The sequence below is a fragment of the Wolffia australiana genome, chromosome 15 (genome assembly GCF_029677425.1).
Source record: "Wolffia australiana isolate 7733 chromosome 15, ASM2967742v1".
In the NCBI taxonomy this organism is placed as follows: domain Eukaryota; kingdom Viridiplantae; phylum Streptophyta; class Magnoliopsida; order Alismatales; family Araceae; genus Wolffia; species Wolffia australiana.
The window spans coordinates 4465324-4609502 of record NC_135849.1 but is presented as its reverse complement, the minus strand read 5'-3'; the positions used below and the strand labels follow the sequence as shown (position 1 = coordinate 4609502).

Sequence of the window (144179 nt, the reverse complement as noted above, 5' to 3'; positions counted from 1 at the left end):
TTTAATCAGATGTGTTAAAGTAAAATGCTGATCCATTAAACAGATTCAAGGTCTTCAATACCGTATTCAACACGAGAGCAACACGCTGTCTGAGGAGAAGCAGTTCCTTAAAGATATTAAAAATCTTGAGGCTACCCGAGAAAGGGTCATCGCCTATGCAGCTATGAGGGCCAAGCTTCAAGAATCATTGGGTCCCAAGGAAGCCATCCAGGACCAGGTCAAAGTAAGTGTTCTTACTGCCCCTTTATGTTAATAGCAGAACGAGCTTGCATGCAAGTGCTACGGAATTTAATCAATAGTGGAAGTCGAGAAGGTTGTTCGACAACCTAGACAAAGGGAGGACAAATTTGGGAAGCCTCTCGCAGTAGTGGACAATATTTCCCCAAATAAATGATCAAGTCTGAAATTGACAAAACCCTCTTTGCAACAGGCCCAAAAAAAAATCCCACCTCAAAGGCTTGTAGCAAGAGTGATGTAAAACTAAAATAGAAAATACCCCCTTTTATAGAAGAAGGGAAGCCCGAAAGAAAAAAAAACTTGGGTTGTGAATAGGACAAAAACCAACACGGTATAGTTTGAATGTGCTCTTAATCAGGAATTCCGATTGATAGATTTCCACTTTCTCTGACCCAGTTCAAAACTTTTTTTATGTTCAAAATTTCTCTTCATCTTTGGGCGCTTTCCTGAGTAGCTAACGATTTGATCTACGTTCCTACTTTCTTGTGCAGCTGATCGGAGTTGGTTTGGATGGAGTAAGAAAGGAAAAAAATGTAATCAGGTCAAAGATAAAGAGTTTGGAGGATACTCTCAAGTTCATAGACGAGGACATCGCTTCCTTACAGGAGGACCTGACCTTGGTCACCCAGAAAAGAGATAAAACTTTTGAAACACTCAACGAGCTTAGAAGATCTCGCGACGAAGGGGTACGCGCCCGTTTTTTTTTCGTATAATTTAGAAATTCCACTTCTACATATTTCTTAATCCTCAAACTTGTTTATACCGTCTTTCAATATTCAGAATGCCTCCTACTACCAGTACCGGGCAACCCTGAACAATGCCCGTGATCTGGCAAAGAAGAAGGACGTGGCAGGTCTGGAGGCACTCTGCAATGACGAGGTCGGCTGGCTGGCCCTCCGTACCCATGTCTGTTGACCGTTGACCAGTGAACGCTGACCATTGACTTTTTCCCATCCAGGTCAGCAAGTTTATAGACCAGTGGTGCAGGGACAAGGTTTTCAGAGAAGATTACGAGAAGAGGATCTTGCCCTCCCTGGACAAGCGGCAGCTGACGAGGGATGGCAGGATGAGGAACCCTGATGAGAAGCCCATTTTCGCGGAGGCAGCAGCGTCCGTGAAAGAGCCGGTGGAGGCGGTGCAGCCGATGTTGCCGTTGCCGGCGAGGAAAAAGGCCGATGATCGTGACCCGAAACAGCCCAAGGCACCTGATGTCGTTGTGGCGGCGGCCAAGGAAGAGGGAGAGAAACCTGCGGAGCCGAGAACGAAGACCAAGAGCGGCACGTCAGTTGCCGAGGCAGAGACTGCTGTGTTGCCGGAGAAACCGTCTCCGGCGGCAGCGGCGGCGGCGGCGGCAGCGGAAATCGAGAAGCAGAAGGAGATGAAGAGGGACGAGGAGATAGCCAAGGCCAAACAGGCCCAAGAGAGGAAGAAGAGACTCGCGGAGAAGGCCGCCGCTAAGGCCGCTGCTCGAGCCCAGAAAGAAGCAGAGAAGAAACAGAAGGTAGTTATTCTGCATCCAGGTTTACAAGGACGACGATTAATCGATGAATCGTCCTTTTTCTTAATTTGTTTTTAAACCTGATTCTGTCTTCCAGGAGAAGGAGAAGAAGGCAAAGAAGAAGGCTGAGGCGTCGGCGCCTGACTCGGGTAAGGACGATTCCGAGACAGATGCGAAGGCAGAGGACACGCAGGAATCTGACGAGGCCAAGGAGGTTGTAGTCCCATCAAAGGTGACAGAACAGAAGAAGAATCTCCGGCACCGAGGCCGGGCCTGGGGTGCGGACAGCCGGCCGAGGGTCGTTCCTAGGAAGAAGAAGACGCAGCCGTACTGGAAATGGGCGGCGATCGCGTTCGCTGTTCTCGTTGCGCTCGCAGTTCTCGGCTTCGTCTACTACATGCCCAAGAGGAGCTGAGATTCTTCGCCTTGCCCCCCACTACCAACTTTAGGGACACAGTTTTGCTGATCCATCTCTTTCTCAAGTTTCGTCATGGCGGTGGCGGCAGCGGCGGGGACGGAGTGTCGGGCCTGTCCGCGAAAGGTCTCAGTGAGTTGTAACAGTTCGCTTTCTTTTATTTTTTCTTGATGAATTTTCTACGGGTTATCTATATCATATCAAGTGATATCAGACATGAATCAGCTAGTTTCTGCTTTGGGGGAATTTTGTTGATCGTTTAGTGCTAAAAAAGTATTAGGATTCGGGGGTTCATCTGATCGAATGCATTGAATTTTAATGATTTTTTACAATGATTTGCTTAGTGTTTAAAGGTTCTAAAAAGGGACGTGCAAGCTACTTGTAAACGTTAAGCTGGAATTTCTGTTATTTGAAGTTCATTTTCCTCAGGTTGATGTTTGGGTAAACTTATCATGGTAGGCAAGTGATCAGTTGTAAGAAGTCATTTCTTGTAGGTTCGTAGTAGGAAATCTGGTCATAAAATAATACTCTGATAACGTAAAATAGAGGAAATTATCCCGGAAGCCTATTAAAGCAATAAATTTATAGAAGAATGACACTATGATGCGGTTTGATCCTGGGAGGTTATTTTATTGCAAATGAAATGATGGGAAAGTTGTTCAAAAACACTTTTGGAGAAAATAGAAAGTAGTAGAATATAATCTATTTTAGAAGGATATGTTGATGGTCCCCCAGTTTTTACATTGCAAAATCCAAACTTTGGTTCTCAGAGAGAAGTGGAAATGAAGTGGAAAATATGAAGAAGCTGGTCTGATAGAGTGTGTTGGATAGAGAGAGATCAAAGGTGCTAGAGAAGCAATCACCAGATGTCAAAATTTACTCTCCCGTCTGCATTGAAGGGCTTAAAGAGGTGCTTGGGCTTGGTCGGGCTTTAGTAACTCATTTGTAGATAGAACTCCAAATCGCATCAGGAATTACTCCTACTATTCCAATCAACTTATCCTCAGTCTGGAAGTTTGGAAATTGTTTTTGCAGCATCCATGCTAGTTCCATGTTTCTTTGAAGTCGAGAAGTTCCATCGATTGTCTAAGCACCGACAGGCATTGAGCGGAGGGATAGAAGGCTGCGATCCATGTCAGAGTGACAATCAAGAATAGGCGGGTCAGTGGGTCCCACAACATGCTTCAATTAATTATAATTTTAACTTTTAGAATTATATTTTAATTATTATTTTAACTTTTATAATCTAATTTTAGGCCTATTTTTACATATTTACTATTGCTATATATCTTTGTGTAAAATCCTTATATCATTGGGTATAAAGTACAGGGTTATCAGAACAAATAAAGCCACTGAATAAGTACAGGGTTATCAGAACAAATAAAGCCACTGAATGAGGGGTTACCTGGGATTTATTTACTCACTTTTCTGTTCTTATTCGTTTGGTGAATGTGGGCTTCAGATGGTAGGTCTAGATCATAAGCCACTGGTCCAATGTGGCGTCTGGTGCGGTAAAAGTCCAAAATATTTAGGCACCATCTTTTCATGTGGGTGGTGGGCCAATGATTTCATGCTTTATGATTACTTGAGGTGGATGATGCCTACCATTATGAGCTCAATATGGTGGGAATGCCAATCAGCATGAAAATTCATAGTGGCCTTGGCACTCTCAAGATGCCTTTGAATAATATCTAACTTTTGGTCTAGATCTTGTAGCTACTGGACTAGGTTGTCCATGGGCATTGCCAGGCTGACGTAACAGATGATCATGGGCAGTTAATGGATGCATACTACCTTGGATGGAGGCATTTTGATGGTTCATGATAATAAGCATTGTAACTAAGTTCAGTGTAATGGAGCCGAGAGATCCATTTCTATGGTTGGTTTGTTGCAAATTAACTAACATAAGTTTTTAGGCTGTGGTCCACCACTTTGGTGCATTTGTCCATTTTGGGGTAGTACGCAGAAATGTGTTTGCGTGCCTTAGAGATGCTGTCCAATCAGAGATAAAAACATGCATAATGCCATGGAGCTTCGCTATTTTTCTTTCAAATTTATCGGCGATATCATGGGTAAAGAAGTTATGACAAATACCGATGAAATAATGGTAAATTTAGGACATGTACTGATTTGGGATTTTTTGGGTTTAGTGGCTTTAAGTAAGTGCTTGAAATCAAATTTAATGTAGCAAAAGGTGTAACTAAATTCAGAATTGATCTAAAAACTACAGATGATCACATCACCTTATGAGGAACTTGTTTCACCCTTGACTTGCTCCTAGGGAGAGTTTCTTAAAGCCTTTCATGTGTCTTTCCTCTAGACATATCCACTCGATTGATACGATGATGGAGCTCTTCTTCTTGTTGTTGTTCTTGTTCTTCTTCTCTAACTCTTCTTGAAGTCTTTCATGTGAGGTGAGTGGAATGAGCACCTAAAATGAAGGGGGGGGGGGAAGGGGGCGCCTAGGTCAAGCTAACATGAGTGCTTAAAATGGGTACCCCATTATATTTATTCTTATTTAGTATTTTAAAAAAATTCCTTATAATTTAAGTTTATCCAATAAGGTAATCAACTTTATTAAGGTAACTATATCAACATATAGATCAATCAACAAATAATTGACTCAATCCAAATGATAGGTTAATGATCCAGCTCGTCGGGTGCCAAGCAACACCTCGTTCTCTATAATATATTGAGTATTAAATAAATTATATCATGGAACCTCTAGTATCATCTGTTACTGTATATGTATCTTCAATCAGAGAAATAATCTTAAATGATGTAGGTAATGGATAACTATCACATCCTAATCTGTCATTTAATTTTTACTGATGCATAATGGGGATCATCGGAGAATGTCTTCTCCAATATCTTCACTTCCCTTTCTAAAAATTTAATGTGTTTTCTTCTCGAGCTAATCTCCTCCTATATCAAAGGGGAATGATCCAATCTTGACAACTCAATCACCTTTATGCACTTGTGATACTCGAGCGAAGACATATTTGAATTACATTATTACAAACTTCTACATCTTAATCAAAACATTGTCGTCCCTGCATAATGTCCTTGGTGTCTTAGGTCAAGTGACCACTTATACAACCCTGACATGAATCAACCTGCTTGATGTTTAAGTATAATACCACTCATGGATTTATACGGATCAATTTAGTGAACTCTTTTTCTAAAGAGCACCTATCATGTGTCCTTTTTGTCTCCGGACTAATGACAACAAGATAAGTCATACTTATCATATAAGTAAGAGTAGATAATGCTAATCTTTTTGGATAGTTTGATGTCATCTAGGTCCTTCAAATAAGAATATTTTTAGATACATGTTTAAAACCAATGGTTAGTGTATAATGAGGTCATCATCATTCGCTATGTTATTGTATCAATTCATATACTTCATCAATAAACATCACATGGTAATGGGAACGGATACACATTTATTTTAATGAGCTTAAACATGACATTGAAGTGTGATAGGCTTTGACACTCACATGATATCCATTATGCTTTGATGGTCTTTTTATAATTTTAGGGCCACTTACTTCCATGTCTTCAACAAACTCTAGTTCCCTCTGATGATGCCATCATGTAGCTTGTTAGAATAAGTGTGAAAAAAGTTTGGGATACCAAAAGAACCAGATGGCCTACATGAAGTACCATGTCATTTGGCAGTGTGAATTTTACTAGCGACCTGATTCTGCGCATAGTTCCTTTTGGGTTCTACATGCCTTGTTATGGATGAAGAAATCAAAATGAGCCACAACGGAAGACTCAAACAAAGTTGTAACTACATCGATAGAACATAAAACTAAGAACTTGTGCACGGATCGCATCCGTGATTTCTTGGATCCCCAAGCAAAACGATTCGAGCTGCTCAAGTGTGCAGCCTATAGATGTATCAACACAATCCTCAGCACGTCAAATCTTATCCTTCACCCATACGATCTCTTTTCACGCTCCATCATTGTCATTACGGCGTCCCAATCGCATCAGGAGGGGAGAGTTAAGTGTGGGGAGAAGGGAGAAGGAGGAGAAGGCCTCTGAAAAATTTCTAGCATGGGTGAATTTCCTTTACGGCCTTCCCTTATTTATACTAAGTGGGTATTTTTCTTTAACCCCCAAAACTTAAGTATATCGTCGATGTCCAAAAGACCATTTGTGTGTGATCCTGTAGGCCCATGTATCAGTCTAGTTAACAACTCAAGCGGCCTAATAACCTTTATTGGCCTTCCAAATTAATTCACCATATCATCGTATAGATTAATTAACGTCGGATTGATTGAATCCAATCGATATGTTGAGTGTCCAACACGTTGGGTGCCAAGCTATACCTCGTGCTCTAGAAGATACAAGGGAGTGTGTATTGACTCACTCATGGAACCTGTTCATCATCAGTTGGTATGTATAATCCCTCATCCACTTGATGCTCCTAGGACAACTTAGGCTATGGTCAACTATCAAATCCTAATCGATCATTCGAGTTAGCACCGATGCGTTCAGAAATCATCGGAGAACTCTTCTCTAATATTTCACTACCTTGGATGAGGACTTCATCGCATCATCTTCCTTGAGTTGTTACCTCTTATACTGAGGGTGGACGAACCCATTGATAACATGCAAATAAGAGCTTATAAAATGCTATTTCTATCATATTTGTGGGCTTTTAATGTTTAAAAAATCAAATTCTAGTGCAAGTTATCATGATTTTATGTTAAAACAACACTTTTCTTAATTTTCTAGAGATACAATACTTTTGAAAAATAATTAGGTCAATTAACACATTTTAAACATTTTCAAATTGCATTTTATAAGAAATTAAATGTCTTTAATTGACCTATTTCTATAGATAAAAAGAAATCAATAATAAAACATATTTGAGAAATTAATAAAGCATTTTTTTGCATTAGTAATTTTTTTTACATTTTATTTTAATTGGTTTTAAATAAAAATCATTTTTAAAATAAAGCTGGCCCTTATTGAGCCAGGTTAATCTGTAATTAGGTGTTAAGTGCGCAGGAAATACACCAAAAAGTGCACGGGCCAATTAGGAGCGAGGAAAATGCCTTCGGTGTGTGACACACACGTACACAACAACATGCGTGTCGCGTCCCACGCGAATCATGGCGTGGACCAATCCTGTGCCACTTAACTCACTGCGTGTGACGTAGTGAGTTAAGCCCGTGCGCAGCAGTACATGGACCAATAGGGTTTCCGATCTCATGCTGACTGTGAAGATTCGTCCGTGTGAATCACACGTACACGGCGCCATATGAAAAAAACTCGCCGCGAACCAGCGCCATGTGGTCTAATCAATCTGCTCCGTGTCACCTGCATACAAAGCGAAGAAGACTGGTTAATAACAAATCGGAAGAATGAGTTCTCCTGATTCTGCGGTGATAAATTGGGGGAAAGAGGAAATTGAAGTTTGTTCTTGATTTTTAAGATCAAGGAAAGATAGCCTGGATTCATGGACGACTCAAGAACAGTCCTGAGTGCATTTGGAGCTCGATTTGGACAGTAATTTTGACAATCGGGTGCCGCATTCTTCCCCAAAGTTCAAGCATAAATTTGTGGAAAATTCAGTTGTTCGTGCGCTGAATCTTTTCAAGTCGACTCATAAATCATTCCTGGTATTTCTAGGCTCAATTTTACTTCAATTTACACTTGATTTCACGTTCAATTTTAGCAATTCCATAATTCCGTTTAGTTTCGAGATTTCTTCTAAAATTCCATTTTCAATTCTTTTAATCTTCAAATTTCCTTTGTTTTCCAATTGTTTGATATGAGTTAGCCAACGGTAAATGATGTCAAATCGAATTGAATCTTAAATAAAAACAATTTAGTTCCTTATTTTCTTAATTAGCAAAGCTTGATCAAGCTTTGCTAATTTAAGGTATTTTCACGATTTCTGAACAGTGAACATTTCTTGATAAAAAAATCTTAAATCAATTTAATCAATTTGCTAAATACATTTCAAATGCACTAAACAACCTAAAAACATAATTCAAATCAATTTAAGTTTTTAAATAAAATAAAATATGAATGTCAATTGTCGATTTCTAATCTAGATATTATTGTCAAAACTAGTTAGTGAGAAATTGTATTCAATTTGCAAAGAAAATTCTAAAGTCAATTTGACACATAATTGATCCAAGTTAGGAGATTACTTAGCAAATCTTATCAAGAATTGCTAAGTAATAATGAATTTGATTCTCATGGATTTCCAAAAATATAAAAATTAAGTCATTTTAACTCTCTATTAATAAATAACTGAGAGTTAATTGTGATAATTTGAATTTAAAAAGTTTAGAAGGATACATACAGGTTACAAGATTTTTCTATTACCTAAGTAAAAAATGATATCATTTAAATTTAGAGTTCAAACCCTAAGTTGATAAAAGTTAATTTTACCATCGCCTCCCTAGGGTTTGACCCCTTACTTGAGCACTAAGGGATAGATAAATTTTATTGGTCAAGTTCGAAAACCCCTTAAATAACGACATTAAACACACATTTTTCGAGCTTATTACTCATTTGGAGCTCTCAGTCATCTTTGTGAACTTCTTGATACACCCAAACTAAGACTATTTAGAATCCTATGATTAGGGGCATGTAGGTCACAGTCAAAGTACAACAGTCCATCCACAATATGTCTTTGGTGTCTTAGGTCTAATGACCACTTACACAACGGTGATGTACATCAACCTAATTGACAGTTAGATATTGTTACAAAATAGACAAGATCTACTCTTCCTTCTCTAGTGATGCTCCTCCCTTTGTTGGCCACAGAGAGCACCTAGTGGATATGGTTTGAATAAACAAAACATGGTTATAGTTCTTTTCTTCCACGTTGGATTTAATACCTCTAGTTCCAAAGTTTGGTGGGGCCCACATACTTTCATGTGGGCCACAAAACACAAGTATGGGCCACTTATAAGACATGACCCATTTACATTACTTTTAAGGGAAAATATAGAAAAGAAAGAAGAAATACAACCACGATAATAGCTCTAATCAACATGTATAATACCATTTAGGGATTCGTACAGATCAATTAAGTGAACTCTTTCCACTAAAGAGCACCCACTATCTATCCTTTATGTCTCCACACTAATAGCTTCGGGAATGGCCATACTCATCAAATGAGTGAGGCTAGATTGTGCTATTCTATTTGGATACTTCGATGTCCTTCTTGCATATCCTTTGAATATGAATACTTAGACCACATGTCTAAAGACTAGTGATCTCCCTATTACGATCTAATTCATAATTCACTAAGTCAGATAAAGTATTCATGGACTTCATTATATGCATCACACATGCACTATACTGAATATGATCTATTAATGAACATAGAACGGGATATGGAATGTGTGATTGGTTTGCCATCCACATATATTTCCATCAATCTCCCTCTTGTACAGAAGCCAATCACTCTTAGAGAACAAACCCTTTGTTTTCGAGTGATGCTCAAAATACATTGAGCTAATGGCTCTGTCTATGGATCTGCTATATTGTTGATCAATGGAAGGAAGTTCTCTAACTTCAAATGAGACCTAGACTCTTTCACTTGTGGAATAGCACCATTGGTGTCACACAACAATGGAATAGGGTTTATGATCAAATATGAATCCTGGGTAAGTGATGAACATTTCAGTTTCTAGACCATAAATTTTGGGCCGGGATCTTGTGCCACCTCTTGATGAACATCCTCTGTCTCCTTAGTGAGACCATAAGATAAAGACCAACTATAATTCTATGGGAGGAGGTTGGCATTAGAGTGCATCTGCCACGAGGTTAGATCGGCATGCCTTGTGCTGAATGGAAAAATGACAACCCAAATTCTAGGACGGCTTCCATGTTCCCCACATCAGGGGTGACACCCTTAGTAGAGAGCCAATAGCTCAAGTATTCCAATTGTGAGTGTGGACATGAGCACTTGTGTTCAAGTTTATGTAAATATTGTGATCCATTAGTGCCTATAAAACTTGCATTAAGTGACTCCGATGATCATTACCATTGTGGTTGTTCATTAAAATGTCGTCGAAAGAAGACCAAAACAAATTTGCGCATGTATGGATGGAAGATATATTTCATAAGTGCCTTAAAGGTGGCAGGGGTGTTACATGAACTAAATGACATCACACCATATTCATAAATACCTGGATGGGCGTGAACCACCATCTTTTTGAAATATTAACAGCACATATGAATTTGATGTTACCTTGATCTAAGGTGAGTTTGGAGAAAATAGTCATCCCTTGGATCTCTTCAAATATTTATTAACCGCTTGGGATAGAAAAGTGGTTCTAGACCATGATAATATTTAGGGCTCGGTCGTGCATGCAAATTGTCTACAACCTGCCATTTAAATTCACCAATAATGCAGGGCTGGAGTCCATGGTATATCTCATCGTATTATAGATTTAAACTCTTCCACCAGCAGCACCAACTTAGTTTTTAGATGGGAGTACCGATAGGGTTTGTGGTGGATTGCTCTCATGCCTGGAAGTAGCATGATCTGGTGATTGCATGAATGATGGGTTGACAATGACATGGCTACTTGGAAGACCAATGAGAATTAGACCTAGCATTAGGGCACTGGTTTTTTCGCCCATCTTATTGGTGGAATGGAGGACAAAGTCATCGCCAATTATCTTTCTTTGTAGCAACAAGATGAATTTTGAGAGGCCTATAACTGAGTGATGAGCCAGAAATTAGGGTCAAATATGTCATTTAATGCCATTTAAGCTGAATCCAAGAAAAAATGTTTTTTTGGAAAATCTATTTTGGCCTCGTGATAATAGAGAAAATCAATCATATTTATATGGGGATAAAATAATGAGACATTTTTTATCCTCCATTAATGCCTCCCATGATTCATTGATGTATTTTAATGCCCTTGTTTTTGTTAGGTTCTTTGCCTTGGTTCACTCATGGAAAACCTGGTTTCAATAGAAGTAGAAGCGTTAATCAATTCTCAATCTATCTTTAACATCATACATCACATGTATCTGGTGGGGAGCTTGTTCCAACCTTGACCTGCTCACTTTGAGAACATTCTGAAGCTCTTCACATTGCTCTTGGATCTCCATCTCTTCTTCTTCTTCAAATCTCCTTAAAAATCTTAAAGATCTTCTCACCATGAAGACACTTTCCTTGGTCGAGTGGAGAAGAGATCAGAGTGGAGAAAGGGTGGAACTCTCAATTCTGGCTGGCATGGGTGCTTAAGATGAGTGCTTCCCCCTCACTATTTATATTTTACTTAAGTTTATCTAAAAAACCCTATAAAGTAAAATATATTAAATAATGCGCTTGTGATCTTATGTGTGCGACCCTCTGAGCCTATGTATCTTTCTAGTTAATAACTTTAGGGTCCCAATAACAATTATTGGCCAACCTTATTAATTAACTATATCAACATATATATTAATTAACTAAGGATTGGTTTAACCTAATTGATAGGTTAAGTTTCCAGCCTTGGGGTGCCAAGCTACACCTCGTGCTCTAGAAGGTACCAGTAGTGTTCAAACTCTCTCATGGAACCTTTATCATCATCAATTACCGTATATGTATAATCCATCATCAGTGAGAGACTCTCGAATGACTTAGGGTATGGTTGATCATCAAACTCTAATCCGTCATTCGATTAGTACTGATGTGTATGGAAGATCATAAGAGAACACCTTCTCCAATATGCTCACTACCCTGGCCAGGGATTTTCTACATCATCTTCCTTGAGTCAATCTCCTCTTAAATCGAGGGCGGACGATCTTGTCTTGATCACTCAATCACCTCCATGAGCTTCTTACTACACCCGAGCTATGACTTGTTTGCATCCCATGATTAAAGGCTTATAAATCATTGTCAAAATGTAGTTTTTCATCCATGAGATGTCCTTTGTGTCTCAAGTCAATGGATCACTTATACAACAATGATATGAATCGACCTAATTCATCTTTAGGTATAATACCATTCAGGGATTCTTAGGATCAATTAGTGAACTCTTTCTCCAAAGAGTACCCACTATCTTTCCTTAGTGTTGCCACACTAATCGCCACATGATCAGCGATACTTATCGTACAAGTAGGATCAGTTAGTGCTACTCAATCTGGATAATTATATGTCCATCTCGACGATCCATCAAATAGAAATATTTAGAATACATGTTTTAAAACTATTTATCACTACATTATGATATTTTCATAATTCACTATGTCATTGCATGTATTCATAGAATTCATTATAAACATCACACTGGAATAATAATGAAAATAATATTTATTCAATGAAATTAAATGATTTTGCTTGATGCCCACATAATATCCATCAGTTTTTGCAATTCCATTGTCAACAACTGCCATCTATCAATGTAATGAAATATCTGGGGAAGAAAATAGATGAAACTGTCCTAGCTGTTTGATTTTCATTAAGAGGGTTCAACTACTATGATTAAATCATAGTTGTGGAACCTTTGGAGATAATGTGGTACACAATGCTTATCAACTATGTTGTTATGTGTCTTTTTAAGATTGATCACACTTGCCATTCAGTCAGCACTTTCCATCCTAGGAGAGAAAGACATTAATTTTTCTTCTAATATTAGCCATTCTATCTTTTTTTGAAAGCTTAGATGGTCAAGATTAAATTGTCATATATAAAATCGGCCTGCTATAATGTATGCTTCCGACTATTTCAGGTGATAATCTCAAATCCACGTTTTAATTTTGTTGTTGGTAATTGAGATTATTTAGTAAATATATAAAGCAGTATTTAGTAATTTTTAGGAAGTAATGAGCACAGATCGTCTTCACAAGGAACACTAATTAAGGACTTAATATTCTCACTATGATGATTATTGAGATGAGAAAGAGGAGAGGGAGATGAAGCAACCCTAGAAATCTCAGCTCAATTGGACCTGTGGATATTAAGATATCACATTTTGAATTCGGAGAAATTCTAGGCCTTCATATAATATATATATATATATATATATATATATATATATATATATATATATATATATATATATATATTAATCCCTATAAGTCACGTTTATAAGTTCAAGGAATAGACCATATTAGTAATTGGGGCCGCCAACTTGTGATATTTGCTGGTATTTAAGCCAGAAATAAGGAATAGAATAGTGTGCTTTTTTGGATCACCCCCTTGTCGTCAGAATCTTTATCCTGTCAGCAAGAGAAAGGAGCATCCTAGGGATTCTTAGAAAACATCAAGCTGGAATTTATCTAACACATATCATTTGGATTAATTTTTTTTAGCCAAATACCACATCAATACTGAGATGATTTATTTCTGAAAGCATGCTCTTCATGAGGTCATAGTGAAGGGTCTCAAAAATGGTTAAATAAAATAATTACTTGGTTACAATAATAACCAATCTATTTTAATAGAACCACATATTTTATTTGATTCTAATATATATTATGGATACATATGCATATACATATACATATACATATACATATACATATACATATACATATACATATACATATACATATACATATACATATACATATACATATACATATACATATACATATACATATGCATATGCATATACATATACAAAGATGCATTTATTTTAGGGCTTAAGGTATGTTATACTTTATTGACATTTTCCCTCCCACATTCTTTGTGATAGTCGCTCTCCATTTGTGGGCACTGATGTGAAAAAAAATCTTGGTTCTACCCAGTCCTGAAATATATATATATATATCTTGCTCTACTTTATGATTTGTTGAATTTGGGTATTCTTACATTTCAAGAATACCATGATTTTTTTTCTATCTTGATCTACTTTAAGAAATGTATTTGATATCCCTATGGTCCTACAATGGTATTATACATGATATCTGATACTATTAGATCATCTCATTCAATCTATGAAATATGCACTTTAAACTGGTGGATTATAACTTTGAATGTAATAAAACTAATCTTACATAAAAATTAGTTTCTAACATCCTAAAATTATTACCTTTAAACTATATAAATAAAAAATACATTGATGTGATGTTAATGCATCACCATTATATATATGTATATATTCATTTATAGTAGTCATACTCGTAAGAAATATATTCAGAGAGATAATCAACAACACTTGTCTTTTTTCTACCTTATTATAGAATGATTTACACAGTTGTTCTCAGCATTTATAGAAACCAATGCTATAATTCTCCGTGTTGGGTTCTTATGCTTTGATTGATGTCTAGAAAACTCTTTTTTTATGCAACAGAAGCTGAAATTGATTCCAAATCGATCTTTAAAGCAAAACACATATTGTGTATCTCGTGGGGAACTTGTTACTCCCTTTACTTCCTTGGATATTGTTCTGAAGCCATTCACATGTGCCGCCTATATAAGTATCCATGATCAATGTGCACTTGGATCTCCACTTATTCTTTTCCAACTCTTCTTGAAGCTCTTGGTAGATCTTCTCAATCATGAATACCCTCTTTTTGGTTGAAGGGAGAAATGAGAGAGAAGAGGGGGGGGGGGGTAAAGATTGAATGCCATTGAATCTATTTCAAGTTGTGAATTTTGATGAATTTACCCTATGAAGTTCACATACACTTTGGTCAACCCATGCACTCAGTCAACTAGTGACAACTCCATGTTCAAACTCTTCCCAATCTATGACAAAACATATTCAAAATAATGTTTAGAGGATTTAGGATGCATTGGAATGGCATAATCATACATGCACAGATCACGAATGCCTACGGAGTCACATGACTTGTCACATAAGGTCAACGAGCCAAACAAATGCATTTTGAGTCCAAATTTGGGCGGACAACCCCATACTTAATTTATGACCAAATCCCAATTTTTTTGAATTTCATTTAAACTAGCTTTACCAGTAAAAAAATTAACCAATGCATGGTTTCTAATTTCAGGTATACCATGAGTCATTCATTTAAATATATTTTACAAATTTTTTTTTTCTTATTGGCAAAAACACGATGTCAGATATGACCAACCCAAGGGTTGTGCTCATATACTGATCCAGTCGTGCCTTGGATGCCACCCAGGGGGGTTTTATCTATGTAAGATTGAATGTTTAGAAGAGTTTATAGGTGTGGAGTGAGCGTAAATATCCCAATTACACACGGACCCTACTCGTCCCCCCCCCCCCAGGACACAAACGAAAAAGATACAATAGTGATACCACTGCATGTTTTAGTGGAGACCTCAGGCACCAACAGCTCATTCGTAGCCCCTGAGTTGGCAATGAGTGGAACATGTGTTATGGCTGTGCTCATCTGGTATCATCTTGGAGCTCTGCGCAGGGTACGGCGTCTAGGAGAGACGTCGTGCACAACCCAATAGTTTTACAGAATAATTTAGGTAAAATCAAGAGTTTATTTTCAAATTAAATTTTTTGATATTTTATTGAAGAATCTTAAAATATTGATTTCAAATTTTAATGAAAAGCTAGTTGATAGGTAAAGATGCCTTAATCATACATTGATATGTGCAATCTCATCTTGGATCAACATTGTGAGAATTATTTGAATTTTTGTTATTGATTGATACAGATTTAATCAAAGAAATTTATCAGAATAACATTTGAAGAAATATTTTTTTCATAATGTTCTGAACAGTATTTGAGAATACAAGTCTTAGTTACTATTTTATTATAATTATCCTCTTTCCTATGCTACCTAATGGATGTTAGAGGCTCTTCAGCTGACCCTCAAATGTCCATCCATGAAGTGCACTTGGTAAGATAAGGAGATGGGAAATAAAGGTAAAGAATTCTGAACTTTTTTTCAAAAACTTCGCTCATTTATAGTGCTGCCCAACCCCTCGAATCAAAGGAAAGCTCATTTTTCCTTTCTGATAAGTCACGAATTTACTTGATATATTTTTGTCTCTTTTTAATAAGTTTTTAAGGTATGTTTAATGGGGCATTTTCCCAGAAGAATGGTGAACCATCAGATGCATTGACTGGCTATCTTGTGGAAGATCAAAAGTGGATGAATGAGCCTAAAGCTTGCCACATTCTCTCCATATTTCAATGTAGCTTTAATGGCAACCTTTTTGGATAAAAATGATATTCCTTTCTCAGCTCTCTCCAAGCACTCGTTGAGAATAAACAGCCACCATATGAAAAGAGAAGAGAAGAGATGTGCATTCCAGAGAAACACCTCCATTGATGCCATTGTGTTAGGCATACAAAGGAGAAGTAATCAAAATGCTCCCATCCTCTCGTTCTTCTTATTTTCAGTGATCTAATCTAGAAGAAATCAGTGGAAGAGAAGGACATAAGAAGAAGAAGAAGATTAAAGAGGCTGAACCTCAGAACAAAAGGAGGGACAATCACCCGAGGGAGGAGAAAACAATAATTCAAATCATACACAAATCAGGTGCACAGTTCCAAATCTATTCTTGACTTAATCCATAGGTCCGAGATTAAACAGAAGAAGATTTTCAAGAAGGTATTTTGAGGGAAGTTAAAGGAGAAGGTGTTGCTTGTGAAAATAAAAAAAAATCTTAGGTTAATTTTAGAGATATTATCTGTAAAGAAAAGAATAACTCAATAGTCATACTTGGGATGTTGAATCAAAAGTAATAGAGTTAAATTGAGATCTTGCGTGAGAAATTTGGTGGATAGACTTGGAATCTTAGGAGATTATGAGTGAGGAACTTTGGCTGAGAAAACACATGTAATCAAGGTGAATTAAGATATGAGAAGTCCTTGTGGATTAATCTTGTACTTGTATCTGAATCTAGAGCGACTGGAAAGATATTGGATCAATATTGATTATAAAAAGAATACTAAATTGATTAAACATTAAGGATTTAATAGATTGATTTAGTATTGACTTTAGGACAAAACTCAAAAATCAAACAAGCATTTCATACTGACCTTATTTACTTGCTATCCAGAATAGTTGTTTTTCTTTATATCATATTGAGAGAGTCTAGGGACACCATGGGATTTCATAGACTAGGCTGAGGGGGCCAATTGTGTGAGTTAAGGGGTCTATCTGAGGTTGTGGTAACCTTATTTATGATGATTTAGTGGGCCAAGTGAAGTAAGTGGTCTGAAGTATAAAAAGATGAAAGAGAAGTGCATCTGATGAGGCTATGAGGTCTGAGGATTGACAAGCTCTTCACCAACCTTTCTATTTTCATGCATTTGAACTCTGGATAGGTCTTTATTGAACTCCACTTCAGAAAATTACATCCCCAAATCAGGAGTAAGGGAATAGCCCTAACCTGTTAAAGATACTTGATATCTATTCCATTGGATAAGCCAAAAATCATCAAGGAGTTCAATTAAAAAAATGAAAATAAAACATTTGAATACCTAATTCACCCCCCTCTTAGATATAAATGTAGCCACAAAAACTAATAGGGGGACTCCCACCTTTCGCTGGCCTAGGTGCCTAAATGGGTGTCCCACCCTTGTGTATAATTTACTCTTTAAAGTTTTCAAAAAAATCCCTTAAGTAAAAGTGTATTCACAAATGCCCCTATAATCTTAGGTGTAGAACCCTCTAGGTCCATGCATGATTCTACACAATAAGTTTAATGCCCCAAGAAAAATTATTAACCAACCTCATTAATTAACTACATCAACATATAGACTAGTTAACTAAGGATCGATTTAACCCAATTGAAAGATTAAGTTCTTAGCACATGGGGTGCCAAGCTACACCTCATGCTCTAGAAGATATAGAGTAGTATTTGAACTCTCTCGTAGAACCTTTACCATCATCGGTTACCATCCGTGTATAATCCTTCATCTGCAAGGGATTCTTGAATAACTTAGGATATGGTTAGGCATCAAACCCTAATCCATCATTGTACTTGTACTAATGCATAACGGGGATCATCAGAGAACACCTTCTCCAATATCCTAACTACCATGACTAGTGATTTAGCTGCATTATCTTCTTTGAGTCAATCTCTTCTTACACCAATGGTGGACAATCCTATCTTAACCTCTCAATATCTTAGTGTGTTTTATTATATCCAAGCTATGACTTCACTGAATTTCGAGGTTTGAGATCCGTAAGCCATATTCAAAATGAGAGTTGTCCATCTACGAGATGTCCTTGGTGTCTCAAGTAAATGAAATATTTATACAATCAAGACATGAATCAATCAAATTGATGTTTATGTATAATACCATTTAGGGATTCTTTCAATTAGTGTTATTCCATTGAGATAATTTGATGTGCATATTGACTATCCGCTGAATAGAAATATTCAGCATACATGTGTAGAGACTAATGATCGTTATATTTTATCTCCTCATAGTTTACTAGATCATTGCACGTATTCGTGGACTCCACTATAAACATGATATGGGAATAATACTTAATTTATATTTATTTTAATGAACTAAACTAAAATATGGCAGTGTGATTGACTTCTACTAATTGATAAACCAGATATTAGGGTTAAATATGTATTTTAAGGCTTATGGTTTTTACAAAAATATTTATTATTTCCTTACATGTATAGAGCGTGTAAGGGTCAAATCCATAGAGAGCCAATATTGAATAGGTAAATTGTTATCTTTGATTTCTATATTTTTACAATTTTGATATTGATTTAGGGAAAAACATCTAATTTAATGAAAACAAACAAGTGAAAATAAAATTAAAATAATTTTAGGAAGTTAAGAAAATATTAGTCATATTTAAGCTAATTTATTCAGATTTTATAGAATATTTTTGGGAATTTTAATATGACTTTATAGTAAAGAAAATACAAATTAATGCTAATTACAAAATACCTTAGCTGACACTTTACGATTGTCGGATGATGGTAGACAGAGATGAACATAGGTAGAGTGGAGTTGATGAAAGAGATGTCATGGAAATTGCATAGAGATGATAGCGGATACGAGCCGACGAGCAGCGGAGGGGGGTGAATAATGATGATTTTACTGTCACTGATGTGACGGAGGTGGAAGCCGATATGCACTGACAAGCGGCGGAGTTGAAGGTGGTTTGCGTGTGAATGGAAACCTAGGCCATCGGTCATGATAACCTAGGAAAAGGACAAAGACGTAAGTCAGAAAAAAATGAAGATCACTCTAACCTCGTCGTCACGTGGCCAACGAGCCGAGTGGTGCTTTTTCTTCACATGTCTTGATATGAATGTTGCTCCTTCAATCCTTCACACTCTTGGAGTACAAGAACGAACCCAAAAGAGATTTTGAATGAGCAAATCACCCCGTTAATTGAAAGTAGGAAAAAAATTCAAGGGTGTCTTTTTTACACTGATGGGCTGTTCTACTTATAAATCCAAGATGGTGAATGGATAGAGGAGGGAAATATGGAAATAACCTCAAATTTTCACCCCAAAACTCCTTCTGAATAATTAGATATCATTGTTTCTTTTTTTTTTTTTTAAATGGCAAAAATCATGGTGCCGGGTACGTCCAACCCTAGGGTTGTGCCCGTAGTCCGATCCAGCCGTGCCGTGGATGCCATCCAGGGGATTTTTATTTGTAAAGTGTAGTGTTTTTCAATGTTTGTGGGCGTGGATCGAGTATATATATCCCAATTACACTCGGATCCCACTCGTCCACGCCCATAGTTAGGGAAAAGAAAAGATACATGAGTGATACCTTGCGGACGCTCGAGGAAGTGTGTTCGTCGTCGTTTCTGCGGAGCGGTTCCACGAGGTCATTGTAGCGCTTGGTGGCACTCTAGTCGGGGTGGTTCTTCATCGTCGTCATCATGTGTGCTCAGAGTGGGCGGAGTGACGCTCTAGTCGAGGCGGGCGCGGTCCACGCCTCGTACGCCAACGCTCCAGGCGATCCTCCAATCCCGCGGACCGGGCGTCGCGAGGAGGCGGCGTATGCGGAGGGAGGGCAAGCCAAGACGATCGAGTCGATGACATCCTCGGGCCATGGGCAGAAGCTCCTGCCAAGAATAGAAAAGAGTGGAGTGGGTGCGAGCGTGTACCGCATGGTTGGCGAGGGCATCAGCTGTCTGGTTTCCCTCTCTCAGCTGATGACGAAAGCACGCAATGCGCGAGCGGCACCGCATGGTGTCGTTCCACGCTCGACGTAGTCACCACTGGGAGCATGTGCTTGCACGAAACATATCAACTAATATCTGTGAGTCCGATTCCACGACGATATTATGAAGGTTCCGTTCCTCACAGAGGAGGAGACCATCACGTATCGCCATAGCCTCGGCTACTGTATTAGTTTGTACGCCATAAAAAGAAGAGAAGGCAAGATGGAGGCTCCCTGTGTGATTGCGGAGGACACCTCCGCCCCCTGCTGGCCCTGGGTTCCCTTTCGCCGCACCATCCACATTCAATTTGAGAAAGCCTACTGGCGGTGGGAGCCAATAAACTACTCGATACTAGATGCGGGTGGCGAGGGGGGTCACCGGGATGCCAATAGAGCGGAGGAGGTCGCATGCAAGTGGTGATCGGCTGTCTCGCGATGTGAGGAGAGGCTGAATGCGTCAAAGCCACAGCTGAACTCGACGCCTGATGTCCTCAGCTCGCATAGGTGTACCTACAAAACGAGACAAATTTCGCCCTTTCCAAATCTCCCAGATAAGCTATGGTGATGGGGAGGATGGGGCTCCGTGCAGAGCGAGTCGGTGAGAGGATAAACTTGCTGAAACACTCAAACGGTGTCAAAGGACGAAGACAGTCGGTGATGAGATGCCATAAGTCCACTGCCGTCTCGCTATGGAAGAAAAGATGATCTATCGTCTCTGTGTGCAGGAGAGTGGGGCAGCAGTGGCAGCGCGAACTAAGAGAACAACCTATCTGAGCCACTCGGTCGTCAGTCGGGAGGCCTCAGTAGAGGAGTCTCCAAAGGAAAAAGGAGGCGCGTGTATGGATCGCCGGATGCATAATGTGCTGACCCCAGTGCTGTGGGGGAGATTTCACACGGAAATGCTCCCACGAGGAACGACACGTGTATGCTCCTTGGGGTGTGAGTGTCCAGATGGCACAATCAGGACTAAGGTCAAGAGGGATAGTCTGGACCTCGGATAAAGTGGCCAAGGGAAGGCCGTGCTGCTCCCATAGGTGTGGTGTGTTGCTTCTAAGCAATTGGGCCACTGTGAGGCGCACACTGTGTGGTACGAACTAAGGATGAGAGGCGAGCGCCGCATCAGCATGCCAGGTGTCATACAAAGCGCTAATGTCGCCTCGGCTGATGTGCCAACGGGTCACCTGACTCATCTCAAGCCAGTGGCGCTGCCATGTCCGCCATCGCTTGGTGCCCCGAATATCAAGCTCGTGTCGGGCCCATTCTTTGTATTTAGCTAAGATGAAACTCCTCAATGGGGAGTGGGTGGTACGCATACGCCATACCAGTTTCTTTTGAAGCATGTCTTGGACATCCGAGGCGTCGATCCTAGACCCCTTCGAGCGTCGGCCGACACACTTTCTCCCAAGAAACCCAATGGTGACGTCGCTCCCCCTCGAAATGACCAGACCATAGAAAGCGTGCACATAGGCGTTCGACAGAGCGGAGAACCGTAAGTGATAGTGAGTGGACCGCCAAAGTGTGTAGCGGGATACTCATGAGGACATGTCGTATTAGTTGGATGCGGCCTCCAGGGGAGAGGAAACGTAGTTTCCATCCCTCCAGTTTCTTCCTTAGCTTGCCTAGCACGGCATCAAAATAATGATGACGAAACAGGATAGGGCATCCAAGGTAGTCGAATGGAAGCTGTCCTCATGAGTATCGTGCGGAGTGCTGAATGATCTCAGAGCGCCTCATAGTGGTGGACGGGCCCACAATAAAGCTGCTCTTCGAAGTGTTGACGAGTTGGCCGGAGGCTTGCTCGTACGCTGTAAGGACACTCATAAATTCCTTGATGGATTTTTTAGATCCATTAAAGAACAGGATGGCATCATCAGCAAATAAGGAGTGAGAGATGATCGGGCAACCCCTCTTTGTAAAGTACGGTTGGATGAGGCCTTGGTTGATCGCCCGTGTGAGCGATCGGCTAAAGACCTCCTCCATCAATATAAAGAGGATGGGTGAGATAGGGTCACCCTGCCTGAGTCCCCGCGTAGCCATGAAAAAGCCGGTGGAATTTCCATCCATCAAGAGGGAGAAGTGATTCTCCCTGATGCAAGCATCGACAAGTGCGATGAACGCATCCGTGAATCCGAAGCGGCGCAACACTTCGAGGAGGAAGTTCCACTCAACTCGATCAAAGACTTTCTCCATATCAAGCTTGATGATGGCGTTAGAGCCTAGAATATGAGTGTCTATCGACTGGGCTAGCTCGTGTACTAGTGTGATGCTGTCATGGATCTGTCGACCCTTGACAAAGCCACACTGTTCTCGCGAGATAAGTCTATCAAGGAAGCGTCCAAGTCGGTTTGTAATGATCTTTGATGCAACTTTATAGCATACATTACAAAGACTGATCAGACGAAAGTCACGGAAGGAAGTGGGGGTGTCCACTTTCGGAATAAGCGCCAAAAAAGTGGATTTCCAACTCTTTGCGAAGACTTTACGTTGGAACGCTTCCTTGATAGCTAGGACCAAGTCGGTGCCTATCACATCCCAGCACGCCGTATAGAATTCGGTAGTGAAGCCATCGGGTCCTGGGGCTTTGTTACGGCCCAAGGAGAACACTACCTCTTTGATCTCCGCGCGCGTCGGGGTAGCTAGCAAAAGTGCATTTTCCTGGTTGGTCACTAAGGGGGGATGGAGGTGAGAATATCATCGCTCATAACAATGGGCTGAGAGGAGAGGAGGGAGTGATAGTTCTCCACGCCTGCACCTACTAGCTGGATAGGGTTCTGGCCATGCGTCTCGAGGAGGGTCGTATAGTTCGGGCGGGCTCTGTGACGGATCGAGGCATGAAAGAAACGTGTGTTCCTATCACCCTCTCGCAGCCATTGGATACACGATTTTTGGAGATAAAAAATCTCCTGTCGTCGCATAGCATCCTCCAGCTGCTCTCTAAGTCGTAGCTGTCGCTCCCCGATGTCATCTGTCCAGCGCTCCTGTTGGTGACGGTCGACATCAACCAATTTCCGTTTAAGCTCCTCTACCGGGGAATGGACGTCTCCAAAGACATGGCGGTTCCACCATTTGAGGTGGAACTTGAGGTTGCGCAGACGGTAACTAAAGTTTTCCATAGGTGACGTAGAAATAGAACCGTGCCAATGACTACGTACATATCTATGGAAATCACTATGGTCTAACCACATGGTTTGGAAGCGGAATGGGGGGCGGCGGATCCGATGACTCGAATCCGAGAGGAGGAGAATCGGTGTGTGGTCCGAGTAAAGTCTCGGAAGGAACTCTACCGTGAGAGTGCACTGCATCAATGCGGAGCTATTCGTGAAACAGCGGTCAAGCCGTTCGTATATACGCGCATCCGCTTGGCGTTCATTGCACCAAGTTCACTTCTCCCCGGTGGTAGGTGGTTCCACTAATGAAGTGTTGTGAATAAAATCATTGCAGGCTTGCATAGAGTGTAGCCGAGGAGGGCGGCCCCCTTTGCGCTCGTTAATGTCCCGTATGCAATTGAAATCTCCGGCTATAAACCAAGGGAGTTCAACTAGCTGCGAGTGAGAGTGAATATGGCGGGCGAGTTCTTCCCAGAGGGCCTCCTGCTCAGTGTGTCTATGCGGAGCATACACAATGGTAAGTAGATAAGGCTTTGGGGAGCACAGCACGTCAAAAGTGACGTATTGTGTTCCTTCGGCCAAGAGTGCGATCGAATAATCTCGCTTCCAAAGAAGCCAGAGTTTATTTGATGGATGGTAGTAAGCATGATCCATCCCAAGTTTCCTCGCGATGGTTGGGGACTGATCCGATGTAAGCATCGGCTCTAGTAGCCCCACGATGCCTAATCTATGCCTAGTAATAAGGGTAAGTAGATGGGTTTGCGTGAGAGGGTTACCTATCCCTCTACAGTTCCAAACAAGACTTGGAATCATAAGTCTATCGGCTCGCGTGACGCACCCGAGATCGGGTGTAGTCATAAGTTGTGTGACATTGTTTCATAAGTCTATCGGATATCATTGTTTCAATTTGGAGCGATCTGAGTCATTTGATTTTCTCTCTCCTCTAAATTGTGTGACAGATTGGCAGCCTGGCACAAACTTATACGAGCGGAAAAAGTCAATTAATTCATTAAAAATATTAAATAAATTCGAAATTATATTTTTTGAATTATAAAATTATTTTCTTTGTGAAATTAACTTCACAAAAATCCATAAAATACTAGAAAAATATAATAAACCCCTTTAAATATTTAAATAGATATTTTCTGACTTCTAAAAGTATTTTATTCATGAAATTAATGTCAGAAAATTATGTTAAACACCATAAAATAATGAAAAATTAAAAATTCATTATAAAAGTGAAATAAATAGTTATAAACTCTAATAACGTGGAAGATGATAATTTCAAGAAGAATCACATAAAGTGCATGAGATTAATGAAAATTTCATGTTATTTGTGATTATCAAATACCCCTCAACTTAATGAGTCCTTGTCGCTTAGCAATGTTCATTATGTTGTCCTTAGGTTGTCCATTCAACTTTGAAACAAATGAGGACACATGTATGAAGTGTTAAACATATAAATCACGGATTTGTCATGAATATTCTCAATGAAAATTTAAACACTAGCCTTTTCAGGAATGTATGGAAATGCTCCTCTTGGTCTGGGAAGAGCTGGTGGTCATGAGGAGTGAATCCTACTTCTCTCTAGGTATGATACTATAACCCTGGAATCTTCTCACTTCACACATTTAAAATGGTGGGCCTCACACCTCTTGCAATCAAGATCACTCTCTCATGGGTGGTGGCTACTTAGTGTTAGGGGTCCCCCACTAACTTCCTCCTACCTTAAAATAAGAAATACACATTCTCCTCCTCCTGTATAAGCATAGAGTATCAATTGTGTACAAATGAAACATGGAAGATGAGGTTCCTATAAAACTGTAGGTAAAGAAGAGAATTGTGGACGGTTTAAAGATGGTGTAAGGGTAGGTAAGTGATACTTAGATAGCTTACTCCCAAGAACAGAAAAATAACTAGAATACACCAGAACAGTCGCTGCCCGCAAGATGATGTAGACTCATGAGCACTACTGAGGGAGAATCTCGACCGCAACAAGGAGAGGAGGGAATTACTTGGGAGAGCGGGAGAGAACTCACTATGCAACTTCATGCCCTAACCTCTATATAGATGGGGCTTAATTAGATATTGACGTGGGCTGGGCCGGCTCTTTTGGATTGGACCACAGTCTGGTCTTCTTCCTTAAACCGCTGACAGTTCACATCAAATTGAAGGGAATATGCAAATTCCAATATTGAAAGTATATATCAAACTAATATTGGACTTTGAAATTTGTGAGTTATAGACAAAGAATCTACTTATTTTGTTGAGTAAGACCTTCAAGTAACTATTCTTGAGATTATTATAATATCCATATTGTTCATCATCATAGTGTGATGCATTTTGTAACACTTTCAGATAATAAAATGAAAATGAGGCAACATTGTAAATTTACTCAAAAGGACACATGTCATATTGTTTGCTATTATTGAGTTAAACATTTTTCACTCATATAAAGTGAACCCCTAATTAAATTAGAACATTTTAATCACACTAACTTATATGTAAGAAGTTGATGTGTCAATATTCATCTGATGGCGCCAAATATAGAGAGGTTGATCCCTATACCTACATAAAAAATATAGAGAGGTAGATATGCATAAGGATGTGTTTTCAATTAAAACCAATTCAAAATACTTTATCAAGTATTCATTGAGTTATAAGTGTATTATGTTGTATGGAACCGAGTTTCATAACTGAATTGGTACTTTGATGTGGTTTAATATGAACATAGGGATGGTTTTTGTGTGACATAAGGAGGTTATTAAGGTTTTCTTTTCATGGATAAGGTGTGAAATTTTGTGTTATGTATTTCATTGATTTTTACACTTTACTTCAGGTTTGTGCCATAACAACTGATAGTGCAGAAAATAATGGCAAAATGTTTAAATATTTAGCTTGTTTGGTGGACTGCAATGCAAAAGTCAATAGAAACACCAAATTCCTTACATTTTGACATACTTTAAATGTTAATATCCGGGATAGATCTGAGCAATTGGGTATGGAACCAACATGCATAAAAGATGATTTGGCAGAGAAACTCTTAAGATAGGTTCTAGGAAATAAATTGGGCATGTTTCTTGTACATCTAAATAAGTTAATTGTTGCAATCAAGCTGTTACCACAAATGATATACCTATGTCAAACAAAAGGAAGATGAAGGAAGATTATGTCATATGAGGAAACCCTACCTTCAAACTGCTGTTTCTAAAAATGCCTAAAGAGTTCTCGAACACATCAAAGCAATATTTTGCAGTATAGATGAAGGATGAGATTTTTAATGCCTTTGGTAATGTATTGTGGCCTTTTTAAGATGTAACATATATGCTTAGAGTCTCAAAAAATGTCCATACAAAGAGTTATCCCTATTGTCAAAGAATTATCAAAGTTTATGAAGTGTAACACAATCTCTCTCTATCTCTCACTTTTTATCCATATCTCTCTCTTTGTATCTATCGCTCTTCATATCTATCTATCTCTCTATTTCCATCTCTATCTTTGTAATCTATATCTCTGTCTCTCTCTTCTTATATATATCTCTCTATCTCTCATTTTCTATCTATCTCTCTATTTCTATCTCTATCTTTGTATCTATATCTCTGTCTCTCTCTTCTTATATATATCTCTCTATCTCTCATTTTCTATCTATCTCTCTATATGTCTGGCTTTCTATCTATCTCTGTATCTCTATATCTCTTTCTTTTTATCTGTTTCTTTATATCTCTCTATCTCTTTCTTTTTATCTATTTCTTTCTATCTCTCTATCTCTTTTTTTTTATCTATTTCTTTCTATCTCTCTATCTCTTTCTTTTTATCTATTTCTTTATATCTCAATATCTCTTTCTTTTTATCTATTTCTTTATATCTCAATATCTCTTTCTTTTTATCTATTTCTTTCTATCTCTACATCTCTTTTTATTTATTTATTTATATATCTCTCTCTTTATTTTTATATATTTCTTTCTATCTCTACATCTCTTTTTATTTATTTTTATCTCTCTCTCTCTCTTTATTTTTATCTATTTCTTTCTATCTCTACATCTCTTTTTATTTATTTATTTCTATATCTCTCTCTCTCTCTTTATTTTTATCTATTTCTTTCTATCTCTATATCTTTATTTATTTATTTATTTCTATATCTCTATCTCTTTCTTTTTATCTATTTCTTTCTATCTCTCTATATTTCTCTCCTTTTTATCTGTTTATGTCTCTCTCTTTCTCTCTTTCTCTGTGCCTCTCTTTCTATATATCTCTCTCCCTGTCTCTCTCTTTCTCTCTTTCTCTGTGCCTCTCTCTTTATATATATATATCTCTTTCTATTTCTCTCCCTGTCTCTCTTTCTCTCTCTGTCTCTCTTTCTATCTCTGTTCCTGACTCTCTCTTTCTATCTCTGTTCCTGACTCATTCTTTCTATCTCTGTTCCTCTCTCTCTCTCTCTCTCTCTCTCTCTTTCTATCTCTGTTCCTCTCTCTCTCTCTCTCTTTCTATCTCTGTTCCTCTCTCTCTCTCTCTTTCTATCTCTGTTCCTGACTCTCTCTTTCTATCTCTGTTCCTGACTCATTCTTTCTATCTCTCTCTCTCTCTCTCTCTCTCTCTCTCTCTCTCTCTTTCTATCTCTGTTCCTGACTCTCTCTTTCTATCTCTGTTACTGACTCATTCTTTCTATCTCTCTCTCTCTCTCTCTCTCTTTCTATCTCTGTTCCTGACTCTCTCTTTCTTTCTCTCTCTCTCTCTCTCTCTTTCTATCTCTGTTCCTGTCTCTCTCTTTCTTTCTCTCTCTCTCTCTCTCTCTTTCTCTCTCTGTTCCTGACTCTCTCTTTCTTTCTCTCTCTCTCTCTCTCTCTTTCTATCTCTGTTCCTGACTCTCTCTTTCTTTCTCTCTCTCTCTCTCTCTCTTTCTATCTCTGTTCCTGACTCTCTCTTTCTCTCTCTCTCTCTCTATATATATATTTCTATCTCTATCTCGATCTCGATCTCGATCTCCATCTGAGGCAAAGCTTGCCGTATCACGTCCTGCAGCTGCAGTCTCCCTTTCCCGGTATGTATCTATGCTTCTTGTTCCTCTTTTCTCCGGTTCATGCGGAAGCGCAGATTTTAATTGAATCAATAAGGATGCATAAAATGCTCTTCTCCGAAGAGTTCTTTCGCTGATTTTTCTTTGGCTTGAAATTGTCGGATTCTTCGGCTTGTTTTAATTTATGGGTCGAAATCGTCGGTACATATAATTACCGTTTATGAACGATGTATTAAGTTAATGGCGTTTTATCAATCTAATGTTCGTCCCAAAAAATTCGTGGAAATGTTTCGCGGGCTGAATCAGAGGGTAGAACGCCCTGCGATACATGCCGCAAAATTGAAATTTGCGAAATTTTTAGAAATCACAATTTACCGCTATTCTAGTTTATGAAGAATTCATAAATTCATCAAATCTAACTCATTTCAGCAAGCCTGTGAGGCGTTTCTTTGTTGGTAAAACTTTCATAGATGCAGATGATAATTTGATGACCTTGGTCATCAATCATGCTCACGATTTGGAGTTGGAAAGTTGAAAACACGTCTCTTTCTCCTTGCATCTACTTTTGATATCATAACTACAGAAAAAATCTGTTTTCGTTTCTTACTTGAACTATGTAGTTAACTGTTTTTTTTCTTATTCATTGCTTTCAAATCCTATTACCACTCAGGGAATTGGAACAATAACATACGTTTTTAGCTATTATCAATGAAGGCAATACAATGTGTTTTCTAAGAATCGATTGGGTTACTAACATCGAACCCCTTATTGCTTGAGCATTATATATCTCAAGTTTCTGATATTGTTATACGTTCATTTTCCTCTTTCTTTTCCTTGCTTTTCTCTCTTTTCTTTTGTCTCTTCCTCCTCAGAATCAGAAATTTCAAATTCCGAGTCTCTACCCACCCAGCCCCTAAAAACGAGATTCATCATTTGCGAGACCCTTGTGGCTTAGTATATTTTTTTCATCTTTTTCTTATAAGTTTTTTATATTTTGACAGTTTATTTTCTCTCCACGGGCAGATACCATCATTTATTTGCTCATCAGGAAATGGAAGAATTTAGAACACCACTTTCTGTTGAACCAAAACCTAAACCAAAGAGGAAGAAGCATTTAGCTCAACCAAACATAGATGCAGGAGATCATGAGATGACACATCCATTAGCTAAAACAACGAGGCCAGCAAAGAAAGCATCATCTAAAGTCGATCGAATGTCGCCTTTACAAGAGGCTGAAACGTTTGCGCATGATCCGTCAATGCCAGGCGAGTATCGAACTCTGCGACGAAGATATTTACTGTTGGAAGAAGAGAGTTTGTCTTTGGACCGAGAGCTGGGCGAAGTTTCCGATACAATTAAGACCCTGGAAGATGAGAAATTTGCCCTCCTTGATCGACTCGTGGTACTTGAAGGACTTGTTGACCCTTCTGATATTCAGCCTACTTTGGGAGAATGATTTTCCTGCACAAGATCAAAGGTTGTCTTGCAAGCATCTCGAAAAGAAGAACAGACCATGCAAGACGTGAAGTGTCTTCGATGTATATTCCCCATGTTTTATAGAATTCCTTCATCAAATAGCCAATTTCTTGTGGATTATGTCCCATGTGATTTGGATCTATCTTCTCTTTTATTTTTCATTGTCTTACGGGATGTAGGGGGTCTTATTTCTTACTGGTTTCAGAGGGAGTAAAGGGTGGGTAGAGGACCAGTCTATTTGGCCTTGAATAATGCTTACATCGGGTTGATCACCGTTCTGGAGTGATCTTCCCTATTTTTTCTTCAAAAAATGTTTTAATTTTCATTTTTTATAGGTAACCATTAATTACTATAATTGCAAAAGAATACCATAATCAAGGACGCTTTCCAAGTAGTAGTTTTTCATCTTCTCATTAGCTATCTCTTTCTGTTTATGTCAAGGGAGATACAGGTCATTTCTAGTTATTTAATTTCCAGTGATTCATTTTCAATCGTGATGCACAGATCCATGGATCTATGTAGACTATGTTCATTAATTTCCAGTACGTTATAAAGACATTTGAAAACTAGTTCTGATTCCAAGAGTGATGATTTATACTGATGCATCACAACAGGATGCTACTAACTGCATCCAAATCCGATACCCATTATCGGATACTGCAATATCCATTATCTGGAGAAGACCAAAACATGTCTGATAACGATAACGGATGACAGTTTCAGGGTAGAAAATGGATAATGATAACAGATATTGTTAAGCAGATGACGATCTGAGATACCGTTATGCTGGATAACGATATCGATTTTGAAATAATAGCATTAAGCCTCTCTCTCTTGCTCTCCTTCTTTCTCTCACTCTTGTTTCTCTCCCTCTCTCCAACTTTCTTAGTCTCTCTCACTCTCCTTCCAGCTCTCTTGGTCACCCTCCTGCTCTCTGTCTCTCTCTTCCACTCTCACTTTCTCTCTCATTATCTCTCCTGCTACCTCTCTCTCTCATGTTCTCCCCATCCCTCTCTCGCCATTGCTCTCTCTCATTCTCCCGGTCCCTCTCTCACTCTCCCTCTCTCTTGATGACATTAAGCCCAGTCCATAAATTTCTCTTTACGGTTGAAGGCAGTTACTCCTGCCACTATCCCCACTTTCCCACTACTCATTCTTCCAGCTATTTTTGTCCTTCCATTATGAGCTACATGGGAAAATGAATCTCGCTAGTGGTTACAGTTTCTCTCTTCTTTTTGCTCTATAATATGTACTGTCTTTCTCATGAAATGTTAAGTTGAAAAGTTCTTCTTCAGTGCTGTCTTCTTCTCTCCATCAACATTTGTTTCTTCATTCTCAACACCTATTGAACGGTGTGAACGCTCCAGCTTTCCCTCCAACACCTCTCTCTCGTTCTCCCTGCTCTCCTTCCCTCTCTCTCTCTCTCTCTCTCTCTCTCTCTCTCTCTCTCTCTCTCTCTTTCTCGCGGCCTCTCCCTCCCTCTCTCTTGTTCTCCCCACTCTCCCTCCTCTCTTATTCTCTCCACCTCTCCCTCCCACTCCGTCGTTCTCACACGCTCCCCTCTCTCGCTCGTTATCTCTTCCTCCCTTTCTCTGACTCTTTCCTTATGGCTCTCCCTCTCTCTCTCTCTGACTTTCTTGCTCTTTTGCTCTCTCTCGCTCCCTCTCTTTCTCTCTCTCTATCTCTCTCACTTTATCTCTCTCTTTCTCTCTCACTCTCTTTCTCTCTTTCTCTCTCACTCTCTCTTTCTCTCTCTCACTCACTCACTCTCTCTCTCTCTCTCTTGTCCGTCTGTCTCTAATTATATCTTGTTCTCCCACTCTTTCGTTCTCTCTCACGGCAAATAGACATATACTCTTATTCAATGAGCAACTAGCATTATTCTATAACAATGAATAGTAGTATGTTATATTATTCATATTATTTGATATCCCCCATCAGTTCAAGATATCAGATATTGAAACAGAAGAACCTCCAAAATTGAGAAATGCTCTTGGATAACGGATACAATAACGGATAACATAAGTTTTGTTATCTGTTATCCTTATCCCATAACAGATAGCGTATACTGACTGCAAAATTATCGATACAGAATGAATGCAAAATGAAACAAATTCCAATAGTGTCATTTGACATCCACTTTTACATTCTTTAACTAAACGGTAGCACCCATACATCACAGCCGTCCTACATAACCTGTATAATATCTGTAATATTAGATGTATGCAACCCTAGATATACCTGTCAATGCTCGCCCTCTCGCCTGACCGATGTACACGCCACGCACCTCAACGCTGACACCTATTGAAGGCGGGAAAAGCTCTGGACACTCCATGCACCATCACCACTGCGGGGGACCCTGCGCAACACCGGCACGAGCGACCTTCTCCGAGCACCTCTTAGGTACACTCATGTATGTTTTCTTTTATTGCACCATGGGCATGGACGAGTAGGATCCAAGTGTAATTGGGATATTTATGCCTGTTTCATGCCTATAAACGTTGATAAACAATCCAGTTCATATATAAAATCCCCCTTAGGTGGCGTCAAGTGCACAGCTGGATCGGTCTACGGCCACAACCACAAGGTTGGACGTACCCGGCACTGTGTATTTTGCTAATTATTCTAAGAAAAAAGTTGCGCCTATCACAATGATATAGATTTTATATAATATTGATTCATATTGAATCTGTGGTTTATAATGAATATTGGAATATTCATTCAGAGCCATATTTAGGGATGTGGTTTTTCTAAGCCCATGAAATAAATATGTATTTATTTAATTAAAAATTATTAAAATGGAATCATATAAAATACAGAATCATTCAATACTAAAAATTTATTAACTTAGGGTTATCACTTCCTACATCTTATTCATCAATTTATTCTCCTTGGTTATTTGATTCAACTGTTTGTCGCAAGTCCCTCCCTCCATTTAGACCCCTTGAATAAATTAGGATACAAGTTTTCAGTAAATTGGATCAACCTACTTCTGATATTACCATACAACTCAAAATGATTTGTACATAAGTTTTATAAATACTTGTTCATATTTTTAATCATAAATATGAAGATAAACCAACGCGATCCAATTGACCTTTTCCTTCACCCCTTTTTTATCTTTCATCTGCTTTCATCAAAGCTTTTCATTTGTCTTTTTTATTGACTTATACTATTCTTTTTCTCCATCACTTCTTTGCTCCTAAATTCCATGCATAAACTTGCACCTAAAGTTCCTTCTTCACTTCTTTATCTTCCTTCGATTTCAGAACCTCGTGGACGGACAAAAAAAGGCACGACTTGATGAGCCAATAAAGGCAGTGAGTGTTGGGTTCCGAAGGCCTATATCTGGATGAACAAATCAAAACATTATGCAGTGGAAGACTTAAACAGAATCATCATGGCATTGATAAAACATTGGAAAAAAGTACCTCGACAAGGATCGCACCCCTGATTCTTTTGATCCTTGAACGAGTCAGGTGAAGCTTCTCATGTGTGCAACCTCTAGAAGTATCACCTGGTCCTCACCACATCAGACTTTCTCCTCCTTGATGAGCCTCGTTCATCATTTTTATGCCATCTCCATCTCCTTCTCCTTGAACGAGGATGTGTGCAGATAAAGGAGAAGAAAGAGAATGCCTGACAATCCTGGTCAAGGTGAATTTTTTTTAGAGCCTTCCCCTATTTATACTAAGTGGGTATTTTTCATAAAAACCCCCAAACCTAAAGTATATCTTTCAATGTCTAAAAGACCATTTACGTGTGACCCTCTAGGCCCATGTCATCATATTATCATATAGATTAATTAATGTCAGATCGATTGAACCCAATCCATAGGTTGAGTCTCCAACATGTGGGGGTGTCAAGCTACACCTTATGCTCTAGAAGATACAAGGGAGTGTGTATTGACTCACTCATGGAACCTGTTCATCATCGATTATTGTGTACATATAGTACCTCATCCACTTGACGTTCTTAGGATGACTTACGGTATGGTCAACTGTCAAACCCTAATTGGTCATTGGAGTTAGTATTGATCAGTTTATAAATCATCAGAGAAATCTTCTTCGACATTTCACTATCTTGGCCAAGGGCTTCATCACATCATCTCCCTTGAGCTGCCACCTCTTATACTGACGGTAGATGATCCCATCTTGACCACTCAATTGTCCTTGTGAAATTGTTGATACACCCGAGCTAAGAGTGTTTGGAATCCCATGATTAGGGACACATAGGTCATAGTCAAAGTACAACTGTTCTTCCACAAAACATCTTTGGTGTCTCAAGTCAAAGGACCACTTACACAACCGTGACATGAATCAACCTGATTGACAGTTCAGTACAATACCATTCAGTTAACTCTTTCCACTAAAGAGCGCCCATTATCTATCTATAGTGTCTCCACACTAATGGCTCGGGGAGCGGCCATACTTATCATATGAGTGAGGATAGATAGTTCTATTCTACCCGGATACTTCAATATCCTTCTCGAGTATCCTTTGAATAGGAATACTGAACACATGCTTAAAGACTAGTGATCTCCCCATTAAAATTTTATCATAATTCACTAAGTCTGATCATGTATTCATGGACTTCACTATAAGCATCACATGTGCATTATAATGAATATGTTATTTTGATGAATATGGAACGAGATGTGGAATGTGTGATTGGCTTGCCGACCACATATATTTCCATCACTGAGGTCTCGTGAAGTAGACTACAAGCCCCCACCCCTACAGTATTGTGTTGCCCTAGTGTGCCTAACGTCACTTTCGCTCGTAAACTCACGCCTCACTTACATTAGTTAAAGTGGGATGACTTCTATCTTCTTGATCAAATACTATAGCTTCTAGGGATTTATTTATATCATTATTAATATATACCACATATTTCTTAAGGTACTATGTTTTTGGATAAAATTAATTTCTCCAAAGTCAAGTAAATTTCAGAAATGGTATAAATCAAAAAATATATTACATGTAATCAATTTTAATATAAATTTTATAGCATTTATTTTGAATTTATCTTCCTACATTGTATAGTCTCTAGGTTTGTATATATAATCTCAGCATTCTTGATCCCTTATTGTTAAATGAAATTGATTATAAATATAATTATAATTTTTTAAAATATATCCATGGCATATATAATTTTATATTTTATATTTTTAAAATTAACTAATTATAAAATCTAATGAATTTTTATTTTTATATAATTTTGCTACATATTTCATAATTACGTTGTTCATAAATTCTGCATGTTTAGTTAACTCTTTCATTACACTGTTTTATATCCACAAATCAACACTTAATATATAAATTAATACAATATGAAAGTTATTCATAAAAAATCATATGTGCCATCTGTCCAGATATTGCGAAATCAAAATACACTCACAGTATGTGCACTACTCATTAACATAATGGAACTTAATTCCTAAACAAGAATAAGAGTCTTAGTATCCAATCTGCCAATGATTAGTGGCACCAATCCCATGATGGAAATATATGTGGCCGGCAAGCCAATCACACATTCCACATCTCGTTCCATATTCATAAATAGAACATATTCATTATAGTGCGCGAGTGATGCGTATAATGATGTCCATGTATACATGATCGGACTTAGTGAAAGAATTATGATGAGATCGTAATACAGAGATCACTAGTCTTTAAGCATGTGTTCTAAACATTCCTATTCGAAGGATACGCGAGAAGGACACTGAAGTATCTGGATAGAATAGCACTATCTAGCCTCACTCATATGATGACTATGGCCGGTCCCGTAGCCATTAGTGTGGTGACACCAAGGATAGATAGTGGGTGCTCTTTAGTGGAAAGAGTTCACTGAATTGATCCGTACGAATCCCTGAATTGTATTATACCGAACTGTCAATCAGGTTGATTCACATCACGGTTGTGTAAGTGGTCCTTAGCCCTGAGACACCAAAGACGTCTTGTGGAGGGACGGTTGTACTTTGGCTATGGCCAACGAGTCTCTAATCATGGGATTCTAAACGGTCTTAGTTCGGGTGCATCAAGAAGTACACGAAGGCGATTGAGTGGTCAAGATGGATCATCCACCCTCGGTATAAGAGGTGACAGCTCAAGGAAGACGATGCCATGAAGTCCTTGGCCAAGGTAGTGAAATATCGAAGAAGAGTTCTCCGATGATTTTCGAATGCATCAGTACTAACTCGGATGATCGATTACGGTTTGACAGCTGACCATACCCTAAGTTATCCAAGGAGCGTCAAGTGGATGAGGGATTATACATACACGGTAGCCGATGATGAATAGGTTCCATGAGTGAGTCGATACAAACTGCTTTGTATCTTCTAGGACACGAGGTGTAGCTTGGCACCCCACGTGTCGGAGTCTCGACCTATCAATTGGGTTAAATCGATCTGACATTAATTAATCTATATGATGATATGGTTGATTAATTTGGAAGTCCAATAAAGGTTATTAGGCCGCTGGAGTCGTTAACTAGACTGATACATGAGCCTAGAGGGTCACACGCAAATGGTCTTTTGGGCGTTGGAAGATATATTTAAGTTTTGGGGGTTTTTATGAAAAATACCCACTTAGTATAAATAGGGGAAGGCCCTGAACGAAATTCACCCAGGCCAGAATTGTTCAGGGGCCTTTCCCCTTCTTCTCCACTCTCCCCACACCCCCTCTCCATCCCTGATGTGATCGGGACGACGTAACGACGCCGACGGAGAAAGAATGGAGCTCGTCAATGAGAAGGAGGAGATTCGAGGTGCCGAGGACCGCGTGGATACGTCTAGAGGCTGCACACTTGAGCAGCTTGACTCGTCTCGCTCCGGGATCAAATAAATCATGAATGAGATTCGTGCAAAGGTACTTCGTTTAATGTTTTTGTCGATGCCGTTCGATTTGCAAAAAGTCTTCCACTGCGCATCGTTTTTGTTCTGTTCATCCATCTCAAGGCCTCTAGAACCCAACATCCCACATCTTCTCCAAAACATTTTGTTGCATTCTAGCACATAAAATCTCAACATCATACTATGTACTGTATTAAATTTTTCTCTAGGCTGATATTATCTCTCTTAATGTGGAATAGCAGTTGATGTGAAATATAAATACAAGGAGTTCCTTTTTTCTTTTACGGGTAAGAATCATAAATAAGATGATAATCTAAGTTGTAATTTCATGTATTTTATGTGCTTATTATCATTGAAATAATAATAAAATCCATTTTAGTACGGCTTAACATGATGTACTATATTTTTTAGAATGAAATTCATATTATTCTCTGTTTTATGGTATTTTCATAGATTTTTTGTGCACAAATTTCATAAATAAAATATTTTTATGTCGAAATTCATATTTAGATTATTAATTTTTATAATATTTTTTGAATATTTTAAATGTAATAATCTCAGTTTTATGGAATTGTTGGTTTTCTTATGGAATTTTCTAACATTAAATCCATGAAGAAAATAAATATATAAGTTAGAAACTATGATTTTGAATTTATTTAAATATCTTTATTGTGTTTTTTGAAATTCAAGCCTTCCTAAAACTTTGTGCTACACTAGTAATCTGCCCAATTGATTGTATGAAAGAGAAAATTGGACGTCTCAGAATGCTCTAACTTCAAATGACAATATCTAATGACAAAAGAGTTTTGGGCTGAAATTTTGAGGGTACTTACTTCTTTACCTCCTCTATCCATCTATCATCTTGGATATATAAATAGAATGATCCTTGTAAAAACTAACCCTTGGATTTTGTTCTTAATTACAATGAATGGAGTGATTTACTCATTCATAATATCGTTTGGGTCCTGTTCTTGCAATCCAATTGTGAAAAATTTAATGAGTGATGTTCAGATCTAGACACAAGAATAAGAAAGACCACTTGGCATGGTTATTTCTGAGTAGGTTATCATTTCTCATAGCCTAGGTTTTCAACATTATACATGCCACCTCCAACTTCACCATTCATTGTGTTGTATTCGACTCCATCTCTATTGCCACCTGCAATGGTGAAGCACCCTGGTCCGTTGCTTGTTGGTGTGTATCCACCATCATATCCATCATAATCAGAAGCAATGTTTCTTTCATTCGTTCCACCCTACTGATGTCCACTTCTATTAACTGTCACCTAGCACTGCCAAAATGCCTTCAATGGTATTTATTTAGAGTTAATCAGTATTTTTACTTTCAAATGTTATTGAAATTACTTAAATGATTTTATAAATTCTGAATACATTTGGTTAAGTATGACCACTTTTGCTAATAAATTTTCACTATTTTGATTTCATTAAACTCATCTTCTTTCTTTTTTGATTACCTTCCTCGCGTGTGTATAAGACAGAATCCATTCAATTTCTAAAAAGATTACTAATCCTTAACTTTTCGAGGAATCCTCCATAAGTGGTTGTGAATGACTGACTTTATCAATCTTTTCAACCTTGGTTGCGTAGGAGCAATTCAGAAAGATTGAGAAAAATAACCATCTGATTTGATTCGTTCTCAATAGCCATGAGATGATCATCTTAGGGTGATCCTTTTGTCGACGGATGCTCCTATTATACTCGTAGTTTCATTACTAAAATAAATATATATAAAAATTAAATTTTAATTTAAAGTTTGCTAATTCAATACTTGCTGCCTCTAGATTCAACCCTTGCTCGCCCTTTGCTCATAAGAAAAAATGAAAATATTTGTTGCATAAATCAGAAGCATTAAATGACATAGTTACCACCCAATTTTTGGGTTTTAAAGGGGTATCCTAATACTTAAATATTACTGCATTATTTATAGCATATTTATTTTTTTTCCGTAATTAATACTATGAATTTTATTGAGCATGGCATGAGGAAACTTCCATTGATGTTCCCATCAAGCTGAGGTGAAACCATCATTTTTCTATATGATGACCAAGTTTTGGATGTTCCTTGAACATTTAGAAAATGTAATAACCACAATCCATCTTGATGAAATAATTTATTATCCTTGGACTCTTTAGGTCTTTGGTCATCAATTACAATATATGGATAATCCTTCATTCAACTGAGACTCTTGTTCAAAACCTAATACATCATTCTAGTTAGTACTAATGCATACATGTGATTATGGCAGAACATCTACTCCAGTATATCTACTACTTTGGCAGGTAATTAAATGCCTATTCTTCCTTTCAATCATTCTGATGGATATTATGTGAGTGGCAAGACAATCAAACAACCATATTTTATTTAAGTTCATTGAAAGAAATATGTATTGATCATTATTCCCTTGTGATATCAATAATGGAGTCCACGAATACGCTCAATGGTCTATTGAATTGTGAAGAGATCTTAATATAGTCATCACCAGTCTTTAAACATGTATTCTAAATATTCATATTTGATAGATAGTCGAGGCAATCTAATTATCTAGATATCATAACATTATCTGATCCTAATTACATGTTAAATATGACTGATCATGTGGTCATTAGAGTAAAGACACCAAGGAGAGCTGTTGGTTGCTCTTTGGTGAAAGAGTTCACTGAATTGATATGTATGAATCCCTAAGTTGTCTCATACCTGAACATCAATCTGGATAATAATGTCACATTTGTATAAGTGACCATTGACCTGAGACACCAAGGACATCTCATGGATGGACAACTATATGTTGACTATCACTTACGAGTCCCTAATAATGGGATGCAAATAAAGTCTTACCTTGGTTGTAATATGAAGTACCTGGAGGTGATTGGGTGGTCAAGACAAGATTGTTTGTCCTAGAGGAGATTGGCTCAAGGAAGATGATAAAGAAAAATCCCTGGCCAAGATGGTGAGGATATTTTAGAAGAGGTTCATTAATTATTCTCATTGAACATTGATACTAACCCAATTGGGTTTTGGCGATTAACTATACCCTAAGTAGTTTGAGAGTCTTGCAAGGATGAAGGGCTATACAGTTATGGTAACTTATGATGATAAAGGTTCCATAAGAGACTTTGAACATTATTTTTTCTACTATGGAGCACGAGATGTAGCTTGGCACCACAAAGACTTGAAACTTAACCTATTGAGTAGGTTACATCGATCCATAGTTAATTGATTTGTATGCCGATACAATAAATTTATTAGGTTGGCTAATAAATATTATTGAGCCACTAAAATTATTAATAAGAATGATACATTGGCCTAGAGGGTCACAGACATAAGATTATAAGGCATTGGTGGATATACTTTTACTTAGTGATTTTTTGTGAAAAATCTGAAGTAAAATATAAGTAGAGGAGGGGCACCCATTTTTGGCACCCAGGCCAGCCAAAGCTGGGCGTTGCATTTCTTCCTTTTCATATTCTCGATTCATCAAAGAAGAGTGTCTTCATGGTGCGAATATCTTCAAGAAGGGTTGGAAAGAAGAAGTGGAGATCAAAGAGCACCTTGATCGCATGGATACTTCTAGAGGTCGAACACTTGAATGACATCAAAACAATTCCAAAGGGAAAAATTCAAGGGTGGAACAAGTTCCCTACAAGGTGAACCTCATCTGTTTTATTTTAGAGATCAATTTGAAATTGATTTATATCATTTTTGTATAGAAATGTGTTTTCTAGCCCTCTATCAAAGCACAATTACCAACACAATCTCCTCTTATACCGTGGGTGGATAATTTCATCTTGACCATTTACTCACCTTTGTGTACTTCTTAATATATATGCGCTAAAGCTATTTTCAATCCTGTGATTAGGAACTCCTACATCATTGTGAAAATACAGTGATCCATCCATAAGATTTATTTGCCATTTTTGGTGCAAAAGGACCACTTGTACGACTGTGGTCCTACATTCAAAAGGACCACTTGTACGACTGTGACATGAATCAACATGATTGTCATTTAGGTGTAATAACATTCATGCATTCATGTATACCAACTCTATGAAGTCTTTTCCTAAATAGAACCTATCATCTATCCCTAGCGTCCATACAGTAATGGCTGCAAGATCAGATCTGATAGTGTTACTATTTATAGATTTTTTGATGTTTGTCTCAACTATCTGTGGAATAGGAATACTTGTTATACATTTTTCAAGTTTAGTGATAACTATACATTAATCTTATCATAATTCAATAATACTCCACATGTGTTCAAGAACTTTATTACAAAAATTACAGCAAAATAATAATAATGAATGGACATTAATTTCAATGAACTTAAACATGATATTGAAGTGTGATTGGCTTGACGAACACATATCCTTCACCATAAGAAAGATGATATTTAGAAAAAAAATGCATGTAATAGGGAGGCATAGTGGAATGATGATTATAAAGAGTTTAGGATGCAAAAAGAATGGATGAATCATCAAAATGTTTTTACAATATTGAGCATAAATAACAACTATTTGTCAACACCCGATGTGACAACTATTAAAATGGAGTTTACAAGAAACAAGGACATGCCAAAGAAGCTCTAGTAAATTGTTTGTTTTACAAGTTTCACATAGATCAAATTTAAGATCTTTTTTAGGACATACCTAATGTGTTGGTTTTCTATATTGTGAATTCTAAAGACTTCACATTATCATTATTAAAGAGCCTAAGGCTTCCTAGTTGGTAATACATTTTTAACGTTAATAGAATTAATGAGCAGACTGTGAATGAAAATATTGACTATTATTTTGAACAAACTCCAAAATTTTTAATTTGTTTATCAGTTCATAAATATCTCTTATAGAAAGCCAGACAAGCTCAATTTGAACAAAATCCTAAAATTAACCGCATTCTAATTTATTTTGGTAATTCAATCAATAAATTGCAAATCTTGTCAAATAATATGGCATTCAAAAATACAAAAATATAGTATAGCATCCAGAAATATACAGAAAGGTTTTTCAGAACCTCGTGACCTTTTGTGTGAGAAATATTTTGCTCTTTACTCTCCACACGTAATATGTAAGACATTTTGGTTTTGTTGGTTTATCATATTTATCTTCACATTTCTAGGTAAGTTAATAAATACTGATGTAATTTTTCTTAACAATTGAAAAATATGGATGAAAACATTTCATAATCTCATTTTTAATTATGGGCTCTATATCATTTTAACGCATTCTTTAAAATCTATATCATATTTTCATTCTCAATTGAAAATCATAACATTTACAGATCAAAATAAAATGACATCTTTTTACTGGATTAACATACTTCATTTTGAACAGGGATAACAGATATATGTTTTCATAGAGTCTTAGATAATATCAATCATTTCTTGGTCGAAAGATATATATTCCAGTAGTGTTGTGGATTTATGCATTCAGCATTGGGAAGCATGATATTTGTTATTGAATTCTAGAAATAATTTTCCTATCTTCAAAATGAATCACCTCTCTCATGTCACAAAATTTACCACAAATATCTGTTGTAAACTTGAGGAAAAACAATGAGGATTCAATAGAAATCACTATATTTTTCTAATATAAATCTGAAGTTCGCTCATTCTAAATCAGATAATACCTCTTTCCAACCCAGAACCCCCAAAAAAAAGACTTGAACCAAGTTTAAAGCTCATTAAATTACATCATTCTTCAATGTTGGAGTATTGCGGTGTGTTGACAACGATTTTGCCTCTTCTATGAAAGGATTGTTGATATTTTAGGCCCAAAGTTGAGCATCCCCAAGTCAACAATGAAACTTACCCTATTCTTGACCAAAGAGACACGACTAGACAGTCGATCGATCGAGTATTTGTCAGGTATTTTCATTGTGAAGAGAGAAAAAACCTAAATAGTAAATTTTAAACCTAAAATAATGCCTTCCTGGGGATCTGAATGAAAATTTTATATCTTTTTAAAGGCAGTCAAAAATGGCATTAAAAAAAATTCTTGCCACATGGGTGAAATTAAAGTCCAATGGGAGGAAACGACTGCCATAAACTAATCAATATCTCCTCATCCATCTCATTGGATTCCTCCATCTCCTTCACACTGGGAAATGTAAAACTGAAAAAAAAATCCTGCAAACTCCTGCAACAGGAGAAGTCTGGAGCAGAACAGGACTAGAATAATTGAAGGTCAGAAGAGTCTAAAGAGTTAGTGGGCCAGTTTGGCTGAAGACAAAGTCTAGTGGGTCTAGAATCTAGATTTAAACTGCGACGTCCCACGCTCACTGCAGTTAGTTTCTCGGTTCTTCCCAGTTCCCACGGTGAAGAACCCATCTCAAGGAAGAAAACCCACAATTTTTTAATCTTTGGACAAGTTCTCGGCAAGATAATGCCACCCCACCCTCGCCCCGGCCACCTCCATTCGTGGAACCTGACGATTTTATCTGGTTCCAGCAAATGGGAACCTCATCACCGTTACCCAAGAGGTATGAACTCACATGGAAAACGCGCATTGGTAGATGGGTTTATCTAAGATGGGTTCATGAATATCTAGATTGGAGAAGATCAATTGAGCAAGGGGACCATGTGGGCAAGCCTCGGAGGTATCGCTGTGGCAATGGGGTCGCCCAGGATGGGTTTGCGCCAATTGGGCTGTTCATCGCTGAAAGAGATCCGAGGAGGAGATGGGTTCCGCAGGAAACGGAAGAAGAGAGCTGGGGTGATGTGTAATGGGGGATGGGATAATTTGGGGGTTTTAAGGGATGGGGGAGCGGCGGTGGCGGTCGCTCTGGGGGCCTTTGCCTTCGTCCGGGTTGTTGATGTCGTCGCCCGGCGTCTAAGTTTAGAACAGGTCTATCTCTCTTTTCGTAAGGTTTCCCTCTTTGGGTTGGTTTCTGATTGTTTTTTCATCTCCAGAGTGGTAATTTTCTTGAGTTTTGGCGGTAATTCTCTCTAGTTTAGGGCTTGTAGTCTTTCTGTGATGTTGATTTTGATGCATGCGTCAGTTGTTTGATAGACTTGTTGTAGATCGTTGCGGCGTTTATCAAAGAAAATTCTTTGATTCTGTCCGCCTAATATTTTTTCCCATGATTGGTCATTTGCGTGAATCTTGCCGGAAATCCTCTCAATTTAGGGCGAATTTTGATGCTGTAATGTTGATTTGGATCCATGCAGCCATTGTTTCATAGAATCATAGTACATTAATTTTTTTTTTTTTTTCTACGATCCTCGCGGTTAGTCTTTCTCTCAATTGTTCTCTTCCACCAATGATTTTCTCCTCAAGAATGGCAACATGCATGAATTCACAGATTTCTAATTTTTTTCTCGGTTTCTGTCATTTTATCTTTCTCTCCGTTGTTATCTTTCGCTAATGATTTCACCTCATGAATTTTGATGCAAACTCTTTTTCATTTAGGGCTTATAATTATGTGCTGATGTTGATTTGGATTCAGGCATCAAGTTTTAAGTAGAGTTATAAGTAAACGATTCAGAAAATTTGCTGGAAGGGTCTTGTTTTCTCGATTCCGTTCATCATTACATTAATCCCGGCGCCCTTTTCCTATTAACTTGGCAGGCATCAGATGAAAGTATTATAAAGGTGTTCTTATGAATTTTGGGAGAGAAAATCCATAATTCTTCCGAACCCTGAAAAATCTGTCTTTGGAATTGATTTATTATTTTGTTTTCAAATATTTTTTGGAAAACTTGTGCTCTCTCAATTTCGGTAAGTTATAACTTTGCCGGAACTCATTGAGTTCCAGAAAAGCTCTTTGAATCAATTTAAAGTAAACGCTTTTTATCCATAGGTTTGCGTTTGGGCCGAAACAATTATTTACTGATTTATGTATGAATTTCTGGGAACATAGATTTTGGTCTGAACTTTTTTGGGATTAAATCTCTGAGTAGTTGGTTGTTTACTTACTGAGCATATATGAATTCTCATCAAAGGAGGCTCTCAAATTTAATTCTCATTCAACGAGGAACAATATTTTCCTTTTAAAATACAAGGAACACTACATGACATTAACGACCTTTAATTTCTACTCATGAGCACCATAGAACTTCAAGAAAAAAATGTGGTGTTTCTCAGGTTTTTGCTTCATGTTTTAGGGCAGAAGGTGAGCAGAAAAGTTGTCCATATACTCTCAGGTGTACTTTTCATGTCCTCATGGCCAATATTCAGGTTAACATCCACCTATTTCCTTAAATCGTGTCAGTATTTTGTATCAGAGTTTTGTTCTCATATTCCTGCTTTATATCCTCAGCTCGGCGACTGAGGCTCGCGTCTTCGCGTCCCTTATACCTCTTTTAAATGGCATATTGCTTGTTATTTATGGCTTCTCTCTGGCAAAAAATGAAGGACTCGTCAAGTCTGTATCTAGAGGGGGGAAGGCTGAGTAACCTACTTATCAAAGCCTGTAAATTCATACCGACTCTCTACCTTGTAACTTATTTCCCTTTTGTTTCCTTTTCTTTCAGGGAATTGCTCAGGGGGCCTCTCTATTATGTATTTGTACTGATGTTCTGTGTCTTAGTCTTCTGGCGTGATTCACCAACAGGAATCATATCTTTGTCAATGATGAGCGGCGGTGATGGTAATTACCTCCTCTGCTTGTTATATTGATTTGGGTGTGAAGTTCATTGTGGTTGCTTTTCTTCTTCAATTTCTTTAGGTTTTGCTGATATAATGGGTAGGAAGTATGGAAAGGCCAAGCTTCCCTACAATAATCAGAAGAGCTGGGTTGGCAGCATATGTATGCTCACCTCTGGGTTTTCCCTATCTATGGGGTAAGTTGATAAGGATATCTACTTCATTAAACAGGGCATTTATTAATTTTATTTGAATAAACTCAAAGCTGGGGATTTTCTGCTCTTTTTCTCTTTTTAAGGATGCTATTCTACTTCTCCTCTCTTGGGTACCTTCAGTTAGAGTGGGATCAGGTGGCCACAAAGGTTGCCTTGATCGCCTTGGCAGCAACAGTCGTGGAATCGCTGCCAATCACAGATTTCATCGACGACAACATCTCAGTTCCTCTGTGTTGTATCCTGGTGGCTTCTTTGCTCTTTGGTTTCCATACCCATTGAACCCACTGAACATATTTATTCCCCTCATTATCTATTTTTGTTTCCCCTGTTACTGAGATAGGTTTTAGGGTTATTTGTAAACAGTAATATTACAGGTGTGGATTCACATTACTCGCATACAAATGGTTGGGTTTGTGGATTATCTGGTTTTCTTTCACCTTTAACAGAGCCTGATGAATTTTGGCATCTTGAGTGTATCTTCTGGCTGTTCAAGGGATGTAATTAAGGCCAGATAACATCCACCCAGGGAGAAGTATCAATAAAAAAGAAAATTGTTTGAATAGATCAGTGTCGTGAATAGTTATCAAATACAGTTGAGACTTACACTTAGATAATTGGTTAACAGGATGAGAAAGGTATCAAAAAAATGAGATTTGTTGAAAAAAAGAAAGAAAAGTTCATAAAACATGAAATAACCGGTATTTGTTTTTTTTCCGTGCTCATGGGTTAGAAAAAACCCATTAATAAGTTATGTTCAATCATTCTACAACGAGATGAGAGGCTTTTGACCTTTGTTCAGGCAAATCCATTTTTATGAAGAAAATACAATTGGTCATTTAGTTCTATAACTTCGAATACGTCTCGGTCATTAAAAATCAATGATGTCAAAAGATCTATTGAACCAATGAAATTGAGTTTTTCAGGAAGAATGATTGCCCAGCATAAAGCATTCTTTCTTCTATCTCTTGATTTTAAAAATATTTTTTACAAAATAATAGCGTAAATAACCCAAATTTATATTTATATTAATTACATCATGTAAATATGAGTTATCATACCTAATGATCACTTAGTTCTCAACTTTTTTTATACTTTCTCTTTCAAATTTATGTATAATGAGTAATGAATGCATCATCATTTGATGAGAGCACAATGAATCACATAGTGTAATCTTAAATGTGGACTCATATATTTAGATGAATTTATTTTGATTCATATAAATTCTTCGATATAAATGTAGAAAGTTCACATTAGACAAATTTTAAAATTATATGGTTTATTCCTCATTATAGAAGTTTCACATTGAGGTATTATTTTATGAAATTTTAAATCAATAAAAATATATTTAAATATTAATATGTAGAATTTAATGGATGAAACATTTATCTTACTTTTTGTACTAAATTTTAATATGCTGGAATACACTTAAAAAAGGTGATGTCAGCGCCTAGGTGAACCCATTTGAACCTACTGGAATGGGGAAACCAATTTTGAATTTCAGAGAAGGAATAAGATAATTTAAATAATATTATAAAAAGATGAAGGCAAAGGAATATAACTGATCAACTTTCAAGGAGGCTTAGCGTGGGATGTTGAGGATCACACAAACTAGAGTTTGGAGACTGGTCTACTAAGATATGCGGCCCCATCAAATGGTGTTAGGCTGTGGGAGCTCAAAGCTTGATAGGACAAGGTAAAGAGATGAGGAAAACTGAGGATTGCAGATTGAGGATAGTTTTTTTGGGTTCTAAAGACCTAGTTATGGATGAAGAATTCAAAATGATCCGCATCGGAAGATTTAAACAGAATGATAACGATGTCATTAAAATAATGAAATGCCGAACATGAGCACAAATTGCATTCGTGATTTCTTGGATCCCGGAGCGAGTCGATTCAAGCTGCTCAAGTGTGCAGCCTCAAGACGTATCCACACGATCCTAAGCACGGCGAATCTCCTCCTTCACCCTTGTGAACTCCGTTCAACCTTCATTGTCATTGTTATGCCATCCTGATCAAATCGAGAGTGGAGAGGAGATGTGGGGAAAAGGGAAAAGAAGGGGAAGGCCCCTGAACAATTCTGACCTGGGTGATTTTAATTCAGGGCCTTCCCCTATTTCTATTAAGAGGGTATTTTTTATAAAACTCTCCAAAACTTAAGTATATCATTCGACGTCCAAAATGCCATCTGTGTGTGACCCTCTAGGCCTATGTATCAGTCTAGTTAATGACTATGGCTGCCTAAATGCCTTTATTGGCCTTCTAAATTAATTAACTATGCCATCATATAGATTAATTAATGTCCGATCTATTAACACGATCGATAGGTTGAGTCTCCAACTCATGGGGTGCCAAGCTATACCTTGTGCTCTAGAAGATACAAAGGAGTGTGTATCGACTCACTCATGGAACCTGTTCATCATTGGTTACCGTGTACATATTGTACCTCATCCACTTGACGCTCTTAGGATGACTTACGGTATGGTCATCTATCAAACCCTAATTGGTCATTCAAATTAGTATTGATCGGTTAAGAAATCAATGCAGAACTCTTCTTCGACATTTCACTGTCTTGGCCAAAGGCTTCATCACATCATCATCCTTGAGCTGCCATCTCTTATACTAAAAGTAGACAATCCCATCTTGACCACTCAATCGTCTTTGTGAAATTATTGATACACCTGAGCTAAGAGTGTTTAGAATCCCATGATTAGAAACTTGTAGGTCAAAGTCAAAGTACAACTGTTTGTCCACAAGACATCTTTGGTGTCTCAGGTCAAAGGACTGTTGGGTTCTTTAGGCCTTGACATGGATGAACAGAACAAAACGATGCGCGGCAGAAGACTTTTGAGAATCAAACGGCATCGACAAAAACCATTCACGAATCTCATTCATGATTTATTTGATCCCGGAGCGAGACGAGTCAAGCTGCTCAAGTGTGCAGCCTCTAGACGTATCCACGCGGTCCTCGGCGCCTCGAATCTCCTCCTTCTCGTTGACGAGCTCCATTCTTTCTCCGTCGGCGTCGTTACGTCGTCCCGATCACATCAGGGATGGAGAGGGGGTGTGGGGAGAGTGGAGAAGAAGGGGAAAGGCCCCTGAACAATTCTGGCCTGGGTGAATTTCGTTCAGGGCCTTCCCCTATTTATACTAAGTGGGTATTTTTCATAAAAACCCCCAAAACTTAAATATATCTTCCAACGCCCAAAAGACCATTTGCGTGTGACCCTCTAGGCTCATGTATCAGTCTAGTTAACGACTCCAGCGGCCTAATAACCTTTATTGGACTTCCAAATTAATCAACCATATCATCATATAGATTAATTAATGTCAGATCGATTTAACCCAATTGATATGTCGAGACTCCGACACGTGGGGTGCCAAGCTACACCTCGTGTCCTAGAAGATACAAAGCAGTGTGTATCGACTCACTCATGGAACCTATTCATCATCGGTTACCATGTATGTATAATCCCTCATCCACTTGACGCTCCTTGGATAACTTAGGGTATGGTCAGCTGTCAAACCGTAATCGATCATCCGAGTTAGTACTGATGCATTCGAAAATCATCGGAGAACTCTTCTTCGATATTTCACTACCTTGGCCAAGGACTTCATGGCATCGTCTTCCTTGAGCTGTCACCTATTATACCGAGGGTGGATGATCCATCTTGACCACTCAATCGCCTTCGTGTACTTCTTGATGCACCCGAACTAAGACCGTTTAGAATCCCATGATTAGAGACTCGTTGGCCATAGCCAAAGTACAACCGTCCCTCCACAAGACGTCTTTGGTGTCTCAGGGCTAAGGACCACTTACACAACCGTGATGTGAATCAACCTGATTGACAGTTCGGTATAATACAATTCAGGGATTCGTACGGATCAATTCAGTGAACTCTTTCCACTAAAGAGCACCCACTATCTATCCTTGGTGTCACCACACTAATGGCTACGGGACCGGCCATAGTCATCATATGAGTGAGGCTAGATAGTGCTATTCTATCCAGATACTTCAGTGTCCTTCTCGCGTATCCTTCGAATAGGAATGTTTAGAACACATGCTTAAAGACTAGTGATCTCTGTATTACGATCTCATCATAATTCACTAAGTCCGATTATGTATTCATGGACATCATTACACGCATCACTCACGCGCTATATAATGAATATGTTCTATTAATGAACATGGAACGAGATGTGGAATGTGTGATTGGCTTACCGGCCAAATATCTTTCCATCAAGGGCCACTTATACAACCATGATGTGAATCAACCTGATTGCCAGTTTGGTATAATACCATTCAAGAATTGGTACATATCAATTTAATTAACTCATTCTACTAAAGAGTGCCCATTATCTATTTGTAGTGTCTCCACACTAATGGCTCGGGGAATGGCCATACTCATCATATGAGTGAGGCTAGATAGTGCTATTCTATCCAGATATGTCAATGCCCTTCTAAAGTATCTTCCGAATAGTAATATTTAACACACATGCTTGAAGACTAGTGATGTGTCTATTACAATCCAATCATAATTCACTAAGTTCGATCATGTATTCATGGACTTCATTATAAACATCACACCTGCACTATAATGAATATGTTCTATTAATGAACATGGAACGAGATATGGAATGTATGATTGGCTTGGCAGCCACATAATTATATCAATGTTTTCCAACAGTAATTCATGCAAAAAATCTAGTGGTCTCAGATCTTTAGAAGCGTATTTCAGTGTATTTGTTTATCCGATCTCTATCTTCCATATCACCTATAATGATTTTTATATGTCTTTCAGATTTGTATTTTCTTCCCCTGTTAGGTGTCAGTATAAATAATTATGTTTCCAAAGTAAGTTAAACATCTAAAATTTCTGGGATTCCTTTCAGAGGTAAATGGATTCAATTGAATTTGAATGATGGTAGTTACTTGGATGGGATCTTGATAACTCACAAAATTTGAAAATATTGAAATTATTTCCTACGTATATTTATTGAAGCCCCTTTTATGTGTGAGTTATTGATGTTATCTATAGGCTTCAATTAAATCTAAAACTAATTTTTAATTTAGATTCATAATTTGGATTAACTTCCCCTTACTGGGTTTACTTCCAAGAAAGGAGGATATCATACTATTATATAAAACTTGGGTGAGAAGGGAAAAATCTAAGATTATTCATCAGTAACTAATGTTTATATTTTGATTATCTATCGCACTTGGGTCTATTCTAGATCCCTGGTGGATTTATTTGTTTCATCTCTACATGTCCTTGAAAGTATGATATTTTTTATTGAATTTCAAGTCTGAACCACTTTCCTAGATGGGATCTGAGTTATTCCTATTCTAAGGTATCAATGAGAAAATTTATACTTTAACAGTTATACACTTGACTTTGATTTATCCAAGAGAAAATTTAAGAGCACTAATCAGCTTCTAAAAAAGCATCGACATGAATTTTTTTTATTAGGCTAACTATAATTTAGAATAAAATTAATATAAGAAGATAAAGTTACTTTCAAATCAATGTAACCCATCAAATGTTTCAAGGGAAGTTTTTCAAATGTGTATCATAACATAATGTCCACATTGATATTGGAAGTTCACATAAGAATTAGCATGTGCGATGCAGATATAAGAAAAATATGCACTTATGAATATATGTATTTATTTACAAGTAAAGTGATAATTCAAAAACATATTTGAACCTCAACTTTTAATATTCATCAACTTTCTTGGAATGAAGTCACTTTTATCAAATTGAGGATTCCTAGAGCGAGAGAGTTGTTTAAATAAGCTAAATTAACCACGAACACACATATGCCACTTTATTAACATACACATGAATATTTGAAATTCATATTCAATTATCTTGAAGAAAAAGGGAGATTTTTACAAAAATTCTGCCAAATGAATTATTACTTCACTATTACGAGTACTCATCATTATTTCCGAATGCATATTTCTTGATCTTCTATCATAGTCATATCACTTAAAACTGAGACTTCACTGGTGATTCATATGTTACTTGCCTGATTTCTTCAGCTCATATACCATCCCCCTGTGGATTGAAGTGGTGTGTATTGTCTGAAAATGTATACAATGCCAGAAACACTATATCATTTTCTTCATTACGTCTCCATTTATAGCTGAAACTCATAATTCATTAGTAAATGCTCAGAACCCATATACTTATCACACTTAATTTAAATATGAAATAATACTAAGACCCAAAGGTTACAAATGCCGATGTAGCTTTGAATGAGGTCAAATTTGGTATCAACGTGGATGAAATATTTATACATCACAGTACTAAAAAAAATTCTTGTGAGGTGATTCCCTTCAAACATAATATTCGATCTATTTTTATTGTATATTATGTACATTCTGCTGTAATGTCTTCACAAGGAATAAGTTAAAACATGCTCATCTACTTCAGATATCACTAATGGAGACCAACATCATCTCCTTGAAAGCATCCTCAAAGCACTTGGCAAGTGTCTCCATGTCATGAATAATATCCTTGGCAAGAAGAATCTGCAAATCTGCTTTACCGTTGTAGCTAATCAAGTGCAGAGTAAGAGCCTGAAAAGGTTCAAATATTCTTTATTCACGTCCCTGTAGATATACAGAAGAAACTGATGACAGAGAGACTTACATGTGGTAAACTACTTGCTGTAACCCTGAGATACTTGAGAGGATTTTTTGCAAACATTACTTTTTCCGAAGGTCCCACAATGTTAGACAATGTGAAACTTGTGTTACAAACAATCCTATAATTGATCAAGGTTGCAATCTGCATAGAAAGATGACCATATCTATTATAAGAATAAGGAATGTTAATCCCGGATGTAATAAAGCACTTGATTAGAGTAAAATATGATAGTGCATGAACATATTGAATATCATTAAATACCTTGGGGCCTAATAATGCCATGATTATGGCGCCAGCCGTGTATGAAAAATGAGCCTCCAAAGATTGCTTTTTTATTCCAAGAATATTCTTGGCTTGACGAACATGCTCAATTGGGTCATGGACGTTGTTTTGCAGCCAAATAGGCAATAAGAAAAAGCCAAACCGATTTCCCCAGTCTGCTTTACCTTCTTTGATCTTTCGGAAGCAATCCTGAGATAAATCAACGTGAAGAATTATACCTTCATCACCGTAGAAGTTTACTTTGGAGCGCAAACAAGATATTAGCGTGAAAAACCTTATAACCAACATTTGCTTTTAGTATTTTTATGGTAGCAGAAGAATGTTGACAATCCATAGAATGACTCTCAATGCAATTGATTATCTGATAATTTTTTTTCATTGATTGCTACCATTAGTGATACCTTAGTCACTAGACTTCTTATTTAGAAATCCGTCCATACTAACCAAGTTCCATGCATTTAAATGCAAATACAAACATTTTGGGCAATATAACGAGGAATCTAAATATATTTATTGAGGACTTGAATCTGATTTTTTTTACAATTTTTAAATTGACTGTTCAAGCAATGGTTTTTATAAAATATTGAAGCAATGGTTTTCAGACCTGGAGGCCTGGTGTTTTCCTTGTGTTCACCATGGATAAACCAGTGATCCGGACGTCATCTCTTGAATCTGTTCATGCGAAGGAAAATAAAATATTCGTCAAGATTAAAGCGCTATCACAAAGAAACTCCAGTCAAGCACTAGACAACTATCAAATACTGGCAAAAATATGAAAAGTCAAACATGTCTTACGTTTGGAAGGCTTCAACTTGAAATATTTTGCCAGCCCACTCGCTATGATTGCCACTAGCACATCATTAACTGTCTAAACATCAGAAAAAATAACCTGAACGCGGTCAGTGACGGAGAAAAGTATCAATAAGGGAATAGATATCCCCATCGTTAGCAAAGAAATATACATCCTACAGTTACCTTAAAGAGGGTTATTATATTTTTAATAGTTTTCTTTCTTCGATATGAAAAAGAAACTGGCCCAACGAGATTTGCTTACGTAATCAGTAGAATGAATAAATTCTGAGCTCGGAAAATTAAAAATTTAAAAGCTCAGAAACGGATGTTCGCAAAAGGTGACGTAACTTCCCCCTGGCTGAAAAACGCGTCAATATAAAAATATAATATCGAAGTTGGATGCTTCAGAAATCTGAATGAAGACTACATCTTAAATATTTTTTTAGGCTTTGGATCTCGAAGTGAAGGAGCCAATGACTGTGATTTACGCTGACAGTGAGTCAGAGAGAGAGAGACAAACGCTCGGGGAGAGAGGAAGAAGAGACAGAGAGTCAGAGAGAGAAAGAGGGGGACAAAACTCTCGAAAAGAAAGAGAGGAAGAAGAGACAGAGTCAGAGAGAGAGAGATATAGAGACTCAGAGAGAGAGAGACCCAGAGAGAGAAAAGTCAAAGGGAGAGAGAGAGAGAGATTCAGAGAGAGAAAGAGTGAAAGAAGAGAGAGAGACAGAGACTCACAGATATAAAAAGTAACAGAGAGAGAGACTCACAGAGATAAAAACGCAGAGAGAGAGAGAGACCGAGACTCACAGAGGGAAGCGTCAAAGAGAGAGAGAGACTCACAGAGAGAAAGCGTCAGAGAGAGAGAGAGAGTTAGAGAGAGAGAGAGACAGACTCAGAGAAAAATAGTCAGAGAGAGAGAGAGAGACATGACTCACGGAGAGAGAGACAGAGCCTCTCGGAGAGAGTCAGAGAGAGAGAGATAGAGAGTAACAGAGACAGGGTCTCACGGAGAGAGAGTCAGAGAGAGAGATAGAGACAGAGACTCACGGAGAGAGAGAGTCAGATAGAGAGATAGAGAGATAGAGAGACAGAGAGAGAAAAGGCGTGGAAGAGAGAGGCAGAGACTCTTAAAGAGAGACAGTCAGAGAGAGAGACAATCAGAGAGAAAAGTCAGTGAGAGAGAAAGAGAGAGAGAAAAGTCAGTGAGAGAGAGAGAAAGAGATAGGTGGCATCACGTTCACTAAAACAAAATCTGTAGGACCACAGACGACACCCATGTCAGGCTCCCGCGGACGCTTATTCACCAATCACCACGAAAATAAAAAACGACGAAACGTGTAAGTAGCGGCTACCGGAGTTCGACGCTTCAAGAAAAACTTAAATGCGAAGAGTAAATTGGAGGAATAAACAAGAGAGAGAGAGAGAGAAAGAGAACAGCTTCTAAATTCTCCGTCAAATGATAACCATACCGCGCTGCTCCTGTTCTTGATGATCTTGATATCATCAAGATCGAAGGTGACGGTGCACATCCTACGCGGCCAGAGCTCGACGCCAGCCCCGCCAGTGATTGGATTGGGGTCGTCTTTCACCCAAGCAGCGCGTAGAAGCATGTCTACCGCAAAGATAAGCGAGAAAAAAGCCACCTTTATCGCTTTCCAGAGAAGGGCGACAAAACCAACGGGCTTCGGCCGGCGACCGTCGGGCACTGTTACGGGCTTTGATGGGTCGTCGGCGCGCTCGCAGGAAGCGAGAAATAGAGACATGAGCGCAGTGCCGTCGCCGAGAGCGTGGTGTAATCGTAGAATGCCCGCGCGCCGCGTGGGAATTAGGTGGATTTCCCACAATGGCTTGTTTATATCCAGCGGCGAAGAGACGGCGAGCCCGGCGACGTAGTCTTCGACGAATGTCTCTACCCGGCCGTCGTCTTCCGCATCGTCGACGACGATTACGTGATCGTTGATGTCTACTTTGGAAAATGGGCTCCAGTGCTCTCTTCCCTTGGCGTCTTTAACCTGCAGTTAAAGGATGTTAATGGCAGCGAGCCCCTGAATACTACGTTAAAATCTACTTTATCTCCAAAATAACACCGGCCCAGACTCGTTTTTGGGAGTTTTAAAATTGTAAGCTTGTTTTCGGTATTAGAATTTGAGAGTTATTCCTCTTCTTCTGAAGGAAGAGGTAAGTTGATCTCCCACACTCTCCCAAAACACCGGGCACCGGCCAAAACATGGTCCCAATGCATAGTGGGTTGGTTTTGGGATTCAAAGTTGTAATGTTGGCTATGATACCAGGTGTTAGAATTTGAGAGCATACTATTGTTCTTAAAGCTATATCGGATATTATGTTGATCTCCAACAATTATTGTTTGAGGGATTCAAAATTGTAACTTTGGGTCCGATACCATTTGTTAGGATTTGAGAGCTTACTATTGTTCTAAAAGATATGACTGGAAGCAACATGTTAATCTCCAACACTTCCCCAAAACACTAGCGGCTGTGGAGAGTGTTTTTTTGTTGGGATTCAAAGCTGGAACCTTAGCTCTGATACGTGTATGTTAGAATTGGAAAGGTTACTGCTGTTCTAAAGGCAGGATGATGATATTCGACAAAGATGAAGATGAAAAAGTTATGATCATCAGAGAAGATTTAGGAGAAGATTAGACAAACCAGGAGGCACGAGAGGCGAGGATGGTAGCGGAGAAGGGTGCGCTGGAATTCGGCTTTGATTGAAGGCACATCGATTGGGTTGTCGAAGCCGACGATGCAGTTTATCACCTGGTCCATCTCTGGGCGGAGGAAGAATCGCCCAGCCGGGCTCACCGGCTCGTCTCCACTCTTCCCTCCCATCCTTCTTCTCCCTATCTCAGAACCGCACCTTCAACTCATCTCCCCCTTTTCCTTCTCTCTCTCTCTCTCTCTATTTGTATCTATCTCTCTCTATCTATGTTTATCTTTATCTCTTTCTCTCTCTTAATTAATCTCGTCGGAGGGTTCTCAGAAACCACCGGCGTCCGCGATAGTTTTTGCGTCTCTCAGACGTAATCTTTTCTCTCTCCTTATTTTTGTCTATCCTCTCTTTATCAATTTTCTTCTCTGATTTTCTCTTTGTTTTAACATCATCTTCCTTTCAAAGAAATTTCAAAGAAATTCTGCTTTCTGCCCGTCCTTCCTCTTCTCCTCCGGTTATCTTCTAATCAAGCCCTTTATCTCTCGTTCTCTCTCTCGTGTGTAACATCTTATCTCCAATGGTGGGACGTTATTTCTCTCTCTCTCTCTCTCTCTCTCTCTCTCTCTCTCTCTCTCTCTCTCTCTCTCTCTCTCTATCTATCTCTCTCTCTCTCTCTCTCTCTCTCTCTCTCTCTCTCTCTCTCTCTCTCTCTCTCTCTCTCTCTGTTTCCCTCCCTCCTTTCATTTATTAATACTCTATCCGGAGTCGCAGTTTTTTCTGTCGTTTTGCTCAGGGCCACCATTGGTTCTACAGTTCAAGCCGTCGTCCAAACGATGGCCTTTCCTTCATCACGCTCTCTTTCTCTCTGTAATCTTGACTATTTCTTCATCGGCCATGCGTGTAAGAAACGATTCCATGGAGCGGTTCCGCTTTGCTCGCGCATAAAATTCTAACTACGGCCCCTGACGTCGCTGAGAAGAGGACAGGAAGAAAAAGTTTCTAGAAAGGGAAAAAGAATGTATGGGAAAAGAAGTGAAAAGAGGACACGAAAGAGGGCACCGTCGGAGAGAAGAAACGACCCGCAATGAAAGTTCAGTAAAAGTCCAACTTTCAAGTCTTCCGTTATCACGCGTTGTAGACCGAAGGATAGATAGAATAATTGACTATTGAAAATGGAGAGTACCCTTCAAGATAGGCGGCAAGTTGTGTACAATAGTCAAATATTCATGTGAAATACCATCATTGCTTTCGGATATTGTTTTCGAGGCTTTGAAAACGATGTGGCCATCGTGGGTTTGGAATTGTGGATCACTAATAAAAGGTAAGTCAAATAAAGCCTCAATATTCATATGAAATATCTCATTCTAGATTGCCGGGTCGAGTGGAATCCCTGGATCCTCAATTGGTGCGCTGTTGCTATCACTTTTCGTTGTTTATTTATGGTTATCGTTTATTTCGAGAAGAAAAGATCGTTTGTATTTAGAGAGAGACAGAGAGGGAGAGAGGAACTGGTTCAGTAGATAAACCTTCTGATTGGACAAACGAGAAAGAATAAGGCTGCTTAAGCACTTTTGTCATGATCATGCTGCTTAAGCACTTTTGGAAAGTAGGCAGAGAGAGTTTGGAGAAATAAAGAGGGATGGGCTGAATAAGAAAATGAAATTGGAGGAGCAGGATAATTCATTGAGAGTAGCATATCAATGTACAAACCATTCATTCTCAAATGTTTTAAACAAATGTTAATGGATGCAATAGACAGGAAAAAAGACAGGAGTTATGTGATGTACCCATAGTGAAAATCGGGAATTATGGTCTCAAACTCGGTCTCAGTTATTGCAAAAATATCTACTAAAAACTGAGTCTGTTCAGGGTCCGATAAAGGAGGTCTGGTCTCTGTTCAGTCAGGTCAACTGATATAGGTCAAAGTCCAAGTACAAAAGTCAAAATCATAGTTAAGGCTAGCAAAAGAAAAGCTAAACCCACATTACGTCAAGCTGATTACTTTTTTCAAGCTAGATAAAAAGTACAAATAAATACAAAGTGTGAGAACATAAGAGGGAATGAGATAAAATTAGAGAGCAGGAGGAAGTTATAACTAGAGAGAATAGAGAGGGAGGGAGTGAAGGGCCATATATAATTAAAGTGGGAAAGGGAGAGGAAGCGAGAGAAATATAATTATAGAGAGAAAGGGGGAGATTTATATGGCATAAATCATATATTAATTGAGCACACACGTATATCTTTCTTTTATGCATCCCATATTCATGTCTTATGTCGCCTGGCCATGTACTATTGTATTTGAAGCTTCTCCATGAAAAATACTATGCAGTCACATAATTGGTCTTATTACATGTGTAAGTGCCCTAAGTATATCAATGGTTTTTCCTTCTTGTTCTTCACTTCTTAAATCTGATGGTATGTTTAGACCTTTTTTCACTCTGTAACATGGTCACTATGAGGGGCAATTATGCCTTAAAATATCATGTGAGTATAAGTAGTCCAAGAGTATTTTTAAACAATCATTAACAAATTTAATTAACATCGCATTATTACTTTAAATTGTCTATATCACCAAAATGTTTATATGTATTTTAGACTCACTGAAAATTGAGCGACTAGAATTTGAGAATTCGACATGTGAAGTATTATGATATTAAAAAAAAATGAAGTATTATTATATTAACCGGATAGATTATGAAGTATTTTTATAGTAACCGGATAGTATTTTTTCGGGAAGGAAGAATGTGGTAACATTATACTTTAGGCGATAGTTAAATGTGGTAACATTATAAGAGCAATAGGGATATATTAATGGTGTAGATATAACGAGTATAAGTGTGATATAGTAAGATGAATTATAAATTATTTTTACAAAATGGGCATAAGGTTTCAATTGATTGAGATAATAAGTGATACGAAGTCATAATAATTAATATGATTTAATATTGAAGTCGAGAACATTAATCTATGCATAAGGAATGTATTTTGGATGCCGAAAGTTAGTAAGAATGTGGTTTTATTAATGACATTATTAAAAAAAGGTCTACAGATATATTGTGGCTTTGGTATAGTTCAGAGTGGATAATATATATATTTAATTTACAAATGCTTAGATAATTTCTCATTTGTATTAATCTAAAGGATATAAACAATACAATATGATAATCTCTGTTAGGTTAGCGGATGAGAGAGTTTTTTTTCTATCTTCTAGATTGATATCAATGTAATTTTATATAAGATTCTCTAGCAACGTAATTTATTTGATAGAATTAGTTTGTTGACATTGAAGACAAGAGATTTAGTTCTAGTTTGCTGGTTCTTGTTTGACGGTAACCTTTTTAATGGTTCACCGTCCTTTTTAATCTTGATTCATAGCCTCCCAGTGAACTATATCACTCTCTCCAGGATGGCAAATACGCTGGATGGGACCTTCCTATCAACCAATTAACCATTCAAAAGATGAGATAAAAGAAGAGTTTAAGTCGGATTCATGCTTTAACGAGGGGAGATTGCCACCAGTAACCTTTGATCATCTGCCTTGAAGTCTGCATCCATCGCTGGATTATTTGGACAACTCTTAGCTGTCCAATCACATTAAAAAATGTACAAAGGCTGTGATCAATTCACTGGCGTAAATGACACTCGTCTTGTGCCATTATTGCGCTCGTGTTGCACCACGGCTGGCATTACAGCCGCCTGCATCGCCGGCTGTCGCCACCCACCCTAACATATCGTCGTTTGATGATTTTTCAACGGCAAACTGACGTACACAATTAAATTTCTGCAATAAATGACTGCCTTGAGCATAGTTCCTGAGGCCACGGCCATGGTTGCCTGCCTATTATTAGGCCATGCTGTTAGGCACAAGCTGGAGAAGGGCCTTGGCTTCTAGGCCTGAACATGCATTTCTTTGATCCATGAAGTTAGTGAATTTCGGTAAAATCTCGAGACAATGTAAAGACTAAAGTGTTAGACTTTGGAGGGGGGATCAAAGAAGAGCAACTTATTGAAATTATTACGACAGATGTGTGTAAAAATAATTAACCTCTGGTTTTATTTCTTCATACACATCTTCAAAACGGTTCAACATTTCCATGATTAGCCTCTTGTGGGTAAAATAATATCTCTGTAATTAGTAATGCACCATCGATAATACACGTGTATTTCCTGGTTGATAGGGATTACGGCTAAGACCAAGTAAGGCCGCGTGCAGTAAAGTACCTCGAAAGGTCTTCATTTCCATATCTAAAATTTTGAGTGAAAAGCGTTATTCAGTCGATTTCCTTTAGGAAAGAGGAACACACTTTTAATATTTTTTACATTTGATCGTTTACTTTCCATCTGTATCATTTATTTTCATATTTCTTAGCTGATGATGAAGTAGCTTTAACATATTTTGTGCCAAATGTCTACTGGATTTCTTTCCTTCTTACTACTATGAAAAATTAATTATAATTGTGTTATGAATATGAATCAGTGTATCCATGGATCTCAGTCTCAGTCTTTTATAACCTACAATTTATTAAAAAATTATGTATTCCTATAAGTTTATGATAAAACTGATACAAGTGTAAAGTTAATCCTTGATTGATATGTTTCTATTTAAATATATATGTCCCATAAAGCTTTCATCTATTGTTATTATTTGAATTTAATCATTTTTCTCACAACTAGAATTTTAGATTGAAATATTTTTCTAAACACATGACTTTGTTCCAATTATATGTAATTTATTAACTTCACATTGATATTGAAATCACGAATCTTCCAACAAAGTCGAAGAAGGAACATCATAATATGAAAATATAAAATTTTAAAAATTATTGTTTAAAATCTTTATAAACTCAATAGCATACTTAAATAAGTATAAGGACGTACCTAGAATTAAAATTTTGGTAAAATATATAAAACTGAACTATAAAGATTTTACCATATATTCAGAAAGGATTTGATTAAAGTTTACCAAACTATAAAACCTTAAAACCCCTTTCATTTGAATTGATACGTCATCGAGATGTAAATGAATATTCCATAAAATATATGTTTCAAGTGAAAAACATAATCAAATATGTGGTACTTTCAAACAAAATTTTGATTTGAAGTATTATAGTCATAAAGAGGTTATGTTTCCAAGGAATCCCATAATTTTCTTTGAGTAAGTCACAGTCAGTTTCAAGTGAATTTTGCTAACTATTTTCTAGACATTTTTTAATCTGGCAGTGGTAATGACATGGTATTTTTTGTACTATCTTACATCAAAATTAGCATTCAAATAACATTAAAAATAGCACCATAAAAAAGCATTAAAACATCTGCTGCCCTGATATAGCAGAAATGACCCTGATACTTGTATAACATTTTTTGGAAATTCCCTCTATGTAATGAATTACTAATTAGACTCTTACACTTTTTTTGTTAGTTGTTGTTCATGCCAAAAGTGGAGTAAAATGTCTGACATAAGTTGAACCCCTTTCAAATTGACCTTTGAAACTTATTATCTTACTTCCTGTTGGTTTATTTTGGATAAATTAATATGTAACCTAAATTCAGTTATTATAATGTTTTTAAGATTGAAAAACTATGATTTTAAATTTATTTTTGTATTTGTCATGAAAATTTTTTGAATCATGATTACACAATGTTTTAATAATTTTTCACTATTTCATGTAGATATTTTCAGCGAAATAATTATTACCAAAATCTCCTTTTCTATTATTTACCTCATTCCTTTTACTTTTAGTCCTAAGTCATGAAAAGATTGGACTCAATCCTATATGTCTTTTAACAATCCAATCCTATAGTTTTAAAATAATTTTATGATTTTCCTTTGTAATATTTGTAATATTTTCCTTTGTAATATATTTAATTATTTTCCTTTGTAATATTTGCAGCCATTTCTCATTAGAGTAAATTAATATGCCAGGTCTTAACTAACTTTCCCCATCCTATTTTACATATCTAATTGTCTATTTATCAATTGAAATAAATTAACCAAATAACATATCTCCAATTAAATTTAATAAATAAAAACTAATTAAATATATTTCTTGTCAAGAGAATTACAACACAAAAATGAAGAGCTGAAAACATACCACAGTTTTTAATTTGTTTTAATGATTCATTTAATGACCTCTTATTTAATATATTACATTGGTTAAATCCTGCACACTAAAAAGAAACATATTCAATCCATGTAATATATTTTGAATGTTGAAATTTAGTAAAGCTGTAAAGTCTTAGTTTGTACTAAATATCTTAGTTTCTCTGTGATAAACTATCTTCGGGGAATTAGCCAATACCGATCAACCAAAGAATCGTGGTTATACTGTTGTAACATTTCATTACGCTGTTGCGATAGCATTCTAAACGAGGTACCCCAACACTAACATATTAAAATTGATATCAAATATAATACCAAAATTCTAGTTTCCTATTTTTCATGAATATAAATTTATAGTAAGAATGCTAAAATATTTTACCCCTGCAATATCTATTACTTTCGTTACCATAAGTTGATGATATAAGTAGTAAAAGTTATGTCGTATGTGTTGGGTTCTACATGCGTTGACATGGATGAACAAATCAATACATTCTGCAGTAGAAGACTTACATGTAGTAGAATGACATCATTAAAAAAATTAAAATGAATCGCTTGTGCACGGATCACATTCTTGACTCCTTTGATCGTCGAATGAGTCACGTGGAGGTACTCATGTGTGCAGCCTCTAGAAACATCCACGCAGTCCTCAACACATTGGATATTTCTTTCCCAATCACACTTCTCGTTTACGAGCCCCGTTCACGCTCCATCGTCGACGTTACATCGTTCCAATCATCAAGAGTGGAGAGGAGGCGTGGGGGGGAAGGGATAAGAAGTGAAAGGCCCCTACAAAATTTTAGCATGGATGAATTTTGTCCAGGCCTTCCCCTATTTAAACTAAATGAGTATTTTTCATAAAAATCCCGAAAACTTAAGTATTATCTTCTGATATCAAAAAGGCCATTTGCATGTAGGCCCATGTATCTGTCTAGTTAATGACTCTAGCAGTCCAATAACCTTTACTGGTGATAATTTGAAATTTAGGGGGTTAACTTAGTCGATGTGTAATTTTCAGACTTATGCAATACTATTTATTACTTATTTATTACCCTAATTCACTTATTACTGATGTAAATGGGTGAGTAAGGGGGCATGTAGGCGGTGAATCGAGTTGAAAGTGAAAGTCACCAAAACTGGCGGAATGCTCTCGAAACCAATTCACTTGAGTGAGACAGAGGAGAGTAGAATTTTGTGTGTAGGGGTGAAGGTTTTATTGTTCACATGTCAAGGGCTGGTAAGGTTTTGCACGTTGTATCGAATTAAACCACAGGTTCCACTGCTTGTGCAGGCCCCAAACCATAATGAAGGTTTTGCGATTAAGATTGATATTTAGAAAAAAATAATGATTAAGAAAGTGATGGAGGACCATCCGGCAGATCAAGCCCAGGCTAGTCAACAGCCGTGTCATGTAGCCCGAGCCAGCATGAAGAATAGGTTTGGGAAAAAATGTTTTGTTCGTTCTCGAACATGAGAATGAATGAACACGAACAGGAACAGTCCAAATCGGACACGAACATGTTTGCGAATGGTTCGTGAACAGACGAGCCATTCATGAACAAGTGGCATTCCCGAGGTAATGTAATATAAGTTATTATTTTTACACTAAAATAGAGAGAAAGAGAGAGGGAGAACTGGGATCTCCCTCTCTCTCCCCGCCCTCCTCTCCCTCCCTCCCTCCCTCACTCACTCACTCACTCACTCACTCACTCACTCACTCACTCACTCACTCACTCACTCACTCACTCACTCACTCACTCACTCACTCACTCACTCACTCACTCACTCACTCACTCGCTCACTCACTCACTCGCTCACTCACTCACTCACCCACCCACTTGCTCGCTCGCTCGCTCACTCACTCACTCACCCACCCATTTGCTCGCTCGCTCGCTCACTGCTGCCCCCCCTCTGGCCTCCACCTCTCTCTCTCTGCTGCCCCCCTCCGACCTCCGCCTCTCTCTCCGCTGCCCCCCCTCCCCCCTCCCCCTCTCTCTCTCTCTCTGCTGCCCCCCCTCCGACCTCCACCTCTCTCTCTCTCTCTCCGCTGCCCCCCATCCGACCTCCACCTCTCTCTCTCTTTCTGCTGCCCCCTCCGACCTCCACCTCTCTCTCTCTCTCCGCTGCCCCCCCTCCGACCTCCACCTCTCTCTCTCTCTCTCTCTCTCTCTCTCTCCGCTGCCCCCCACCCAAAGAGTGCCCTCATTTTATTTATTAAAGTTTTTTCCTGTTCGTGTTTGTTTGCGAATGAACATGAACGAACCGAACACGAACACGAACAGGATTTTTTGGCTTTTCGTTTGTCAACATACAGTTTTCGTTCGTTGACGAAACACAAACTTCCCTAGCCTAATGAAGAGCCCAAACTTCCGATATCAGGTCTGAGGAAACCTCCCTTGCATCGTTTTATTTTGTGCTCGTGTCTCTTCTTTTGCTTTATGGAGTTCCCTGGTGTATGGGCCTCTCTCGCATTGTTTTATTTCGTGCTTGTGTTTCTTCTCTGACTCCATGGAGGCCCCCGTGTACAGGTCTCCCACATCCGGTCATCTTTGCTTGTATTGTACTGCCTTGTTTTTGTTGTTCAGTCCTTTAGGGGAGAATCCTTACTGTGCCTCTCCCCTAAGAAGGCTCATTAGGGCAATTCCCCATCACCCCCTACTATATAAAGGGGGTAGTGTTTTCATTTGAATGTTAGAGATCATTTTGGGAAGGAAGGCATTGTTTGCACCAAAGTGGTTTCCGCCATCTTCCCCTTGTGAAAGATAGCGTGTTTTGTTTTTTTTGTTTCTTTAGGTCACCATCTGAGGAATTTGTTTCTGCCGGGGCTCCCCTCACCAAGAACGTCATTGTTGTGGGTGGCTCAATATAGGGCAGTCATTGATACTGCTGGACGAATCCGTGCGGTCACCATTGTGGAACTCGATCCTAACTAGCGAGAAGTGCACCACTGAGGATCCCCTTCTCCTTGGACGTTGCAATCACTAGGCCTTATTGAGCCATCCTTGGGAACGCCGAGTGACCTGTTGTTGTCGACAGTACCAGGACTTGACCCACCCCTTTTGGGGACATGAAAGAACATGTTAGTAACTTTCCCTCATCCAAAGCAGTGGCTGACGGCCCTATGGTCCTCGACAGCATCTTCACGCCTGTCAACAACCCCGGGGCGGGGGCGGGAAGGGGTATCATCCTCCCCTCGGTGACCCTTCTGGTCCAGCTCAGGATCATTACCAGGGTGATCAGCCACGTCCGTACTTGCCGCACCCCAGCCCGCTGCCACGTAGAAGTTTCTCTGATCACCCACTATGGTGGTTCCAGTCCATAGTCCCATCTGGATCGCGAGTTACTTCACCACAGATGATGACCCACTGTTCCACTTAGTGGCCCTCCACCAGCGACTGATTTGTGACCTTCATTGTGAATCTGAGAGTCACTCCAATTTCTTGGACCCTCGGTTGTCTCTTGTGATGGAGGACCATCCAGTCGATCATGCCCCGATCCGTCGCCAGCCACGTCGTGAAGCCCGATGGACGTGAAGAATCTACAATTCCACTGCCAAGCTTGAGAAGCAACATCGTCTTATCGCTTTGCGTCGTGTATCTTTATGTTCGTTCTTTTTTTCGTTGTCTTTGGATTATTGGGAGGCCCCTCCTGCGTGAGTACCGGCCTCCCCTCGTCGCGTGTTTTATTTTAATTATGTTTAAGTGTCATATTTAGGGGGGAGGAACTCCATGTTGGGCTTCTTCTCCCCCTAAAGATCCCTCTTAAGGAGAAAGCCCAATAGGCCTTCTCCTTAAGAGGGGGCCCAATTGAGCCTCCACAACTGCCACTTCACCTCTATAAAGAAGAGGGAGGAGTGGACGTGGAGACCAAGTGATTGGTGAATTGCAAAATCCAGATCGTGTTGTTCAACTGGCAGTTATCTTTCTTTTCTCATTGTGTTGCTTTGTTCCTGAAAAAGAGAGTGAATTCTTATGATTGGGTGCCCAAAATCCATTCAAGCATCAGTCTAGATCAAGTTCTTATGTGTTGAAGAAGAGTTCGTCAAGACGAAGAAAGTCCTCGCAGAAATATCCGTGGGAGATTGTAGAAAACAAGACAGAAGATCAATAAAGAAAAGCCCAATTCCTCTGATTATTTCTCCTTGTCCCTTGCTCGTGGTATCTCCCGACACCGTCAAAGGCTAGATCGAAGAAGCAGGGTGAAATAAACTCAGATTTTCATCGCCCATTACGGTGGATTTGACGGTGGTGAAAATTTTTTTCGACGATTGTGGATAAAACAACAGACAATGTATTTCCTCTGTTTCTTAGCCATGAGAATTCCCCCGGTCAAATCTTCATTTTGATTCCCTTATACTCCAAGCAACATCCTCAAACTGAGTTCTCTGCATTGATCTTGGGTAATTTTAACGCTCCTCCGTTCGTTCAACGTGATAACGTCTGATTCTCCATCGACCGTCCCCGACTCTCCAACCTTGATGCTGCCGTTTCCCCACTCGACCGTTGCTGGATTCTCAATCGACCTATCCAAAGGAGTATCATTCTAGCACCAGGATCACGGGAAATTCTCCATTGCGAATTGTCTTGTCCAGGAAACACCGTTCGATCTGGGATCCTCTCAGCGCGCCGGTGAGAAGACGGTTCTGGATTCTCATTTGGAGCAACCGGGAGAATCTGAACCACCCAGGACAGTTTATTGGCTTTTCTTGGACGTTTTCTCTGGAAGAGATCATCAGAAGAAGAATAGCGACGAATTAAGAATTGCCATTGATCGATTATTGCACCTCCTTTGTGTGATCGAGGACTTCTACGCCACGAGAGCTACAAGAACTCATCAGTATCCATCGATTGTGCCCAGTCTGGATATCTGAACCGAACTAGCAGGTTCTACCCCTTCCCATTTTCTTATATTGTTAATTGCGTCTTCCAGTGTTGTCTCTTAATCTCTCATTGCCCTTGAGTGAATTAGCACGTGAATTCCAAAGAAGTAGCCACCATTATTGTATTATAGATTTTCATTGACGGTATCAGATCTTAACGATTACGCTGGCGGTGTGGACGCTCTTGGATGAGAACGTCCCCCACCTCGTCGGTCCCTTCTATCTAGTTACGTGGATCATTGGGAGTTTGCTCATGACTAACCCATCACGTGTCACCTAATTGATCTATCACTCTCGTCTTTTGACGATTGTAGTACTTCTCGTTTAAAATTTCTCAAAATCAACTGTGTTATATTTTCACATCATTTCATTGTATTTAGAGCCTAATCTCTAAGCGCTACACGGCTTATCGAATTCCGATCGTCGTGTTACATCATCTTGTCTCCTCCGTCCCCACTAGAATAAGCTCTTTGATCGCCACGGACAAGGTACCCTCCCTGTTCAGCCGGGTCACCCCCATTGCATCCCCTTCTGTCCTATGGGGTGATTGCACCAACAATTTCCTGTTGGTCTCCTCCCAATATTTTGGGTTTGACTCTGTCACCGTTTGCAAACCTTCTCGCCAGACAGGTTGGGGTCGCACTGCCATTGACTCTCGACTCATCGTGTGTTGTGTGTTCATCCCGGATTGAGCGCATCGCCCGCCTTGTCGAGCATCTCAGTTCGTGTCAGCCTTGCTAGTTCATCCTTCGACGGGGCCCATGACGTCACCAGCTTCTAGGGCCTAGGCCTACAGGTCACTCGTCCACTCCCCCCTCTTTTTTTCAATATTATTATCTTCATGAGTTCCAATTTCTGACTACTCCACTACCTTGAGAAATTTTATGTGTTATAGGACTAGCCACCGAACTCGAGTTAGGAACTTTCTTTCGTCAGTGTCCGATCTGCATTGTTCGCAGTGACAACATGGACGCTCACGGACAAAGATTGTCCCCCACTCCGTTGGCCTTTGAACTGATCACCCGGGCAATTGGGAGCCTGTCTGTTGCCCAGACCCCTCATGTCACTATCGTGCTTACTGCCCGGTCAGTTCGTTCTTCCATCATCCTTCTCGTTGGATTTTTGAACGAATGCATTCATTAACCTCGTTACATCACACATACTCTGTGTCCCCCCTAGCGGTGTTACACTAATTTATATGTATCACTAAGTAATTTATAAATAATTTATAACACTAACTTGGGGACTTATGACTCCAGCTCTACCAAGAGTCTCCGCTAGTTGAATCACGTACAGTAGATCCGTGTTGGCAAAAACCATGGTAAGTGAAACAACTGAGCCAAGTTTTGCAAGAAGTGGCGTAGGTTCCAACTTTAGGTTAGGAAGTCAATGAAGATTCAGATTCATTTCCATTAATAATTCCAAAAGGGGTGGAGGGGATACGTATTTATTGTTCAGGTCGATCAGAAGGTGCAAAAATGGCTAGAACAGAATGTGGAAAGTATGGAAAAAATATCATAATGTATTTAACCTGAAAATCAATTATGCTCCTGCAAAAGTATCTACTCGTCATAGAATCTCATGTGTCAAAGTGCGGATCTCATATAGTAAAAAAAAGAAGGGGTGTGCTATACCTTGTCCCCCTGTCGATCGATAACGACACATCATATTACATCAAAAAGTAGTTAAGATGAGAGAGGGTAGAAAGAAGAGATACTAAATATATATTGTGATTTTAATTAAATTAATTTATATGTTTAAGATCTTAATTCTTACTCATAAGAATTATAAACTTATAGCAAAAATTAGGATATTATTACAATTTTGGGGCGAGGATATGATGAGAGGAATGAATGGATGTCATGAAGAAACCCTAATTAGGGGTTTCGTATAAAAACCCTAATTAAAAATGGTGGTATAAGCCATTAACCCCTATTCATATGGTTCAATAACTTATAACAAAGAGTGAAGTAATATGAGAGTGTGGAATGGATAGAAAGATGGGGGAAGTGGAATGAAAATCATATTTAAGTGTTTAGGAATTACCTCTTCCTTTGGTGATGCTAATGCTCCTAAGAATTAATCTCCCTTCATGGACCCGTACATTGCACCCGCGCCTTGGCATGTTGCAATAGACACGAAGATAGATCAAGAGAGGGACAAAGCTCACTTTTTGAAGAGGAAAAACCCTAAATTGGCATGCATACACCTTTGTTTCACAAGGTCTCCCACGTGGAGAAAGGCAAAATGAAGTACAAGAAGAGCCTAACTTTGGGATATATTTATAGGCTCAGCCATAGGTCACATGGAAAGAGAAATATGACGAGGGTCTCCCCATGAAATTTCAGCCAAAATGGTAGTTTGAGCATTTGAATTTTCAGCATTTCCAGCTACTCATTTATTTCACTAGTTCCACAAGAAATGACATCCACCTTTTATTCCACATCATTCCTCCATAGCTCTTATTAAAATGTGTAAAAAGTAATAATGTAGCGCCAAGAAAAACTTTAATAGTTATAGGTTTAATATAATGTTCATAAGACCTTGAAAGTTCATAATAAAAATTATTGAATTATAAAATGTTAAATGCATTACTGTCATTATTTTATATTAGCTGATTCTAATAATGTAAAAATCATATTATAAAATTCACAAATTTGAATTATTAAAATTATAATGCCACTTTAGATGCATACTGTCTACGCAGTTAAAGGGAAATTACAGTAAGAGAAATTACCAATGACTTGAAACACCTTTAAGAATATCTGAAGCACTGATTTTTCCAGAAATATGAAATGCATTTCATTTTGAGTTTTACAAAACTCATTCTAAAAAAGAGTAAAAATATTCTTAACTGGGGTAAAGGTAATATATCTTTGTAAGTCGTTTCTTATACTAAGCGCGAAGTTACTTACATTGATATGCATGTTGAACGACCTTAATGTTTGTGACTTAGTTGCAGAGTTGTACTTAGTTAATTTAGGTTAGTTCTGATTATTAATAACACACAATTTAGGAAACATTCATATTTTTAATGATAAAGTCTTACACATTTTATGTAAGACTTTTTTTAATTGCAATTTTCTATGCAAGCAACTGTTTCAAAGTTATGATGCATTTTAATTACTGTCTAAGCATATAACTGTTATTTATTTAATATTATTTCATTATTTTATAACATCACTCAGGATTAGTAAACAGTTTTTTACTGTGTGATTAACAATATTAAAAAGGTATCACAATGGCGTCCTCAATAATAGCATTAATACACTGGATAGGATATATCCCTTTATGTATTTTGTTTCACATTCATGAGTATAACCTGAAAAACTATAAGAAACTAATCCAACAAGAAATCAATTTTTTTAAAAATCTATACACACAAGCTGCCATCATTCAGAAACATGTTTTAATTTTGAAATAAAATAGAAAAAGCCAAGGAATATATGCCATCTTCAAAGTGCCTCGATTAAGTTCCCCTCTGACAACTGAGCTTTAAGATTTTACACATGGCTCTCTAGGTGAAACCAATTGTTTAAGCCTTATCTTCTTTGAAAATATCCTAGAAGTTGCCAGTTTTATGTCCCCAAAATACCCTAGATATGTGCTTTCACACAAACAAGTTGCACTAGTCTGATGAATTCAAATATGTAGCGATAATATGTGTTTTATGATTGATATTACTATTTATATCAAGAATATGTACAAAGATAATCACTTAATCATGTTAAAAATGAATTAAAACTGAAATTTTTAATTGGTCCTAATTAACGGGGTTTAACAATTTATGAACTAACCCCACTTGATTCCCTTGAGTCAAGTGGTTTATTCGCTAGATGATTTCCTTGGAGCTTCATTTGTAACAGGACTTGGTAATTTGGAATACTAATGGTAAGGAAGAGAGGGACCTAAAGCACAATAAAGTCCGATATGGAGCAGGCCCAATTAGGATCCCAAAGGAGCTTAAGCCTAGTCAAAGGAGATGCCTATTTTCAGGTTTTTCAGATTTTAGTGAAAATATAGTTAAAAAGAATTCATTTGGTGAAAATTTAGTGTAAGGAGTTTTTAATCAAAAGATGTTTAATTTTGAATTTTCAGAATTTTTCTGGAATTTATTGAATATTTTCTAAGAGTTTTTCCGGTTAAATTCACAAAAGGGGCCACATTAATGACTGGCCTGACGTGGCGGGGGAACGTACATTGCATGCAATGTAAGCGCGTAGGGGCAGAGTTGGAGCTAATGGGCACAAGTGTGTGCACATGTGTACGCACATGTGTGCGCATATGAGAGGAGCAGGGGGCGCATGTGCATAAATTTCAAATAGTAAACATATGCCTCACTTTTTCTAATCACAACTATCTTGAAAACTTTCTGTATGGGATTAACTCCATTTGCAGCAATGCATGATGTGGCAGCATTAGTTCCATTGGATCAGGATCGCAAAGGGAAGCTCACCTCTTCATCTTTTATTTTTTCTGCAGATCAAAGTAGCACACCGATTGGACGGTCCATGACTTATCCAATCATATGGGAAGCAAAATCCAAGAGCCAGAAAAGAATATGGACTTGAAGAGGGGGATCCGGCGACCAGAAAAGAACCCACATTTGAAGAGGAGGATCCGATGGCCAGAAAAGAACCCACACTTAAAGAGGAAGATCTGGCGCTTGAAATCAATCCCAATGTTGATTATCATATGATCCAATGACTGAGGATTGATCCGATCATCAAAAAAAAGAAAATGGCCTAAAAAATTCATAATAAAATCAAACAAATGCCTTAAAAAGGAAATTGAGGCATTTCCAAAGGACTATAACTTCTCATTTTGGAGGAGTGTGGTTGAAATTTGTTTTGGCAGTTTCCTCTCTTCCCACTTTTCCAATGGATTGGTGGACCCTATAAATAGAGGTGCAGAAGTCCAAAAATGGCTTGTACTCTTTTTGTCTTTCTCCATTTCGGATTCCTTGTGAAACACAGGCTTTGGATTGTTAATTTAGGTGTTTTCTTCTTTCTAAAGTGAGTTACTTCTCCCTTGATCTACATTCGTGTCTGGTGCAGCATGCTAAGGTACCAAGTGCAATATACATGCTCATGAAGGAAGATTAGTGATAGGGAGCATCACCAAAGGAGGAGGTAAGTCCTAAACATTTATTTATGATTTCATTTCATTTCTTCCATATTATCCATCCATTCCGTTTTTGAACCCTATGAGTAAGGACTAAAAGTTTATACCTTTCATTAGTAATAAGGGTTTTCATAGGAAACCCTTACTAGGATTTCTTCATCCAATTCATTCCTCTCATTTTATCCTTACTCCATGATTTTAATACCACTAATCTATGTTATAATTCATAATTCTTATGAATAACAATTAAGACCTTATACATATAAATTAATTTAGTAAAAATCACAATATACATCTAGTATCTCTTCTTTCCACGCTCTCTCATCGTAACGGCATTCTTAATCATCAATATGTTCTAAATATCAATCTTAATCACAAAGCCTTATCTATTGTTTGTCCCTTAATCACAAATTTATATCATTAAATAAGTGAATTAGGGTTAATTATATATTCTATTGCATAAGTCTCATAATTACACATCAACTAGGTTAACCACCCAAATTTTGGCTTATTGCTAGCCTTCTAACTTAATTAACTATTTCATCATATAGATTAATTAATATCATATCAATTTAATCCAATCAATAGGCAGAGTCTTGAACCCGTGGAGTGCCAAGCTACACCTCGTGCTCTAGAAGATACAAAGGACTATGTATTGAAGCACTCAGGAAACCTGTTCAACAATAGTTATCGTGTATGTATAGTCCCCATCCACTTGATGCTCCTAGCATGACTTAGCATATGGTCAACTGTCAAACCCTAATTGATCATCCGAGTTCGTACTGATGTGTTCGAAAATCATTGAAGAACGCTTTTCCTAATACTTCACTGCCTTGGCCAAGGACTTCATTGCATCAACTTCCTTGAGCTGTCACCTATTATACCAAGGGTGGACGATCCCATCTTGACCACTCAATCATCTTAATGAACTTGTTGATGCACCCAAACTACAATTGTTTAGAATCCCATATCTAGATACTCATAGGTCTTAGTCAAAGTACAACTATCCGTCCATAGGATGTCTTCAGTGTCTTAGGTCCAAGGAACACTTACACAAGTGTGATGTGAATCAACCTAGTTGACAGTTTGGAACAATGCCATTCATATTTTTTTATGGATCAATTCAGTGAAATCTTTCCAGTGAAATCAATTCAGTTTGGAACTATACATCCTTCGTGTGTCCACACTAATGGCTAGGACACCGACAACACTCATCATATGAGTGAGGCTAGATAATGCTTATCTATCTGGGTACTTCGATGTCCTTATGAAGTATTTGTTGGATAGGAACATTTAGAACACATGCATAAAGACTAGTAATCCCTGTATTATGATCTCATTATAATTCACTAAGTTCTATCATGTATTCATGGGCTTCATGATAACCATCACACATGCACTATTGCAAATATGTTCAATCAATGAACATGGGATGAGCTATGGAATGTGTTATTGGCTTGCAGGCTACAGATATTTCCATCAGAAAGTCCATCTAATCAACCTTTGCTTTGCTTTTTTTGTTCATTAGGTACTCAAAGCTGAATGATCATAAAATATAACTATGTTACTACCTAGAAAATATGATCGAAATTTAGCCAACGATGTTTGTAGAATCGATGCTTTCACTAGAGTCTCCTTTATCTGAATAAATTCATGTTTTCCTGCATCCGTAATTTCCAAATTCACATTAGCCAATGTTGTTTTTAGCATACGTTTGCCAATAAGACAGTTAATGGTTTGGATATATTACGAAACTCTTTGATGAATGGTATGTAGAAGCCTGCATGGCTGATGAACCCTCCAAGTTCCCTGGTGTTCATAGGAAGTGGAAGGGTTTGGACCACCTCCATTTTGCCTTTGTCCACTTCTAACCGACAGCTTGTGACCTGGTGCGCCAGTACTATTCCCTTGTGGGCAGTAAAGTTGGATTTTCCAATTGAGCGCCGACCATATATGTACACATATCTGTAAAACCTTTTTCTAAATTTTCCGAGCATGCACCTAAATTTTGATCAGAATCAGAAAACTCATCCATGAAAATTTCTTGCAACTCCAGTTAATTTTGAAAAAAAGGCAGTCATGCATCTTTGAAATATATCTGGTGCATTACATATTTCAAATGCCATTCTCCTACATGCAAAAGTTCCAAGTGGGCTAGTAAAAGTAGTATTTTCTTGATCTTCAAGGTTAATATCTATTTGATTACATCCTGAACATCTTTCTGGAAAACATAAACACTTTTATCATGCTAATTTCTCCAAAATACATATTAAAGGAGGGAAATGGATAATGGTCCTTTTTAGTGACTGCATTCATTCATCTATAATCAATACATATTCTCCATATAGATGGAAGGGTCATAGGAATTTATTCCCCTTGATCATTTATGGTTACAATGATTAATATTCCTTTGGGATTACATGCACAAGACTCATCCAAGGACCATCAGAAATAAAGTAATTAAATACATCTTGTAACCATTTAAATATTTTTTCTAACTACATCCTACATGATAATATTTTATTTCATATGAGATTCTCTAGTGGGTTTAGCATTTTCATCAGTAAAAATTTTATGCCCACATGTGGATGCATTAACTCCTTAGATATAAAATGGACCATGTAAAGACAAATATATAGTTTCTAAGCATATTGAGTAATTTATTCTCCTGATTCAATGACAACGATGAAGTATTGGTAACCAAAAGGTCATTGTATAATCCTAAAATGCATTTGCTAAAAGCGATGTAACAGTTTCAAATTAAATCTTTGCGTCAAGAGAATAAAACATAATTTTCAATAAACATTTATTTGTCAGAAAGCTGTTGAGATGATGCAAATAAATAACTGTAATTAATGTCCTCAAAAGTATATAAAACTATATCTTTAGAAGAGTTTTTCAGGATATTTTGTCAATTTAGATATATTAATTTCAACTTTATCTTTTCCAACATTAAGGTCTGCTATTTCCTTTCCCAAACTGTGCTTGTCCTAGCTATAACCAAGAAGGGTTTACCTTAAATGATAGGAGCATTTTAAATATATTCTATCAGTGTCAGATCAGGAATAATGAAATTAAATGGGAAATAATGGCATTCTATTTTAATGAGAATATATTCCAATAACGCATAAGGTTATCCAAAAATGTAAAGGATTTAAATCTGAATCTGTTGGCATGTTATTTCTAGGATACTCACAATCTCTGGGCTTTGAGGTAGTTTGTGCTGCAGTTCTATTCATCTTGGACCTGTTAATGGTCATAACTTTTCATGCTATGGGAAGTATACTTCCATGGGATCAGTGCTAGAATAACGATGGTAAAGCATAATATTGATACGAGAAGAGTGAGATAAATTGAGTGATTTAAACTATGGATGTGTGTGTAAATCACAAATAACTTTTAAGATTTTTTAACTTTTAAACCATTCAATCATTATTTTGAGCTTCTTTTTGCCCAAATTAAGTGTGTTTGAAATTTCATGATTAGGAACTCGTAGGTCAAAGCCAAAGTAAAACTATCCATCGGTAAAACATCTTTTGTGTCTCAAGTCTAAGGACACCTTACACAACTGTGATATGAATCAACATGAGTGACAATTTTGTACAATACCATCCAGGAAATATCATATAGAAAAATTCAGTAAAATCTTTCCACCAAAGAGCACCCAGTTTCTATCCATAGTGTCTCTACACTAATGGCTTTGGAACTGACCATACTCATCATCATATGAATGAGACAAGATAGTACTATTCTATCAGTATAGTTTGATGTTTTTCTTGAGTATTGTCTAAATAATAGTATTAAGAGAAAATCATTAAGGACTAATCTCCATATCATGATATCATCAAAATTTACTAAGTTGGATCATCTATTCATTGGCTTCAATATAAGCATCACACATGCACTATAATGAATACACTGTATTAACGTACATGACACGATATGGAATGCCTGATTGGCTTGTGGGCCACATATTTAGATTACATTCATCGATAAATTCATCCATCCATCTGGTTGATAAGGTGAGGCACGAAAAATACTATCAGAGACATCTCTGAACTTGTTTCCTAGAATTGTAGGCTAAGTGAAAGTGAGTGAGTTGGAGATCCATTGAGGTGTTATTGATGTTCTTGTTTTGTTGAATGGAGGTAATGGAGATCAGGAGAAGGATAATTGAATATCCAGACTGTCAGGGTGCTTTTGAGCTATAGGAACCAATGGTGCGTTTGGACTGCAGAAATGATTGCAGAAATAAAGAAAACTAATCATGCATGGTTGGGGAATAGAAGACAGCTTGCAAGATCTTGGTAGGTGCGAGAGAAGAGTCACATGGTTTTCAAATTCTCCACTCTTATTCATTTGTCACACATATCTAAGTTTTTTTTTGGCACCCCAACGAGATAACTCAATTTCTTCCGAAAAAATGAAGCTAAAGCTTTAAATATTTAAATATTATTGACCTCTACTGATTTGGTAAGTACTACAAGAACATCATGGGGTATACTTCTGGCCTGTACCGCCAAGATCTGCTGATCACGAAAGTATAAACTAGGTCAGAAGGAGGCAACATATATTCTTGAGAAAGGGTCTGCTACTAAATGCTCCCACTCATGCCTATCTTTAATTAATATATATTTATATGTAAAATTTATGAATTGCTATAATATAGCTCTTTATGTTTACCCTCTTTTTTATGTAGATAAAATTCCAAAGTGATCAGTGCAAACAAATATTTTACTACCTAATACATAAGAACAATTTGTTTCTGAAGGAAATGTGATTTATAACAATTCCCTTTTTGTGGTAAAATAATTGACCTCCATTATCCCCAAGGCGTTGCTATCATAATAAATGGCCACAAACTTGTAGGAAGCTTGGGTTATATCCAAGAAAAGTTGAGCTAAAATTCTGAGTGCATGGTTAAAATTTTATGGAACTTTCATATCACATATGATGAAGTTAACGGGGAGAAAACAATTTTCTAGCTTCACAATCATCTCCTCTAGCCTTCCATAAGATTGTTGATAACACATAAATTATTGGTTATTTCTGGGAAAGGTACGCCTGTTTATGCATTAAAATACGTATAAATGCATGCTATCAACTGTCAATTTATTAAACCTATTTTCAGAGTGATATTCTGATTTTTGTGGAGTTAGTTGTAATTTTAAGGATTTTTTTGACATTATATTCTTAAACAACTTAATTATCTGACTTGGAATATATTTTTGTAAATTTTATTAACTTATATTCACTGAGATATGAATTTTCTAATTCAGAATATATATATACATATTTATTTATTTATACTGAATAATTTATTTCATAATGTTTTATTTATATATTATTTTCAACTTAAAAATGTAAGTGCCATGTGTTGCCATTAAATAATCGAATGACAACCAATCTAGAGTATGAATTAGCGGCACTAAGAATTTAAAAGATTTAAAATTATGGCATCGTAAATGATGATGCGATATGCACAAATAATTATTTGACACTATATTTATTTGTTACTCGTAGGGCCAATGTGGACCAACAGAAAAAAACGTGATTGAAATTGAGTAAATCCCATCCATATACTGAGAAAACATAGTAATAACGACAAATCATAAATGTCCAAAATGGCAGCAGTACAGGTGGTGCGTACATGTACCACTGCAAATGATTATAGTGAGAGATAAACACTCATAAAAAATGCGGAAATAGGTGCCACATCAAAAAATGATTGGGGAATATTTCCTTTTTTCACAGATGTGAATGTCATGCGTCGTCATGTCATTTATTTGAAATCAACAGGAAAAAGAATATTGGAATGTGGCACACAATGACGTGATAACACACAACTTATCAGCTTAATTCTATGAAATTTACCTATTGTTTTTCATTTAAATAATCAAATATGCATGGTATCAAGCGTAATAGGATTAAATCTATTTTTAGATTGGCATTCTGATTTGTATTAGTTTTGATAAAAAATTTAATGATTTTCTGACATCGTATCCTTTACAAACTTAGTTTCACGATTCAGAATATAATATTTGAATTTTTTTATTATATATTCATAGAGATATGAAGTTTCTCATTCGATATAAATATTCATTTTATTTTTATAAATTTGTATTTATTGCATAATAATTGATTAATCTTATTTTCAATTTTATAATGTGCTGCCATGTGTCGCAAATGAATTCACCAAATGGTGATGAATCAAACACTTCAGAATGATTAGCTGCACTAATCATTACAAAAAACAGAATTTATGGTATTGCAGATTACGCTGCCACAATGTGCCCATCATTAGCTGAAATACTAATGCAATTTTTCTTTTCAAGGTGACGTGGACCAATGAAAAAATAAGGGGTAAATTGTAATAATTACGATCTGAGAATCGAGGGAAAAAATAATTAAATAATGGGAAAAGTAAGTCAATAATTGCTTTAGTACATGTGGCGCACATGTTACCCCCACAATTGATTAAAAATATATGAATGATGAGGCGGCACGCCGAAACACATTCCATGTCCAATTATAATCAATGCATCTTATATTTTTTCTGATGTGAATGATGACCACCAGTGCATCATTCATTAAAAAAAGGAAAAAAGAGAAGAATATTCTATGATGTGGCGCCTAGTGACATGATGCCATGTCATGCAGTAATGGAATATGCAAAAGGTGTTTCTTGTCATTTTCCCCTGCATGTACTCACGGCAATTTTAGAATTGCACAAATGCGTGAGATGAGGGGATCAAAATCATTGCAGATATTTGAAGATTGGATAGCTCAACCATAAAGGGAAAAAGAGAAAGCATCAGAGGGGATGACGACGGGAGAAGAAAAATGAAGGGCTAGGATTGCTCCAAGTTCAATACACGATATCTGATGATCCACAGGTCTGATTGAGCAGAAATTATCAGGGTTGTTTAGTCTCACACTCCTATATCTATCCATACCATCCGATCTATAAATAATGGTCTGGATCACTTAAAAATTATCCTTACACTTGCTTCCTACTCATGTGGGCTGATTGAAAGATAGTGAGATTCTTAGATCCATCTTGTATGTTCTTGGTGTCGTCTATGAGTGGGAAGATGCAACACAGAAGATGGCAAGCTTACCCACTCACAAATTTTCATGATCCTAGTGCAACAAAAGGATCATTGGTAAGCATCGTTGCCTTACCTTTTTGTTTCTCGACATTATCCTTAGCTTGGATCAATTTCTCTAACACATCTTGCCATTATATCACCTCTATGCATTCTCCAAATCACATATTATTATCTTCATGTTGTCATCTTATGATCAATTTCCTCATCAATTATCACTATTTCAGTGTCTCATTCACTCTGCCATCTTGAACCCTAATGATCACTATCTACTAACTATCCTCAACTTAATATCGCTATCTCGCCTCACATTTTCTTGTCACTTGATTATGTGATTAGTACGTATCTCATCTCATCTCAATAATCACCATATGAATACTATTAGTACTTAATCACTGTTCCTTATGGAGAAGATCCGTACTCACTACTAGCTAAGATTACTAAGTGAGTACACATTTATATTTTTATTGAATAATCTCACAAATACCAATAAAAAGTTCAAATACCAATATTTTTCCCAAGATTTCATTTAATTAATGGAGCTCCTAGATCCATTCTCTTTTTAGAAATTCACTTTTAGATAACTGAATTATCTTTTGCTCCCTCAAAAGGATTGCCAATATTTTTTTGAAAATTTAGAATAAGAACATAATGTCTTGATAGTATCTACCAAAAGGTTTGTGATATCTACTTCCTCAAAAATGAAAGTAAGTATAACTAGGATGAACTTGAGATGGTTTTAGAGCTTGAAGGAATGGAATTTAATTCACATTATCTTTTGGATTTGACTCAACTGCTTTCAATTGCATCTTATGTAGGTTCATTATCCCTATTATCATCATCTTCATCATTATTTCTAGTTATGGTTTAAAAGTTACTTCTCACTTTCATTAGGTATTTCCTATCTAAGTTGAAACTTATAAACAAATGCGCATGCCACTGTCAATTGTGAGTTTCTTCCATAATTAGAATTAAAAATTTGAATTGCATCTCTGATAACACCCTGAATTCAGTATTTATTTCAAAAAATTAGCTTAATTTTATGCACTTAAAGAGTTAAAATGGGGTTTTTATCATATATTACATGTTAACTAAAATTTCCAAGTGAGTTATGATTTTCTGTAATTTTCTGTAAATTTTATGAATTTTCTGGAATTTATTTAAGCTTGGAATATTTTTTAAAATTAAAATGGTAGGTTTAATACTTAATTTTGATGTTAATTAATGTGGGTACAAATTACTGAATTTTGTAGAATTTTCTAGGATTTAATTGGAATTTTTTGGGAGTTTATTCGAGGAAGAAATAAATTTTTAAATAGGAAAAGGATATATTTCTATGGAAAATATGACTTTTTAAGCAATTTCTAATTTCAAAGGGGTTTTTCTTAAATTGTTGCTGCTATTATGCCCTTAAAACAGCTCTCGGTTGTGGTTGTAAGCAACTAAAATATTTACCGGGTTTGATTGCAATTAATAAGGATTTTTATTTAATGTTTTCAGTAAAAGTGTAGGAGAGAGAGCGAAAAGGATATATACATAAATAGTTTTTGGCTGGCGTCACCTTGCGCATGCGTATTTAATCAAGGGCTCTTTTGAAAATTCAAGGCCATTCTCTCTCGGGAGGTAAGCTCACCTTCCGGCTGTGCATGCAAAGTGCATGCACGTGAGGTTACGTGGCACTTTTTGAGTGGTTTAATTTATAAAGAGCGTGCAGGTACGTGCAAATCGCTATGTGTCATGTTGTATTTTATTGTTTTTTCTTTATTTTTTATTCCAGGACACGTGGCACTACAAAATTGAACCCAATTTTTAACATTGAAATGAGTCGGCCAATCAGGGAACGACACGACATTGTGTGTATGAATTAAATTAAATAAATGGAAATTGAACCAATGTCTTTGATTGGTAGATTGTCATTCATTAATAACTTTTGATCCTGAAGTTCGATTGAGATGGTTTTTTTATGGATTTTCTCATCTTTACCCCCTCTTTCTATCTGTATGGTTGGATCATTCAGATCAATCCTACATTGATAGATAAAAATTAATTACTAAATGGGGGTAAAATGGTAATTTTTACCATGTAATCCAAAAATAAAAAACAAATTTGGAGAGGAAGGGGTCATTCTGGAGGTGGCTCTATCACAGAGAGGAGCTTCATCCTGGATCAATTCTATTAGGTGCTTTCTATTTCATTGTAGTTGCTTTTCAATGTAATTTGGATTATGTGTTAGTTAATCTTGTGATTATTCTTCTTGATCTTGGTCTGTATTTTCTAAATCGCTTGGCTTGAGCAGAATGTACATTAAGTAAAAACACATCAAAAGTTTAATTTCTAGCAGATATTAAATTGCCTTTTGTTATCTAATAGTTTAGTAATTTTTGAATTACCAAGCCTTCAAAACCAACAAATACCAATCAATTTTTCTTCTTAATCCCCCTAATTGACTCCTTTGATCTTTTAAATTGGAGCAAAGAATTCAATTTAGAGCTCCCTATTTCTTCCATTCTTCTCATCTCTTCTACCCCCCTTTCTAAATTCATCATCTAATTAGGGTGGTTGGATCTTCTTTGAAAATCAAATTAACTATAGTTAGGGTCATATTATATACACAGATCACAATTGAAATTCCTTATTAGCTTCCCTTGGACGATACCTCTACTTATCATTATAGATCTTAAGTGAAGGTTTTATAAATTCTATTGTAGAAGCTAAAATTAACAACGAAAAGGGATTATAAAATTTAAAAATTCACCCCTATTTTTGGCTTACCAATCTCTAGGTTAATTGTAAACGTGCAAGAGAACACATTTGTTGGATTTTATGCAAATTTGGGTTGGACATCTATCTTAATTATAACTAAACAAATTCGATCGCCTGCCCAACGTTTATTTGGCGCTATAAAAATGCATTTTTTTGTTTTATGATTTTATTGAGTACTAATTTCAAAGAGAAAATGACTAACAATGATAAATGTGATACTTGGATAATTTATAAATGCTATAACATATAGATATTTATGAAAATATTTGTTGAGATTTTTTTCTATCTTTTTTATATATTTAAGGACTTAAATATATTATTTTAGCTCTCTGGTATGCATTTGGTGGTGGCAGTAAGAAGCAACAGGCAGCAAGTTCCTAGTGTTAAGCCCTTGAATTGGCTGGCCTGGCCTTGGTTGGTCCACTCTGGTAGCACCATCTAGTGTGGTCACAACTGGTTGAACCGCTGTTTAGGGCCTCATCCTCTTCTGATTGGGTAAATACAAGTCCATAACGGAAGTGCCCTATGGACCGGTGGGCATGCCACTCCTCGTGGATAGATTAAATTCAAAAGGGCGCACCAATGGCCGGCATGCAACACTCAAAACCCACTCAATCACTTTTGAGCAGAGGTAGACAGAAAACCCTAATTTTGAATGGGTTAAAAATTTGTTGTTTGCCTTTTAGAAAGCTAAACTACACATCTGGTCGGATCTACAGAGATAAAGGGAAGGATTTGAGAGGAAAACGTTGTCAAAATGAAGAGACAGAAAGATGAAGTGGACAAATGGTGTAGGAGATGTTGGGATCTTTTTGGTTTTCTTAATAAAACTTTGGGGCAATAAAATAGAGACATGGATGAAGATTAGAGAGAAAGAGGAGATTCTAGAGAGAGAAATAAGGGCAAACAAGTGTTTAGAGAGAGAAAATGGTGGAGTGAAGGGGAAAATAGATAAAAAATAGGATGAAGATAGAGATCTAAGCTCCTATAACATTAACACATAGCTTGAGCGCTGTATGTTTCCTTTAGAGTTGTATTCTTCTAGTCTGCCAGAATAAGGGGGTTTTTCAATCCAAAAAATAGAAGAGATTGAACACAAACTTCAAAAATCTAAGAACAAGGTTAAACAAACTGGAACCTAGATAATGTCTTCTTCTGGTGGCCAACCCTGCTCAAGCAATTCCATAGTGAGAGAAATGAGTGGGTTATTAAGCATTTATATTTATGGGATAACTAGTAAAATACCCCTTCAGAGTTTTCTATTATCTTTCATTGCAATTTTTGTCACTTTTTTGTATTGGTCGAGGGATTCTCCTTCAATTGGTGTGCCCGCTGCTAAGAAGTGATTCAAGGCAGAACGAGTCGATTAAAACATCGACCAGACTCATATCATGACTCCGTTGAAATCTCAAAATCTCAATCGACCTCTTAAAGGCCACCCAATAAATTAGCTCCAATAAATGGTCCAGCTGATTGATAATGTATCATTTAAATCCTGTAAACAGATGCGCACATGAAAATAGAAATTTGTCTTCTTTAATAAATTTCCTGACTTCAATGATGTCAAGAAGAGCTAGCTAAAAATGCTTCTAATGTGCTGCAACTGAAAATTTTAAATGATGTATTAAGATTCAGTTAATTCTGGTAATATTTGATAAAGTCAAGGTTGATGAGTCTAAAATAATATGAAATATATGTAAATAACACTTTTTAGGGTTAAATTACACCGAACTCCCTATTTTAGCTGCAGTTAATTATAGCTAGAACCCATACTCATCTTTTTAGTTGTTTTAATATACTTATTTTTCAAACATTGGCCTTGAGATCCCTCTAGATCGTGGGGTTTATCATGAGAAAATTTAAATGCTTTAAGATCCTTCTATATATTCACTAGTCAGACGCCGACTTCAAGTAACATAACACATCATCTTTATCATGCTATAACATCATAAGCATATGATGCTGTACCTAATGATAAATACTATGACATATCTAAATGTTTTCCGCAGATAATACTCTTAAGAATATTTAATGACGACATATTAAAAAGAAGAGCTGGTTTAGGTAATTGAGTTCTACATTCCCTGGTTCATCAGGTTTCCGGGGCCTGAAAGTATGCTGGTCAATTAAAATTATCCCACTGTTATTCTACCCAATAATGAAATAATTCGTATTCTGTGCAGGGGAGTCAGACAATTGAGTTGTAGTGTAGGTTAATTGAAAACAATCACTCACCTCATGAGGCAGAAGCGCCCGTCCTAACAGACCACAAGGTTGAGATGAGGGCCGGCACCTTCGGCCTAGAGTTCCAGCAGGCCGTGGTGAAGGAAGAAAATTGAAGATCTTGAAGAAGGATAAAGAATTCTTAAACTAACTATCATATGAACAACAAAAGCAATCACAGCACAGAACCAATCACTAATTATTAGTCTCTCATCTTCCCCGATAACTAAGTTGTTTCTTTCATAAGGTAACTGGTCCCAACGCCTCTGACTTAGCTGCCGTTGCGTGAAAGCCATGGCAACGGACTTTTCAGTATGGATGCAGTTCGCCCTGAGAATTGAGACCACACCCTCTTCAGGGAGATTACCAGTGAACGTGGGGCAAAAATAAAAGATCTTACATGTTGATTCTTCAATCAGCATCTCGTTAAATTTCGCATTAATTTGAATAGCGCCACCCCATCGATCACGGCAACGTACTCGTAGCCATCATTTCCACACCTAACAAAATTGTTATTAGACATGTTTTTCTCAACGACATGTTATTGCCAAAACGTCCCAACAAAATTGGGGATATGTTGTTTTAGTATGTTTGAGAACAAGCACAAGACGCCATGGCATAATGTGCGACGCTGTACTTCCATGGAAAACATCAAGGGCAACAGAGGGGTTTCATCTCCCTTTCCTCTCCTCCCCTTCGCTCTATTCAGTTTATTGCTCAAGGACTTATCATTTTATTAGGTAGCCTAATCCTTGCTCTTCTTGATATTTTCATATTTATGACACCCGTCCATTTATTCGCATCGAAGACGTTTCAGTAAGGATCTGGCTCTGTGGATGACACCACATGTTCAATAATAGCACTGGTCCCTAAGGAAAAGTGGTACAAACTCACATGGATGGGAAAAGCCAACTTTCATGTCATATTTTTCATTCATATATCCATATATTTTTTATAAATCTGGAACTATCATGGGACAATTAGGCGGGAAGAAAGGATGCTTGACATTAGGCTCAAAGCGGTACTATCTCGTATCACTCTCTTTACCTTCCTATCACTCTCTGTCCGTCTCTCTATCTTTCTCTCTCTCTGTATGTCTCTCTATTTCTCTCTCTGTCTCTGTCTCTCTCTCTCTGTCTATCTCTCTATTTCTCTCTCTGTCTCTGTCTCTCTGTCTCTGTCTTTCTCTCTCTCTATATATATGTATATCTCTTTTCGTTGTTGATTGGCCGACAGAAGGAAGCACTTGGTAAGGTACGATCAACGCCCGCCGTCGGATTCTGTCTGACCTGAAGATCAAAGGCCACAAAACTACTATTTGATCTCAACGTCAACGGAGATGGCCGGTAACAATTGCCTAGCGGAGACAAAAAACATTTATTTCAAAGAAACAACTCCCACGTTCTGGACATTGTGCAAACCCAGAGTTAAATAAGAAAGAAGACGGAAAGCAATGCCTCTCTTTTCTTCAAATTCGACGATTTTACCCATATCTCAAGAAAGCAAGTCACGGAAATAATTCGAGCATTCTGTGTACTTAAAATCAGTTAGCCCTCTAAGTAAATACATTCAAGAAGCTATTCAGCGTAAGCTTATTTCAATTTTCGATGAAGGTAGAGTACATAGAAAAAAGCCGTCTTCTGTCAACGTACAAGTCAAAAAAATTAACCACTCTGTTCTCAACGCATAATAATCCAAAAATTTATCAAGCATTAATGGATAAAGAAAACGATGATAGAGACTGTGGGCGATAGAGACGGAGATCAAGTAGGAGATAACGAGACATAAAGAAAGCGGCAGAGTAAAAGATAAAGGAGAAATGGAGGATATGAGAGAGAAACAGACATGCGTAGGGCATTTATAACCAGCGGTTGGCTTCTACGAAGACGGAAAACAGAAGGAAGCAAAGAGAGGAACAGAACGGAAGGAGTGAATTTCAGATGGAGAATGGTAGGATCAGCGAGAAGGATCACGAGCCAGTAAGCCCAGCAGGAAGATTCTTCCTCCGCCCAGAGATGGACTGCATGATATATTGCATCGTCGCCTTTGAGAAACCAGTCAGCGTGCCGTCCATCAAGGCCGAATTCCAACGAACATTTCTTCACTACTACCCTCGTCTCAAATGCCTCCAGGTCAGGCCTAATCGCCTATCTCTCCTCCTCTTATTCCGATTGTGCAGAAAGGGTGAGAGGCAGTTTTCTTTCTCTTTCTCTTTATCTTGTCTATTATCTAGAATTTCTCGACTTCTTCTTCTTGCAGGAAAGAGACGCCAAAGGTCGGGAGATTTGGCGCCCGTCTCCTACCTTTAATATAGACGATCACGTAATCGTCGTCGGAGACGAAGAGGATGGCGGGGGCGGCGAGATCGTAGTAGAAGACTACGTTGCGTCGTTCGCTGTTTCGTCGCCGCTGGGGAGAGAAAAGCCACTGTGGGAGATCCACGTTATTCCTAGCCAGCGCACTGTCTTGTTTCGGCTGCACCACTCCCTTAGCGATGGCACAGCGCTCATGTCCTTGTTTCTTGCTTCCTGCGAGCGCGCTGACGACCCATCGCGGCCCATAACACTGCCCGGAGGTCTACGGCGGGATGAAGGAAAGCCTTCAGTCTTGAAACTTCTCTGGATGTTGTTGAAAGTGGTATTTTTCACCGTATTGTTTGTTCTAGATTTCCTTCTTCATGCCTCTTGGGTGAAGGATGAGCCCAACCCAATATCCGGAGGGCTGGTGTTGAGCTCTGGCCGCGCAAGCTTTGCTCCGTCACCTTCCAAATGGACGACATCAAGGCCGTAAAAAATAAGATGAACGCTGTAAGTGTAAAGATCATGGATTGTTTTTGTTTTAAATTTCACATCTATATTTGAATTACTCTAAACTTAAACATGAGTAAATTAGAATTATGGGTCTTTTATGTAGAAATACAACCCCCTGAGGGTTAAATTGATTATGTTAAATCGGGTTCAGTTAAAGGACAACTGATAAGGTGCCCTGTTTATGAGGGATTCCGTATTCTCGAATAGGAACAAACAAGATAATAGTATTTTGCCTTGAAATATTAGAGAAATGGATGTCGAAAACTCATTTTCGTTAGATCCTTTGTTCCATTTTCATCTTATACTTCAATATCCTTCTTAAATTTAAATTCACAACCATGTTTTTAATGATAATACAATCATTTTGCCTCTGTGGTATGCTCTTAGCAACAAAAAATCGAAACAACATCAGAGAAACAATGTGGCTTTTCGAGAAGTGGGGATGTATATCGTCAATTTGGATGTTATTACTGATTTGGTTTTTCTGACATGGCAGACAATTAATGACGTAATGCTTGGGATAATAACGAGTGGGCTAGCAAAATATTTCAAAATCATGTCTCCTAAAGGTACAAGACCTGTCTGTTGAGCCATAAGTTCCCATTGCTGCTTCATGTGCCTGTCCATTCTTACGATGAAATGTTTTCTATGTTGACGAAGATAAAAGAAACAAATTTCGCATTACTGGGTTGTCAATGGTTGACATCAGACGAACTCCGGGCATACAGGTGAGAAAATTTAATTTTCATTTTCTTAATGAGAAAAAACTCAATTTTCTAATGTTTGGACTAATGATTTGGGCTGAATTTAGTAAAAAATTTGTCACTTTTTCTGCCTCTAATCAATATACATAATAATCTTTTTATGCTCTAGAAATGTTGTCCTGATTTTAACTTTCGTTTACAATTGAGCCCACACGACTTTAGAGCTTTACAACCTTTATACTTCTAATGTATACTATCCCAAGTAGTCTACATGAACAGTTTTTAATAAAATGTTTTCTTACATTAACTAAAAGTAAAATAACCAGATAGTTTTTAAACAGATCTTCTGGATATTGTGAGCACCTCATCCCCAAAATGTTTAATTTATTACCTGATCAGTCAAATTTACACTTACTAGTAGTTTTATTAGTTCATTATCGTCTTTCAATGATAATTTATTAATTAAAATTTTAATGCGCAAACCAGGATTTTTTCAGCAAGATTAAAGACGGAACAGCAGAATGGGGAAACAGATTTGGTTATGTTATCCTACCTCTTTGCTTCGATAGAAGCATTAGTAATTCACTAGAGTATGTGAAACAGGCCAAGGCCATCCTTGGTCAGAAGAAGCAATCCTTGGAAGCAAAATTCACTTATCATGGCGGTTCTCTAATTATGTCTTTTCTAGGCCTAAAGGTATTAATTCTGATCTGGATCCATAGTGAAATGAAATTATTCAATTATTTCTTTGATCCAAATTCACACATCACATTGGTTTAGATGGAACCTAAATTATTTTAATTTTTTTACAGTTGGCAAGCAAATTGAATTATAGAGTGGTTTGCAACACAAGCTTTTCATTTTCAAATGTTGTGGGTCCTAGTGAAATGATTATGTTCGCGAAGAATCCCATACTTTCCCTCAGAGTAACAACTACTACTTTGCCTCATGTGAGTGTTTCTATGAATTTTCTTTTCTACAATAGTCAAAATAGGAGACTGTTTTAACAATATGATTTTTTTTCAGGCCTTTATAAGCCACTTCATAAGCTACAATGGCAAGGCATCTATGCAGCTTATGGTAACAAAAGATATCATACATGATCCTGAAATTCTTGCGAAGTGCTTCTGCGACTCCCTCAATGAAATGAAGTCCTCTTGTGACACTCAATAATTATTATAACATATTATTATCCATCCATTATTGTCATTGAATCGTAGAACAAATTAAAATGATGATAGGAAAGAAAACCCCTTCCAAGGAAATTCTTATATTACATCCTATTATTTCAAATATGACATTTTGCCTTTTTTCCCAAGGTTTTTATTTTATGCTCACATGAGGATTTAGGATTAGCATATATATTAAGAAAAAAATATATTGATGCATTAATATATCTTGTATTAATATATATTATTTTATTTAACGTTTTTAAAACTTTTATTTTCTCTCTCATGTGTGATAAAGGTAAACAATAAATTATTTACTGTTGTGACACATCATATGAAACTTTTATTTAGTAATATTTACAGTTACATGTGCCTTCATTCTTCACATTATCTATGTTTTTCACCTTTCAATCTGCACTTTTTTTTGCACTCACTGGAAATTATTATACGTTTTATTGGTCAGACAGTGGTGATCAGCATACTTATGGAGTAATGCCACCTTGAAAACATATAATATGCCATGAAAGAAATTGGCATCGTCTATTGATGATATAACTACACATAAAATCTTACTACTTAAGTAATTAGTTTAGTAATTATATATTAATTAAAATAAATGAAATATAAAGAATAAAGTAATGAATATTTAACATATGGCAGGACAACACTAGAAGCATTTCAAATCCAATAATAATTCGCTTGTCTTGTGAAAGAGCATGGTTGATACTCATACTCATTAAATGAGTTATCTAGGGCAAATGACTGAATAATATTTTACAAAAATATTAGACCCAAAATTTCCACTCACACATTAATGTGAACTCTTTTTTATTTGAATTATGTTATTGGAATAAAATTATTTCTGAGTTGGAGTAATCAAAATATAAAATTTACGAGTCCATAGTATGATCCACTTAAAAGTAATACTAAATATACTTTTTTTCATGGAGAAACTTAGAATACAAAATATAATTACTTTTTATGTTTTACCAATATAACGATACATCTTTTATTTACATGTAACCAAAGCCTAACAATATCTTTTATCTAATGACCAGGTATCCATCTGAAAAAAGAACACAATTCTACTTCCAAATTTGATGTCCCTTAGGAATGGCCGCAATTTACTGTTGAAATAGGGGGCTAGATTGAAGAATAACAAGTTGACGACAAATAAAAAATGATTAATATATATATATATATATATATATATATATTCCTTAGTAGTAAGTTAGTTTTGTGAAATGATTCTCCAGGAAAGAAATTATACTGTTTAAAGGTGTAAACAATTTGTAATCTTAGACGATCAAAAGCTATTATTAAAATGTGTAAAAGTAATAATGTAGCGCCAAGAAAACTTTAATAGTTATAAGTTTAATATAATCTTCATAAGAACTTGAAAGTTCATAAAAAAAATTATTGAATTATAAAATGTTAAATGCATTACTGTCATTATTTTATATTAGCTGATTCTAATAATGTAAAAATCATATTATAAAATTCACAAATTTGAATTATTAAAATTATAATGCCACTTTAGATGCATACTGTCTACGCAGTTAAAGGGAAATTACAGTAAGAGAAATTACCAATGACTTGAAACACCTTTAAGAATATCTGAAGCACTGATTTTTCCAGAAATATGAAATGCATTTCATTTTGAGTTTTACAAAACTCATTCTAAAAAAGAGTAAAAATATTCTTAACTGGGGTAAAGGTAATATATCTTTGTAAGTCGTTTCTTATACTAAGCGCTGGTTACTTACATTGATATGCATGTTGAACGACCTTAATGTTTGTGACTTAGTTGCAGAGTTGTACTTAGTTAATTTAGGTTAGTTCTGATTATTAATAACACACAATTTAGGAAACATTCATATTTTTAATGATAAAGTCTTACACATTTTATGTAAGACTTTTTTTAATTGCAATTTTCTATGCAAGCAACTGTTTCAAAGTTATGATGCATTTTAATTACTGTCTAAGCATATAACTGTTATTTATTTAATCTTATTTCATTATTTTATAACATCACTCAGGATTAGTAAACAGTTTTTTACTGTGTGATTAACAATATTAAAAAGGTATCACAATGGCGTCCTCAATAATAGCATTAATACACTGGATAGGATATATCCCTTTATGTATTTTGTTTCACATTCATGAGTATAACCTGAAAAACTATAAGAAACTAATCCAACAAGAAATCAATTTTTTTAAAAATCTATACACACAAGCTGCCATCATTCAGAAACATGTTTTAATTTTGAAATAAAATAGAAAAAGCCAAGGAATATATGCCATCTTCAAAGTGCCTCGATTAAGTTCCCCTCTGACAACTGAGCTTTAAGATTTTACACATGGCTCTCTAGGTGAAACCAATTGTTTAAGCCTTATCTTCTTTGAAAATATCCTAGAAGTTGCCAGTTTTATGTCCCCAAAATACCCTAGATATGTGCTTTCACACAAACAAGTTGCACTAGTCTGATGAATTCAAATATGTAGCGATAATATGTGTTTTATGATTGATATTACTATTTATATCAAGAATATGTACAAAGATAATCACTTAATCATGTTAAAAATGAATTAAAACTGAAATTTTTAATTGGTCCTAATTAACGGGGTTTAACAATTTATGAACTAACCCCACTTGATTCCCTTGAGTCAAGTGGTTTATTCGCTAGATGATTTCCTTGGAGCTTCATTTGTAACAGGACTTGGTAATTTGGAATACTAATGGTAAGGAAGAGAGGGACCTAAAGCACAATAAAGTCCGATATGGAGCAGGCCCAATTAGGATCCCAAAGGAGCTTAAGCCTAGTCAAAGGAGATGCCTATTTTCAGGTTTTTCAGATTTTAGTGAAAATATAGTTAAAAAGAATTCATTTGGTGAAAATTTAGTGTAAGGAGTTTTTAATCAAAAGATGTTTAATTTTGAATTTTCAGAATTTTTCTGGAATTTATTGAATATTTTCTAAGAGTTTTTCCGGTTAAATTCACAAAAGGGGCCACATTAATGACTGGCCTGACGTGGCGGGGGAACGTACATTGCATGCAATGTAAGCGCGTAGGGGCAGAGTTGGAGCTAATGGGCACAAGTGTGTGCACATGTGTACGCACATGTGTGCGCATATGAGAGGAGCAGGGGGCGCATGTGCATAAATTTCAAATAGTAAACATATGCCTCACTTTTTCTAATCACAACTATCTTGAAAACTTTCTGTATGGGATTAACTCCATTTGCAGCAATGCATGATGTGGCAGCATTAGTTCCATTGGATCAGGATCGCAAAGGGAAGCTCACCTCTTCATCTTTTATTTTTTCTGCAGATCAAAGTAGCACACCGATTGGACGGTCCATGACTTATCCAATCATATGGGAAGCAAAATCCAAGAGCCAGAAAAGAATATGGACTTGAAGAGGGGGATCCGGCGACCAGAAAAGAACCCACATTTGAAGAGGAGGATCCGATGGCCAGAAAAGAACCCACACTTAAAGAGGAAGATCTGGCGCTTGAAATCAATCCCAATGTTGATTATCATATGATCCAATGACTGAGGATTGATCCGATCATCAAAAAAAAGAAAATGGCCTAAAAAATTCATAATAAAATCAAACAAATGCCTTAAAAAGGAAATTGAGGCATTTCCAAAGGACTATAACTTCTCATTTTGGAGGAGTGTGGTTGAAATTTGTTTTGGCAGTTTCCTCTCTTCCCACTTTTCCAATGGATTGGTGGACCCTATAAATAGAGGTGCAGAAGTCCAAAAATGGCTTGTACTCTTTTTGTCTTTCTCCATTTCGGATTCCTTGTGAAACACAGGCTTTGGATTGTTAATTTAGGTGTTTTCTTCTTTCTAAAGTGAGTTACTTCCCTCCCTTGATCTACATTCGTGTCTGGTGCAGCATGCTAAGGTACCAAGTGCAATATACATGCTCATGAAGGAAGATTAGTGATAGGGAGCATCACCAAAGGAGGAGGTAAGTCCTAAACATTTATTTATGATTTCATTTCATTTCTTCCATATTATCCATCCATTCCGTTTTTGAACCCTATGAGTAAGGACTAAAAGTTTATACCTTTCATTAGTAATAAGGGTTTTCATAGGAAACCCTTACTAGGATTTCTTCATCCAATTCATTCCTCTCATTTTATCCTTACTCCATGATTTTAATACCACCCTAATCTATGTTATAATTCATAATTCTTATGAATAACAATTAAGACCTTATACATATAAATTAATTTAGTAAAAATCACAATATACATCTAGTATCTCTTCTTTCCACGCTCTCTCATCGTAACGGCATTCTTAATCATCAATATGTTCTAAATATCAATCTTAATCACAAAGCCTTATCTATTGTTTGTCCCCTTAATCACAAATTTATATCATTAAATAAGTGAATTAGGGTTAATTATATATTCTATTGCATAAGTCTCATAATTACACATCAACTAGGTTAACCACCCAAATTTTGGCTTATTGCTAGCCTTCTAACTTAATTAACTATTTCATCATATAGATTAATTAATATCATATCAATTTAATCCAATCAATAGGCAGAGTCTTGAACCCGTGGAGTGCCAAGCTACACCTCGTGCTCTAGAAGATACAAAGGACTATGTATTGAAGCACTCAGGAAACCTGTTCAACAATAGTTATCGTGTATGTATAGTCCCCATCCACTTGATGCTCCTAGCATGACTTAGCATATGGTCAACTGTCAAACCCTAATTGATCATCCGAGTTCGTACTGATGTGTTCGAAAATCATTGAAGAACGCTTTTCCTAATACTTCACTGCCTTGGCCAAGGACTTCATTGCATCAACTTCCTTGAGCTGTCACCTATTATACCAAGGGTGGACGATCCCATCTTGACCACTCAATCATCTTAATGAACTTGTTGATGCACCCAAACTACAATTGTTTAGAATCCCATATCTAGATACTCATAGGTCTTAGTCAAAGTACAACTATCCGTCCATAGGATGTCTTCAGTGTCTTAGGTCCAAGGAACACTTACACAAGTGTGATGTGAATCAACCTAGTTGACAGTTTGGAACAATGCCATTCATATTTTTTTATGGATCAATTCAGTGAAATCTTTCCAGTGAAATCAATTCAGTTTGGAACTATACATCCTTCGTGTGTCCACACTAATGGCTAGGACACCGACAACACTCATCATATGAGTGAGGCTAGATAATGCTTATCTATCTGGGTACTTCGATGTCCTTATGAAGTATTTGTTGGATAGGAACATTTAGAACACATGCATAAAGACTAGTAATCCCTGTATTATGATCTCATTATAATTCACTAAGTTCTATCATGTATTCATGGGCTTCATGATAACCATCACACATGCACTATTGCAAATATGTTCAATCAATGAACATGGGATGAGCTATGGAATGTGTTATTGGCTTGCAGGCTACAGATATTTCCATCAGAAAGTCCATCTAATCAACCTTTGCTTTGCTTTTTTTGTTCATTAGGTACTCAAAGCTGAATGATCATAAAATATAACTATGTTACTACCTAGAAAATATGATCGAAATTTAGCCAACGATGTTTGTAGAATCGATGCTTTCACTAGAGTCTCCTTTATCTGAATAAATTCATGTTTTCCTGCATCCGTAATTTCCAAATTCACATTAGCCAATGTTGTTTTTAGCATACGTTTGCCAATAAGACAGTTAATGGTTTGGATATATTACGAAACTCTTTGATGAATGGTATGTAGAAGCCTGCATGGCTGATGAACCCTCCAAGTTCCCTGGTGTTCATAGGAAGTGGAAGGGTTTGGACCACCTCCATTTTGCCTTTGTCCACTTCTAACCGACAGCTTGTGACCTGGTGCGCCAGTACTATTCCCTTGTGGGCAGTAAAGTTGGATTTTCCAATTGAGCGCCGACCATATATGTACACATATCTGTAAAACCTTTTTCTAAATTTTCCGAGCATGCACCTAAATTTTGATCAGAATCAGAAAACTCATCCATGAAAATTTCTTGCAACTCCAGTTAATTTTGAAAAAAAGGCAGTCATGCATCTTTGAAATATATCTGGTGCATTACATATTTCAAATGCCATTCTCCTACATGCAAAAGTTCCAAGTGGGCTAGTAAAAGTAGTATTTTCTTGATCTTCAAGGTTAATATCTATTTGATTACATCCTGAACATCTTTCTGGAAAACATAAACACTTTTATCATGCTAATTTCTCCAAAATACATATTAAAGGAGGGAAATGGATAATGGTCCTTTTTAGTGACTGCATTCATTCATCTATAATCAATACATATTCTCCATATAGATGGAAGGGTCATAGGAATTTATTCCCCTTGATCATTTATGGTTACAATGATTAATATTCCTTTGGGATTACATGCACAAGACTCATCCAAGGACCATCAGAAATAAAGTAATTAAATACATCTTGTAACCATTTAAATATTTTTTCTAACTACATCCTACATGATAATATTTTATTTCATATGAGATTCTCTAGTGGGTTTAGCATTTTCATCAGTAAAAATTTTATGCCCACATGTGGATGCATTAACTCCTTAGATATAAAAAATGGACCATGTAAAGACAAATATATAGTTTCTAAGCATATTGAGTAATTTATTCTCCTGATTCAATGACAACGATGAAGTATTGGTAACCAAAAGGTCATTGTATAATCCTAAAAATGCATTTGCTAAAAGCGATGTAACAGTTTCAAATTAAATCTTTGCGTCAAGAGAATAAAACATAATTTTCAATAAACATTTATTTGTCAGAAAGCTGTTGAGATGATGCAAATAAATAACTGTAATTAATGTCCTCAAAAGTATATAAAACTATATCTTTAGAAGAGTTTTTCAGGATATTTTGTCAATTTAGATATATTAATTTCAACTTTATCTTTTCCAACATTAAGGTCTGCTATTTCCTTTCCCAAACTGTGCTTGTCCTAGCTATAACCAAGAAGGGTTTACCTTAAATGATAGGAGCATTTTAAATATATTCTATCAGTGTCAGATCAGGAATAATGAAATTAAATGGGAAATAATGGCATTCTATTTTAATGAGAATATATTCCAATAACGCATAAGGTTATCCAAAAATGTAAAGGATTTAAATCTGAATCTGTTGGCATGTTATTTCTAGGATACTCACAATCTCTGGGCTTTGAGGTAGTTTGTGCTGCAGTTCTATTCATCTTGGACCTGTTAATGGTCATAACTTTTTCATGCTATGGGAAGTATACTTCCATGGGATCAGTGCTAGAATAACGATGGTAAAGCATAATATTGATACGAGAAGAGTGAGATAAATTGAGTGATTTAAACTATGGATGTGTGTGTAAATCACAAATAACTTTTAAGATTTTTTAACTTTTAAACCATTCAATCATTATTTTGAGCTTCTTTTTTTTTGCCCAAATTAAGTGTGTTTGAAATTTCATGATTAGGAACTCGTAGGTCAAAGCCAAAGTAAAACTATCCATCGGTAAAACATCTTTTGTGTCTCAAGTCTAAGGACACCTTACACAACTGTGATATGAATCAACATGAGTGACAATTTTGTACAATACCATCCAGGAAATATCATATAGAAAAATTCAGTAAAATCTTTCCACCAAAGAGCACCCAGTTTCTATCCATAGTGTCTCTACACTAATGGCTTTGGAACTGACCATACTCATCATCATATGAATGAGACAAGATAGTACTATTCTATCAGTATAGTTTGATGTTTTTCTTGAGTATTGTCTAAATAATAGTATTAAGAGAAAATCATTAAGGACTAATCTCCATATCATGATATCATCAAAATTTACTAAGTTGGATCATCTATTCATTGGCTTCAATATAAGCATCACACATGCACTATAATGAATACACTGTATTAACGTACATGACACGATATGGAATGCCTGATTGGCTTGTGGGCCACATATTTAGATTACATTCATCGATAAATTCATCCATCCATCTGGTTGATAAGGTGAGGCACGAAAAATACTATCAGAGACATCTCTGAACTTGTTTCCTAGAATTGTAGGCTAAGTGAAAGTGAGTGAGTTGGAGATCCATTGAGGTGTTATTGATGTTCTTGTTTTGTTGAATGGAGGTAATGGAGATCAGGAGAAGGATAATTGAATATCCAGACTGTCAGGGTGCTTTTGAGCTATAGGAACCAATGGTGCGTTTGGACTGCAGAAATGATTGCAGAAATAAAGAAAACTAATCATGCATGGTTGGGGAATAGAAGACAGCTTGCAAGATCTTGGTAGGTGCGAGAGAAGAGTCACATGGTTTTCAAATTCTCCACTCTTATTCATTTGTCACACATATCTAAGTTTTTTTGGCACCCAACGAGATAACTCAATTTCTTCCGAAAAATGAAGCTAAAGCTTTAAATATTTAAATATTATTGACCTCTACTGATTTGGTAAGTACTACAAGAACATCATGGGGTATACTTCTGGCCTGTACCGCCAAGATCTGCTGATCACGAAAGTATAAACTAGGTCAGAAGGAGGCAACATATATTCTTGAGAAAGGGTCTGCTACTAAATGCTCCCACTCATGCCTATCTTTAATTAATATATATTTATATGTAAAATTTATGAATTGCTATAATATAGCTCTTTATGTTTACCCTCTTTTTTATGTAGATAAAATTCCAAAGTGATCAGTGCAAACAAATATTTTACTACCTAATACATAAGAACAATTTGTTTCTGAAGGAAATGTGATTTATAACAATTCCCTTTTTGTGGTAAAATAATTGACCTCCATTATCCCCAAGGCGTTGCTATCATAATAAATGGCCACAAACTTGTAGGAAGCTTGGGTTATATCCAAGAAAAGTTGAGCTAAAATTCTGAGTGCATGGTTAAAATTTTATGGAACTTTCATATCACATATGATGAAGTTAACGGGGAGAAAACAATTTTCTAGCTTCACAATCATCTCCTCTAGCCTTCCATAAGATTGTTGATAACACATAAATTATTGGTTATTTCTGGGAAAGGTACGCCTGTTTATGCATTAAAATACGTATAAATGCATGCTATCAACTGTCAATTTATTAAACCTATTTTCAGAGTGATATTCTGATTTTTGTGGAGTTAGTTGTAATTTTAAGGATTTTTTTGACATTATATTCTTAAACAACTTAATTATCTGACTTGGAATATATTTTTGTAAATTTTATTAACTTATATTCACTGAGATATGAATTTTCTAATTCAGAATATATATATACATATTTATTTATTTATACTGAATAATTTATTTCATAATGATTTATTTATATATTATTTTCAACTTAAAAATGTGCGTGCCATGTGTTGCCATTAAATAATCGAATGACAACCAATCTAGAGTATGAATTAGCGGCACTAAGAATTTAAAAGATTTAAAATTATGGCATCGTAAATGATGATGCGATATGCACAAATAATTATTTGACACTATATTTATTTGTTACTCGTAGGGCCAATGTGGACCAACAGAAAAAAACGTGATTGAAATTGAGTAAATCCCATCCATATACTGAGAAAACATAGTAATAACGACAAATCATAAATGTCCAAAATGGCAGCAGTACAGGTGGTGCGCACATGTACCACTGCAAATGATTATAGTGAGAGATAAACACTCATAAAAAATGCGGAAATAGGTGCCACATCAAAAAATGATTGGGGAATATTTCCTTTTTTCACAGATGTGAATGTCATGCGTCGTCATGTCATTTATTTGAAATCAACAGGAAAAAGAATATTGGAATGTGGCACACAATGACGTGATAACACACAACTTATCAGCTTAATTCTATGAAATTTACCTATTGTTTTTCATTTAAATAATCAAATATGCATGGTATCAAGCGTAATAGGATTAAATCTATTTTTAGATTGGCATTCTGATTTGTATTAGTTTTGATAAAAAATTTAATGATTTTCTGACATCGTATCCTTTACAAACTTAGTTTCACGATTCAGAATATAATATTTGAATTTTTTTATTATATATTCATAGAGATATGAAGTTTCTCATTCGATATAAATATTCATTTTATTTTTATAAATTTGTATTTATTGCATAATAATTGATTAATCTTATTTTCAATTTTATAATGTGCTGCCATGTGTCGCAAATGAATTCACCAAATGGTGATGAATCAAACACTTCAGAATGATTAGCTGCACTAATCATTACAAAAAACAGAATTTATGGTATTGCAGATTACGCTGCCACAATGTGCCCATCATTAGCTGAAATACTAATGCAATTTTTCTTTTCAAGGTGACGTGGACCAATGAAAAAATAAGGGGTAAATTGTAATAATTACGATCTGAGAATCGAGGGAAAAAATAATTAAATAATGGGAAAAGTAAGTCAATAATTGCTTTAGTACATGTGGCGCACATGTTACCCCCACAATTGATTAAAAATATATGAATGATGAGGCGGCACGCCGAAACACATTCCATGTCCAATTATAATCAATGCATCTTATATTTTTTCTGATGTGAATGATGACCACCAGTGCATCATTCATTAAAAAAAGGAAAAAAGAGAAGAATATTCTATGATGTGGCGCCTAGTGACATGATGCCATGTCATGCAGTAATGGAATATGCAAAAGGTGTTTCTTGTCATTTTCCCCTGCATGTACTCACGGCAATTTTAGAATTGCACAAATGCGTGAGATGAGGGGATCAAAATCATTGCAGATATTTGAAGATTGGATAGCTCAACCATAAAGGGAAAAAGAGAAAGCATCAGAGGGGATGACGACGGGAGAAGAAAAATGAAGGGCTAGGATTGCTCCAAGTTCAATACACGATATCTGATGATCCACAGGTCTGATTGAGCAGAAATTATCAGGGTTGTTTAGTCTCACACTCCTATATCTATCCATACCATCCGATCTATAAATAATGGTCTGGATCACTTAAAAATTATCCTTACACTTGCTTCCTACTCATGTGGGCTGATTGAAAGATAGTGAGATTCTTAGATCCATCTTGTATGTTCTTGGTGTCGTCTATGAGTGGGAAGATGCAACACAGAAGATGGCAAGCTTACCCACTCACAAATTTTCATGATCCTAGTGCAACAAAAGGATCATTGGTAAGCATCGTTGCCTTACCTTTTTGTTTCTCGACATTATCCTTAGCTTGGATCAATTTCTCTAACACATCTTGCCATTATATCACCTCTATGCATTCTCCAAATCACATATTATTATCTTCATGTTGTCATCTTATGATCAATTTCCTCATCAATTATCACTATTTCAGTGTCTCATTCACTCTGCCATCTTGAACCCTAATGATCACTATCTACTAACTATCCTCAACTTAATATCGCTATCTCGCCTCACATTTTCTTGTCACTTGATTATGTGATTAGTACGTATCTCATCTCATCTCAATAATCACCATATGAATACTATTAGTACTTAATCACTGTTCCTTATGGAGAAGATCCGTACTCACTACTAGCTAAGATTACTAAGTGAGTACACATTTATATTTTTATTGAATAATCTCACAAATACCAATAAAAAGTTCAAATACCAATATTTTTCCCAAGATTTCATTTAATTAATGGAGCTCCTAGATCCATTCTCTTTTTAGAAATTCACTTTTAGATAACTGAATTATCTTTTGCTCCCTCAAAAGGATTGCCAATATTTTTTTGAAAATTTAGAATAAGAACATAATGTCTTGATAGTATCTACCAAAAGGTTTGTGATATCTACTTCCTCAAAAATGAAAGTAAGTATAACTAGGATGAACTTGAGATGGTTTTAGAGCTTGAAGGAATGGAATTTAATTCACATTATCTTTTGGATTTGACTCAACTGCTTTCAATTGCATCTTATGTAGGTTCATTATCCCTATTATCATCATCTTCATCATTATTTCTAGTTATGGTTTAAAAGTTACTTCTCACTTTCATTAGGTATTTCCTATCTAAGTTGAAACTTATAAACAAATGCGCATGCCACTGTCAATTGTGAGTTTCTTCCATAATTAGAATTAAAAATTTGAATTGCATCTCTGATAACACCCTGAATTCAGTATTTATTTCAAAAAATTAGCTTAATTTTATGCACTTAAAGAGTTAAAATGGGGTTTTTATCATATATTACATGTTAACTAAAATTTCCAAGTGAGTTATGATTTTCTGTAATTTTCTGTAAATTTTATGAATTTTCTGGAATTTATTTAAGCTTGGAATATTTTTTAAAATTAAAATGGTAGGTTTAATACTTAATTTTGATGTTAATTAATGTGGGTACAAATTACTGAATTTTGTAGAATTTTCTAGGATTTAATTGGAATTTTTTGGGAGTTTATTCGAGGAAGAAATAAATTTTTAAATAGGAAAAGGATATATTTCTATGGAAAATATGACTTTTTAAGCAATTTCTAATTTCAAAGGGGTTTTTCTTAAATTGTTGCTGCTATTATGCCCTTAAAACAGCTCTCGGTTGTGGTTGTAAGCAACTAAAATATTTACCGGGTTTGATTGCAATTAATAAGGATTTTTATTTAATGTTTTCAGTAAAAAGTGTAGGAGAGAGAGCGAAAAGGATATATACATAAATAGTTTTTGGCTGGCGTCACCTTGCGCATGCGTATTTAATCAAGGGCTCTTTTGAAAAATTCAAGGCCATTCTCTCTCCGGGAGGTAAGCTCACCTTCCGGCTGTGCATGCAAAGTGCATGCACGTGAGGTTACGTGGCACTTTTTGAGTGGTTTAATTTATAAAGAGCGTGCAGGTACGTGCAAATCGCTATGTGTCATGTTGTATTTTATTGTTTTTTCTTTATTTTTTATTCCAGGACACGTGGCACTACAAAATTGAACCCAATTTTTAACATTGAAATGAGTCGGCCAATCAGGGAACGACACGACATTGTGTGTATGAATTAAATTAAATAAATGGAAATTGAACCAATGTCTTTGATTGGTAGATTGTCATTCATTAATAACTTTTGATCCTGAAGTTCGATTGAGATGGTTTTTTTATGGATTTTCTCATCTTTACCCCCTCTTTCTATCTGTATGGTTGGATCATTCAGATCAATCCTACATTGATAGATAAAAATTAATTACTAAATGGGGGTAAAATGGTAATTTTTACCATGTAATCCAAAAATAAAAAACAAATTTGGAGAGGAAGGGGTCATTCTGGAGGTGGCTCTATCACAGAGAGGAGCTTCATCCTGGATCAATTCTATTAGGTGCTTTCTATTTCATTGTAGTTGCTTTTCAATGTAATTTGGATTATGTGTTAGTTAATCTTGTGATTATTCTTCTTGATCTTGGTCTGTATTTTCTAAATCGCTTGGCTTGAGCAGAATGTACGTTAAGTAAAAACACATCAAAAGTTTAATTTCTAGCAGATATTAAATTGCCTTTTGTTATCTAATAGTTTAGTAATTTTTGAATTACCAAGCCTTCAAAACCAACAAATACCAATCAATTTTTCTTCTTAATCCCCCTAATTGACTCCTTTGATCTTTTAAATTGGAGCAAAGAATTCAATTTAGAGCTCCCTATTTCTTCCATTCTTCTCATCTCTTCTACCCCCCTTTCTAAATTCATCATCTAATTAGGGTGGTTGGATCTTCTTTGAAAATCAAATTAACTATAGTTAGGGTCATATTATATACACAGATCACAATTGAAATTCCTTATTAGCTTCCCTTGGACGATACCTCTACTTATCATTATAGATCTTAAGTGAAGGTTTTATAAATTCTATTGTAGAAGCTAAAATTAACAACGAAAAGGGATTATAAAATTTAAAAATTCACCCCTATTTTTGGCTTACCAATCTCTAGGTTAATTGTAAACGTGCAAGAGAACACATTTGTTGGATTTTATGCAAATTTGGGTTGGACATCTATCTTAATTATAACTAAACAAATTCGATCGCCTGCCCAACATTTATTTGGCACTATAAAAATGAATTTTTTTTTTTGTTTTATGATTTTATTGAGTACTAATTTCAAAGAGAAAATGACTAACAATGATAAATGTGATACTTGGATAATTTATAAATGCTATAACATATAGATATTTATGAAAATATTTGTTGAGATTTTTTTCTATCTTTTTTATATATTTAAGGACTTAAATATATTATTTTAGCTCTCTGGTATGCATTTGGTGGTGGCAGTAAGAAGCAACAGGCAGCAAGTTCCTAGTGTTAAGCCCTTGAATTGGCTGGCCTGGCCTTGGTTGGTCCACTCTGGTAGCACCATCTAGTGTGGTCACAACTGGTTGAACCGCTGTTTAGGGCCTCATCCTCTTCTGATTGGGTAAATACAAGTCCATAACGGAAGTGCCCTATGGACCGGTGGGCATGCCACTCCTCGTGGATAGATTAAATTCAAAAGGGCGCACCAATGGCCGGCATGCAACACTCAAAACCCACTCAATCACTTTTGAGCAGAGGTAGACAGAAAACCCTAATTTTGAATGGGTTAAAAATTTGTTGTTTGCCTTTTTAGAAAGCTAAACTACACATCTGGTCGGATCTACAGAGATAAAGGGAAGGATTTGAGAGGGAAAACGTTGTCAAAATGAAGAGACAGAAAGATGAAGTGGACAAATGGTGTAGGAGATGTTGGGATCTTTTTGGTTTTCTTAATAAAACTTTGGGGCAATAAAATAGAGACATGGATGAAGATTAGAGAGAAAGAGGAGATTCTAGAGAGAGAAATAAGGGCAAACAAGTGTTTAGAGAGAGAAAATGGTGGAGTGAAGGGGAAAATAGATAAAAAATAGGATGAAGATAGAGATCTAAGCTCCTATAACATTAACACATAGCTTGAGCGCTGTATGTTTCCTTTAGAGTTGTATTCTTCTAGTCTGCCAGAATAAGGGGGTTTTTCAATCCAAAAAATAGAAGAGATTGAACACAAACTTCAAAAATCTAAGAACAAGGTTAAACAAACTGGAACCTAGATAATGTCTTCTTCTGGTGGCCAACCCTGCTCAAGCAATTCCATAGTGAGAGAAATGAGTGGGTTATTAAGCATTTATATTTATGGGATAACTAGTAAAATACCCCTTCAGAGTTTTCTATTATCTTTCATTGCAATTTTTGTCACTTTTTTGTATTGGTCGAGGGATTCTCCTTCAATTGGTGTGCCCGCTGCTAAGAAGTGATTCAAGGCAGAACGAGTCGATTAAAACATCGACCAGACTCATATCATGACTCCGTTGAAATCTCAAAATCTCAATCGACCTCTTAAAGGCCACCCAATAAATTAGCTCCAATAAATGGTCCAGCTGATTGATAATGTATCATTTAAATCCTGTAAACAGATGCGCACATGAAAATAGAAATTTGTCTTCTTTAATAAATTTCCTGACTTCAATGATGTCAAGAAGAGCTAGCTAAAAATGCTTCTAATGTGCTGCAACTGAAAATTTTAAATGATGTATTAAGATTCAGTTAATTCTGGTAATATTTGATAAAGTCAAGGTTGATGAGTCTAAAATAATATGAAATATATGTAAATAACACTTTTTAGGGTTAAATTACACCGAACTCCTATTTTAGCTGCAGTTAATTATAGCTAGAACCCATACTCATCTTTTTAGTTGTTTTAATATACTTATTTTTCAAACATTGGCCTTGAGATCCTCTAGATCGTGGGGTTTATCATGAGAAAATTTAAATGCTTTAAGATCCTTCTATATATTCACTAGTCAGACGCCGACTTCAAGTAACATAACACATCATCTTTATCATGCTATAACATCATAAGCATATGATGCTGTACCTAATGATAAATACTATGACATATCTAAATGTTTTCCGCAGATAATACTCTTAAGAATATTTAATGACGACATATTAAAAGAAGAGCTGGTTTAGGTAATTGAGTTCTACATTCCCTGGTTCATCAGGTTTCCGGGGCCTGAAAGTATGCTGGTCAATTAAAATTATCCCACTGTTATTCTACCCAATAATGAAATAATTCGTATTCTGTGCAGGGGAGTCAGACAATTGAGTTGTAGTGTAGGTTAATTGAAAACAATCACTCACCTCATGAGGCAGAAGCGCCCGTCCTAACAGACCACAAGGTTGAGATGAGGGCCGGCACCTTCGGCCTAGAGTTCCAGCAGGCCGTGGTGAAGGAAGAAAATTGAAGATCTTGAAGAAGGATAAAGAATTCTTAAACTAACTATCATATGAACAACAAAAGCAATCACAGCACAGAACCAATCACTAATTATTAGTCTCTCATCTTCCCCGATAACTAAGTTGTTTCTTTCATAAGGTAACTGGTCCCAACGCCTCTGACTTAGCTGCCGTTGCGTGAAAGCCATGGCAACGGACTTTTCAGTATGGATGCAGTTCGCCCTGAGAATTGAGACCACACCCTCTTCAGGGAGATTACCAGTGAACGTGGGGCAAAAATAAAAGATCTTACATGTTGATTCTTCAATCAGCATCTCGTTAAATTTCGCATTAATTTGAATAGCGCCACCCCATCGATCACGGCAACGTACTCGTAGCCATCATTTCCACACCTAACAAAATTGTTATTAGACATGTTTTTCTCAACGACATGTTATTGCCAAAACGTCCCAACAAAATTGGGGATATGTTGTTTTAGTATGTTTGAGAACAAGCACAAGACGCCATGGCATAATGTGCGACGCTGTACTTCCATGGAAAACATCAAGGGCAACAGAGGGGTTTCATCTCCCTTTCCTCTCCTCCCCTTCGCTCTATTCAGTTTATTGCTCAAGGACTTATCATTTTATTAGGTAGCCTAATCCTTGCTCTTCTTGATATTTTCATATTTATGACACCCGTCCATTTATTCGCATCGAAGACGTTTCAGTAAGGATCTGGCTCTGTGGATGACACCACATGTTCAATAATAGCACTGGTCCCTAAGGAAAAGTGGTACAAACTCACATGGATGGGAAAAGCCAACTTTCATGTCATATTTTTCATTCATATATCCATATATTTTTTATAAATCTGGAACTATCATGGGACAATTAGGCGGGAAGAAAGGATGCTTGACATTAGGCTCAAAGCGGTACTATCTCGTATCACTCTCTTTACCTTCCTATCACTCTCTGTCCGTCTCTCTATCTTTCTCTCTCTCTGTATGTCTCTCTATTTCTCTCTCTGTCTCTGTCTCTCTCTCTCTGTCTATCTCTCTATTTCTCTCTCTGTCTCTGTCTCTCTGTCTCTGTCTTTCTCTCTCTCTATATATATGTATATCTCTTTTCGTTGTTGATTGGCCGACAGAAGGAAGCACTTGGTAAGGTACGATCAACGCCCGCCGTCGGATTCTGTCTGACCTGAAGATCAAAGGCCACAAAACTACTATTTGATCTCAACGTCAACGGAGATGGCCGGTAACAATTGCCTAGCGGAGACAAAAAACATTTATTTCAAAGAAACAACTCCCACGTTCTGGACATTGTGCAAACCCAGAGTTAAATAAGAAAGAAGACGGAAAGCAATGCCTCTCTTTTCTTCAAATTCGACGATTTTACCCATATCTCAAGAAAGCAAGTCACGGAAATAATTCGAGCATTCTGTGTACTTAAAATCAGTTAGCCCTCTAAGTAAATACATTCAAGAAGCTATTCAGCGTAAGCTTATTTCAATTTTCGATGAAGGTAGAGTACATAGAAAAAAGCCGTCTTCTGTCAACGTACAAGTCAAAAAAATTAACCACTCTGTTCTCAACGCATAATAATCCAAAAATTTATCAAGCATTAATGGATAAAGAAAAACGATGATAGAGACTGTGGGCGATAGAGACGGAGATCAAGTAGGAGATAACGAGACATAAAGAAAGCGGCAGAGTAAAAGATAAAGGAGAAATGGAGGATATGAGAGAGAAACAGACATGCGTAGGGCATTTATAACCAGCGGTTGGCTTCTACGAAGACGGAAAACAGAAGGAAGCAAAGAGAGGAACAGAACGGAAGGAGTGAATTTCAGATGGAGAATGGTAGGATCAGCGAGAAGGATCACGAGCCAGTAAGCCCAGCAGGAAGATTCTTCCTCCGCCCAGAGATGGACTGCATGATATATTGCATCGTCGCCTTTGAGAAACCAGTCAGCGTGCCGTCCATCAAGGCCGAATTCCAACGAACATTTCTTCACTACTACCCTCGTCTCAAATGCCTCCAGGTCAGGCCTAATCGCCTATCTCTCCTCCTCTTATTCCGATTGTGCAGAAAGGGTGAGAGGCAGTTTTCTTTCTCTTTCTCTTTATCTTGTCTATTATCTAGAATTTCTCGACTTCTTCTTCTTGCAGGAAAGAGACGCCAAAGGTCGGGAGATTTGGCGCCCGTCTCCTACCTTTAATATAGACGATCACGTAATCGTCGTCGGAGACGAAGAGGATGGCGGGGGCGGCGAGATCGTAGTAGAAGACTACGTTGCGTCGTTCGCTGTTTCGTCGCCGCTGGGGAGAGAAAAGCCACTGTGGGAGATCCACGTTATTCCTAGCCAGCGCACTGTCTTGTTTCGGCTGCACCACTCCCTTAGCGATGGCACAGCGCTCATGTCCTTGTTTCTTGCTTCCTGCGAGCGCGCTGACGACCCATCGCGGCCCATAACACTGCCCGGAGGTCTACGGCGGGATGAAGGAAAGCCTTCAGTCTTGAAACTTCTCTGGATGTTGTTGAAAGTGGTATTTTTCACCGTATTGTTTGTTCTAGATTTCCTTCTTCATGCCTCTTGGGTGAAGGATGAGCCCAACCCAATATCCGGAGGGGCTGGTGTTGAGCTCTGGCCGCGCAAGCTTTGCTCCGTCACCTTCCAAATGGACGACATCAAGGCCGTAAAAAATAAGATGAACGCTGTAAGTGTAAAGATCATGGATTGTTTTTGTTTTAAATTTCACATCTATATTTGAATTACTCTAAACTTAAACATGAGTAAATTAGAATTATGGGTCTTTTATGTAGAAATACAACCCCCTGAGGGTTAAATTGATTATGTTAAATCGGGTTCAGTTAAAGGACAACTGATAAGGTGCCCTGTTTATGAGGGATTCCGTATTCTCGAATAGGAACAAACAAGATAATAGTATTTTGCCTTGAAATATTAGAGAAATGGATGTCGAAAACTCATTTTCGTTAGATCCTTTGTTCCATTTTCATCTTATACTTCAATATCCTTCTTAAATTTAAATTCACAACCATGTTTTTAATGATAATACAATCATTTTGCCTCTGTGGTATGCTCTTAGCAACAAAAAATCGAAACAACATCAGAGAAACAATGTGGCTTTTCGAGAAGTGGGGATGTATATCGTCAATTTGGATGTTATTACTGATTTGGTTTTTCTGACATGGCAGACAATTAATGACGTAATGCTTGGGATAATAACGAGTGGGCTAGCAAAATATTTCAAAATCATGTCTCCTAAAGGTACAAGACCTGTCTGTTGAGCCATAAGTTCCCATTGCTGCTTCATGTGCCTGTCCATTCTTACGATGAAATGTTTTCTATGTTGACGAAGATAAAAGAAACAAATTTCGCATTACTGGGTTGTCAATGGTTGACATCAGACGAACTCCGGGCATACAGGTGAGAAAATTTAATTTTCATTTTCTTAATGAGAAAAAACTCAATTTTCTAATGTTTGGACTAATGATTTGGGCTGAATTTAGTAAAAAATTTGTCACTTTTTCTGCCTCTAATCAATATACATAATAATCTTTTTATGCTCTAGAAATGTTGTCCTGATTTTAACTTTCGTTTACAATTGAGCCCACACGACTTTAGAGCTTTACAACCTTTATACTTCTAATGTATACTATCCCAAGTAGTCTACATGAACAGTTTTTAATAAAATGTTTTCTTACATTAACTAAAAGTAAAATAACCAGATAGTTTTTAAACAGATCTTCTGGATATTGTGAGCACCTCATCCCCAAAATGTTTAATTTATTACCTGATCAGTCAAATTTACACTTACTAGTAGTTTTATTAGTTCATTATCGTCTTTCAATGATAATTTATTAATTAAAATTTTAATGCGCAAACCAGGATTTTTTCAGCAAGATTAAAGACGGAACAGCAGAATGGGGAAACAGATTTGGTTATGTTATCCTACCTCTTTGCTTCGATAGAAGCATTAGTAATTCACTAGAGTATGTGAAACAGGCCAAGGCCATCCTTGGTCAGAAGAAGCAATCCTTGGAAGCAAAATTCACTTATCATGGCGGTTCTCTAATTATGTCTTTTCTAGGCCTAAAGGTATTAATTCTGATCTGGATCCATAGTGAAATGAAATTATTCAATTATTTCTTTGATCCAAATTCACACATCACATTGGTTTAGATGGAACCTAAATTATTTTAATTTTTTTACAGTTGGCAAGCAAATTGAATTATAGAGTGGTTTGCAACACAAGCTTTTCATTTTCAAATGTTGTGGGTCCTAGTGAAATGATTATGTTCATGAAGAATCCCATACTTTTCCTCAGAGTAACAACTACTACTTTGCCTCATGTGAGTGTTTCTATGAATTTTCTTTTCTACAATAGTCAAAATAGGAGACTGTTTTAACAATATGATTTTTTTTCAGGCCTTTATAAGCCACTTCATAAGCTACAATGGCAAGGCATCTATGCAGCTTATGGTAACAAAAGATATCATACATGATCCTGAAATTCTTGCGAAGTGCTTCTGCGACTCCCTCAATGAAATGAAGTCCTCTTGTGACACTCAATAATTATTATAACATATTATTATCCATCCATTATTGTCATTGAATCGTAGAACAAATTAAAATGATGATAGGAAAGAAAACCCCTTCCAAGGAAATTCTTATATTACATCCTATTATTTCAAATATGACATTTTGCCTTTTTTCCCAAGGTTTTTATTTTATGCTCACATGAGGATTTAGGATTAGCATATATATTAAGAAAAAAATATATTGATGCATTAATATATCTTGTATTAATATATATTATTTTATTTAACGTTTTTAAAACTTTTATTTTCTCTCTCATGTGTGATAAAGGTAAACAATAAATTATTTACTGTTGTGACACATCATATGAAACTTTTATTTAGTAATATTTACAGTTACATGTGCCTTCATTCTTCACATTATCTATGTTTTTTTCACCTTTCAATCTGCACTTTTTTTTGCACTCACTGGAAATTATTATACGTTTTATTGGTCAGACAGTGGTGATCAGCATACTTATGGAGTAATGCCACCTTGAAAACATATAATATGCCATGAAAGAAATTGGCATCGTCTATTGATGATATAACTACACATAAAATCTTACTACTTAAGTAATTAGTTTAGTAATTATATATTAATTAAAATAAATGAAATATAAAGAATAAAGTAATGAATATTTAACATATGGCAGGACAACACTAGAAGCATTTCAAATCCAATAATAATTCGCTTGTCTTGTGAAAGAGCATGGTTGATACTCATACTCATTAAATGAGTTATCTAGGGCAAATGACTGAATAATATTTTACAAAAATATTAGACCCAAAATTTCCACTCACACATTAATGTGAACTCTTTTTTATTTGAATTATGTTATTGGAATAAAATTATTTCTGAGTTGGAGTAATCAAAATATAAAATTTACGAGTCCATAGTATGATCCACTTAAAAGTAATACTAAATATACTTTTTTTCATGGAGAAACTTAGAATACAAAATATAATTACTTTTTATGTTTTACCAATATAACGATACATCTTTTATTTACATGTAACCAAAGCCTAACAATATCTTTTATCTAATGACCAGGTATCCATCTGAAAAAAGAACACAATTCTACTTCCAAATTTGATGTCCCTTAGGAATGGCCGCAATTTACTGTTGAAATAGGGGGCTAGATTGAAGAATAACAAGTTGACGACAAATAAAAAATGATTAATATATATATATATATATATATATATATATTCCTTAGTAGTAAGTTAGTTTTGTGAAATGATTCTCCAGGAAAGAAATTATACTGTTTAAAGGTGTAAACAATTTGTAATCTTAGACGATCAAAAGCTCTTATTAAAATGTGTAAAAAGTAATAATGTAGCGCCAAGAAAAACTTTAATAGTTATAGGTTTAATATAATGTTCATAAGACCTTGAAAGTTCATAATAAAAATTATTGAATTATAAAATGTTAAATGCATTACTGTCATTATTTTATATTAGCTGATTCTAATAATGTAAAAATCATATTATAAAATTCACAAATTTGAATTATTAAAATTATAATGCCACTTTAGATGCATACTGTCTACGCAGTTAAAGGGAAATTACAGTAAGAGAAATTACCAATGACTTGAAACACCTTTAAGAATATCTGAAGCACTGATTTTTCCAGAAATATGAAATGCATTTCATTTTGAGTTTTACAAAACTCATTCTAAAAAAGAGTAAAAATATTCTTAACTGGGGTAAAGGTAATATATCTTTGTAAGTCGTTTCTTATACTAAGCGCGAAGTTACTTACATTGATATGCATGTTGAACGACCTTAATGTTTGTGACTTAGTTGCAGAGTTGTACTTAGTTAATTTAGGTTAGTTCTGATTATTAATAACACACAATTTAGGAAACATTCATATTTTTAATGATAAAGTCTTACACATTTTATGTAAGACTTTTTTTAATTGCAATTTTCTATGCAAGCAACTGTTTCAAAGTTATGATGCATTTTAATTACTGTCTAAGCATATAACTGTTATTTATTTAATCTTATTTCATTATTTTATAACATCACTCAGGATTAGTAAACAGTTTTTTACTGTGTGATTAACAATATTAAAAAGGTATCACAATGGCGTCCTCAATAATAGCATTAATACACTGGATAGGATATATCCCTTTATGTATTTTGTTTCACATTCATGAGTATAACCTGAAAAACTATAAGAAACTAATCCAACAAGAAATCAATTTTTTTAAAAATCTATACACACAAGCTGCCATCATTCAGAAACATGTTTTAATTTTGAAATAAAATAGAAAAAGCCAAGGAATATATGCCATCTTCAAAGTGCCTCGATTAAGTTCCCCTCTGACAACTGAGCTTTAAGATTTTACACATGGCTCTCTAGGTGAAACCAATTGTTTAAGCCTTATCTTCTTTGAAAATATCCTAGAAGTTGCCAGTTTTATGTCCCCAAAATACCCTAGATATGTGCTTTCACACAAACAAGTTGCACTAGTCTGATGAATTCAAATATGTAGCGATAATATGTGTTTTATGATTGATATTACTATTTATATCAAGAATATGTACAAAGATAATCACTTAATCATGTTAAAAATGAATTAAAACTGAAATTTTTAATTGGTCCTAATTAACGGGGTTTAACAATTTATGAACTAACCCCACTTGATTCCCTTGAGTCAAGTGGTTTATTCGCTAGATGATTTCCTTGGAGCTTCATTTGTAACAGGACTTGGTAATTTGGAATACTAATGGTAAGGAAGAGAGGGACCTAAAGCACAATAAAGTCCGATATGGAGCAGGCCCAATTAGGATCCCAAAGGAGCTTAAGCCTAGTCAAAGGAGATGCCTATTTTTATGGAGAAATTCAAGTGGGTGGTTGTTGTTTCTTTCCCATAAATGGGGGCACAAAATTCACTGGACAAATTGTCAAATAGTGACCACACATTCTAGGTTTCTCAGATTGAGAATAGGATCCTTTTTTATACCCATTTTCTCCCACATTATAACTATCCCTGAATTTATTTCCCAAACAATGTTTTGCGATTGTTAAGTGGAGTAGTGTTTCTTGGATCCACTCTACTAGAGTGTAAGGTTGAGTGAAGAAGTGAATCAGATCATCAGGTATGGAGGAAAAATGAAGAAGAATGCATCCTTGGCCACAAAGGGAGTGACAACATAGGTTTGTGCATACTTGGAGGTTCTTTCCTTCCACACCCAAGATTTGAGCCGCATGCCACATCACTACCCCTAGAGACACCCTGCATCCATCTCACCACTCTCTGGGCCAATGCGTTCGTATCTTGGCAAAATGTCTCCTGATGCGCATCTTCTATGTGCAACCGCGTGACATGCACATCCAAACTGATGGAAATATATGTGGCCAAAAAGCAAATCACACTTCCATATCTCATCAATGGAACATATTCACTATAGTGCACATGTAATGCTTATATGAAGTCCATGAATACATGTCTTGACTTAGTGAATAATGATGAAATCATAATACAGAGATCACTGGTCTTTAAGCTTGTGTTATAAATATTCTGATTCTAAGGATGCTCGAGAAAGACATCAAAGTATATAGGTAAAATAACACTATCTAGCCTCACTCATATGACGAGTATGGCCGATCCCGTAGCCATTTGTATGGAGACACTAAGGATAGATATTGGCTGCTCTTTATTGGAAATAGTTTATTAAATTGATCCATACAAATTCGTGAAGGGTATTATACCAAAATGCCAATCAGGTCGATTCACATCACGATTATGTAAGTGGTCTTTAGACATGAGACACTAAAGACGTCAGGTGGGTGAACAATTGTATTTTGACTATGACCTATGAGACTCTAATCTTGGGATTCTAAATAATATTAATTTGGGTGAGTCAAGAAGTTCACTAAGATGATTGAGTTGTCAAGAAGGGATCATCCATTATCGATATAAGAGGTAACAACTCAGAGGATAAGATGCGATGAAGTCCTTCACATCAGTCCTAACTCGGATGACCAACTAGGATTTTAGAATTAACCGTACCCTATGATGTCTAATGATCCTTTAGGGGATAAGGGAATATACATCCACAATAACCAATGACGAACATGTTCCATGAGTGAGTTGATATACACTGCTTTGTTTCTTCATGAGCACGAGGTGTAGCTTTGTCCCTCGAGTGGTGGAAACTCAACCTATTGATTGGCTTAAATCCATCTAACATTAATTAATCTATATGATGATATAGTTAATTAATTTAGAAGGTCAAAAAAGGTTATTGAGCCACTTGAGTTGTTAACTAGACGAATGCATGGGCCTAGAGGGTCATAGGAAAATGGTCATTGAGACATTAGAAGAAATACTTAACTTTTAGCACTTTCTATGAAAAATACCCATTTATTTTAAATAAGGGAAGGCCCTGAACGAAATTCACCTAATCCAGAATTGTTCAGGGGCATTCCTCTTCTTTTCCCTTCTCCCCATAGCTCCTCTCCATTCCCGATGCGTTGGGACGACTAAGGATGACGATGGAGGTTGAATGGAGCTCATCAAGGTGAAGGATGATATCCGATGTGCCAAAGACTGCATGGATACATCTATAGAGTGAAACATGAGCAGAACCATGTGACTCATTCGAAGATTGAAGGAATCATGGATGCGATCCGTACTGAGGTGACTCCTTATTATTGTTTTGTCAATGTCCTTGTGATTTGTTTAAGTCTTCTGATGTGGATTGTTTTGAGTTGTTCATCTAAATCAAGGACTATAAATCACAATATAACCTGCAGAGTAGTTAGCACTATGTCAATCCACCCATGGCCGGTCGTGCAGCCTCCACATCCCATACATGCGTTCGTCCAAGAATGCTGCCTTTTTTGGGGCCTCAAAACCATGGTGAGAAGAGCATCATAGCATCAGACTCAAATGAGAGCAAACCAATCACTCTACCACAAGTCAAGCAAGGAAATGTCACCAGGAGTACACGCGACACTATTTCCAAAAGTGTGTTCTATTGCAATATGCATGTAGAAGGGTGTGCATGGAGTGTTATCACTTCATGGCCAATCAATGTCATTTCTTCGGGCAAATATATCATTCGATCAGATCCCTTACCTGACATATGCTCAACAATGTATTGTGTTGTTGAAGACTATGTGGCAACATGAAACAGTCAAGGTGGTATGTATATGAATGTTGACTTGAGGATAAGATAGTTTAACCACATGATAATTAACATGTGAAAACCATTATCAAAGGTCTACTCTTTTGAAAATGTACTGGAGAGGTATTCCCAAAGATTGTTGAAAAAATTATAAGGTATATGCTCGTCTCATCTTAGTATAAGCATGTCAACAAGGTTTGTGTGATGTGATGTGTTTCCCTTCACAGTTTCCTCCTAAACCCTCCAAAGGTAACACATGTTCAGTTTGGTCATTAGAAATGTGCAGTTTGTCCGTAACAGTCAACCCTGGAATCATTCTATCCATGATAATCATTGACTTACGTACATGCTACCGCTGTAGGTCCCCGTCCTATGAAATGTGTTAACCCATTTGTCCTTCATATCAAGGAGCCATTAGTTCAAACTATAATCTCATTATTTGCCACCGTCCTGACCAAAACTTATTATTTTATATTTTTTATTAACTTCTTCTTAGATTGTCATACATATATAATTATCAGATGCTAAATTCCAAAAAAAGAATATTCTTAACTGATTTACTACTCTGGATTTTCAGATCTATTATTTCTAGGGAATTCAATCATTCAATACATGTCCGCTCTATGGATGTGACCACATCTCAAACAATGATAAAGATATATGATTTACTGTATGTATACAAAATAGTTCATAAAATATATTTATCAATGACCAAGTACTCCTAGGTTCTCAGGCTATGGTTGAATGTTCGGAAACAATCTCATGATTGATCTATAACTTTTTGGATAACTAATTCCACCTTCAATTTTTTATGGAATAGGTTTATTCAATCCATTAATGTGACCATCTTCCAGATGTATCCACGTGATTGATGCAAAGATGAATATCCTCTTTTTCTTTTGCAAATCTTCTCGAATATCTAGAATATCTCCTCACCATTAATTCTCAACTTTGGAATGAGTGGAATAGATAGAAAAGGCGAGGTGTTGGCCACCCTTGTCTTGCTAGCGTGACACCTGAAATGGTTGCTCCCTCTATTTATACTTATTTGGAAACTTTTCTAAGAAGTCCTTGAACTTGAAATATATCATATGACATCCAAAAACCATTTACTTGGGCAAATTGGCACAACGACAACGATCAACTCCGATGGTCTTTCTCTCTTTCACCAAGACATTCATCTGTGTCGTCTGCTCTCTTCATCAGCCGGAGTGCTCCAAATTACACGAAGAAGTCATGAACAGTCTCTTGAAGCCTTGAATCGTGTTTGAGCCTTTTGATCACGATTCTCCAGGTTTGTCGATCGTACTCTCCGCTCTTCCCCCCTCCCCTAGAAACCACTGCAGAAATTCAGAGTTTTTCACCTTGCAGTCACGCTCATCCTGATCGGCTTGGTGTGGATTGATCCGTGACGACTTACAACTCTTAATCAGAATTGCAACTGGTTGAAGACGGTTGACTATATCTACAGTCTTGTTTGTTTTCCTGACAGTTTCTGTCCACCAATTCGCCCATCGGCGGATTTTGATTTCAAAATCTCCCAACTTGCCGGACCGCACTGCTGTTCAAGAGTGGGGCACCTTGCCGTTCACCTAAGACGGTCTCCCTTCTAAGAAACCACTAAGATTGCACCAGAAGTAATGCTGTCATCTTAGTCTCTGCGTGCTGTTCTGTCAACCCACAGATTGTCGAAGGCCTGTGCCGCACTCTTGTTGTTTTCCTTTGGTGTCTTACTTTGATCATTGCCGGATAGAGCAAATCAACAGATATCAGAAGTTGTTGCTTAAACAATTACCAGCAATCTAGTAAGCTATTAGCTGGCGACAACTACCATTGAGAACAATTTCACTGGGATCAAACCAATTTTTATCGGTGTTTGGAGATTACTCAACACAATCAGACACGATTCTGTCAGGTCATATTTCCGTTTCCGCTCCTTAATTTACATCATTATTTACGTCTTCCAGTGCAGCTCTCGTTCACTCCGCTGCCCTGAGAGATTTCAATATTTACTATAGATCTTAGCCACCACTGTTGTGTTAAGAAATTTACTTTTTTTTATGGTATTGGATCTGCTCATTTACATCGACGGTGCGGACACTCCTGGACGAAGATTGTCTCCCACTACATCGATCCATTCGGGCTGATTACATGGATGTCGTCTGATAGACCCAAAATGTGTCATGTAATTATTCATATTTAAACTCATTTTGGGAACATTTCATGCGTATTATCTTTAATTTCACTAGAATTTTACATTTCATGAACTAAATAGAGCAAGTTATTAAAATTACATTTTAATGTCATTTTTATGCATGTTTTACATACTCAGTAAATTCATATTAAACAAATGTCTACGATATTGTATTTTTAATGCTCTACCTAGTATGTCAATTTATATTTTTTACAGGGAATGAGATGAAGACGGAAGAAACATATATACATATATATAAAAACTTGGTTTTATTGGACCAGCGGTGGCCAACCAGGCGCATCAACACCCAAACCAGTTGTAGACCAGCGAGCGCAAAGCTCAAGCCAGCCCAATACCGGCAAGGGGCAATGCCCAACCGGTACGCCCAGCCAGCCACAATAATAGGTCCACTCAGGCCCATAGAGAGGTTTCAAGCACACGGTACCTAGAGGAGGTATGGTATTTCAATTCATTAGACAATATTCGCCGACATTTATATAGAGCTGCATTTTTCAAATATTTTTGATATGGGATTTAGAATCTCACTATGTGTTTTATTGACACAGCGGGTCGCGGCCCAATGGGTAACCTATTGATCGCGGCCCAATGGGCCGCAATCTTAAAAAGACAAGAAGAAATTGAGATCCGGTTTGAGCTAACCCTGCCCGAAGCTCGTGTCTTTTCAGGCTTTCTTTATATAGCGAGATATGATCTCAGCCTTCCAGTATTCTTAAAGAAGTCTGAACAATGAGATTTATCTCGCCTTATTTAATCTATTTTTATTTCTTTTCATGATTTCTATTGGTTGTCGTGGATGACGCACACGTGGGACCCACCTATGGGCAAATCAGAATAAGTGATGCGAATGGATTGCTAATGGGCCAACTAACGGTGCTTGCTGATGTGGTAGATGTGTGCATCTATTTAATTTTGGACCACGGCTGTGATTAAATCATATGCATTGGCTCAATTGAAGAACATATCCAATGGTGGGGGGCAATACTGCCCTTTTTGCCCACCAGCCATCGTCCACGTCGACGTCATCACCGGAGACCAATTTTGGCCGACTAGGGGGGCACGGAGTGAACCAACCACCTTGGAGGACACCTAGGGCTCTCCACGTCCATCCAATTCACCTGGGAGGATTCGCCCGATCTTTGGTCAGGTCCTCCCAGGGTCGAAAAGGCTGTTGCGGTCTTCCTCGACTGTGTCCTGCTCCTCACCTTCGTTTTGTAGGAACTCGGCATGCAGGTTTGTTCACGGGGTCGTTCCTGTGTGAGCAACGAATCGTCACCCGTTCGATGTCGTCACTGGGAGACGCGGTCCCTAGTGACTGTGAGGAGTTGTGCAGGGATCGTGCTCATCCCCAACAGGCGCGGGTGTGTCAGCAGGGATCAGACTATCCGACAACACCCCTAGCAATGGGTGTGGTCCATCTGGGTTCCAAAGGATGTGATGATGCACCACCTTTGGGCGTTGGAGGATGGTATTTGAGTTGGCGCATCGGGCTGCGTCTCTTGGTTGGCGACAAGTCATCTCGTCGCCAGGAGGTTGAACCTCTAGGTTTCTTTTGTCTGCTAGATCTTGTCTCAATGACCATGGCTAGTTCCTCGGGAAATCCTAGATGCGTTTTCAAAACGATGAAATGCAGATGCTATGATGTGCGTATGGAGATGGGTAGTGAGTGACCATAGCCAAGCTCTAGTACCAAGTTGATGCAGGACGATGACGGTGGTCATCGTTTGTGCGGAGTGGGTATCAAGACGATGCTCTAATACCACGATGATGCGGGACGACGTCGTTGAAGTCGTCTCGAGGGTCACCAAGGTAATGCTCAGGTACCGAGTGCTAGCTTGGACGTCGTCCATCGATGTGGACGCACGGAGAAGCGTCTACATGATGCGATGCAATCTTAGGTTAAGCACATGCATGCCTTGACTCGCGGGGTTCTCCGAACTCCGTGCTTTGGGGTGGGCGATCGATGATAGTGACGATAACCTCCTTACCCTTGTAAGAGCGACGAAGGAGTCTAGGACATCGAACGGATTGAATCCATCGGTCCTCTCACATAACAAACAAGCTCAGCCCATACCTAGGGAAGATGCTCGTTGAATGCTCTCATGTCCGTTTACCCTCTTACATACTCTACCTCGAGCGCGGTGGAGTGCAATCAAAGGGCATACGACAAAGATAATTAACGGGTGGGCTAGAGGAGTGAGGTACCTCTTGGAAACGTCATTTCGGAGTCGTACGCCTGTCGATGCAGAGTACTGGGGGTGGGTCGGTGGAGCTATGCCAATGGCAGCATGACGTCGCCCAACTGGCAGCGTGTCACGGTTCAGGAGGGGTGATGCACAAGCAGAGTCGGAAGGAGCGACGCGGCATGGACCGTGGTGTGGGGCTGCCATAATGAACAGAAGCGGCAATCGGTGCGCGGCGCGGACCGTGGGCGTCATGAAGTGCGAGCAGCGGCGATGGCGCGACAATGATAGCATGGATGGTGCGGTGGCGCGACGATGACCGTCATTGGCGTGGGTGACAGTGGCGCACTGTGGCGGCTCGAGCGACTGCTCGTGCGGCGACCTACGGTTGAGGCGCGGCCGCAGCGGACGAGCCCGTGGAGGTCCGATGGTGGCCACAGATGGCCGAGGGTGACCGAGAAAGGCCGAGGCAGCCAAGGGTGGCCGAGGGGGGCGTCCGAGGGCTCCGACGGTAGAGCGGCACCCGGATCGGCGGCCTGGGGCCCTAGCGGCGAGATCTGCGGCCTAGGACAGCCAAGGGGGCTGCGGCTGCTTCATAGGGCTCCGATAGTAGAGCATCGGCTGGAATTGGCGGCCTAGCGCTCCGACGGTGGGATCCGTGCCCTAGGGCAGCCGAGGGAGGCCAAGGCAGCCGAGGGCGTCTTCTTAGGGCTTCGACAGTGGAGCAGCGGCCGGATTGGCGGCCTGTAGCTCCTGCGACGGATCGGCGACCGAGGGAGGTTATGGCGGCTTAGGGCGGCGTCCTAGGGCTCCAACAACGGAGCGATGGCCGGATAGGCTGACAGGGGCTCCGGTGACGGGATCCTCGACCTAGGGTGGACGTGGAGGCCGTGGCGGCCGAGGGCGACATCCTAGGGCTCCGACAGCAAAGTGGTGGCAGGATCGGCGATACTCTGGGGCGGCGGGCAGCCTGTTGTTGGTGGTTCGACGGATCGTAACGGGGGAGTGGGCTAGGGCTGTCGCCCCATTCCAGTTACATTCCTCCTCTCTCACTCTCTTTTTTTAGTTTTTTCTCCTTTTTTCCTATTTTGATTCCTCTCGCAAGAAGACGTCGGGATACCTTTCTTTCAAAAATTCACAGAACTTCTATATCTTAGGGCACCCTCTCCTTCCCTTATGTAGGGTGGGCGATGGCCTAAGAAGGGACCAAAAGAGGGGGTGGCCCATTAGGAAAGGGCCCCCCTCTTAAGACCAATAATACATTTGTTTAAAACAAAACAAAAAGAGAAGAGGGTTTGAAGGGGAGAAGATAAAACGGAAGGGGCCTTTGCGAGGATAATGGTCCAAGAAAATCAAAACGAACTAGATACCTTCACCCTCGCTTTGGCATGCCATTCTGGAAGGGCTCGAGTCGGGGGTGTGGCCGGCGATGGCGGGGGCTTCGGCGTTGTCCTTGATGGATCGTGGTTTCGTGGTGCATCAATCCTTCGGGGTCGGAAGAACTCGGCTCTGACAATTTGTGGTCATAGGCGGTGGCTGCTGATGATGAGTTGGCTGCTGGCGTCGTAGGTTGTCATGGGGCTTCCACGTAGGGTCTACATACGTGTGCTCCCTTCCCTGCACCGAAAATCTTCGTGAGGCCTCGTCCCCTGCACGGTTAACTATTCTTTGCCATATACCCTTGACTGACTCATGCCAATGGGGTGATAGTACCGGGGAGGTGGTCGTGGCAAAATCCCTCACACTAAGTGGGTCTAGAGAGGCCGGGTTAGGGGGGAGAAAGGAGTATTGGTACGGAACCAGGTCCACCACATTACATGTGGTGCGAATCCTCCGCAGGGGAGGAATATCAACGACGCAAGCGATATCACCCACTCATTGGAGGATTGAGATGGGCTGGCGCTACGAACACGTAGCCTTGTTGCCATCCCGAGAGAATAGCTCTCTGGTCTAAGTCTCACTACCATACGATGTCCCAAGTCGAACATTCAGAACTGGCAATGCAAGTCGGCAGCCTGATTGTACGATGTAATGAGACTTGTGATCCTAGCATGAGGATGTTGATCCAACGATAAAACATGCAGGGCAGTCGCATAACCATGATGTTCGATGAGTGCTACTATGGTAGATTGACAAGGAACATGACCGATGACGATCTTTGTAGGACTCAACCCAGCGGGGCAATCCACCGAGGAGTTCAGCACGCCTAGGGGGGGGGGGGGAGTGGGATAATGGTGCTCGACCATTGTGCTGGGGATGGCACGGTGATCACGACACGGGCGCGTCGTATCATCCATCCCTGGGGCGATGAGTGCAGGGGTCGTCTCGGGACTCCAACTCTCTTGAGTGAGTCTGAGTGAGACAACATGCCCTTGCTCTAGGCGGATTACGCGGGCTACACAATGAGCAGTGCGTTTAGCTGAGCATGGCGTGCTGTCATTGGTATCGCGTCCGTGCTCTCAGGTGGGGGGGGAAGGGCGCGGGATGGCAGATCACCGTTAGCCCGACCATTCTGGTTGGGTCACTCTTCGTTGCTGATTTTGTGGTGTAAGGGTACCATGAGACCCATTCTTATTGGGGCACGAATGAACACGTGTTTGTTCACCTGGTGATGGCAACTTCGTGGTGAGGTAACAATAGTCCGTTCCATCAGAAGTAGGAGTTCCCACTCGACTCCTAGTCAGTGAACTCCTTTGGCTTCCACGACCCTTTGAAGATGGATACGTCAGCTCGGTGCTCTTTTGGATATGAGCTCGATTCTCTTTGCTTCAGCACTTGTAGTCATCTGGGTGCGGACCGCGCACCGGGTAAACTTTGAGACGACGACTAATGGCTCGTTGAGGCCGGGTGGGGTAGCACTCGTGGTCAACCCATCGTAGGGGCTGACCATTGGGTGGGGAGCAAATATCGGGTATCGCGTGCGCGCGGTATCGAGCAACCTCATCGGGTTCATTGTATTGGGGGTCTCGGGGCTGGACATAGCCATCTCGGCCAGTCGGAGGATCGTCCTCAAATCTGCGATCGTAACTGACTCGGGGAAGGACGTCTTGGGGGACACATGCGGGATAGTGGTCAGGATGAAGGTCTCTCCGGGTCTCTGGGTCTCACCGGGCATTGTCGTCGTAGGGGCTCCAAGGGCGCTCCAGGGGTTGCGCGAGCTGTGGAGGGTCACGAGCTCAGTTCAGTGCCACGGGCATGGGGGCAGCGGTGGGTGCTGGAAGTACTGTAAGTCGGGCCAGCCATTGCTCCAATCCGTTTGCGACGGCTTTACTATCATGGAGGGAGATGTCCTGGTCTTCGGTCAGGTTCTCTAAGGGTTGAAAAGGCTGCTGCGATCTTCTTTCACTATGTCATGCTCCTCGGCTTCATGTCGTAGGAACCCAGCATGCGGGTTCGTTCACGGGATCATTCTCGTGTGAGTGACGACTCTTTGCCACCCTTTCCTCGTCATCACTAGGAGACAGTCCCTAGTGACTATGACGAGTTGCGTGGCTATGTCCGGGAGACCGAACTATCTGACAGCACCCTAGCAATGGGTGTGGTCCATCCGGGTTCCGTAGGATGTGATAACGCACCACCTTCGGGCATCGGAGGATGGTATTTGAGGAGGCGCATTGGGCTGCCTCTATCGGTTGGCGGCGAGTCATCTCATCGCGGGGAGGTTGAACCTCCAGGTTTCTTCTGTCTGCTAGATCTCGTCTCAAAGACCATGGCTAGTTCCTCAGGGATTCCTAGATGCGTTTTCAAAATGATGAAATGCAGATGCTATGATGCGGGCATGGAGACGGGCTGTGAGCGACCACAACAGTGCTCAAAATACCAAGTTGGTGCAGGATGACAACGATGGTCGATGCTTTGATACAAGGATGATGCAGGATCACATCGTTGAAGTTGTCTCGAGGGTCACCGAGGTGATGCTTGGGTACCGAGTGATAGCACAGACGTCGTCAAAGACGTCGTCCGTCGGTGTGGACCTACGGAGATGTGTCTACATGATGCGATGCAATCCTAGGTGAAGTACGGTTAGGCCCTGACTCTAGGGGTTTGCCGAACTCCATGCTCTGGGGTGGGCGATCAACGACAGTGATGATAACCTCCTTACCCTCATAAGAGTGACAAAAGAGACTACGGCGTCCGGCGGATTGAATCCGTCGGTCCTCTCATGTAACGGACGGGCTCGGCCCGTACCTAGGGAAGACTCTAGTTGGATGCTCTCGTGTCTGTTTACTCTCTCACCTACTCTATCTCGAACCCGCTCAAGTGCAATCAAAGGGCATATGACAAAGATAATTAACGGTTGCACTAGAGGAGCGAGATACCTCTTGGCGACGTCATCCCAGAGTTGTACGCGTGTCGATGCAGAGTACCGGTGATGGAGGGCCCACCTTGTATCGAGCCTCTTCTCCCCCCTCCAACCCATCCTTTCTAGGCCCTTTCAGTGTGAGTGAGTTTGTCACGACAACTCCCCTGATCATTTCACCCGATTCGCACGAGTCAGTCGATTGTATACTGCACGATGTAATTAACTATGCAGGAGACAAGGTATCACAAAGGTTCTTGGTACCTTGGAAGGGACGCACAAGTGTGGAAGACTCCTAGATCATGGAGTATGATCTATGACACCTACGGCCATATCTCCTTCAGCAGTTGTCTTTCGCCACCACCAACTCGTCAAAGCTGAGTTCTTCCGACCCCGGGAGGATTGATGGAGTGCACCCCAACGACATTGACAAAACGTCATCGGAGCTGTCTTCAGCAACACCACAGGTGTCCAGCCTGACTGGCACGCCAAAGCATCCGTGAAGATGCCCGGGCTTAAATACCCTGGGTAGAGCACGTCCACATTTCTATCTCCGCGTTTTAATTGTCTGTTCTCAGTCATTTTAAATTCTGATTTGTGTTCGTCACGGCGAGTGCACCCTACTCATCGTGACACACCCATATCACCATGTTTTTGTATCCATCCGTATCATTTTCCTTTTCACGTCTTTTATTTTGTTGTTTTCTTATTTATGTTGTAGTTGGGGGGAGGGGAGGTTCTTATTGGGTTCCCCTTTCTAAGTCCATGTAATGGGCCCATCATGGCCCTATATAAGTCCATGATGGGACCACGTCTTGCCCTAGATCTCAAAGTTGTGCTTGTTTGCAATTATTCTGCATTTCCGGATCTCACCTAAGGAGAAGAGGAAGGAGGAGGAAGTCAAAGAGGAAGAAGAAGAAGAGGGATCAATCGTGCAGTCTACCCTTACCCTCTTACCCTCACTCACCGGTCGTCAACCACAACCGGGTACTCATCAAGCCCACGCCTCCCCCATTGGCAGATAACCCGAAGACAGTCAGTCATCACCGACAACCTACTCTGGCCTGGTGCGTTATTTCAAGAGCAACCTCTGATCGTCCACCCGGATTACCCGGGCCCTCGAACTCACAATTTGGGCACATCGGCGTGTTGCCATCGTCAGCGACCTGCGGACGAGAATGATGCCACAGTTGGTCCCGGACGCCACTATGGACCCCAAAAGTCGCTACACTTGCGCGCGCGGTTGTTGATGCATTGGTCGACCCACCTCACTAGTCGCTGACTGGTCGAATGGCTTCTCTCGATCGATGCCTGTGCGCGGGGTAGGGTCCATCACTCCTGATCCATGCACGCAATGTTCGTGAAGTGAAGTACTCGCGGCTATGGTACTTGGCTCTTCCGACGTGCATCCCGTTTCTACCCACATGGACTGCTGGACGAGATGACGTTGAGGCACGCTGATGTAGCCTTTGGTCAGAGTATCTGTGCGATCCTAGTGACAGTCAACGAAACTGGCAATCCCCACCAGTCAGGTGTTGAAGGCATTTGCAACATAGGGTTCCCCGTCGGTTTGATCAGCGTGATCGATCAACGCTTGCTTTTTGGAAACTCTTTGCCGACCTCCACACGGATTGGATCGTCTGGTCAAAACCATCCAATCAAACCCTAGTGGAATCAAGCTGTGCCCACCCAGCCTTGCCTCACACTCTCTTCTAGTCGCTCGGAGTCATTCACTGCCGCTGTCATCTCTGCTCGGGCCGATCCTCCAAAAGGATTCGCTCACGCTGAGCCCCGCGGACCATTCGACCAGGCTTACTGCTGCACTTCCACTATCCTCAACTCCCTCCCCCTACTACCGCTCCAGCATCGCGTTGCAGCCGCAAGTCAAGCTACATCGTGCCCATTCCCGACACGATTCCACTTCACTTGCTTGCACTGGTCTATGCGCCACCAAGATGACTACGACAAGCAATGCCACCAAGGAAGTACGTTATCCCCTTGCTCGTCAGTTACATTTCGTCTTTCATTATATCTTTCGACTGCACTCCTCTACGCTCGGGCTAGTTAGGTGAGAGAAATTATCGAGAAACTACGTCATTGGTGATTCCCTAGGTACGGGTTGAGCCCGTCCGTTACGTGCGAGCACCTTACGGAATTATTCCTTTCGGCGACGTAGTCACCGTTGTTGCTCCGAAGAGGGTCACAAGGTCACAGTCATCATCATCGGTCACCCGCTTCGGAGCTCCAAATTTGGCAAATCCCACTCGTCGACCCTGCATGTACACTTCACCTAGGTCATTCGCATCAAGTAGTTACATTCACTTCGTGAATTACCCGTCTGACAATGCCAGCGACGATGTTTGACATCAACCGACAGGCGGGGTATGTGGAGCTGTGCCGATGGCGGCACGCCGTCGCTCCACTGGCGGCGTGTCGCGGCTCTAGAGGGGTGACCTAGGAGCAGAGTCAGAAGGAGGAGAATGCAACGCGGCATGGTTGACGGTGATGTGATGTTGTGGCTCGAGCGGTGGCGCATGTGGCAGCCTAAGGTTGAGGTGCATGGTGCGGCACACGGGCCCACAGAGGTCTGGCGGCGGCGCGTTCGATAGCCTACGATTGAGGCATGGTCGGGGGCGGCCGTGGCTGGCCGACGGTGGCCGCGGACGGCCAAGGGTGACCGAGAGAGGCAGAGGGGGGCATCCTAGGGCTCCGATGGCGGTGTGGCGGCCGGGTCGGCGGCCTAGGGCTCTGGCGGCGGGATCTGCGGCCTAGGACAGCCGAGGCGGCCGAGGGCGGCCTCCTAGGTTTCTGACAACAGGCGTTGGCTGGATCGGCGGCCAGGGATTCCGACGGCGAGATCCACGGTGTAGGGCGGCCAAGGCGGCCAAGGGCGGCATCTCAAGGCTTCAACAGCGGAGCGGCGGCCAGATTGGTAGCCTGGGGCTCCAGAGGCGGATCTGCACCCGAGGGCGACCGAGAGAGGTAGTGTTGGCTGAGGTTGGCGTGCTGGGGCTCCAACGGCGGAGCGATAGACGGATCGGCCGCAAGGGGCTCCGGTGACGGGATTCGCGGCTTAGGATGGCCGAGGGAGGCCGTGACAGCCGAGGGCATCCTAGCACTCCAACGGCGAAGCGACAGCTGGATTAGCTGCACTCCGGGGCGGCGCGGCAGCCTGCTGCTAGTGGTCCGACAGACCAGAACGGGGGAGCGGACGAAGACTGTCGGCCCCATTCTAGTTACATTCCTCCTCTCTCACTCTGTTTTTTTTGTTTTTTCTCCTTTTTTTTACTATTTTGATTCCTCTCACAAGAAGAGGTCGGGATACCATTCTTTCAAAAAATTCACAGAACTTCTATATCTTAGTGCACCCTCTCCTTCCCTTATGTAGGGAGGGTGATGGGCCCTTAGAATGGACTAAAAGAGGGGGTGGCCCATTAGGAAAGGCCCCCCCTCTTAAGACTGGTAATGCATTTGTTTAAAACAAAACAAAAAAAGAAGGGGGTTCGAAAGGGAAAAGATAAAACGAAAAAGGCCTTTGCGAGGATAATGCCCCGAGAAAATCAAAACTATCTAGATAGCTTCGCCATCGCTTTGGGGTGCCTTCCTGGTGGGGCTAGAGACGGCGGGTGTTGCGGGCGACGATGGGGGCTTTGGTGTTGTTTTTTATGAAGTAGGGTCTCATGCTCCATCACCTGGGAGATTCCTCCCAGGATTTTAAGGGGGGGAAAAGCCCCCAATTCAACCATCTTTCACCCAGAATTCTGAATCTCGCTTTTGAAATAAAATCGGAGGTGGGGAAGATCCTCCTTCAGTTCATTTTCTTTCTATTTTCTTGCTAGACGGCAGTGACAGCGTCGCAACCTGAAGGGAAAATGCAACAGGAGTGAAAGAAGAAGAGGGAGTTCGGGATAATTACCTGAACTATGATGTGGCTGGAGCAGGGTTTGAAGCCGTCGGCGACCACACCCTGCTACGGAAATCTGGAATCTGCATATACATTTACTTGTATGTATATTTCTTGACGAATCTGGATAGATCTCAATTTTTCTAAGGATTTGGCATTGCAAATTCATTGTGGCATTTCATCGAATATTTCTTATGTTTTTGATATTTTTATGATTCATATAAGTTTGACTCTATTTAAGCATATAAAAAATATCAAAAATCAATAGAAGATACAATATCAAATTTTACCGATCATTCTGTGGAACACCAGAGGGGCGTTCGACATAAGATTGTTCTTAGATTTGTTTTATTGTATAAAAGTGTATATAAAAGTAGATAGAATCTTATATAATTTACATAATATCAATTTCTCCCTTATTTCGACCCTCTTTTGGGCATTTGGTCGAACACCTTCAAGGTGTTCGACTAAACTACCCCTTTAACTTTAGAAATCGATTATGAAATATATTTTAAAAATATAAATCATATAAAAACATCAAAAAATAACTATATTAATCCAATAATAAATATCCTACCTATATAAGTAGTATACTATAATCAAAGTTTATTTTATAGTTTTATAAATATCTCTTAATTCATACTACTACATATTTACTCCATAACATCTATATACTTATCTAAACTGATACTTGGTGTATTATAGTTACATAATCACTTAATACTCACTCGTTATATATATTCTTGATAAATAGATATAGATATAAATACTTATCTAACCCCTTTTTCTCTCTCTTAAGATATATACCCATCTATCTACTCCTCTTATTCTATCCGCTAACTAATTACTCTCATTAGGTACTCTATACTTATTCACAAAATATATTACTATCATCACAAATATAATATATATAAAATCTTAATTATTCATTATTCTTAGTACCTATAATATACATATAATATATGCATGTAATATATGATCTTTCATCTATACTTATCTTATTAAATTACTGTTCCCTATACATATTAATTAATTAATTATTCTAATATTCACTATCTTTATTATTATTATTATATCTTAACAACTAACAACTCACTTATTGAATCATCCCTAAAGGCCAGTCCCTATGGGGACAACCTTAATCTACCCTATACATATCTGAGTAAGATTATACATAAATTTTTTTTTTGATTGAAGCAAAGCAATACAACGATAAAATTAACACCCTGTTTTTCGCTTCGTCACCGTAATTGTCATGGCTTAGCAGAATAAATTGCATAATATATATTTTAAAATATTTTTACTACTTTAATGTCAAGCTAAATGATATTTATTGATCGAGGTGAAGGAAAAAAAGAAAACTATCCATACCCTAAATATCAGTATCCCTGTTGCAAGGATAACTTCCAAAAGTATGAATCGAAGCAGTCTGGTCAATAGCTCTGTAAAACTATCCAAGAATTCAGATGGATTAAGTTAGTGAAACCTTTGCATGAATGGCACCCACTATATATGCTTAGTCTCGTTATACAAATATTTATGGAATCAACCATTCTTATCATATGAGAAGTCGAATATATTTCTATTTTCTTCTAATATGTTTAAGACATTCTCAAATATCCCATAAGCAATGAAAATGTTTTATAACAATTTAAGAAAGACATGTATATGATATTTGAATATAGGCCAAATAATCCTATAACTTACCTCGTTTCCTCTTACTGCATATTATCCAAACTTAGTTCTAAAAAAGTGAAATAAAGGATGAAATCATTTTAAGTTTCTCAATATAGATTTCTATATATTATCAATCATGGGATCAAATATTTACTCCAAGTTATAAATTTGAATGGTATCCATTTCATATCTACTTCATCAATCAGAAATGGCCACACAATATAATTTATCTCAGAGGAATCATATTCATTTCAAATTAAAACATTCTAATCTTACAACCTCATTTGATGCTTAATATGCCAATGTTTAAATACATTGAATTAATGAAAATTTAAATTATCATATTAAAAATACAAAAAACCATTAACTACATTTAATGTGGAAGATCAAGTAACCTACATAAATAAAAACAATTTAGATCAAATACTTAATAAATAAAATCGATTCATGAAAATACATATAAACTAAGTATTCAAATATTCAAAATGAATTCCATAATGTAGTTAGATATGTCTCCAAGTTTAGATAATGATTGGCACTGAAACATGAAATATACAAACACAATATTCCTGTGTACGTTTCCCACTCATTCTTAGTATATTCTTCTTTTTTTTCAAAGAGTTTGAAATTATATTGCATAACAAAATATGGACGTAACAGGTCAATGAAATATATAAAAAGAAAAATAAAATGGATATGTATTTATATATTCATTAGATGGTTTGAGACTTCTTAATAACCACAAAAACTGATAGCATAACCTAGAGTTTAAACGAGTTAAAATATCTGTAGCTGTCAATGTCAATCCTTTGTTGTATGTTTCTAAAGATTATTTGAAAAAATAACTTTTTATAAATAGGTTATGAATGCAAAGTAAATCTATTTTTGTATATGAGCACAAGAAATAGATAAACTTTTAAACTGATATAATAAAATAATATTTTTATTTAAGATCATATAATTTAGTCTATTTGCGTGCGAGATGCAAAAATGGAATAATTTTGTTCTTTTAAAGATGCTTATATTTTCGCTTTGTACCAATAGTTAATGATACTTAAAGATTAAAATCTTGGAATTCCTTAAAGTGGAAGTACCTAACCGGGCGGAAGGTGAAATGAATCGTTTGTTTGAAACCCCACCCCTCCCATATTATATCATATATTTTTTTATAACCTAGAGTTGGCTAGATTATGACAACTAGTGGGATTTCTTATCATCAGGAAACTTCAGTCATAAATATGTGGGATGATGGTCGAGTAGATAATGTTCTTTCATCATTCATACGGTATGAGGATTAAACCTTTGGAAATTTTGTTGTTTTTTTTTTTCTGTTAAAAAACTAACTAAATGTTAAATAGAAAGCAAACACAGGGAACCTAAACAATTCTAATTAGCATGATATTCGTGTGGAATACATTGAGTAAGATTTGCAAGACTCCGAATAAGAACTTAAGTTAGACAGTCAGTTTAAGGATGAAATGAAGACATGCAACTAAAATTGAAATGTAAATCAACTTTAAAATTTTTTTGTCTAGGATATCTACTGTAATTTTTTTATACAGTAAAAAAGGTGAGAAAATTCAATCAAACATACAGGAGATCACAAGAATCTTGTTGTCATTCCCCCAAGGGCCCTGTGGTGATTTTTCTGCTTGAATCGTGATCACACTTGAACTCTCTCTTTCAAAATCTTGTTAAAAAATAATTAATTAAAGAAGTAGGATGCAGTGGGCATCCCAACAACAAACTGGAAGAAAAGATCTAAGATGAGATACAAAGAGATGGGAGAAGAATTTACATAGAAGTTTGATGACTCTCCCAGGTATTGGATTTAATTTTTTAAGTTTGGAATGGTAGGATTCCTTTCTTTACAACACGGATGTACATTATCTCCAAGATTTGAAAATAGACCTTTCAAATTAGAATTTGATAAATGTGATTCTTAGAAAGGGCTTGAATACTGAACTTGTTTTGTATTGGGCCTCTTTAGTTAGCCTGGGTTCTGGCATTTTGTAAACACGATTCTTACAAAGGGCTTGAATAGTGAATTTCTTTTGTATTGGGCCTCTTTAGTTGGCCTGGGTTCTTCCTCTCCTCTTTTTTGTATTCAAAATTCACCATTCTATTTATTTAAGTGATGAATTTCAACTAAAAATTTAGGAAGATGTGAGAAATCCACTTGAGTCTCAGGATAAAAATCGGGCATATGAAAGTAAATCAAAAATCTCATTGTGTCACTAAATGGTGAACAATTAAAGTGCAAACCTAAGAATACGTGGTAGAAATGAATTTTAAAATCATTTGTATTTAACTACGTTGATGTTAGCACTCACGTCCACCACCGCTTGGCAAAAGCGACTATAAAGTCACTGAATGAATTTTACAAGAGTGACAAAATAGTCAATTTTATACTATCATTACTGTTCTGAAAAAATAAGATAAGTCCATTTTTTGAGGAATTAAAACCTAAGATGATATACAAATCACCCCAAGAGGTTGCCAATTTATATCTGAATGAAACTAAAAAAGCTATCCACTTACACAAAGTGGCCTTTTATTCACAACAAAGCTAGTTCTATGAAAATTACATAGTTTGACATAATCGAAATGCTAACTTAAAAAGAAAAGAAATTTGTATTAACACGATTAATCTCATCAATAAATAATTAATATAAAAAATCCATTGTTAGTTTATAAAATAGTAACACGATTGATCTTCTCTAAAGACCTGGCTTTTATTGTATTAAACATTTTATCAAATAGAAGCTAAGATGTGTAGAGTATAAATCTGTTAATGGGAATTGAATTGAAAGAACCTATTGGCTCAGATGATTTACTTGAAATAACATTCATTGATGATGATTAAATTAGCTTTCATATTTTTCCACATTTGGAAATTTTTAACTAAATAAAGATCCAGAACGACTTGAAGCATATTATATGTTTGTAAGTTCTTACGGTAATTGTCTCTACTATACTTTATTGCTTCAAAATTTTGCAGGCTAGTTGGAATTTATAAAGTTGAAACTACACTCAAAGTAGGGATTTGGCCATTAGTACATAAATGTACAAGGAAAAATTAGCAGTTCCAGCATTTGAGGTCATATCAGCTAAATCTATGACCTACACAAGTATTTTATGTAGTGAAATATTCTATGTAGTGAATATGGATCATTATGTGTGTATGAAGGTTGAGAAAGCTTCTTCAGATGTCAAGGGTATTATGGTGGGAATACTTATTTATGATATTTTATATGTTGAATTTTCAAATGATGAGTATCAAGGCTTTTTGCCATCAAAGAGAAAATTTTCATCATTTTAGAACTTATTATAACATTAAAACTTATTCCCCGAGTTAATTATGAGTTTTAGCTGGATTCAATAGAGTTGAGTATGGTTATTATGATATCAAATCTTAAGGAGAAATGCTACACAGATGCATTGTCCACAATATAATTCTTTAGTATGACAAGGAAATAAATCGATGCACTGAAAAGGAAATATATTCTTAATTCTGGCAGTGAGTTATATTATTGCTGAATAATTTAATACGATATGAGCAAGAGAGGTAGAACTTTTGAATAAAGTTGCATGATACATATTTTTCAAGACACTTGGAGATTCAAAAAATTCAGGGTAGGAAACAAACGTAGAAAAGCAGATGCAATACACCAAAATTTTCTTTTGCACATGGTTCACATCCCCATCAAGATATTTTTTAATATTTTCTGTTGGAATCACATAATATTATGGTTGGTTAGATATTTTTTGTTACATGAACGGAAAGCATCTCAGTTAAAGAATCTGTAAAGCACTTGGCGAGTGTTTCAGGCTCAGGGATGATCTCCCTGGTTACAAGAAGCTGCAAAGCCGCCTTTCCATTGTAACTAACCAAGTGACATGAAAGAGCCTAAAAAAAATGATGTCAGTGACATCCTTATTTTTTTAATTTTAATCACTAGATAATTGTGTTAAATGAAGGATATAGTATTACTCACTTGTGGCAGAGAACTAGAAGTTACTCGAATGGAAATGATCGGATTCTTTGCAAACATAATCCTTTCAGTGGGGCCTATAACATTTGAAAGTGAAAAGCTTGTGTGGCAGAGCATCCTGTAGTTCAACATGGTTGCAAACTGCAAAAAATATTTGAAGTTTTCAGTTCAATATACATATTTATGTCATATTAAAGGTTAAACAGGGGATAAATAGAAATAAAGTATTGAAAACATTGATCAAGCCTATTACCTTTATACCCAGTAGGGACATAATTAGACATCCTCCATGGTAAGAAAAATTTGCCTCCAGTGATTGCTTCTTTTGGTCAAGTATAGCCTTGGCCCTTTTTACATACTCAAGTGAATGACTATCATTCAGGTACAAGTATAAGGGTAGGAGAACATAACCAAATCTATTTCCCCATTCTGGTTTTCGCTCTCTCATTTTGAGAAAAAATTCCTGTTTTAAACATCAAATTTGAAGATAGTATGTTCTATGTCAGGGAAAGAAATCCATTTGTTATCAGAGTTATTTTATAATATACCTAGTGATATGCAAAAAATATGTGCCTGCTTTTTAATTATAAAAGAAAAGTGGGAAGGCAAAAAAAGGGTATCACCACATTAAGAACAGTATAATTGTTAATTAAACGGGTTTTTACTTTTAATATTTTCTTAATAATATGTCTCTCACTGAAAATAATTGTGTTAGGGAAATAATAATGTAAAATTAGGAGAGTGTACATTAGTGGGTCTAAATGTTAATAGTTGTATTGCTATTGGAGAAATAATCCCCTTCACATAGTGATTCTTTGTCCTAAATTGGGGTAGCCACAAATAATAAAATGTAAAATATAAGTGACTCACCCGTATGCCTGGAGTTTCTCTGATGTCAACCATGGCCAGCCCAGTGATGCGAATAGGCTTTGTTGGTTCTTTATAAATAATGAAAACATTAAATGTTAGAAATGTAGAAAACATGCACAAGAATTACCGAAATGTGATGTCCCAGTTGATAGCGTTGTACCTCCAAAAGACTTCATTTTGAAATATTTTGCGAGCCCACTTGTTACTATCCCAATTATAACGTCATTGATAGTCTGTCATACGAGGGAAGCTGACATTGTAATGACGACAGGATGAATAGACTATATAGATCTTTCATATTCAGAAGTCAAATATTTCCTTGAATATTGTTTCCGTTTGTCTTTGCTTTTCGGATACCATGTGTCCCAAAATGGTTATCATTTAATTTTGTTAAAAATCGAACTCCCTTATCTCTAAAGAAATCAGAGTCATGATATAAAATTGGAACAAACATTCTATAAATATGGGCTGCAGATGCCAAGTCGTAGTTCGTCAATACCTCTAACATTTCAACAAGAAATGGATGATCTTATTTCTTATTCTGTAAGACTGCAGGATGATCACATAAACATGCAACTCAAAGAACCAAACCTTCAAAAGTTTCGGGTTCTCAATGAACGCGTTGACTGAACTGATTTAGTCCCATTCTATTTCAAAATGCGGAATAAGTCCCTTTTACTCCCGTGAGACTATTTTACTTTATATACTCACAAAATACTAACTAGAACAATCGATTGACTTACCGCGTTCATTCTGGTTTTGACGGTCTTGAGGTCGTCTAGATCAAGCGTGACGGAGCACAGTTTGCGCGGCCAGAGCTCAACACCGGCCCCTCCGGATATTGGGTTGGGCTTGTCCTTCACTCAGGCGGCATGAAGAAGGAAGTCGGCAACAAAGATTATAGTGAAAAATACCACTTTTAAGAACCTCCACAGAAGCATCAAGACAGAAGGCTTTGCTTCGTCACGCCGTGGACCTCCGGGCAGAGTTATTGGCTGCGACGGGTCGTCAGCCCGCTCACAGCAAGCTAGAAACAACGACATGAGCGCTGTGCCATCGCTAAGGGAGTGGTGCAGCCGAAAGAAGATAGAGCGCCGACTGGGGATGAAGTGAATCTCCCACAGTGGCTTGTCTCTTCCTAGAGGCGAGGAAATAGCGAACGAGGAAACGTAGTCTTCCACAAAGCTCTGGCTGAATCCGTCGTCCTCTTCGTCCGCAACAACGATAAAATGATCGTCTATGTTAAAGGTAGGAGACGGGCGCCAAATCTCACGACCTTTAGCATCTGTGACCTGCGCGGTTAGCTTATCTTGAGAATCGAGCGAGAGAACGGCCAAGAGAAAGGGGAAGAAACTGTGACACAGCCTTTCACAACAATTTGAAGAACTTTTCGTGAGTGATTATACATTCCCGTTGTAGAATCAAAACGGCGGTTTCCATTCGTGGGGATACTTCAAACAGTTGTGAGCAAGGAGAGAAGAACGGGGATTAGGTTTGACACTGACCTGGAGGCAAGTGAACCGAGGATAGTGGATAAGAAATGTTCTCTGGAACTCGGCCTTCATGCAAGCCACGTCGAGTTCTTTCTCAAAGTCGACGATGCAATAGATCATTGTGTCCATCTCAGGGCGGAGGAAGAATTGTCCCCCTGGGCTTACTGGTTCATCTCCCTCCTTGACATCTTTCCCGCTGAGTCTGCTTTTTCCCATCTGAAAATTCACTCTGGAGCTTCTGTTTCGCCTCTATTTCTCTTTCTCTGACACACTTTTTTCTCCTCCTTCCTGAGCTTCTCTTCTTCGCATATTTAAAGAAGCCGTTTAATTAAGAGAAAAGTCATCTGGATATTATACGATCAGTTTATAGATTATAGTCTCTCTCTCAGTTTCTCCTTGTCTATATCTATGTTTCCTTCCTCCTCTCTCTCCCTCTCTACCCACATATCTCTGTCTATCAATCTACGTAGCCGGCTGTTTATTTAAATATTCTATACGCCACCAGTTGCGTCTTATCTTTGGTCAGAAATATAGTCAAATAAATTGTTCGCAAAGTTGCGGTAAATTTAAGGTAAAATAAATACAATTAATCACACAATTGTTTATGGAGAACGTATTGCTAGCCGCCAGGAGACCTTAATTCACTGGCCCTAATACAAATCAATGTTTCATTTAAACAGGCATTGACTTTGGACTGGTAGTTGAGATGTTTCAGTTAACCTGATTTATTTTCTAGCCGAACAGGATAGACATTGACTCGTTTCGTTAAAATGATCTCTAGCCCCATAACAGGCTGGCCTTCGCGCAACTGCAGCCCAGTTGGCGGTGTTGGTAACAATCTTTATTCCTGAAATTAGTACTCTATATATCGGGATTTGGGTTTTTTTAAAAAAATTGGTGAATGATTCCATCTGTTAGAGGAGAGTTTTACTTGCCATGGAACTCGACGACGACAGCGGATTAGGACCCTTAATAAGATTAGTTAGTAATGAATTGAAATATTTCTATACTCGTTAGAGGATTAGTTAATAGGGTCAAATATAGGTTCAAATATAGATTAGGATTGAACATAGATGTTAGGATCAAAGATAGATCAGGCAAACATCGTAACGGTCAGGATTAAAACATAAGGTATTATAACAGCTAGGATTAAATCGTAAGAAAGCCGTTATATCGGATGGGTACACGGCACCGATCGACGGCTGTGATCGGTGCACCCATCCTGTTATAACGGCTAGTTTTAATCCTCAGCTAACCGTTATATCAGATGGGTCCACGGCACCGATCAACGGCTGTGATCGGTGCACCCATCCTGTTATAACGGTAGGGATTAAAACTGTTGTTTATATCCGTTGTAAAATTGTTACGACGGATATATGAAAACGGAAGTTCTTATTTAGCTATGTAATACGATATATAAACACAACCAATGTAAGAAGGAAATGTGCGGAATAACAACGATCTTTAGCTATTCCTGTGTCTCTCTTCTCTCTTCTCTCCTCCCTTCTTTCTCTCGTCCCTTCTCTTCTTCTTCATCTTCATTCCTCTGGAGCAAGACTCGAGGATTTTTAACACCATCCACATAATCAAGCACTAATTGATTCACATGATATTTTCATTTAAGAGGGAGCATAGAGAGGTAACTAGAACCACAGGTCACTGAATTAGAAGAAAGGGTCGTCCCCTCTTGCCCACACAAAAATACCCAAAGTAAATTTTAATTGGAGTTATCATTCGAATTAGTTCAAAAGTCATGAAGCGCTTAAACAAACAGAAGGGGCGTCCCCGTGTACTCTATTAAGACCACCACGCGGGCTTCATGATGCGACTTATCTTTTAGGACCTACAGTTTGATTTAATAGTTTGCGTCGCCTGCAAGAACTTTGATATTATTTCTTTCTTTGAATTAAATTACAGATTGATTATTTTAAATGACGAGCTGCTTTCACAATATCCTCAACTAAAAAGAAAAAAAACTATTATAGTGAGAATAATTTCTCTGTTGCAGAGCGAATATTCTTATGGGATGATAATCCTTTTCTGTATGAACCAGATTCAGCTTTTTCTGAGGATAGTTATGTTTTTAGTCGCCCTGTAGTAAAACATATTTGTCTGGGTCCTTATCTAAACAATGGATATTTTATTGGTGAATAAAAATGACAAGTTAAAGAGATATTGTTTTTTAATCACGATCACTATCTATGCTTTAACAGCTTGTGAGAAGCATTACCATATGTTATGCATTAATTAAATGTCTTTTGCTAAATGTTAAGATTAATTGCAATACCAAATCAAACTATCATAGTTTTAAACTTTTATTGACTAAAAGTAGTTTTAAGACTTGATAACCTAAATTATTTTTATTAAAGTAGCTAGTTATTTTATTCCTGCAGTGGAGAAGATGATACAAGACTGAGTCTGTTTTGAAGGAGTTTAATCATCATACCATATGCAACATTTGGGTTTTGCTAAACTATAGCTGCTTTGATTTATCTAATGTGACATAGTTGTCATATTTTATTTTCCAACACTAAAAATATAATTGAATTTAAGGCATAAACATAGGTTTTTTTAAAATCTAGTAAAATCCTGTTACTACTTAGGATGGCGAATAGATGTAAAATAGAATGATATAAAAGAGAATGTAAATAGGTGAAAGAAAGTTAAGGTGAAAATGTGAACAATGAAGAGGTAGACGAGATGAAAGGTGAAGAGGTGGAAGAAACTGGAGATAGAGAGAGATATGTCATAAGGTAATTAGATGAAATCACATCAAATCTTTGGTCTGGAGTGTAGAAAGCACACATATCAATCATATTAAAAGGCTTAAATTGGTTATAATAACTGTTCGTTTTGAAGTAATGCTTTGGAATGACCTTGTTTGTACTAGGAAAGTATCATGTTTGTACTTTCTCACTGATAATTCATGCTTATAAACAAAATTAAATATAAACAAAATTTATTGATTTTAGTAGTTTTAGGACTTAAATGGATGAGCCATGAAGCAAGAGACAAAGGTAAAGATATGAAGCTTTAATATGTCTTCTGATGAATGTTCAAGGTAATGCTTGCCTCAAGTAGGGGTTGTGCTAAACCAAAGTATGTCCTTGGCCAAGTAGTTGATTCATCGAAAGTGAATCAAATAGTCATCCATACTTATATTAGAAGGATACTTAGCTTGACCTTATGGTGAAAAAGTCAAATCCCTAATTCAGCACATGAAGGCAAACATATTCTCTAACAATCTTAAAATATTTGGCCAAATTTGAGCTCATTTGATTGGTTTAGTAATTTCATCAAATTCCTCCTTACTACCTTTGCATATTTAAGGCTAAATTTATTGATGATTTAATTAAGATCAATAAAATGAAGATATTACTGTCAAATGGTGATATATTCAGTAAAATGATGTAGTAAATATGCCTGTAATTTTGAGATTATTTTCAACATTAAATTGTTGGCATAATCGCTAGTTTTTACTCTTAACACTTGATAGGTATGTTCAATATGTCAAAATAGTATATATAAATTTCAAAATTACAAGTCTTACTGTTTCATGGTGTCTAATCATAATCAATACATATGACTGTTGGAATTTTTTAAAAATTATGATTATACCCTTTCAAATCTTAAGTCCATTTATACAGTTATGGCGCTAATTTGAAATCTTAAATCTCCTTGTCCTTGCTCTTTAAAAATCAAAACTTGGCTTTCAAATGTCACACATCCTCGATCTTGCGATAAGTTTGACATCTTTACCATAATTTTGATGTTGATATTTAGATCCTGTTCAACTTATAAATAGGTTCTGTCTCAAAAACTGATAGAGTTTTTAGTCACATATTTTGGTTGAGTTTTCAAAGAGTTTCAGGAGTTTTAGCTTGGACACGGAAGAATCAGACGGTTAACTAAGAACATGGAAAGATTGTCCTCTATAGATTTATTTTATATATTTCTTGTGTAATAACAGTTGTCCATAATCATGTTAAGAAACCATATCAGGTAAAGTTGTTTTATTCGGTGTAGGAATAAAGAAGATATTTAGGTTTAAGCACTAAAGATCAAATATGAATCACTGAATTTCTTTCAAAGAGAAATATGGAGGAAGAGATGGCATGAGGTAAAAAGTACAATAAATATGGAGATATTGATGCAAACAAGTCATATTACATTTGAATTTTTTTATCTTTGAAGTAATAAATTTCTGATTATAAATATTCCTGATAAAAGTAAATAAATACTTTTCATAAATCTATTGTTCTTACTACATATTTTTGGTCAGTCAGATTAAGGCTATGGGGGCCATAAGAAGAAGGTTTGGGGGCCAAGTTGAAGTAGGTAAAGCAACCTCGTTACACCGTAGACTTAAGGGACTGAGGACGATAGAGCTTCATCAACCTTTTTTTTGTTATCCTTGTTCAGCACTATTTTTAAGTTTTTTCCATCTTAGCTCATTCCTTAGCCACTTAAACAAACAAAGTTGTTCTAGTTTGATTTTTCTAGTCAAATTAGTGATTCATGAAATCTAATCCTTTTCCTATATTCTTATTGATTTCGGGTGGAATGAGTTTCGACGTAATTAAACTTAGAAAAATGGAATAAATTTCATTTAAAAAAGCCTTATGAGTTAAAAGATATGAACTGTCAAAGTTATATTGTACTTTCTGAATTTTAATAATATTTAGGGCCTAGAAAGTAAAAATAACAAAGAATTGGGGCTAAGGCAGGATATGCCGTGGCGGCATAAATGAGGAGGTGTTCCACTCAGCCAGCACATCTACATGGGCACATCAAATTTCCTATATGGCACAGTGTGGCCCATAACATCTGAAGATATTTATTTTATACTAACATGAACGAGGAAACCTGTTACATGCTTCGAGAAATGTAAATATTTTCATATGGGATTAATAGTTTGATGTTCTATATAAGTACATGATAACATCAACTTATATCAATACAATTATGCCTTTCTTTTCATTTTTACAACATATTTTTGGATTAGCATTAGCATTATTTACCATTTAACGGTGTAATGAGAAATTTATGATTTATTTTCCTTGGCCCTAGTTTTATAGCATTTTATTAATTTATGATTTCTCATATCTTATTAGAGTTTTTATTTGAAAAACAGGACTTTGGTAACTACAATGGTGAATTTGATATACAATTGGGAGTAAAAGAGAAACCTAAGACATCTAATAGATAATAAGAGGAGGCCCACTACACAAGAAGTCGAACTTAGAAGCACATTCAAGCTTCCTTAAAGACCAGGTCAACTAATGTAAATAATTGTGGAACTAACCCACAATTTGAATTCAAAAGGCTTTTTGCAAATATGGGAAGGAGGCAACGTGTGTCCAGACTGAAAATCAAGTAAATCTAGCCCTCAGAACCCTTGTAATTAAATCCGATGGTAGGGAAGTTAGAGCACCTCTATTTAATCTATTATCCCCTCTCTTTGTATATCGTATTGGATTTCAAGGTTTCCAACGCATCAAACAACACTGAAAATTTCCTCACATAGTAAAAGTTACAACATTTTCATTCTACTACCCAATGGTGCCCAATTCTCCTGCTTTGTGGAGCACTATCACCTGCAAATAACAGCCAAAGTTTTCTTTATCATTAAATCTTAGTTCTTGCCCTAAACATTCCCGATAAATTCATAAAAATCATATTTAATATTAGATCTTATGTAAAAGCAAAACAAATATTTTTTTCATTTAGTTAAAATATTTTAACTAGGTTTTATTTATTTCATTCATTTTTCTATTTAGAAAAAACTTAAAAAATCCATAAGACTTTAAAATCACTATAAACAATTCCTTCAAAATATATTTGAAGTGCAATTTACTCTCTTTACTTGGCCCTTGAGGATTTGACTGTAACTTACCCAATTATTTGTAAGCATTGTTGTTAAAAATTGTTGCATAAATCATAGCCGTAAAATGATTTATTAAACTCAAAATCTAGTTTATAAGTGGTGGAAATATATGTTACGAGCAAGCCAATCATGCATTCCATATATTATTCCATGTTCATTTGTAGAACTTATACATTATAGTGCATGTGTGATTCTTATAAGGATGTCCATAACTACATGATCAGACATTGTGAATTATGATGAGATCATAATGTGGAGGATCACTAGTCTTTAAGCATGTGGTCTAAATATTCCTATTCAAATGATGCACGAGAAGGACATTGAAATATCTGGATATAATAGCACTATCTTGCCTCACTCATATGATGAGTATGGCAGTTTCCATAGCCATTAGTAGGAGACACTAAGGATAGATAGTGGGTGCTCTTTAGTGGAAATAGTTCACTGAATTGATCCACACGAATCCCTAAATGGTATTATACCATACTGTCACTTAGGTTGATTCACGTCGTGGTTGTGAAAGTGGTCCTTAGAACTGGGACACCAAAGATGTATTGTGGACAGATAGTTGTTATTTGACTATAACCAATGAGTCATTTATAATGAGATTCTAAATAGTCTTAGTTTGGGTGCACCAAGAAGTTCATGAAGATGATTGTATGGCCAAGATAGGATCGTTCACCCTCGATATAAGAGGTGACAACTCAATGAAGATGATGCGATGAAGTCCTTAACCAAGGTAGTAAAATATCAGGAGAAGAGTTCTCCAACAATTTCTGAACGCCTCAGTACTAACTTGGATGACCGATTAGGGTTTCACAATTGACTACACCGTATGTCGTTTGAGGAGCGTAAATGCGATGAGGGACTATACATACACAGTAATCGATAATGAACACGTTCCATGAGTGAGTCGATAGACACTCCTTTGCGTCTTCTTGAGCACGAGGTGTAACTCGACACCCATGTGTTGGAGACTTGATGTCGGATGTTGTTAAGGACGTTATGCGGTCGGTATCGAGACGGTATTTGGATACCTAAATAGTGTTGTCGAACATCATCAGGGATGTCGTCTACCGGGAAAATTCCCAACGGGAATGTAACTACGAAGTGATAAGTCCTATGAGGTGGTACGCGTAGGCCCCGACTTGTGGAAGTTCCCCAGACGCCGAGCTCCGATGAGGACGTCTGTTGATAGTGATAGTGGCTTTCTGACCCTCGTTGGAGGGACAATGGCGGCTACGGTGCTGAAGGGAATAACTCCTTTGGGGCTCGTACATAACAGACGGGCTTGACCCGTATCGATAAAGATGCTCAATTTTGTAGTTTTCTCAATAATGTCTCACCTATCTCCAGCCGAAGCGTGGTGGAGTGCAGTCGATAGTACAATATAAGTAGTAATATAATAAGCAAATGAGAGGACAACGTACCCTATCAGTGAGCTGCTCACCATCAAAATATTTGTAGATGCAGCTGTTGGGTTCTAGAGGCCTTGATATGGATGAATAAATGAAAATGATTTAAAATGGAAGAATTGAACGAATCGAACGGCATCGACAAAAACATTAAACGAAGTACCTTTACACGGATCACATCCATGATTTCTTGGATCCTGGAGTGAGACAACTCGAGCTGCTCATGTGTGCAGCCTCTAGACGTATCCACGCGATCTTCGGCATGTCGAATCTCCTCCTCCTCCTTGACAGTCCTCGTTTTACCTCCACCGTCATCGTTACATCGTTCCGATCGCATCGGGCATGGAGATGGGTGTGGGGAGAATGGAGAAGAAGGGGAAGGCTCGTGAATAATTATGGCCTGGGTGAATTTCGTTCAAGGCCTTCCCCTATTTATACTAAGTGGGTATTTTTCAATGTCCTTCTCGTGTATTCGGATACTTCGATGTCCTTCTCGTGTATCCTTCGAATAGGAATGTTTAGAACACATGCTTAAAGACTAGTGATCTCTGTATTATGATCTCATCATAATTCACCAAGTCCGATCATGTACTCATGGACTTCATTATAAGTATCACACGTGCACTATAATGAGTATGTTCTATTAATGAACATGGAACGAGATGTGGAGTGTGTGATTGGCTTGCCGGCCACATATATTTCCATCAGTAGTAGCGAGTGGAATTTGTGGGCAGAGATGAGCCGGAGAGGAGTGCGGCGTGGCTCGACTAGCGGTGGAGTCTCACCGCAGGATGGTGTCATAGAAGGGAGACGAGCGATGAAGAGAGAGCGCTGTAGGAGTCAAGCGCTCGGTCGTACCCAGATGGACACGACCTTGTGTAGGCCAGCACGGGTTAGTATCCGGGCAAACACAAGCAAGAGCAGTCGGGCAGCGATGTGGTGCGTTGTTCCGGCAGCATTGTGGGTGTAGCCTTTGAGCTCCGCACGCAACTGAGCAGGTAATGCACGAGCGGCTGGGGAGTCCTGGGGATGGCACAGCTCAAATGTGGGTGACACTCACACAGGAGCGACAATTAGTTAGAAGCTATGCGATAGGATGAACAGCTCCCAGGTGGCAACCTAGAGGCATTGAATTTGGCGACACAAGGACTCTTATGATAGCATCTATCGCTGCCGTAGGACAAACGGAATCGCAAAGGGCCGATCCTAGGGCGGGAGGCAGCTCGGACACCATGGCAACGCTGGCGACTTGCCGCCCATGGGGTTGAGCGGATGGATCCCCCCTTGACAGTCCCTAAGGTCAGCCAGATCTCCCAGTGGTGCATTGTCGCAAACGGGCAAGAGGCGGCGACCTAGCGAGAGGGATTGCTTCGGGGTCGTTGATAAGCCAAAAATAGGGGTGAAAATTACGCAAATTTTTAGCCCTTGTCGTTGTGAATTTTTGGCTTATGCAATAAAATTTATAAAACTCTACTTAATATGTATAGTGATAAGTATGAGTGTCGTCCAAGGGAGGCAAGTAGGAATTTCAATTTGATTTAATTTTTGGTGTTTTAGATCCTAATTAGAGTGAATTTGATCTTCAATGAGGATCAAGTCACCCTAATT

The 144179-nt window shown here is 37.8% G+C and overlaps 7 protein-coding genes, 1 long non-coding RNA gene and 1 pseudogene across 14 annotated transcripts in view; 7 read left to right on the top strand and 2 right to left on the bottom strand.

Moving 5' to 3' along the window:
• PPI1 (proton pump interactor 1) overlaps positions 1–2371 on the top strand; it is a 6025-nt gene extending 3654 nt beyond the window's left edge. For all 4 annotated transcript variants that reach the window (XM_078587819.1, XM_078587816.1, XM_078587817.1 and 1 more), the window contains 5 exons: positions 44–223; positions 729–923; positions 1018–1116; positions 1196–1738; positions 1833–2371. In XM_078587819.1, the coding sequence (XP_078443945.1) occupies positions 44–223; positions 729–923; positions 1018–1116; positions 1196–1738; positions 1833–2150 (1335 nt within the window). In that variant the 3' untranslated portion in view covers positions 2151–2371. The remainder of the gene's footprint in view (positions 1–43; positions 224–728; positions 924–1017; positions 1117–1195; positions 1739–1832) is intronic.
• Positions 2372–29350: 26979 nt separating this feature from the next.
• LOC144712624 (uncharacterized) lies at positions 29351–29755 on the top strand. Its single transcript, XM_078586898.1, has one exon. It carries the CDS (start codon positions 29351–29353, stop codon positions 29753–29755), a length of 405 nt encoding a protein of 134 aa, XP_078443024.1.
• A 13217-nt stretch (positions 29756–42972) lies between these two features.
• On the top strand, positions 42973–45863 carry VTE5 (phytol kinase 1 VTE5). Of its 2 annotated transcripts, none has more exons than XM_078587608.1 (7): positions 42973–43122; positions 43191–43487; positions 44752–44819; positions 44902–45033; positions 45116–45231; positions 45310–45424; positions 45526–45863. In XM_078587608.1, exons 2-7 carry the CDS (start codon positions 43221–43223, stop codon positions 45719–45721), a joined length of 894 nt encoding a protein of 297 aa, XP_078443734.1. In that variant the 5' UTR covers positions 42973–43122; positions 43191–43220; the 3' UTR covers positions 45722–45863. The 2 variants fall into 2 exon arrangements, with proteins under 2 accessions (XP_078443734.1, XP_078443733.1); XM_078587607.1 differs by having other exon boundaries at positions 43191–43503; positions 44747–44819.
• A 5887-nt stretch (positions 45864–51750) lies between these two features.
• LOC144712688 (wax ester synthase/diacylglycerol acyltransferase 5-like) lies at positions 51751–56096 on the bottom strand. The gene is made up of 7 exons (XM_078586949.1): positions 55836–56096; positions 54639–55181; positions 53173–53245; positions 52982–53049; positions 52357–52566; positions 52099–52236; positions 51751–52025 (listed from the first exon to the last, which is right to left on the bottom strand). Exons 1-7 carry the CDS (start codon positions 56013–56015, stop codon positions 51876–51878), a joined length of 1362 nt encoding a protein of 453 aa, XP_078443075.1. The 5' UTR covers positions 56016–56096; the 3' UTR covers positions 51751–51875.
• A 9593-nt stretch (positions 56097–65689) lies between these two features.
• On the top strand, positions 65690–68105 carry LOC144712991 (uncharacterized). Its single transcript, XR_013583919.1, has 3 exons — positions 65690–66816; positions 67439–67608; positions 67708–68105. It is a non-coding gene; the product is annotated as an uncharacterized LOC144712991 (long non-coding RNA).
• Positions 68106–85873: 17768 nt separating this feature from the next.
• Positions 85874–88743, top strand: LOC144713217 (wax ester synthase/diacylglycerol acyltransferase 6-like). Of its 2 annotated transcripts, none has more exons than XM_078587739.1 (7): positions 85874–86163; positions 86291–86838; positions 87338–87410; positions 87502–87569; positions 88032–88241; positions 88358–88495; positions 88572–88743. In XM_078587739.1, exons 2-7 carry the CDS (start codon positions 86800–86802, stop codon positions 88716–88718), a joined length of 675 nt encoding a protein of 224 aa, XP_078443865.1. In that variant the 5' UTR covers positions 85874–86163; positions 86291–86799; the 3' UTR covers positions 88719–88743. The 2 variants fall into 2 exon arrangements, with proteins under 2 accessions (XP_078443865.1, XP_078443866.1); XM_078587740.1 differs by having other exon boundaries at positions 85874–86215.
• LOC144712623 (wax ester synthase/diacylglycerol acyltransferase 9-like) lies at positions 85972–86730 on the top strand. Its single transcript, XM_078586897.1, has 3 exons — positions 85972–86163; positions 86291–86655; positions 86697–86730. The coding sequence occupies exons 1-3, from the start codon at positions 85972–85974 to the stop codon at positions 86728–86730; spliced, it is 591 nt and encodes a 196-aa protein (XP_078443023.1).
• Positions 88744–106628: 17885 nt separating the features above from the next.
• LOC144713174 (wax ester synthase/diacylglycerol acyltransferase 5-like) lies at positions 106629–109513 on the top strand. The gene is made up of 7 exons (XM_078587684.1): positions 106629–106932; positions 107060–107608; positions 108108–108180; positions 108272–108339; positions 108802–109011; positions 109128–109265; positions 109342–109513. The coding sequence occupies exons 1-7, from the start codon at positions 106741–106743 to the stop codon at positions 109486–109488; spliced, it is 1377 nt and encodes a 458-aa protein (XP_078443810.1). The 5' UTR covers positions 106629–106740; the 3' UTR covers positions 109489–109513.
• Positions 109514–132611: 23098 nt separating this feature from the next.
• On the bottom strand, positions 132612–135630 carry LOC144713278 (wax ester synthase/diacylglycerol acyltransferase 4-like; annotated as a pseudogene). Its single transcript, XR_013583989.1, has 7 exons — positions 135282–135630; positions 134520–135068; positions 133937–134009; positions 133777–133844; positions 133160–133369; positions 132910–133047; positions 132612–132821 (listed from the first exon to the last, which is right to left on the bottom strand). The product of XR_013583989.1 is annotated as a wax ester synthase/diacylglycerol acyltransferase 4-like (transcript).
• Between the last annotated feature and the right edge of the window lie 8549 nt (positions 135631–144179).

Coding starts and splice junctions, on each gene's coding strand:
- LOC144712624 (XM_078586898.1), top strand. CDS start 29,351: ATGGAAGAATTTAGAACACCACTTTCTGTTGAACCAAAACCTAAACCA.
- VTE5 (XM_078587607.1), top strand. CDS start 43,221: ATGTGGGCAAGCCTCGGAGGTATCGCTGTGGCAATGGGGTCGCCCAGG. Junction 45,232..45,309: donor AATGATGAGCGGCGGTGATG/GTAATTACCTCC, acceptor CAATTTCTTTAG/GTTTTGCTGATATAATGGGT. Junction 45,425..45,525: donor GGGTTTTCCCTATCTATGGG/GTAAGTTGATAA, acceptor TCTCTTTTTAAG/GATGCTATTCTACTTCTCCT.
- LOC144712688 (XM_078586949.1), bottom strand. CDS start 56,015: ATGGGAGGGAAGAGTGGAGACGAGCCGGTGAGCCCGGCTGGGCGATTC. Junction 55,182..55,835: donor CTCGCCTCTCGTGCCTCCTG/GTTTGTCTAATC, acceptor CTTTAACTGCAG/GTTAAAGACGCCAAGGGAAG. Junction 52,567..52,981: donor GGAAAACACCAGGCCTCCAG/GTCTGAAAACCA, acceptor GATTTATCTCAG/GATTGCTTCCGAAAGATCAA.
- LOC144712623 (XM_078586897.1), top strand. CDS start 85,972: ATGGAGAATGGTAGGATCAGCGAGAAGGATCACGAGCCAGTAAGCCCA. Junction 86,164..86,290: donor CTCGTCTCAAATGCCTCCAG/GTCAGGCCTAAT, acceptor TTCTTCTTGCAG/GAAAGAGACGCCAAAGGTCG. Junction 86,656..86,696: donor GTCTTGAAACTTCTCTGGAT/GTTGTTGAAAGT, acceptor TGTTTGTTCTAG/ATTTCCTTCTTCATGCCTCT.
- LOC144713217 (XM_078587739.1), top strand. CDS start 86,800: ATGGACGACATCAAGGCCGTAAAAAATAAGATGAACGCT. Junction 87,411..87,501: donor CAAAATCATGTCTCCTAAAG/GTACAAGACCTG, acceptor ATGTTGACGAAG/ATAAAAGAAACAAATTTCGC. Junction 88,242..88,357: donor TGTCTTTTCTAGGCCTAAAG/GTATTAATTCTG, acceptor ATTTTTTTACAG/TTGGCAAGCAAATTGAATTA.
- LOC144713174 (XM_078587684.1), top strand. CDS start 106,741: ATGGAGAATGGTAGGATCAGCGAGAAGGATCACGAGCCAGTAAGCCCA. Junction 108,181..108,271: donor CAAAATCATGTCTCCTAAAG/GTACAAGACCTG, acceptor ATGTTGACGAAG/ATAAAAGAAACAAATTTCGC. Junction 109,012..109,127: donor TGTCTTTTCTAGGCCTAAAG/GTATTAATTCTG, acceptor ATTTTTTTACAG/TTGGCAAGCAAATTGAATTA.